General features: G+C 44.8%; 17 protein-coding genes across 18 annotated transcripts in view; 10 read left to right on the top strand and 7 right to left on the bottom strand.

Moving 5' to 3' along the window:
- Positions 1 to 336, top strand: part of LOC101778741 — a 1,382-nt gene extending 1,046 nt beyond the window's left edge. The window contains exon 2 of the mRNA XM_022828763.1: positions 1 to 336. This exon is cut by the window's left edge and continues 704 nt beyond it. Within this exon, the coding sequence (XP_022684498.1) occupies positions 1 to 335 (335 nt within the window). The 3' untranslated portion in view covers position 336.
- A 7,526-nt stretch (positions 337 to 7,862) lies between these two features.
- Positions 7,863 to 10,799, bottom strand: LOC101756294 (protein MHF1 homolog). Its single transcript, XM_004975402.2, has 4 exons — positions 10,488 to 10,799; positions 10,311 to 10,382; positions 8,540 to 8,620; positions 7,863 to 8,309 (listed from the first exon to the last, which is right to left on the bottom strand). The coding sequence occupies exons 1-4, from the start codon at positions 10,648 to 10,650 to the stop codon at positions 8,179 to 8,181; spliced, it is 447 nt and encodes a 148-aa protein (XP_004975459.1). The 5' UTR covers positions 10,651 to 10,799; the 3' UTR covers positions 7,863 to 8,178.
- A 5,756-nt stretch (positions 10,800 to 16,555) lies between these two features.
- Positions 16,556 to 19,790, top strand: LOC101755612 (trihelix transcription factor ASR3). 2 transcript variants are annotated; one of them, XM_004975401.2, is made up of 3 exons: positions 16,556 to 17,710; positions 18,055 to 18,096; positions 19,254 to 19,790. In XM_004975401.2, the coding sequence occupies exons 1-3, from the start codon at positions 17,065 to 17,067 to the stop codon at positions 19,544 to 19,546; spliced, it is 981 nt and encodes a 326-aa protein (XP_004975458.1). In that variant the 5' UTR covers positions 16,556 to 17,064; the 3' UTR covers positions 19,547 to 19,790. The 2 variants fall into 2 exon arrangements, with proteins under 2 accessions (XP_004975458.1, XP_004975457.1); XM_004975400.2 differs by having other exon boundaries at positions 19,251 to 19,790.
- A 183-nt stretch (positions 19,791 to 19,973) lies between these two features.
- Positions 19,974 to 22,256, bottom strand: LOC101755200. Its single transcript, XM_004975399.4, has 2 exons — positions 21,663 to 22,256; positions 19,974 to 21,034 (listed from the first exon to the last, which is right to left on the bottom strand). Exons 1-2 carry the CDS (start codon positions 22,092 to 22,094, stop codon positions 20,129 to 20,131), a joined length of 1,338 nt encoding a protein of 445 aa, XP_004975456.1. The 5' UTR covers positions 22,095 to 22,256; the 3' UTR covers positions 19,974 to 20,128.
- Positions 22,257 to 26,231: 3,975 nt separating this feature from the next.
- Positions 26,232 to 27,857, top strand: LOC101777944. Its single transcript, XM_022828515.1, has one exon. It carries the CDS (start codon positions 26,232 to 26,234, stop codon positions 27,855 to 27,857), a length of 1,626 nt encoding a protein of 541 aa, XP_022684250.1.
- An 821-nt stretch (positions 27,858 to 28,678) lies between these two features.
- Positions 28,679 to 35,163, top strand: LOC101754798 (chaperone protein ClpC1, chloroplastic). Its single transcript, XM_004975398.4, has 10 exons — positions 28,679 to 28,845; positions 29,577 to 30,169; positions 30,821 to 30,936; positions 31,017 to 31,139; positions 31,223 to 31,408; positions 31,794 to 32,009; positions 32,194 to 32,411; positions 33,065 to 33,140; positions 33,224 to 33,313; positions 33,552 to 35,163. Exons 2-10 carry the CDS (start codon positions 29,617 to 29,619, stop codon positions 34,728 to 34,730), a joined length of 2,757 nt encoding a protein of 918 aa, XP_004975455.1. The 5' UTR covers positions 28,679 to 28,845; positions 29,577 to 29,616; the 3' UTR covers positions 34,731 to 35,163.
- Positions 35,164 to 38,204: 3,041 nt separating this feature from the next.
- Positions 38,205 to 45,214, top strand: LOC101754399 (chaperone protein ClpC1, chloroplastic). Its single transcript, XM_004975397.4, has 10 exons — positions 38,205 to 38,392; positions 38,997 to 39,602; positions 40,743 to 40,858; positions 40,950 to 41,072; positions 41,162 to 41,347; positions 41,904 to 42,119; positions 42,294 to 42,511; positions 43,085 to 43,160; positions 43,244 to 43,333; positions 43,609 to 45,214. The coding sequence occupies exons 2-10, from the start codon at positions 39,041 to 39,043 to the stop codon at positions 44,785 to 44,787; spliced, it is 2,766 nt and encodes a 921-aa protein (XP_004975454.1). The 5' UTR covers positions 38,205 to 38,392; positions 38,997 to 39,040; the 3' UTR covers positions 44,788 to 45,214.
- A 179-nt stretch (positions 45,215 to 45,393) lies between these two features.
- On the bottom strand, positions 45,394 to 48,499 carry LOC101754004 (serine carboxypeptidase-like 45). Its single transcript, XM_004975396.4, has 9 exons — positions 48,138 to 48,499; positions 47,489 to 47,590; positions 47,242 to 47,337; positions 47,067 to 47,159; positions 46,897 to 46,976; positions 46,506 to 46,787; positions 46,289 to 46,416; positions 46,058 to 46,150; positions 45,394 to 45,902 (listed from the first exon to the last, which is right to left on the bottom strand). Exons 1-9 carry the CDS (start codon positions 48,391 to 48,393, stop codon positions 45,629 to 45,631), a joined length of 1,404 nt encoding a protein of 467 aa, XP_004975453.2. The 5' UTR covers positions 48,394 to 48,499; the 3' UTR covers positions 45,394 to 45,628.
- Positions 48,500 to 55,077: 6,578 nt separating this feature from the next.
- LOC101753581 (cytosolic sulfotransferase 3) lies at positions 55,078 to 56,650 on the top strand. Its single transcript, XM_004975395.3, has 2 exons — positions 55,078 to 55,774; positions 55,987 to 56,650. Exons 1-2 carry the CDS (start codon positions 55,200 to 55,202, stop codon positions 56,501 to 56,503), a joined length of 1,092 nt encoding a protein of 363 aa, XP_004975452.1. The 5' UTR covers positions 55,078 to 55,199; the 3' UTR covers positions 56,504 to 56,650.
- Positions 56,651 to 58,715: 2,065 nt separating this feature from the next.
- Positions 58,716 to 60,579, bottom strand: LOC101753173 (cytosolic sulfotransferase 8). The gene is made up of 2 exons (XM_004975394.2): positions 59,905 to 60,579; positions 58,716 to 59,567 (listed from the first exon to the last, which is right to left on the bottom strand). The coding sequence occupies exons 1-2, from the start codon at positions 60,465 to 60,467 to the stop codon at positions 59,045 to 59,047; spliced, it is 1,086 nt and encodes a 361-aa protein (XP_004975451.1). The 5' UTR covers positions 60,468 to 60,579; the 3' UTR covers positions 58,716 to 59,044.
- A 4,695-nt stretch (positions 60,580 to 65,274) lies between these two features.
- On the bottom strand, positions 65,275 to 66,759 carry LOC101777530 (cytosolic sulfotransferase 17-like). The gene is made up of 3 exons (XM_004977901.4): positions 66,620 to 66,759; positions 66,292 to 66,534; positions 65,275 to 65,945 (listed from the first exon to the last, which is right to left on the bottom strand). The coding sequence occupies exons 1-3, from the start codon at positions 66,757 to 66,759 to the stop codon at positions 65,423 to 65,425; spliced, it is 906 nt and encodes a 301-aa protein (XP_004977958.2). The 3' UTR covers positions 65,275 to 65,422.
- Positions 66,760 to 68,364: 1,605 nt separating this feature from the next.
- On the top strand, positions 68,365 to 70,280 carry LOC101752764 (anthocyanidin 3-O-glucosyltransferase). The gene is made up of 2 exons (XM_004975393.4): positions 68,365 to 68,947; positions 69,027 to 70,280. The coding sequence occupies exons 1-2, from the start codon at positions 68,464 to 68,466 to the stop codon at positions 69,932 to 69,934; spliced, it is 1,392 nt and encodes a 463-aa protein (XP_004975450.1). The 5' UTR covers positions 68,365 to 68,463; the 3' UTR covers positions 69,935 to 70,280.
- Positions 70,281 to 72,788: 2,508 nt separating this feature from the next.
- LOC101786906 (protein SRG1) lies at positions 72,789 to 74,403 on the top strand. Its single transcript, XM_004975392.3, has 3 exons — positions 72,789 to 73,131; positions 73,237 to 73,478; positions 73,568 to 74,403. Exons 1-3 carry the CDS (start codon positions 72,889 to 72,891, stop codon positions 74,133 to 74,135), a joined length of 1,053 nt encoding a protein of 350 aa, XP_004975449.1. The 5' UTR covers positions 72,789 to 72,888; the 3' UTR covers positions 74,136 to 74,403.
- Positions 74,404 to 76,591: 2,188 nt separating this feature from the next.
- Positions 76,592 to 77,920, top strand: LOC101777117. The gene has a single exon (XM_012847428.1). It carries the CDS (start codon positions 76,592 to 76,594, stop codon positions 77,918 to 77,920), a length of 1,329 nt encoding a protein of 442 aa, XP_012702882.1.
- Positions 77,921 to 88,161: 10,241 nt separating this feature from the next.
- On the bottom strand, positions 88,162 to 90,646 carry LOC101786514 (60S ribosomal protein L12-1). The gene is made up of 2 exons (XM_004975391.3): positions 90,057 to 90,646; positions 88,162 to 88,398 (listed from the first exon to the last, which is right to left on the bottom strand). Exon 1 carries the CDS (start codon positions 90,557 to 90,559, stop codon positions 90,059 to 90,061), a length of 501 nt encoding a protein of 166 aa, XP_004975448.1. The 5' UTR covers positions 90,560 to 90,646; the 3' UTR covers positions 88,162 to 88,398; positions 90,057 to 90,058.
- A 2,280-nt stretch (positions 90,647 to 92,926) lies between these two features.
- LOC101776703 (wiskott-Aldrich syndrome protein homolog 1-like) lies at positions 92,927 to 105,433 on the bottom strand. Its single transcript, XM_022827915.1, has 4 exons — positions 104,294 to 105,433; positions 103,704 to 103,754; positions 103,342 to 103,414; positions 92,927 to 93,831 (listed from the first exon to the last, which is right to left on the bottom strand). Exons 1-4 carry the CDS (start codon positions 105,076 to 105,078, stop codon positions 93,661 to 93,663), a joined length of 1,080 nt encoding a protein of 359 aa, XP_022683650.1. The 5' UTR covers positions 105,079 to 105,433; the 3' UTR covers positions 92,927 to 93,660.
- A 33,257-nt stretch (positions 105,434 to 138,690) lies between these two features.
- Positions 138,691 to 139,022, top strand: part of LOC101786112 (CCA-adding enzyme) — a 7,241-nt gene continuing 6,909 nt past the window's right edge. Inside the window, exon 1 of the mRNA XM_004975390.4 lies at positions 138,691 to 138,940. Coding sequence (XP_004975447.1) covers positions 138,763 to 138,940 — 178 coding nt within the window. The 5' untranslated portion in view covers positions 138,691 to 138,762. The remainder of the gene's footprint in view (positions 138,941 to 139,022) is intronic.

Raw genomic sequence — 139,022 nt, 5'->3', positions numbered from 1 at the left:
CGAGAAAGGATGTCGAAAGAGCTTTTGGGGTTTTGCAATCTAGGTTCGCCATTGTTCGAGGACCAGCTCGCTTGTGGGACATAAAGACACTTGGATTGATCAGGAGGGCTTGTGTGATCATGCACAATATGATTGTTGAAGATGAAGGATTTGTTGACCCTATTGAGCAGTTCGATTATGGTGGTCAAAATGTGGAACCTTCTCGTGGCCAGGCTACTCAAACACTTGCTGAATTTATTGATGCTCATAAAAGGATCAGAGACCAGGAAACACATTTCCAGTTGAAAGAAGACCTCATCCAGCACCTACAGAACCATCATCCAGATTTATATTAGCTACATAGTACTTTCAATAAAAGGTTGTCTCAATCACATATAAATAAAAGGTTCTCTGAAACACAAAAAATAATGTTTACTGATTCCTCAAATTATTAAATAACATGAACTAAATTTAATTTGCCAAACGTCGAGCGATGATCTTCTGCAGCATCGTCTCATAGTACTGCTTCTGCAGCGGGGTGAGGGAGCTCATGTCCATTGACATTATTTCTTTTTCCTCTTTGATCAAGTCCACTTTAGCTTTTTTTTCTTCTAATGTGAGTCGCTTATTCTTTACCTCAAGTGAAGCCAGTAACCTCTCCTCTTTCTTCTTCTCTCTCTCCATGTCAAAAGCCTCCTTCTTCGCCCACATTTTGTCCAAAGCCTCCATGCAAGTTTCGCCACCTCCTCGTCTAAGAGCTTCTTTTGCCTTCTTCACACCCTGTGGCCTTTTTCTTGCTTCGGATTCCGGAACTGCAATCTCTATGACATCTTCAGTGTTTGTGGCTTCTACATTCCTTGGCGTCGAGTCCATGTTAACCTTCTGTTTTTTCTTGCTTGCTCGCTTCTCCTGCTCGGCCAGTTCCACCCTCTTGGCTTTCCACTTGTCTTGTTCCTTCAATTTCTTCCAACAATGTATAAGAGTAAATGTCTTCTTGTCCTTGTCTAATTCCTTGTACATCTCGCATACGTCTGAAATCTGTACATGTTAACTGTCAATGTATATATCTTTTCAAATGAACCAAATACAAAAAAAAATGATCCAACGTGGAAATCAAACCTTGTCTTGGATAGTTAATCCATTTTGATTCCTACGCTCAATCGCCTCGTAGCATGAACAATACTTGTTCACCTGAAACTGAATTGTCAGCCACCTATGCATAATGGAACTCTCTGTCCTGACAGCTGCAGTTGTCTTGTTTTTCTCAAAAAAAGTATGAACTCTACTCCAAAACGTGGAACGAGATTGATTGGCCCCGTGAATGGGATCTTTGCTAACATTCAACCAAGCTGAGCATACAACTAGATCCTCCTTCGAATCAAAATTTTTTGTCCTCTTACACAAACCCTTTGTACTGCGAGGGCGTTCAGTACCTTGAGTTGGCTGCACTTTCACATCTTCTTGTTGAACTTCAAAAGAAAAGTCATAAATATCCTGAGTGCCTTGTGTCATCGAAAAGGTGAGGTCGTCCAAACCAGCAACAGCAGCGGCATCTCCATTGATCATGTTCATCCAGAATCCACCGCCTTCCATTTGAATGAATCTACAAAAAAAAATGACAAATGCGATGATTCAGCAGACAACAATACCATTTGGTAGCCACGAGCAGCAGGTAGCAGCGTACAGTAGCATGCACGACAACACTATCATGCACGTCCTGGCAATCTTTTTGAAAGAATATATATGCTGGTTGTATCAGAATTCAAGCACGAAGAAACATTTGGGTATCTGACGAACATCACAGAACTGAACTGAACTAAATTGTATTTCAACATATATGACAAATGCAATGACAGAAAGCAGGCAACACCAGCCTTTCATCCTAGCGGAGGCAGGCAGTAGCACCTAGCAGTGGCCCAGCAGGCCCTATAGAACCCTAGCAACCGATGACGTGGATCAATCCTAGCGAGAACCCTAGCGCGCAGCCACTGTCGTGGATGAAGGATCAAGATCGGCGATGGGAAATAGAGGGAAGATCATACCTGAACCCTAGCACGCAGCCGTCGTCGTCGATGATCTGGGCTTCGCGTCGAGGAAAAGATGAAGACCGGCAACGGGAACAATATTTTCGTGCAGGAAGGAGACGGGAAGAAAGTCTTCGCGCACGTGGGAAGGAGGCGGTGGCACAGAGAAAGATCGATGCCAAGCACAGAACCCGTGCGTATATTTGTGCGCAAGACAGGGAGATATGCCAATTTGAAAAAGATGGGGAATTGGGATACAAACTGTTGGAGAGGGTTTTTCCTCAATTTGCCAAAAAATTATGGATGGGGAAGGCATTTGCCAAACTGTTAGAGATGCTCTTATTTCTTAGTTTTGTTCATCCCCCCAATCTCCTTTTTTCCATGTTCAAGTAGGAGGTCCAAACAGGAGGTTTGCAGTCGTAGCTCCTCCTCGTTTGGACTCGTCAAACCTTACCTAAGGTCCGATCTCCTTTTCCTTCCCCTCCCCTCTCAATTGGGTTCCTTTTTCTGTTGTGATTTGGAGGTGTGGTCAATTATGGGATGCATTGGTTTCTCAGCTGCATTTTAAGTCTTTTCTCATATGACATGTCTTTGTTGTTTCTTACGTGCAATTTGTTTCTATTCTCATAGCAGTTTCCTATGTTCCTTATCTATCAATTTGTATCTTCTTTGTATATTTGTGCCCAGACAAATCTAGCAGTATGATAACCTACATGTGTATTGATCTAGTGATATAAACATGACAGTAATCAGATATTATGGGTTTTCTTTTCGGTTCAACAGAATTAGTTATCTTTTATGTCTAGTGTTACTCACCCTATAGTTTAGACACTCAATAACAATTCGATACTCACAGGTCTAGAGATCTTCGACCCATTTGGTTTATGTTACATGCTGATGCAGAATCATCCGAAACCTGCATTGAGCCTAGCCAGTCTGTTTGGTTTGGTCGTAAACGATGAAGTCCATCACAGTGCTGTCTAGTTTAACTAAGAAAGCTAGTACTTTCTCATGCTTATGTGATCTGACAGAGAAGTACCTTAAGACACTGTCCGGAGCAGCTGCATCCTGGATGGACTGATCGATCCTCCAAGCCAAATAGGCTTCTTGTTTAGCATTTCAAGAATGTATGAATCTATATTGTGTGTTTATTTTCTTCCTTTAGGTTTTGCTATTATTTGGCATGCTGCATATCTCATATTTAGGCCATGTAGGCACAGCAGAATTGTGGTAGCTAGTAGTTTGTCATGCATTACATGTGCTGACTTATGAATGTGAATTATGCTGGGTAAAATTTCTACCTTTATGCATATACTGTTTTATATTTGAGCATCTCTGCTTATCTGGGGCATGAAGAAAATTGCATCAAATTTGTGATCATTTTGCTAGGAAATTTCTTTTTGCTTGTAATTCATTTACATTTTAGTTATATCAAATATTTGTGAGCCAATTTGATTTGAGTTGATCAGATATTTGTTTGGCACCTTCCCGTTATTCATGTTTTTATTTTGTTTTCTATTATACAGTTTTGTTATGCCGCGTTTGGACCTGTACCGAGGCTAGGTGAAGTGGGAGGAGCAGAGTGAGAATCAGTTTGGAACTGTGTGCTTATTGACGCTCGTTATTGACATATTTTTACCCCTGTTTATCTTTAATAATGACATGAATTTAATACCTAAACTATTGATCACACCTAATAAATCGGTCATTTTCACATGTGTAACATATTTTAGAGGATGTTCTATTTTTGTAGGGAATTGGACCTAAAAGCATAATTTTGGATAAAGCACTGAACGAGCATCGAACTAGACGAAGACGAAGGCCAACGGGCTCAGGAAGGGCTTGGGCCAATTGGCCCAGAGGAGCGGCCTAGGGTCTTCTAGAGCCCTCCGACGCCCATCTTTTGCAAGCAATTCTCCGAGATGACTTAAGAGATAAGTTTGTGAAGATATGGCAAGAATGACTTCAGGACCAAAGAAAATCAAGCGGAGATTTGGAAAGTTATTGAAGGTCAATCTCATCCCGAAGCTACCGACATGCCAGACCCACATGCAAGTAAAAATAAAACAAGACTCCTGACCATCTAAAAAGATTTGGAGATGAAGTAAGACGCCAGGGCCAAGGAAGGCCCAGGCCGATTGGCCTGGGGTTTCCTTCGCCCCCTCGCCTTCCAAGTTTTACCACGCGCTCTTTGAACTATAAGTACCTCAAAAATCCACCGAGCCCCATATCCAAGACGACGTACTCGACGTGAAGCAGAAGAGAGCAGAAGGAGCTTGAGGGACAAATCTTCGGAAAGTCAAGGGCCGTGCAGTTGTCGAGGGTTAGCGTAGGCGAACCTCTGCCAGCGTGATCACTCTACGAGGAAGATCACGCTGGAGTTCTGAAGCTAGGAGTCATCAAGATCAAGGTAGGATCCCAGTGGTAATTTTTGATGTACAATTATTCATGGTGAAATAATAGATGTGTTTATGTTCTTAGCGATGTAAGTATCTTCTTTGATGGTTTTATGTTTTATCATGTTTGCTTGCTTTTCAATCTATGAATCGATGATAAATTGTTTAGAATGTTCTTGTGGTCGTGGTGACTGGATTTGCATGCCTGATCTACTGATGAATATGACACGTTCTCTTGATGGTGCCCTTAACCTGCTTGCGCTGATAGACGTGATCGTGACGGTATCTTTCTTGTATAAGGTGAGGGGTTTCGAGATCCAGACCGGAGGTGTAGATTTAAGGATGCTTTTTTACTAGGATCATATTTGTGTTGCTTTACTATTTATGCTCGGAATTACAACATATGCATAGTTTAGGTTGCTCTAGATTGGTTATCTCTGCTCCATCTGTTATCTATCTGTATATGCTTAGTAGATTGGATCTAAATCACCATCAACACTAAGTCCATACTAACAATGCTAGTTAAAATAGATCTTGTGCTATAAGTTTCACGGATTGATAAACCTTGGAAGAAGAAAGAGATACAACTGATCCGTACACTTACGGTTTACAGTCCGTACACTTACAGTTTACAGCTTGGTGTGTTAGATCCGTACACTTACGGTTTACAGTCCGTACACTTACGGTTTACAGCTTGGTGTGCTAACAGCCATAAAAAATGCTAAATATTTTGTCCACGCCTACATGCAACAGAGAGTGTTTAGTTCCCGTTGAGAACTGCAACAGTATTTTTTTTTATTTGTGCCATTCGATTTCAGCAGCAAGCCACTAGCTGCAGGGGACTGGTCGTCAGCTACAACCTAGAGTTCATCAAGTTCTCGGCTTCTAGCAGGTCTGCTCAAATTTGTGTATTGTTCCTTAATCTTGCTCTGAGCACTTAATCTTGCTGTATTCTATTAGTGATTGTTTGCACTCGTGTGTTTCTCCTTACAGCGGTTGTTGAGCACTTAGTTAACTCCTTTTGCTTGATTTGAAGTCTTTGTCATTTTTTATAGTCTTACCTTAGCCAAACAATTGAGTATGGCAGTTTTTTTTGCTAGGCATATCAAATGTGGGTTCTATTTGATAATTAAAACAGATTATGGGAAATGATTTAAGTTATTTTTGTTCTAATGTGCCATGATGGGAAATCAGATTGTGGGTTCTATGTAGGATCAAAAGTTGTTATTTTTTATATGTTTCTGTTCTAATGGGAGAATCTTTGCTGATGGCATGATGTTGTTGCCGGTTTCCATTTTTTGATGGCATGTTTACCTTTTTTTTTTTGTTGATTTGTGCACCTATTTGTTGATCAAATGTTGTGGGACTGCCGGACTGGGAGCGGACGTTGGGCACTTGGGCGAGTGGCGACTGGCGCCGCGAGGGGGGCACCAGGGCACGCAGACCGGACAATGCCGAGATGTCCGGCGGGCGGTGGCCATGGGCCAGGCGAGGAGCCAATGATGAAAATTGACGATTCGTGTCCCCTCCAGAGTCCCGACGTCTACTCGATTGCCTCACGCGGCGGCGGTGTCCTGCGATCGCACGCACAGGACAGGACTGCGGCGTTTGTGGGGCCTTCTGTTGATACTGGCTGTTGGGCCCCCTTCTCCTGTGGGCCCTCGGCCGTCGCCTCCGTTGCATGGCCCCAGAGCCGGCCCTGGTTCTATGCTTTGTCGACTTCTTTTATAATGGAGCGAGGATCACTGCTTCTTTCGTTGATCCTTATCTTTGAAGCATGGGTCTAACTGGGACTTGACTGGAGCTGTTGGATTCCTTGCATATTCTAGTATTGCACTGCGCATGGACTCAGGCCTTTGGATGGCACAGGTTCCTGAGGCTGCACAAACTTCTTCAGCGGTGTTCTTGGATTCTTTGCTTCAACGGCATTCTTTGCTTCTTTGCTAGAAGCTTCTTTACTTCAGCGACATTTTTTGCTTTTTTGTCAGGAAGAGATATTCATGCAGTGACTACTAAAATTTTTACTAGGTGCAGATTTGGATGTGATCTGTCAAAGAAGCAAAGAATGCCGTTGAAGTAAAGAATCCAAGAACACCGCTGAAGAATTTTGTGCAGCCTCAGGAACCTGTGCCATCCAAAGGCCTGAGTCCATGCGCAGTGCAATACTAGAATATGCAAAGAATCCAACAGCTCCAGTCAATCCCAGTTAGATCCATGCTTCATAGATAAGGATCAACAAAGGAGGCAGTGCTCCTCGCTCCACTATAAAAAGGAGTCGACACAACATGGAACGAAGACATTGGAGGAGTTCGCAGATCACCGGAGCCTAAAAAGTATCGCATACTCTCTGAGCCACCTAAAGCATAGTACTAGCGTACCACCTGCAATTAGCTCATCGAGCAGTGTACCGTAAGGTTGTAAGGTATTTTTTCTTTTTCTTTATCCAAGTGTTTGGGTTGCTTGTTTGAGGGCTGAATATAAATATATTAGAGTGGAGTATTTGTCTATATATGATTAAGGGTCTTGATTGGAATATTCACATTGGGTTCTTTGGCTTGTATGATTATGATATTCGTATTAGAATACGCAGAGTATGTATAAAATTCTCCTTGTCCTTGGGTTCTTTGGCCAAAAAACATGTCCTTGGCTTGGTGTACTTATCTCCTGCATGTTTCGGTCGTCTTAGGTCGCGTTTAGGGTGGTGACGGTGTTGTAATTTTCTTTTAGTATTGTTATGCTTCTGTTGTTGGTCGCAGGTGGTGGTTCTTGTAACTCTGCGTTTTGAAGTCTCTCCTAAAGTTGCATCGTTGTAATTCTCTTCTTCTTAATGAAAAATGTACTATGCATGTCTTAAAAATTGCATCGGAGCGGGTTAGTTGCGCACCCATGGCTCACGGTTTCATCCCATCGATTCCCATATCTACATTCTAGTCCTCGCAGCTTAAGAGACAGGTTTGCTTCTATCGTGTGGATTATTTTTTTTTTCGCGGGTACTATCGTGTGGATTATGAAAGAACCACGTACGAAGAAAATTGTATTGAGGTTCTAATGCCAAATTTTTTTTATTGATCGAGCAGGCGACCGGGGTGAGGTGAATCGGAATCTTTAAAAAAATTCCATAAAAAACAAGGCACGTATATTCAACTTTTTTTTGAGCCTACGTATATTCAACTTAAGAATGAAGTTTTTTTTTTTATAAAACTTAAGAATGAAGTTGACCAGGAGCGGGGTGGATGAGTTGTGCGTGCTGTTGTTGGCTGGTGTCGTTTTTTCTTTTGTTTTCCCCCGTTTAGGTAGCCTTCCAGGGTTACTTTCTTGACAGGCACTGTGGGTGCCGGTTCATTAATAAGACATTTGTTAAAAAGGAATTTATGTTCCTATTTTTGTACGTTTTTTCACGTATGTTTTTAAATTTATTGAAATGGAGATTGGAACTGAAATGGAAAATGAGCCGAAAACGAAGTGAAAATGTAAATACGTCTCAGTAGTCAGTGCATTCGTTTGCTTTCATGGTTAAGGCCGGGATTCAGGCCCAGCAATGCAGATTGGGCCTAAGGTGATGACATTAATTTGCTTATGTCCACTCGTTCAGCTGAGAACGCGGCAAAGTGCCAGAAACTGTATAGGATGAACAATTACAACAGTATGTACAATATAAGTCAGTTCTGGGAATTGCACGCAGCTATGAGCCGTATCCAAGAGTGCCAAATGCAGAACAGGTGGGTAGTTTGAGCGCTTGTGCTGCCTTCCTCTTTAGCCAACATAACGGATATCTGAATTCAGACGTCTATTACCCTCTCATCCTTCTTCGACGACTTTTTTCGCTTCCTCTCGCTGCTTGCAGGCTCCTTTCCCTTCAGTTCTTGAGCGAAGGTCCGCAGAAGGCCCATAAGATGCTCATTCCTGTGAGCTGCAGTTATACACCAAAGATTGCATTGGAAAAGTTTACTGAGAGGGCCAGAATGAGGGCCAATTTTCTACAGATACCATTAATAAGCAGCTAGTTAGATGGACTACTTGGAAAAGAGAGCAGAAAGCTAGTTCAAACAAGCCTAAACTGAACAAGACGTACTTTTATGAAGCCAGACATTTTTTTTCTCGTTTATTCCTGAATCAGCAGAACAGGATACTGTCAAGTACCTGTGAGTATGACATCATCCATCTTGATGGACTTGCGACCAGCATGCTGTGCAAACAACTCTGCATCCTTAGCCAGCTGCTCTGCACAGTGCACAGAAGATGTAAACTGGAATACCCATATAGTTCCCACAGGTACAAATTTAACTAGAGCCAGAGTGCCATGCTTCAGATGTGTTGTTTTTCATTTCTCTCTAAAAGGAACAGAAGCAAGGCAATTTACAGTAGCCACTTAGCCAGTAAGTGCCATGCTTCAGATGTGTTGTTTTTCAATTAGATGCACTTCTGCATCAACCCTATGCATCTGCTTCACCAACACTATAGTTATGCACTCAATATTTTCTGGTAAATCAAACATTTTCGCTGCAAGAGACCTCAGATAAAAGATCTATGTGCTCAACTATCACTTTTTATCTGGATATAGTGTGTCAATCCAATACTATGATTCTGAAGTTTGCACTTTGCAGACAAGATGTGGGGCGATATAGCTTTGACGTAACTGGACTCATTGATGAGTGAAAACTCAGAACTGTCAGTGTGTGTTACTGCAGTAGATGGGCACATGGGTTATGGTTAAACAGGTGTGTTCTGTCCACACGAGCAGGTTTCACATTGAACAAGTATACTGTATGTTGATAGACAAGCTCGAAAGCGATAAGATAATAGCTATAATGCAATGGATTTGGGCGTTTTGGGTCCAATTTCTGAAACCAGTATCAGAGATGGGAACATCACCCTATCTAGAGTATCAGGTGATTCAGGATTGAATCATTTCCCTGCCTTTTGCTATAGAGATTAGAGATGGCAAGTGGGATCACAATCCCTTAGTGCACAAACTGGTGCTGATGCTAGTAATGCTATTGATGAAGAAAGGCGGCTGTGGAGGCAAGTCAGATTACTCCAGAAAAAAAAAAGCACCTCTGGAGGAAGCAAAATCAGAATGCCATTTTTGTGTAACATTATCCCTGGGAGTTATTTTAGAGTCAGAGGACATTTATTGAAGGAGCCAAACAAAGGCACATCAGTATGTTCTACTGCAACACTAGAGATGCTTGAGGAACGGCCAGCAATTCTCAGGCTCATCCACTCCTTCAAGTCCAAGTCAACAAAGAAGAAAAGACAGTCTGGCATTTTGGAGTGTTTCCATCTTGAACTTCAACAAATGGCTAAATAAACTATTGCAAGAATGTTCTACACTGGAGGTTCACCATTCTATTTCTTTTTCTCAATATCAAGTCTCAAGTTCCTATTCCACTTGTAGCTTGATCCTTAGCTGCTAACAGCTAGCATGATTTATCTATTGGTGATTTGCAGGTATTCCTTTTAACTTGGCAAGAAACTCAAATTGTGGAGCATCCTCCTCCTTTGTTGCAAACCATGAGAATAATGTAAAGTTACAGCCATCCAGAAGAAATCATTCATGTTTCCCCAACACCAGCCATATTCTACTAAACGTGTGGTGACCATTGAGAATACTGTAAGTCGCTAACTGAACCGCTCAACTCCTTCAGCATATTTTTCGTTTGGACAACCAATCTGCAAAATACTGAAACTAGTTCTTGTCTACTCCAAGCACTGCATTTCCTACATAAACTAACTTTACTGGAGCAGACAACTTGGCAGCCTAAGCAGCAGCTCGAGATAAATTATACTGCGAGGTTCAGAATAAGAGTTAATCGCGCAGCGCAATGGAACCGAAGAGAAGATAACGTGCACAAGCGGTTACTGGTAACAGGAGCAAATGCAGGGGAAGGTAGGGTTCTGGGGGAAGAACCTGCGCTCTTGTATGCCAAATCGGCGATGCAGGCAACAACCGGCTCGGCGACCGTCATTCCCGCCTTCTTCCCTGCGCAGACAGCGCACCCCAAGATGAGAAATTTTACCGGACCCTAACTCCCAAGGAGCCACCGGGACACGGAACGAAGGAATCCGCGAGAGGATGCTATGCTACCTTCGGCGGTGGCGATGCTGATGACGGCGAGGCGGAGGCGGTCACGGAGGAGGTCGGCCTCGGCCTCGGCGGCCTCGTAACGCTCGGCCTCGCCGCCGCTGTCGCGGGCGAGCGCCACGTCGGCGTCGTCGGCGAGGGTCTCAATGTCCATATCCATGTCCATGTCCCAGGGGCGGAGCTCCCCACAAGCAGTAGCAATGGCGGCGGCTGGAGCAGTTGGGGGGATTTGCCGATTTGCAGTGTTTCCCTTGGGCTGCTTCGTGGTGGTGTTTGGGCCGTGCAGTAGGCTACGAGATTTTTGGGCTTAGAAGAAGCAAAGGCTTAGCATTGGGCCCAGATAAGCTCAGAGCTCTTTCTCTTCTTTTTTTCTCGTTGTACTGGACAACTCCTTTCCAGAGGACCCTCAATCCTCACTTGTTTTAGACGAAATACCTAACAATTTTCAACTTTATACAGAAATACAAGTTCACCTGTCTCTTTCAAACGCTGATGAATGTACATAATACTGATGAAATTGTTTGCATTGCTGACAAACATAATCATTTGTTTTGTGGAAGTGTCAAATTGACTGCCTGTGTAGTATATTTATATTTGTTCCCAACAACTCCATTTCTATACAAGACAACATTGATCCAGAGGGGAGGAGGTGGAGCATGGACACATTCAGTCAAAACTGCTCCTAGTGGACAATTCCCTTTTTCCTTTCAAGGGTAGGGAATAACTTGTTTTTTAATGCAATATCGTATTGCAATCTCAATTATTTATCCAAAGGCAACATAGAATCATGCAAGAAAAATAAAGAAGGCCACTACATGCATATTCTTCTTTTAGGTCTTTAACTGTAGGCCTCAGGTGTACCCATCATCATTATCTAGAAAATAGGTGTGCCCATCATTATCTAGAAATATCATCGTTAATTTAAGCTGAACTGAGAAAAATATTTTTTTCTGGCTATTTTGTTAGATAATGGGATGATGATACTATGCATGAAGCCGTGATCATGTGAGACCAATATCTAAGTTGAATTGATGCACATCAGTTTTATCAAACGTAGATCACAGCAACTCTACTTAACAGCAGCAATAATACGCTATTAGCCATCAGCCTATCCCTGATGATGAACATCAGCATGCCATCATCCTTACACAAGACGAGGCGGTGTCATGTCATCGTCAGAGCCGATAGGGATTCTCATGTGGCACACAGATATAGGATATATATAGCTATAGTGGTGGTATGGACGTTCATGGTGATCAGTGCCCTTTTTATTTTGAGCACATCAATATGCAAATGTGGATAGGGTACTACTTCTTGCACCGAAAGGGAAGCCACTACTGTTTATGAAAGGGAGAAAAGGAGGTATTAACAAATACTTGTGTTGTATAGTAGAGTCCCATCCTTTTCTCTACTGTGTGTGTGTATCCACATCTTCGATTCAAGCTCAAATATAATACTTTTTGTTTTGTGCCTTTCAAATTTTGATTCGGTCGCATGCAGTTTATGTAGCCATTTTTACGAAAAAGATGGAGTAGCATACGCTAGAAGAATATTTTGGTGCATGAGCAGAGACCCATCAAAATTTTCCAATATTGTCTTTGTAAAGACATTGAGAAGTGGTTGCATATAATTCTACAATCCTTGTTTTTGTCTCAAGCATTCTATTTTTTCTATAAAAAAGAAATCAAAGAAGAGCTTTTTATATTATAGTTTATAGATAACAAGAATATATCTTGTATTGTACACAAGTGGCTCAGCTCTTCTACTAAAAATTTAGATCCATCTTTTTTGTAGATAGAAATGATTGTTCACCAAGTATTCCACGAGTTGCCAGGCCCACATATGCCTACACCATTCTTTAGACCGCCTCTCTGTTGCTATGGATGGCTACGCTAATCTCCACCTGCCCCTTGGCGTGGGCTCTGTGGGGTACACACGAGCGCAGGTAGGATGATCCCTAAAGCACTCGCATAATTAACATAATCTTGTCTTAGTTATTGTGAGCAAGCAGGAATCAAATCTTTGTGACGCCACAGCGCGGCAGGCAATGGCATGCTTCCAAAGTGCCACTTGTATCCGCGAATTTCTTTTTTGTCCCACATTGATGGGAGGGTAGTAAATAATTTGTACTTTCAGGATTGTGGATGGAGGAGTAAATTATTTGCTTATCCAAAAACATAACATAACGGTCCCATATAGATTTTGTGTTAAGATAACAAGGTATTAGTACTACCTCTCAAACATACTAATTTTAGTAATGATATCATTTTTATGTTTCCTTTTTATGTACACAGGAGATGTGCCTAGGTTACCACTAATTGTAAATTGAGAGATGCTAATTAGTGATACATCTTGGTCCTTTCTTAGAACATTAAAAACAAGTAGCATGACAAGGACTGAAAATTAAACAATCATCGTCCTTACATGGCATGCATACACCATCTCTTTGATTTAATAATTCATCAACAGTTAAGTACTCCTGGCGAAGTAATTAGTCACTCCTGTGCTTTTACTCCAAAGTAAGCTACTCCCTCCGTCCCACAAAAACTGATCGCTTAGAAAATTCCCTCCATCCCACAAAGACTATTCGTTTAGAAAATTTTAAATAAGATAGTAGCAATGCTAAAAGTCCAAAATACCCGTAATAACTTTTTTTCATCGGATGGATTACCGAGTAGAATTAATTATGCATGCACGGTTGCAATAATTGTCGGATCTATTAGCCTTCCTTATTTAGCGAGTCTAATTTGGGCATCGATGGTAGGAGTAAATGTGATCGATTCGTTAACTAGGTTAGAAGGTATTATGAGGGCCTTCGTCATGTGAACATAACTGAGTAACTGACCTCTTCGCAAAAAAAAAACACTTAGTAACTGGCCATTGGAGTGATACCATCATCTACCAACAACCTTATCTCCTCTCAGAAGCTGATGATCGAGGTCCCATCAGCATCCTGTTGGTCATTCCATGGGAGGGGAGTACCAAGACATCTACCATTCATGGCTCTCCTATTGTCCTATGGGGAAGTAAGCATCAAATCTATCTGTAAACGTCCATACCATAGGGGTTGTAATCTGTTCCAGTGGCTGAAAGGGCGGTGGCCCCTTTGGTCACACAAAGGAGACGAGCTAGGGTCCCCGGCCCGTTGGGGAGGTCGACATGAAAGCTACGCTCAAAGAAATTATACAAGTGGGAGAGATGGCCTCAAATCACACCTTCCATACGGGGTACATCATCTGACCTTGACGGTCCTTGCGTGATTTCCCGTCATTCTTTTCTTTCCTTTCTTTTCCTTCTCATCATCTTCTATATAGTCATTCTTGCATAACAATTATTTTTTTGGTTCTTTATTTCCTTATTTTAGAAGAATTTTAGTAGTCTACAATTTGATGTGCCAGGGTGAAGCCACACGATTGCTGCAAGTATGAAGCCAAGCAGCTCAAGCGACTGGGACGTGGGGACATTTAGGTGGTGTTTGGTCAGAAGTTGTAACGCAAACGTAAATGTAATTAAAAAGCACTGGTATCCATTACAAGCTAACAGATAACTAAGATTGTTTGGTTCCCACGCTGTAACGCAAATGGAAAACAGCCATAGAGCAGCAGCAAGCTCTGGAGCGCAGCAGTTCCCGCACAGGAGCAGCGCAGCAAGCTTTGGCTGACGTCCCAAAGTGCCTCGATGCTTTTAGTATCTGATGATTTTTTAAAAAAAATGGTAAATGGCCTTAAAAATTGGAAAAATTATCATGCCCTATGTAGTATTTAATTTGTAACCTAACTATGTTTATATGACCGTATTAAGTATTACCAGCTAGAAAATGTAGGATATAGAATTAAATAAATCATTTTCACGTGCTTATGAAAGCTTAAGTTACTCTAGACCAAATTGGCTTAGGGTCCAAAGTACTCATGTGTGAAGCAGGGGTTCCTTGGAGAGTATCTCTTTTTTTCTATAAATACTCCATAGTAAAATGAGAATTTATTTAGAGTTTTTAAAAGTCATCCGTGAATTTTAAAATTTCAAACAATTTCACGCTGCCACATGATTGATGATCACCTATATCTAATCTTAATTCAGGTCAAGGTTGAAAAGTGAATGGTTTTGGCTTTTGATAGTTGATGGAAGAGTAAAGCTTTTGGAGTTAAGGTTAAATACCTAACTTATTACATAATTGAGGGTCGCAAAATAGAGTAATTATCAGAAGAAGAAAAAAGTGTGGTTTTCTTGAGCTAAAAAGTAGCCACAAATTCTCTTATATCCCTGTTAGCTCAAAACTCCCGAATGATCACATTTTCCGTATTTTAGACTCCCTTCCTTCACCCCTACAACTTGCGTCGTCGTTTCCACATTTCCCTACGCACGAAAGCTGAAGGAGATTGTACCAAAAAGATACAGTGTACCCTACTAGCCGATTTCAGGGACCACTGCCCGACCCAGCCGTCCCTGTTAAAAATCTGGGCGGAGTGATCCTGCCTAGAAAGGAACGGGACCGGGCTAGCTGCCGATTTGATGGGACAAAAACGAAATCCGGCGGAAGCAACGCGCGAAAAGCCCGGCCGCGCCACCGCTCCAACGATGGCCCATTCGATCCATCCCATCGATCCATCGTCCCGGACGCAAACCGATCATGGCTCGATCTTGCGTGTACGGAACCCGCCAAGGTTTATTAAGTGGCCCATCGATCTTAATCTAATTAGCAATAAGCACGTGCGAGGTTTTGGGTTGTCATTTGTCTGCTCCAGTGCTGGTCTCTGATCCTTCATCGTCTGATCGCACAAAGATGCGTCTCTACTTATGATTCACGTTTGTAGGACATGACAACACACGTTATATTTTCTTTTCCTCGGAAGCAAAATCACAGGATGTAGTCACGATATGTTTGTTTGAGCTTCCTAACAGCTTCTCAGAATAACAAACTTCTCGTACAGCTTTAGAAAAGTTAGAAGCTTAGAAAAGCTGAGTTTATATGAATACCTGGAAATCTCAATTTATGAGGTTTCCGTAGCTTTCTAAGCTTCAAAAGCTAAACACATCACGTAAAAACTAGTGCTGGATTTTCAGAACCAAAAGATAAGCAAAAACTAGTGCTGGATTTTCAGAACCAAAAGATCAGCAGCAGTTTTTTAGAAAATTTTAAAATCTGCAGCTTAAGTAAACAGATCCTCAGTGTGATGAGCTTCCCGTCGAACACTCAACGATCAAACCCAAATAAACTGGCTCGGCCACTGACTTAATTATGCTCAAAAGATTTATATTTGTTTCGAAGGAAAGAAGAGGGAGGAGGAGGAGGCACGCGGAGTCGTAGAAGTGGCGCTGTATATACGTTGTCCCCAACAGCGACGCGACATGTTGCACGGCGCGTCCCTGATTGCCTTATCCGCAGCGAGGTCGGTCATCCTTCCGAGCCGAGCAAGGCGCGTTCCCTTCCCTCCGCTGGCAATTCCAGCTGTGCAAGCGATCAAGACCTGACGGCATCTCAATACATATATGTGAGGTTAGTTGCACTGACAGCAATGTACAATCACTACAATATTGCGGCACCACCACGTCCAATCCAAACGGCTCTCCGTTTCTAAATAGAATTTGTACGTACCAATTTATATTTTTTTTTAATTTGGACATCACTAAATAGAATATGCACCACTTTATTTCCGGCTCGCGTCGGACCGACCAGCGGGCTTCGTTTAATGGTGATGGGATTTTACAGGTAATCTTCGCGATCCAAAAATATATCACGTACAACTATAAAATCTACCCGTCATTTACTCATTTCTTCAAAGTCATCAATTAGGCGTTATATGGTTGTAGGCATAGAAATTTATTTTCTGGAGACATCCAAGTATTTTCAGTGAAATGGAAAAGTAAATGGCTGGGAATTATAAATTTTGGATATTTATAATTATCGAAGAGAAACATCTTTTTTTTCTCCTCGATGATGCCGTTGAAAGTGTTTTTCCTATAAAAAAAAGGCCCCTAATTGTTGGCTAAACCACGATACCAACGAAAACAAAACTATATATAAAAGAAATGCTCCCAAGCGACAAATCCACACACGCGCACACACAAAAAAAAAAAAGGCATGAGATCACAACAGTACCCACTCACTGTTCCTCTCCCTATTGCTGAGAAATCGAGACGGTAGGTTAGCTAGCCCCCCAACACCTACCCTACCCCTGTTGCTGTTGGAGCCCCCACTTGCTAATTCTTCTCTCTAATCTCCGAGCCCCCTCCTCTCCTAATCACTCACACCCAGTGCCTTTTCCTTGGTCCACTTCAAAAACAACCCCCAACCCCAACCCCCAACACCCCCCCACCCCCAAGCGTTTCCTCGATAGTCTTTGGGATGAGATCAGAGAGCAGAGAGGAGCCACCACTAACCCTTAATCAAAGCCCTTAACCCTGATTAGCCCACTCCTAATCAAGTCCACTCCCTCCTAATCCCCAGCTTTGGAGTCGAGGGACAACCGGACAAGCGCCCTTGTCTTCCCTCCCTGCTGCCCTGCGTCCCTGTTGCTTGCTGCACCGGTTCTTGGCGGGCGGCGGGCCAAGGAGAGCTCGCCGTGGGCCGGCCGGGGCGACCATGTCGAGCGCCGGCGAGGCTAGAGGCGTGGGGACCGGGCGCGGGTCGCGGCTGCCGCGGTGGACGCGGCAGGAGATCCTGGTGCTCATCGAGGGGAAGCGGGTGGTGGAGAGGAGCGGGCGCGGGCGCGGCCGGGGCCGGGCCAGGGGAGGAGGCGGCGAGGGCGCGGAGCCAACCAAGTGGGCGGCGGTGGCGGAGTACTGCCGGCGCCACGGCGTGGACCGCGGACCCGTGCAGTGCCGCAAGCGCTGGAGCAACCTCGCCGGCGACTACAAGAAGATCAGGGAGTGGGAGCGCGGCGGCTTCGCGGCCAGGAAGGAGGCCTCGTTCTGGGCCATGCGCAACGACGCGCGCCGGGAGAGGAGGCTCCCGGGGTTCTTCGACCGCGAGGTGTACGACATCCTCGAGGGGCGCGCCCCTGGTAATGCGGCGGCGGCCGCGGTGGCGCGCCCCGTGGCGGTGGACGTGGAGAGCAAGGAGGATGTGGCGGCGGCGCTCGACGGTGGTGCCCGCGGGGCCGAGGGGGCCGGGCTGTTCTCGTCGTCTGAGGATGAGGATGATCAAGAAGACGATGCGGCCACGCCGAGCCCCACGCCGATGGCGACGCCGGCGCTGGCGCCGGCGCCGGTGGCCTTGCCCATCTCCGGTAAGCTCTTCTTCCTTGCTGCTTCCTCTGATCTTTTTCTGACGCATGGCGAGCCTTTTGTTCCCTTTGCTGCTTGCTTTCCTGCATGGAAGTGTCTGAGCTTTCTGAGATAGGGCTACCTGCCATCTCCTTTGCCTTGCTCTGTTGTCTGGTGAACCCTCTTCTCCTGCTGCTGCGTTCGTATTCCAATGTTTGAAGAAGGTGAAAATTCTCGAGCTTTTGTTCATGCTGAGGGCAGAATAAAGCTCGAAATCAAGCAACAAATTTCCTCTTTTCTCTTGGGTTCCTGACCTCGAATTGTAATTGGCTGATATTAGCTTCAATTGCTCCTTTTCCGTTTGCAGAGAAGACGACTGATGCGTCCAGGCAAGAGAGCTCCGAGCAAGGTACTCTGCAGAAACTTCCTACTGTTCCATGGGTTTGCATTTCATCAGCCAAAGCGTAGTACGGACAGAGAATTTACAAACCATTGCGTCACTTCACTTCCTACCATTTAAAACCAATACATGAGACTTGTGGTGTTTGGTTACCGGTTGCTAAACTTTAGCCGTGTCACATCGGATGTTCGGATGCTAATTAGGAGGATTAAACATGAGCTAATTATAAAACTAATTGCAGAATCCCTAGGTTAATTCGCGGGACGAATCTATTAAGGCTAATTAATCCATCATTAGCAAATGGTTACTGTAGCACCACATTGTCAAATCATGGATTAATTAGGCTTAGTAGATTCGTCTCGCGAATTAGACTTCATCTGTGCAATTAGTTTTATAATTAGCCTATGTTTAATACTCCTAATTAGTATCAAACATCCGATGTGACACGTGCTAAACTTTAGACGTGACACGTGCTAAACTTTAGACGTGGGAGCCAAACAGGCCCTAGCATATCATGAAAATGCTGCAAGTCCAATCAGAGCAAAAGTATGAGACTGCCCGTGTCGATTTCTCATGCATCCTAAGATTGTGAAACGCTAGCTTAACTCTTTTTCTTTTTATGCGAACCAACAATCCTTCTCACGAGTCAGCACTGCTCGACGATAAAAAGAATTGTTTCAACATTGGGTGGTGCTGGCTGGGAATCGATGCCCACAAAGGCAATGTGTTGACTGGGGTCCTTTTTTGTAGCTAATAGTGGAAGAAACTGATGCTATCAGTTGCTACTTACAGAGTCATCTTTCTTTGTTGGATTTATCTGCTACGAAGATAGGGAATCATCGGTTGTTGAATCCAATTACTGCATAGACACGTGGAGATTTGATTAAGAAACATCCATTATCCTCATCTCTTTTCAAATCATTTGAACGTTTCTCAAGTTATGGAGAGCAGTAAGGACTGCTGCTTTGTATTCAGTGTCTTCGCTTCACAGTGATTATCTTAGTCCCCTTCTAACACACAGAAAAATAATCAACCAATTCAGTGTCCACTTGAATGTTTCAGACTATTATCAAACAATGCAACCCGATGAAATCAACGGCGGTATAATTTAAGCTTGAGGAGTTAAGGTTTCATGCCTAACAACAATCCATGTTTCCAAACAGCAGGCACATCGAAAAGAAAGCAGCTGGAGCAAATTACTGAGGACTCACCAGCGCAGTGTGGGCAGAAGAGGCAGCGCAGCGACGACAACGCCTCTGGACGAGCCACCACCACCGACCTGCAGGGGCGGCTGGTCGAGATCCTAGACCGGAGCAGCCAGATGGTGGCGGCGCAGCTGGAGGCGCAGAACATCAACAGCCGACTGGACAGGGAGCAGAGGAAGGACCAGGTGAGCAGCCTGCTTGGTGTGCTCGGCAAGGTGGCTGATGCCCTCTTCAGAATTGCTGATAAGCTGTAGCCACCATCATGTGTCTTGAACACCGTAAATAAAACGCTGCAAGAATGTACAGATTTATACAGGTTCTTGGCGTCCAGCTGTTCTTGTGGGTTGGTTCTGAAATTGGTCAGAAACCTCAAATGGGATGCCCTATTTTTTAGCCCATGGGATGTGTATCTGTATGCCCCCATGGCCCCAAAACTGTATATTCTGCTGACTCTGGATCCTGCAGAGGAATTGAAGTGCATATCTGATACACTGTCTAGGGTCTCTGTGTTTCCTCTAAACTGATTTCTGCAGGCAGAATAAACTGATGAAAGGGTTCTGGCTAGACAATCTGAGTGACACAAGGGATGAAAGCGACTGTTTCAGCACAGATTGTTAAATTTTCTAACAGCATAATTCCCTGTTGTTCCCAGTATAAGCAATTTTATAGAACAATTGAGAATACGAGCAACACTAAACTAAATAAAAGCTGGTTGGCTCAGATCATAAGACCAAAGTAAAGGTACAGACACATATATCCTGATTTACATATGGAAATCTGAAACTTGAAAAATTCTTAAAACAAACATCAGCCTAGGGAATCTGCTAGCATCAGTTTCACTCATCATTATCTTCAGTTCTACTTGACCTGTAACGACGGGAGCTCAACTTTGAGTTTGTAGGCATCTGTGGTGTTGCCGATGCTCTGCTGTCATCTTCATCCATCTCGCATTGATCAGTTTCATCAGAGGCTCCTGCCACCATACCAATTACAGATGAGTTGGAATCACTAGTTCTGGGACCCTCGTCCACTGCCATCGCATCGACTGACTTCTTGCGGGGAATGAACGTGACTGAGCTAGGAATCTCAACAGGGGTCTCAGAATGTATCTTGTTGGGATCTGATTTCCCTAACAGATCATGCAGGTCTGCAAGAGCTCTCCTGTTAGAGGCATCATTAGACTCTGGTATATCCAGAGTGTAACGTGTGTACTTTGAAGGGTTCCTTACGTAGTCAGGGACCCCAGGAGACTCAGATGGAGTGGGCGTGCTATCCTTTTCCGTGACTACATCCATGGATTGAGGAACCATTGGAGAATCTTCGTCATGTTCTAACATATCTGACTCTGGATCCTTAACACTAGCATCGAACCTGACACGTTTCCTTGGTTTTAAATCGGCTTGCTCCTCCTTCCTCTTCAGTATTGGTTTTACATTGACATCCTCCACAGCTTTCTTCATCTGCATTCCTGCAGTAGGGAGCTCCTTGGCTCGAGCGGCAAAGTGAGAGGCACCATCTTTAGCAGAACCATCGTCTTCTCTGAGTCTTGCAGATGCTGCCCTGATGTCTGCTCGAGGATCTTTCGAGGAACGGTACACCTCTTCAATGGAATCATCAAGGAGGTCAGGGACTATACTGTTGATGCTCATGTTTATGCCATCATCCATTATATCATGCATGTACACACGGTCTGCAGCATCCTCTCGTCCGAAGGCCTCTCTGTCATACTTGTCCTCCTCTTCCTGTAAAAAGGCAACTCTGGTAAGATTACAAATACAAACAAACCACAGGCCATAGGGATGATAAGTCATAATGATATGCCACGAAGAAACATTCAGAATAATCCAGTTAAGTTACAATATCTAATTAGTCAATAACTCACTTCATCATTTACAACCTACAACTTAATGACCAAAATGGAACTGAGACAAAGAGCCCTTCCAAATAAAAAAATGCCCTTGATGGTCTAGCAAAAATCATTAAGGGCCAGTTGAAAGAGGGGGGCTAGAAACTTTAGTTAGGATTCATTTCATATTTGTACTAAACCCTATTTCCAAACAGACCATATATGTGAATTCACCGGGACATGCATCCATGATGACAACAGAGAAATAAGGTGGTCTGATTTTCTCTGCCTATTCTTTATTCAAATTATGCAGAACCCTAGTTAGGGGGCAACAAATCCTAAGTGAGAATGCTTTTTAAAGCAGACATAGACTGAAGATTGAAAGTTGATTTGGTCCTAATCTTAATTCACAGCCTAATTGCAATAATCTGTCAAGCATCAATTATGACATCGTAAGAACAGCTTATTATGGGGCACTAGTAACAGGCCAAATCAAATGGATGACCGAAGATAATTTCCCTCACCTCCCGATCCAGAGTCGGGTCGAGGCCGATGTTAACCCTAACCCCCTCCTCCTCGTCCTCCTCCGCCGCCTTCCTCCCCTTCCCCCCATCCTCCTCCTCCTCCTCGACCTCATCCAGGTCGTCGAGGTTCCCCTCGAACTCCTCCTGCCTGGACCTGCGCCTCCGGCCGCGGAGGCAGCCGTTGGCGTCGTAGAACGCGGAGGCGCAGGGCGTGTCGGCACGCCCCGCCTCCCCCGCGGCCTCCTCCTCCGCGTCCCGGGCCTCCGACGGCTTCGCCCAGCGGTGGCGCTCGACGTCCCCCGAGGCCACGGACCAGGAGGCCGCCGGGAACGAGGAGTCCGGGACGGCGTCGAAGAGGCGCGACCCGAAGAGGCGCTTCACCCGCGCCTCGAACGCCTCCTGCCCTCCGCCGCCGCCCCCCTCGGCCGCCATCGACGACGCGGCTTACGGAAGCTTCTCGAGGGTTCGGCTCGGCTCTCGCTGCGGGTGCGCGGGTTGGGTGGGGATCGGAGGGTTTGGGAGACGGCGCGGGCGAGGAGAGAGGGCGCTAGGCCTAGGCGCTTCGAGAGCAAGGGCCTGTTGGGGATCCGAGTGCTAGGGGCCGAGAGTTTAGCATTTTGTGCATTAGCGTATCCAAATGGAGAGCTGTCCTATCCTTAAAAAGTAAAAAAAAAATATTAATTGATGGGGAGGAATTAATGGGTGCTAATAGCTTGTGTAAAGACAAATAAAATGGAAGAGAAAGGAAAAAGGTACGGAAACAAATGGCAAAAGTGACATAGTCCTATACATTAGCCATGTTTTCGAACGGGAGAGCTAAACTTTAGACATCCAAACCCGCCTGAAGATGGAGACAGCGATGTGGCGTGTGCGGGATCGGCGGGGGAGGAGGCGTGGTCGGTTTCGGTCGTGGGCTTCGATTTCGGCTGAAAGAGTATGTTAATTGGGCTTGCGCTTACGGCAAGGCCCATAACGGAGCTAGTAGAGGAAAGCCCGTGGTTCGGATTCCGGACGATTGGTTTGACAGGCGCCGCCGCTCTCTGCGCTGGTCCGCGGCGGCAGCGTCGCAGCGAGCCAGCCACTGCCTTCGCCGCCTCCATTGTTACCTCCACGGCCACTGCCGCTTGGTCGCTGGTGAGGATGTGAGTATCCTCCCCCTCGTGCTCCCGCTTCGTACGTGATGAACGGATTGAAGAAGTTATCTCCGTCTTTGGTTTCTCGACTGATATTTCATAACATATATGCATATTATCGTAGTTTTTTTTCTTCTTCTAAATTGCGGCAAGGGATTAAGAGCATGGTTTTTTTTTTCTAATAGCGTTGCTCAGTTAATTACGGCAGGAGCCCTTCTGAACGGCACAAATACAAGCTGATTACTGTCAATCCTAGCGCTACTTAAATCATGTGTGAACTAAACAAACTTTTGTTTTGGTTGCTCTTTGTAATCTCTGTATTTAAATCATGTGTGGACTAAGTAATCGTCTTTGCTTTTTTTTTTGGTTATGTTTCTGTAATCAGTAATTCAGGTAGTACTCAGATTGAACTGTCAGACAAGAAATGGGAAACTCGTGCTCGGATTATCTAGCTAACCAATCAGGGGGCTGCTTATTGTTTTTTCTTTTGTTTGCCAACTTTGTAATTGGAGTTTGTGTCCTTCATGCATCAATAACGTTTGTATTTCCCCTTTATTGGTTGATATATCCATACAACATTATAAATGTGAGTTGAAATGTTCCACTATTTCAGGCTGCCATCGCCATAACCACAGCTGCGCTGCTTGAGGGTGATTCAATGAGTGGCGGTTGATAAAGTGGACCCCATTAACCTCTATGGAGCTTATGGTTCAATTCAATCTTTTGGCAGGTTCTATGGTAGTCTAGATTGTGTTGTAAACACGAGAATATATTATCGTGGTGTAGTAGGCTTAAAGAATTCAAATTAAATAAGTTAGGTCCCTTCAAAACAGAATTCTAGGCTTAAATTCGCTCTTTACGGCTGCTGCCCATCTTTTCCATCATATGTGGCTCATCTAATAACCAATACTTGTCGTCTTCCGGTATGGACACTATTTCAGTGGAAGCAGATCAATAAAACATTAGCAATACCGACCATTGCTTAACATATGTCTCTTGTTACTTTTAAGTTCTGTTTTTCGTTTACCTTTAAAGAAACCAGTGAAACATGAACAGGGCATGTCTATTTTTTCTAGGAGAACTGCACATCATTGTAACATGGAAGGGTGCTGATCAATCTCGCTTTTAATTACTACTACAACTAATACTAGCCAGTAGTAGTGATTTTCACGAATCATGTTTATTTATTTTACTTTCTTTACTTGTGCTTTGTACATCCATTTTTTTAATGTAAAAGCACTAAAAAATATCTCTTAGGGTATGTTAACAATTTACAATAAAATTATAGTGTTACGAAGTGAACTTTTTCAACAAGACACCAATAAGGTTGTGTTTTGTCCACAATGACTCATTGATTTTGCTTGTAGTACACCGCAAATACGTAGCTTTTGTCCACATGACACTGGAGTAGGAAAAAATATCATCGTAGCCCTTTTCCCTCCAAACAACCCTGTTGATATTCCCCGGCCCTATGTATCAAACATGTTGATTCTGAATGCATGACTAACTCTGTTCCCATATGGGAGGTTACTTAGCAGCGTGGAGGTCCATCTGGAGCTGCAGAGATGGGTTAGAGCTTCTTGAGTTCACTGGTCCTTCCTTCCTACGGATAAATTAAAGCTTATTCGTGATTGCCTTCTGGTAAATTAAAGCTTATTCGTGAAATGCTTGGGCTTTTCACCACGAATGCCGGGATGAAAGTGGTTTGTGTTTTCCTCCATGCAGATATATACATGCTACATGTTTCCGCTACATAGACCAAGAGTCACTCTTATTATCAATATAAATGTTTGAAATGTGATTCAAAAAACATATAGACTGTTAACTGTAAATGTATGTAGTATACGTGTATAGATGCAAATCTTTGTCCTTATGGCCTTATGGCCCAAGTCCTATATATCTCTCGTATATGTTCTGAACCATAACTCTAATGGAAGCATTCTGGATTCTTCCATTACACTATCATAGACAAACCTGTCGAACTCTTTAATTAGCTGAAATTGCCCTGCAACCAATACTCCTTGAATTGAAAACTGAGTATTATTTGGTTGCATAGTCCTAAGAAATAATGCGAATATTTCACTATAGTTTGGACCCGCACCACAATCGATCGTATAGATCTTCTCCTCTCTTTTGTCACGCCTTCATCTGCCTTTTTTTCTTTTTGTCTCTGAGAGCAACCGTAATGGATACTTTGATTTCTGCTTTAATAAGTGTGCAGAACAAGTGCAATATAGCACAGCTAATTTTAGAATGAAATTGCCATCATCACATTTAGGACACATGTTGGGGACACGGAAGAACTCATATTAGATCTAATTATAGAGTTGCATTTTATTCAGCACTCTTATTTGTTAGTTAGACCTTGTTTATCAAGAAAAAAGAAATTGTTTCCGACCTCTGCGACCGCAAGTTTGTTAGACCTTGTAGAATCGTACTACATTGTTTAGAACACCTTTCTACATCTTACTCATCTAGCCTGCAAAAAAATAAGCTGCATAGATGTTTTTCTTTTTTATTGATTACAATTAGATAATTTCTTTGCTTTCTTATTTTTCTCAGATTTCTTGATTTTTAAATTAATATGGCGCTTTCAGTACCTTGATCTTGTACACAATTTTTTTTAATGTCGAGTGCAATTAATAAGATTGCTCCATCAGTATGCAGTGATTGACTATGGGCCTACTGTTCTAATACCCTCTTTAATATGCAATTAATTTAGGAGATCGACACTAGCTCTACTCAGACAGTTTATAGATCATCAGATTCTTCAGTTAAACTAATCTGCCCTACTGCTAGAGAAGTAAATTAAACAAAAATTACAAATGTTAGATAAATTAATAATGCAGCTATGCTACAAGTAATAACTACAATAATTTATTAATGGTGCAGACCTTAGCGTCAAAGACGCGATACGCAGTATAATGCCCTACATGGTGAGTTTAAGTGATACTGAATCCAAGGCCATCTACTTCGATGGATGGCCGGATGGACTGGGTGCTTCTGCTGTGCTTAGAGCTATAGCATACGAGGAGCATCCATCTCTGACAAAAAAAAATTCGACAAGATCATCCATATTGACTGCTCTAGATGGAAAAGCCGAAGAGAATTGCAGAGGGCAATCGCGGCTGAGCTTAAGCTTCCTCAACAAGTACACTGGCAGTTTTTGATAGGCAAGACGAGGATGACGATTTCAGCATGGTAGATGAAGGTTCGAGAGCTGAGATAGGAGAAGTCGCGAGAGTGATGCTTGGATGCCTATTACAATACAGATGTTTAGTTCTCTTTCACAATGGAAGTAATGATGTAGTTCTCTTCTTTCATCAAAGACAGATCACACATTTATATTGACTCTGTCGTTTCTAATTGCAACTTTTTAATCTGGGAAGAGGCGAAGGAAATCTCTTTGTACACACATAAGCTTGGCCTTGGCATCATGCCTGGGATAGCTAGAGAGTGCCTTTTGTATCTGTTGACATTGGATGATCTAGGCGGCAGGATCATGGACTACAATTGGGCAATCCATGCTTCCAACTACTGGGTTTGCGATGGGATTATAGCAAGAGGAGGCCAGGACAGCAACAAAGCATGGGAGATACGACTAGAGGACTACCCTACTACTAAACAGTCGACTGGGTGGGCTGATAGATTTGATGCTCCTCCAAATCGTTGGATTTGTATCATCAACCCTCATATGCACATGAAGACACAGCCAGGTCAAGGGACAACGTCCCTTTTCATTGCACCCCAAAGTGGGTCTGCTCAGCCATTGGCATCATTATTACCTAATGACATGTTTCATCAAGCGGACCAACTCCGTGTACTGAAATTATGCTGTTGCTCCTTCAGCTTTTCGTCACCTCTTTTCCGTTGCTGTCACAATTTAAGGTTCCTTGGACTGGATAGCTGCATGGATTCACCCCAATCAGGAGAAGGGGAGGAGAAAGATAGACAGGCATTGGAGATTTTTCTGAGGCTATGGGTACTAGACGTATGGAATACAGATTGGGAAGTGCATTTTCCCCCAGAAACAGAAGAGCAAATGGCTGCAAACATTAGGGAGATACATATAAAGAAGGGAAGGATTTGGCACAACCATCTTGCATGGCGGCGACTGCAGAACCTTCACAAGCTTCGAGTAATCGAGCCGACCTGCTCTTGGGCGACGGGCGAAATGGACGAATTCACAGATATGGTGAAGTTGGAGCATCTTGACCTTTCTGGAAACAGTACCATACAAGTTTTGCCGAGCCTGTCCAAGGCAACTGGCCTGAAGACTCTGGTCCTAGATGGTTGTGTCGGGTTGGAGCACGTTTGCCCTGAAGGACTACCTCCATCACTTGAAACTTTCTGCTTGGATGCAGGATCTGGCCCAAAGGTTGCAGCCAGACTTTCCAAGATCTCTTTGGCAGGTTGTGTACATTTGAAGGATTTCTTGTTGCGTGGAGAATTGCCAGAGCTTGAGGAGTTGAACCTATCAGGCACATCAATAAGAAAAGTTGACCTCAGCGACGAGGTTGTGCAAGTGCAAGGACTCGAGAAAGTCTTTCTGGTGGGTTGCAAGCAGCTGCGTGGAATACTGTGGTGGGAAAGAAGAAAGGAACAAAAACTGAAGGTGCTATGCACTGACACCCATGGAATGGAAGAAACAGTGACCTATTCGTCACAGATCAGCATCCAACAAGAAAACTACAATGGCTATGTGATTGCAAGCGATGTAAGGATCATTCAGTCCTTGTTTATCAGCTCGTTTTCAGTTTCAATGATAATTGGGAGCTTATACCTATATCTGTATAAACCACCTTCACGCAGCAGTTCTAACGGGCAAAGCATCAGCAGCGAGGCTGCTGTCACCGAAGCTTGTTGCTACAGTGATGTCTTGCTTCAGCTTCCTGGGGCTGTCAGTTTGGCTTGTGGTGAGATCATCTCATGGCGTGCACCCTCATATTCCCATGTCGAGGTTGGTGAAGGAATCAGCTTCACCGACATGGGGAGCGATAAGGGAATCGAACGATATGCAACGTACCATGGGACAAGTAATCCATTCCCTGCACGTGCATGACAATTCGAGAATCCTTGCTGTCACCCCCAAGCTCTCGAGCTTAGACCGAGCAAGATCAATAAGCCAGCGTATCGATCTCAGATGGTGCCGTGTGGAGAGATGCCCAAAGTTACAGGCCGTGTTTGACTCCTACGGTAGCCGGGCCACTTATTTCTTTTACGAACTGGTGACCATCTGGGCATCCGATCTCCTCACAGCTTGCAGCATTTGGCGATCAATTTTAAAGCACTGGGGAGCATACACTTGCACAACTGCCCCAGGCTCAAGTAGGTCCTCCCATGGGATGTCACCACACGCCGAGGACGCCAAGTGAAGAAATTCCAGAATCTGAAGCACATCCGCATGCTCGACCTCCCCAGCCTGCAGGAGATATGCGAGGGAGGGATATGTACGCCCCCGTGCTCGAAAGCGTCGTGCTCAGTGGCTGCTGGTCCCCTCAGGCGCCTCCCGGCGGTCGGCAGCGAAGGCCGCAGCGACCGGCCGGTCGTGCTCTGCGAGGAGGACTGCTTGGAGAAGCTGGAGTGGGACGGGCTGTGAATCCTCTCAAAAAAAAAAAAGAAGAAGAGACGGAGACGGTTCTGGTCGTGGGCTTTAGTGGGTTTTGGGTCGGCCGTCGGCAACTAGGCGGGGCTCAATTGGACATAACGGGCTGGCGGAACAGGCTAGTTGGGCTGTATACTTGGGCTAAGGAAAAAGAGCGCACGTGTTTCGGATGACGTAAGCGTAGACGCGACCTCTCTCTCTGTCGTCGCCTCGCCCTCGCGTAGCCGTCTCCGTCTCCCCCCCTTCTTATCTACTGACCCCCTCCCCCCCCCCCTCCCCGACCGCGAGAGCTACCGCTCCATCCCCTCCCCCTCACCCTAGGGCTCCGTCGCCGCGCCGGCGCAGCGTTCAGCCGCCGCCGCCGCCGTCGGCCCCGCCCGCCCTCTTCAGGACCACCCTCCTCCGGTCCCGCCACTCTCCTCCGCGCGTAATCTCTCCGGCTCAGGTTTCCCTTCCCCCGAATCAATCCCGTCCCGTGCCCTGTTCGTTCGTTCGTTCGTTTGTTTATCCATGTGGGTGTGCGTCCGCGGATGAATCTGGGGGGACTGGAATTTGCGGCACGTCCGCGGATGTTCTCCTCCCAGCTGGGGTGGCGTTTGGAGATGTGGATACTGGATAAGATTAAGGTGGCGGCTAGTCGTTTGAACGGGCAGGCACGCTAGCGGATTATTCTTGAAGTGTGTAGCGTAATATAGATGGAGCCAGACTAAATGAGATGTTTTGATGATGCTAATTACTGAAGCCTGAACCTAGGTGTTAGGGAAGAAATACTATCAAGATATGTTAGTTGCCTTTTCTATCCAACTGTGATCTGCAATGGTTAACTGTATTGCTTCCTAGGTTGTTGGTGTAATTTCCTTCCCCCTCTCATGTTCATGTTGCATGGTGCCTCTGGGATGTAAAGGGGAGTTTAATTTTGTTATGTTGGTGAATCTAGCAGGAACCGTGGTGTTAAACTAATATCTATCCAGTAGAAGTGTAGAACCTGTATGGGGGAAAAGTTATAAGCAAAGGAATGTCGTAGAGCCGATTTTACAGAATGATATCTTTTCTCCTGAAGTGAACTGTTGTCACCGTACAATTTTAGTTGATAACTTGTTTCCTGCATCACTAAGTGCTATGTGGCTTAGCTTCATGTGCTATTTGGCTTCTGATAGAATGCTGTACCTCTTGCAGGCTCCACTGATTTGGATAGGGATTCATTGGCTGATTCAATATGGAGGGGACTCTAGTTCAGTCCGCGATTGTTCCCACCGTATTACACCGGAGCAGCTCTGGTCGATCTCGTGTGCGCGCAAGGGCCACGATGCTGCGCAGTACGCCAACGCGGACCCTTACTCTTGGAGGCTTCCAAGGGCTGCGGCAGACAAATTTTCTGGACACGAGGTCCGTGGTTAAGCGTGACTTTGGATATATTGTAGCAAGTCAGATTTCGCGACCACGAGGTTCAGCATCAAGAGGGGTGGTTCGTGCCATGTTCGAACGCTTCACTGAAAAGGCCATCAAGGTGGTTATGCTTGCACAAGAGGAGGCCAGACGTCTAGGCCACAACTTTGTTGGGACAGAGCAGATTTTACTAGGTCTTATTGGTGAGGGAACTGGGATTGCAGCTAAGGTTCTGAAATCTATGGGAATTAATCTTAAGGATGCCCGAGTTGAAGTTGAGAAGATTATTGGCCGAGGTAGTGGGTTTGTGGCTGTTGAAATCCCATTCACACCCCGTGCCAAGCGTGTATTGGAACTGTCACTTGAAGAAGCTCGCCAGCTAGGTAATTCTTCACCTATCCACAGATTTACTAGTTCCATGTCACAGTCTTATTCGAAGTATATACCTTCATTCTTAATTTTCTGATTGCTTGCTATGTTCATGGCTCTGTGGGCATTACTTTAATTTTAGTCTGATTTAAACTGTGGTTTCCTTATAATCGGAAAAATCCTGGTTCTGAATTCCTCGTACCTATATTATTAGTCATGAAATAATTTTAATGCATGTTTCCGAGAGTTCATGAATGCATGATTATGCATAGTGGATTGCTCTCTAGCATGTATTATACTATTATGTTTGAATCTATGGCTAATTGCTGGTTTGGAATTATACTTAGGAGAAAATGCCATAAAGATGAGCAGGTTTTGCTTACAAAGCAGGCATTATCATTTACAACAGTGTTCTCGTGCATGCTACATTGCTCTATTAGCACACAGTAACTGTGAATCATTGCTCATGAAGCTGGTAATGAAATTATATTATATTATCTATTGTGCTCGGGTGAAACCTTGAGATTGCATCAATCATCGAGTCATTAGTACCAAAAACAATCTTGCTACTTGGCTGTCCTCTACATCTGTTCATTTCTGAGTTTGTCTCTTTTAAAAAAGGTACATATACTTTTTGCTAATATTCTTCAACGATCATGATTCAGGGCACAACTATATAGGATCTGAGCACTTACTCCTGGGGCTACTTCGCGAGGGTGAAGGTGTGGCCGCCCGTGTGCTTGAGAGCCTTGGTGCTGATCCAAACAACATCCGTACCCAGGTAAATCTTTTATTCTTGGTCATGGTCGATTCTTTTGAAGTCAAAATTATGCAGGTAGTCATATTTTACATGATGTGCAGGTCATAAGAATGGTTGGTGAAAGCACGGAAGCTGTTGGTGCTGGAGTTGGTGGAGGAACTAGTGGCCAGAAGATGCCCACACTTGAGGAATATGGTACTAATTTGACAAAACTGGCAGAAGAGGTATTTCTGTTTCTCCCTTTGGCTTGTTCTATCACATAAGTTAGCTAGTAAAGAAAATTAAGTCTAACCGTCTTGTGCTGCAGGGAAAACTTGACCCAGTTGTTGGCAGACAGAACCAGATTGAGCGTGTAACCCAGATTTTGGGCAGGCGAACAAAGAACAACCCCTGCTTAATTGGAGAGCCTGGTGTTGGCAAGACTGCTATTGCAGAGGGGCTGGCGCAGCGTATCGCCAATGGGGATGTCCCAGAAACAATTGAAGGAAAGAAGGTTTGTTTAGACCAACCTATTTTGGATCCATGCTGTTATGTGTCAATAGATTGCTGCACTTGCTATTCTTCCCAGATGTGCCCCTTGCGGGAGGATTCATCATTTTCACTTCCAAATTATGTAGTTTGTAGTAACGAACATGTTGCTTTTACCAGGTAAGTTCCTACTGTAACATGCCCAGGCAAGTTGATGTTGTGCTTTTGTATAGTACACTAACATCATTAGTATGAAGTGTGATTTTGTGCTTGGTGGGATCAGTATCGATTTCTTATATTGTCAAGTGTAGTTGAAAACAGAACAACCATTGTTTGCAAATAAATCATGTCTTCCTGATTACTCCCATGTTGTTTCAGAAAAAATGAACATTTTTTTTTCTCTGGGCCAGGTTATTACTCTTGACATGGGGCTTCTTGTGGCTGGTACCAAGTACCGTGGAGAGTTTGAAGAAAGATTGAAGAAGCTTATGGAGGAAATCAAGCAAAATGAAGATATTATTCTCTTTATTGATGAAGTGCACACACTTATTGGAGCTGGTGCAGCTGAAGGTGCAATTGATGCTGCTAACATCTTGAAACCAGCTCTTGCTAGAGGTGAATTGCAGGTACAGGTTCTTGATTTGGCATTATGTTGTTTGTGTCTTGTTAAAGTCCAAAGGTCCCAAAGCCCTTATCATAGTCGACTCTAGTAGTTATTCCTTCTACTTTGTAAACCATGCCCACAAATAGCATATGAACTTGCCCATTTACCCCCTAATTTACAACTATATGATGTTGTTTACTCTTCAGTGCATTGGTGCCACAACTCTGGATGAGTATAGGAAGCACATCGAGAAAGATCCTGCATTAGAGAGAAGATTCCAGCCAGTTAAAGTTCCAGAGCCAACTGTTGATGAAACAACACAGATCTTAAGAGGTCTTCGTGAGAGATATGAACTCCATCATAAGCTGAGATACACAGACGAAGCTCTAGTTGCCGCAGCACAGTTGTCATATCAGTATATCAGGTTTGCAAAGCGCCGTTCTTTTATAAAACTTTGGCTTATATGTCATGTCCATACAAATATGTACCACTGCTGGTTTTCTTTAGTGGCTGCAATTTTACCTTTTTAAAAAGTTTGTTTGACTTGGTCATGGTGATGTTGATAAATCTGTGGGGATCACTTTTTTGTAGAGTGGTAGTTTTGTTTCTGTTTCCTTAGTTAATGGTTATTCTGGGGCGAGCGAAAAGGGCCTGCAGTGATTTACATACAGATTTGCCATCATAATAGGAATGCTTGATTCAATTGTCCATTATTGAAAGATTGATCATATTCATATTACCCCAAGTTGTTAGTTCTTCCATGTTCATAGTGTATGCGAGGATTCCTTTGGCTGGATGAGTTAAGCTGCTTAAACTTTGATGTTTTGTCCTTCATCCATGGGACATGGTTGGTGTTTATCCTAGAAGCAAAAATGTCGAAGTACAATAATATATTTTGGGATCTGTCCAGCTTCTGTTTTTTTACTAGTCAAAGAACATATGGTTACAGAGTAGGTTTTAATAGATTAAAAGAAAAGCTCTATTCTTCTTGCAGAAAATTTATATGGGTTATTTTTTACATTCAAGTCTATCTTTAAGTCTACTTTTAACAAACTTGTTATTTAATTATTTCTCCAGTGACCGCTTCCTGCCTGATAAAGCTATCGACTTGATTGATGAAGCTGGATCCCGTGTTAGGCTGAGGCATGCACAGGTACTACCAGTGAATTGGTCTGATCCTAGACAATACAGTTAGCTGCATTGTTCTTTTCTGAACATGTCCTTTATATGTTATAGCTGCCTGATGAAGCCAAAGAGTTGGACAAAGAGCTCAGGCAGATAACCAAGCAGAAGAATGAGGCTGTACGTGGCCAAGATTTTGAGAAGGTATAACTTCTGAGAATTGCTTTATACTAAGATTCAGTGACTTGCTTATGTAAGAAATGTGTGTATGTGTATGTGTATGTTTTGCAAGGATATAAATTGAACAAACCATTTTTTATTTGTGTTGGGGAAATTCTGGATGCTAAAAGTTCTAATGCAATCAGAATAGTCATGATCCTCAAACAATTGTACTGCCTCTAGAACTTGTACACGTGATCTGATAATTATTGTTTGTTGACAGGCAGGGGAACTAAGAGATCGGGAAATGGAGCTGAAGGCCCAAATTACAGCCATTATTGACAAGAGCAAGGAGATGATTAAAGCAGAGACTGAATCTGGCGAAGTTGGTCCTCTTGTCACAGAGGCAGACATTCAGCATATTGTCTCCTCTTGGACTGGAATACCAGTGGAGAAAGTCTCAGCTGACGAGTCTGACCGTCTCCTTAAGATGGAGGAGACATTGCATACGCGTATCATTGGCCAGGACGAGGCTGTAAAAGCTATTAGCCGTGCTATCCGCCGTGCTCGTGTTGGCCTCAAGAATCCGAACCGACCAATTGCTAGCTTCATATTCTCCGGACCAACTGGTGTTGGAAAATCAGAATTAGCGAAGTCTCTGGCAGCCTACTACTTTGGCTCAGAGGAAGCTATGATCAGGCTGGACATGAGTGAGTTCATGGAGAGACATACTGTCGCCAAGCTCATAGGGTCACCTCCAGGTTATGTTGGCTACACTGAGGGTGGCCAACTTACTGAAGCCGTTCGTCGCCGTCCATACACTGTTGTTCTGTTTGATGAGATTGAAAAGGCACATCCAGATGTCTTCAATATGATGCTTCAGATCTTGGAAGATGGGAGACTAACTGACAGTAAAGGAAGAACAGTTGATTTCAAGAACACATTGCTGATCATGACATCCAATGTCGGGAGCAGTGTCATCGAGAAGGGAGGCCGTAAGATTGGGTTTGATCTTGACTATGATGAGAAGGACAGCAGCTACACCAGGATCAAGAGCCTGGTGACGGAGGAGTTGAAGCAGTACTTCCGGCCAGAGTTCCTGAACAGATTGGATGAGATGATTGTGTTCCGGCAGCTGACAAAGTTGGAGGTGAAGGAGATTGCTGATATTATGCTGAAAGAAGTATTTAATCGGCTCAAGGCGAAGGACATTGATCTCCAGGTCACTGAGAGGTTCCGCGATAGGGTTGTTGATGAAGGTTACAACCCGAGCTATGGTGCCAGGCCTCTGCGCCGTGCTATCATGAGGCTCTTGGAAGACAGTTTGGCAGAGAAGATGCTGGCTGGTGAGGTGAAAGAAGGTGACTCTGCTATTGTCGATGTGGATTCAGAAGGCAAGGTAATAGTCCTGAACGGTGGGAGTGGTGTTCCTGAGCCACTGGAACCTGCTCTCAGTGTCTAGGGGAGGCTGAAATCCTCGGTTTGGAATCTGGCCTTTTCACATCTCAGCGGGGCTCCTCATGAATTATGATAGTAAAACTAGATATACAGCGCTAGCCCCCTTCCGTTAGGTTTCTCTTTCATTGTTTTTTTTGGGGTTTCTTTTTGGAATTGAGGCAGTAGAAATGCTATGGAAATGAATAGGTAGGGGCAAAGTGGATGCTAGATCCTGAGTTGCTTTGTTTTTGGAAGGATTTTGGAAGCTTTATTTTTGGAAGGATGTCGGAAGCTTGGTTTCCTACATTACTGTATTGCTAGGTCATGCTTGCAGTAGGATATTGGATACGGTTGCACTGTTGTACGGAACCTTCCAATTATGTATGGAAATATAACTTATCCACGCCTTCAATAACAGTGGCTTATCATGATTCTAAGTCATGCTGGTTATTCTACAACACTGATGCTAGAACTGTACTTGAATGTTATTGCTCCTGTAGGTTGTAAATTTAGCACTGTTAAATCAAATTTTGCTGCATTACGCCTCTGTGCTGGTGTTAGAATGAACTAGTGATCGTAAAGCATTGCTCGTCAGTCGTCACGTTTGTTCCATGAAATTTGTAACTGCTGGAGCCTGGAGGCCTGGTCTGGCCAGTCTATGCTTAAATCAGATCAACGAGTACCTTTGTTCTCCTCAGCATCCGTGTATGCTCCAAGAAACATTTTCAGCTTTAAACTTGTAAGAGGCTGTGCGTGTTCCTTAACCATCACTTCAAGCGACGGGTTTAAGAGCACGCCTTGGGGTTCCGGGGATTGCTAGGGGTTAAATTGAGTGTCCTAGCCTTAGGTTTGGTCCAGCTAGGTTAAATTGTGCGTGTTCCTTAACCATCACTTCAATCTTTGCTCGACGAGTCTTTTTCTCATTTTCATTAGAGTTTTATTTTTCACAAAGAAGGTGCCATGTAAGAAAATAAAATGGTATGGCGCTAGAGCTGTTGAAAGAGGAAATATGTCAGATGAATCCTCGGTTCACACGGTTTCCAACATAGAAAACTCTATCATATATATATGAAGAGTAGAGTTTTATTTTCGTAAGTCTCCTGTCCAATTAAACGGTTCTGAAGAAATTAAATACTATGAACAAAAAGAAAAAAAAAATGAAACTTGCATCGGGAGGAATGGTTTTGTTTTATTAAAATCATGGCACTCTAAATGACGTTGCATCTTTAGAAATAACAAAACAAAACTTGTCATTAGAATTAAGATGAAAATTAGCTATATGTAGGAGATTATACGAAGCTTCCTATGCATCTTCTATAAGATGGTTAAGTTATGTATCTTTCTATCCACTAAGTCCATTTAGCTTAACCAGTACAGCTGCCAACCTTCTACCGCGTATATCATTTAACAACTTTTTTTTTACATTTGATTTGACAATCTGCAATCTTGTATCAATATTTCAGACAGACTAATTCAACATTTTAGAGGATCGTGTATATATGTACGGCTTGCTCCCTCTACCATCAAGGTTGTCCATCGCCTGATACATGTTTCCATATTATTTTACAAGTATTACAACCAATTCAACATTAAACGAAATCCGACTCAACATTTTGGATAAATTAATTGAGTATTTTGTAAGGATCGGGTATGTATACATATATGGAGAGTATACTTCGTGGTCGGGCTCATGCTCCTAGCCCACTCGCCATGTCTGCTGCATGCACCAGCTGAGCAGGTTGGGGCCAAGGCGCTGGAACACACATTAACTACGGTGATTATGGTAAATAAACACGTAAAGATCCGGTAGTTAATTCAGGCGGATTAGTTGATGGTTGTTTCGGGAACTTTGAGTTCACGGTTGTGGCGTGCGTGCAAGCTAGTGGTCTGGGTTACGATAATACGTGAGCAAGCAAGATTTGTGTACACATGCTGCATGTGTACGTGATTTTCTTTTTAATCATGCATCCGTATGTGTTAAGAGAACGAGACCATTCTGATATATATGTAGAACTAGTGCTTGCAATATATAATAAATATTTAGACGCTTATAAAAATACATGATGTACAACCGTCGGATTCCGGTAATACATAGAAGAGTGACGATCGTAGGAAATTGTTACTATTATGATGAGTTGAATTTACCATGAAATCGTTACTATCATGATGAGTTGAATTTATGAAGTTTCACGTTAAGAGAATGTGGATGCCACGAGTTGATAATTAGGATGGAGAGTTATTACAATCTTCTTGTGTGTTTTCAAGGAACCAATTAGTATAATAACGGAACGAATTTACCATGAATTAGTCACGAGAATTTGGAAGTCACGAGGCGATAATTAGAAATTTAGGATGCAGAGTTACAACAATTTTGCGTCAAGCTGTTACCAAGGGACCAATTACTGTAATGATGAGGGGACATGAAATGTTTACAAGAATTTGCATGACGCAAAACAATAATTAGGATGGGAAGTTACCACTTTTTTCATCAAGCAACCAATTACTATAGTAAGGAGACGAATTTACCATAACGTAACATATTTACAAGAATTCAAACAAAATACTGGGACAGAAGTTTTTGACATAAATCATCTGCTATAAACTTCAAGATCGAGCTTTTTGTGCCTAGTCTGTCAGAAGCTTCCTGATCATGTTCGGTGGGTTGTAAAGCTTCCCGAACCGAGGTACCTTTTCCTGCATTTGTAGTGAGATAAAATTAGAAGGAATGAACTAGCTTTGCATATGTTAACGAACAAACAGAATGGAATTGAACCTTCACCAGTACAGCGGTAGGTCATTTATCAGCAAAATTACAATATGCTAGTGCTAGTTACGAAGCTAATAGAGTTACAGTAACAATAGCAAGAAAAATTGACATATCAAATTTTTTATTCTAGCAAAATATGGCCTGGGACTTATAAAGTGAGAATTGAGTTACCATACAACAGGTAAAAAAAATAACTTCACTGGTTCACAATCAACCACATTACATGATGGAATTTTCCCAATTATACTAGGTGGATGGAATCAGGAACCAAATGATTGTGATTTCAATTGGGAAAATATAGAAAGAAAACTGGCAGATATCTCTTTGCTTGTATTGAGGATGCAGCAGATCTGCTGGAACAAATCGATTTCAATATGCAAGGGTGAAGAAATTGAAAATCTCACTGAGAAATTAGGACTCACCAACGAATAAAAAGGCAGCAGCAAGAAAAATTGGGGGTAATCACAACTTGCAGTTGCATGATCATCTGCAGCAAGAAATCCGCGTTGCACGAATCAACGAATGTTCCTAAATCTGTCAAAAAAAAAGAGAAAAAGATAAATGTTTGACAAAAAAGAGAGAAAAAAAGCAAAAGCGGCCTGTGCTGGTCGGGTTACGGGCCGCCGTTGGGCTAAACGGGCTGCGCAGGGATGGGATGGGATGACGTACGGTTCACTCCACCGAACACGCTGCGCCAGCTCTCGTCGCCTTCCTCCTCTCCTTATCCCTTGACCTCTCCCACCTTCCTTCCTTCCCTGTTCCCTCCCCACTACCGCGGCAGGCAGAGGCAGCTACCCCCTCCCTCCCGTCTGCTCCGCCGCCTCCTCTCGTTTCCACTCGCCGGCGCAGGGTCGAGACGCCTACGCCGGCGCCCGCTCCACGGCCCCTCTCTGGGAGACGAACCTCGGCGTGGCCTCGTGGTAATCTCCCTGTCCCCCTTTCCCCGTACGGATATCCATGGGGTGTCTGTCGGTTTGTCTTGAAAATTTTCTCGACGGTGCATCCCTAGGCTGACAGCGTGGCGCATCCGCGGGTGCTTCCGTAGCGGGTAGCGCGCATAGCTGCGGCGGCGTGGCTTTTGATGCGCGTCGCCTAAGCTAGATGTTGCCCGCTTGAGGTGCTGCTGCGGATACGATTTTGGTAGAGGGCGTCTTGTTGGCTGAACCACCAACCATATCTGTTGATTTTGGTAGCGTGGCGTGCTGGAGGGGTAATCAATGTGGAATGCTGAATTGCACACCTGTGTCAACACAGGAAAGACTGTAGACTCGGTGGAATGCTGAATTGCACACCTGTGTCGACACAGGAAAGACTGTAGACTCGATTCTGGAAATATAATCTGTTCTAGATCTACAACCGTTTAAATTTGGGGTTGCCATGGTATCTAGTGGTTTTGTGAATTTCTGTCACCTTAGCTGCAAACTCATTTCTTATGTGGGAGCTAGTTCACTTAGCTGCATCTGTCCACCACTCAACATTTCGTGATACTTATAATTTTACTAAGTTCCTTTTGCGATTTTTCAGGGCTTGGTAGATAGAGGACCAGGATTGTCTCCTGCTAGTTCGATATGGAGGGGGCTCTAGTTCAGTCTGCAATTGTTCCGACCATCTACAGAAGCAACTCTGGTCGGTTCCGTGTGCGTGCAAGGGCCAGAACAAATGCCACAATGGTGCGGAATATGCCGACAAGGACCCTTACTCTTGGCGGCTTCCAAGGGCTGCGTCAGACAAATTTTCTGGACACGAGGTCCGTGGTCAAGCGGGACTTTGGATCTATTGTGGCAAGCCAGATTGCAAGGCCGCGGGGGTCGGCGTCAAGGGGGGTGGTTCGCGCCATGTTCGAGCGCTTCACTGAAAAAGCAATCAAGGTGATTATGCTTGCGCAGGAGGAGGCAAGGCGTCTGGGCCACAACTTTGTTGGGACGGAGCAGATTTTGCTCGGGCTTATTGGTGAGGGCACTGGAATTGCTGCTAAGGTTCTCAAGTCCATGGGAATCAATCTTAAGGATGCCCGAGTGGAAGTTGAGAAGATCATTGGACGAGGCAGTGGGTTTGTGGCTGTTGAAATCCCATTCACACCTCGTGCAAAACGTGTACTGGAACTCTCCCTTGAAGAAGCCCGCCAGCTAGGTATTACCTTCACTTATTCACCTTTTCTTTTGCTAGTTTTATGTTGCAATCCAATTGTCATTTGGTCTGGCTGGTTAATATGTCCTCACCCATAACTTTATCTGTGTGCTTACTAGTTACTACTATCTGTGAACTTCGTTGACACACCTCTTTTTTTTTTCCTTCAAATTAGTGCAAATTCTAGTATTCTAGATTCCTGGTATGGCACCCCATTCTGACTTTCTCAGTGACATTGGGAAATGCAAAATGCCTGTTTTTATGTTTATTAACTAATTCCAGATTTTGAATGACACCAAGACAAGTGTTGCCATTTTGTGGGACTTGAGCATAAATCTAGTACCATTATACTAAAATAATTAATAGGCACTTTTATATAACATTGCACTATAAGGTGTGCAGAAGTGTGGAATGACAACTATATAGTATTGTTCCTGAAGATTACGCTGATTGTAATTTTACCCTTTTTTGGGGTTAAGTTTAAACCTTGTGATATCACCAGATTGTCTGGTTCTTAACAACATAGCAATGTGTTTGTGTATCATTCATTTTTGATTTAAAAGTATATACATGCGTGTGATTTCAGTTGGTTATGTATTTGTTATATTTCTCTCTGAGCTTACTGTTTCCTGTGAACTTTGTTGATATACATCTACATTTTTAATTGGATCAGTGTAAGCTCTTTGTTCATTTGTTGCCGATATGGTGTCTTGTTCAGGCTTTTAAGTTATTGATTCAGAATGCTTCTAAGTTACTATGGGTACTATTGATTAGATCATGTGGGGGTTTGAATAGAAATGGGGACTATCATGTGGGGTTTGAATAGAAATGAGAGACTATCATACTAAATTATCAATATACACACTGATGTTCCTTTGGTATGTATTTACATTGCAATAAGCACAGGTGTGAAACTACAACTATAATATTGTTCTCTAGGATTATGCGTAGCTCATCTTGAACTCTGGTGATACCTTGTTATATCACATCAAATTATCTTGTCCTTAAAACGACTCGTGCGAGTTGGTTAGCCATTTACATTCATCCTTTTTCAAGTTTGGAATCTGCTACTCCTGTGTAGTAGTTTGTTGTAAAGCAATATGTGCATATTCTCACTTATGTTCTTCCATTTTCGTTCCTTAGGGCATAACTATATAGGATCTGAACACTTACTCCTGGGGCTACTTCGTGAGGGTGAAGGTGTTGCAGCCCGCGTGCTTGAAAGCCTTGGTGCTGATCCAAACAACATCCGCACCCAGGTAGATTTCTTTACTGTTGCTTTTCTTGGCCAATTTTCTTTTGAGCCAAAATTATTCAGGGAGTGATGTTGACATGATATCCATTGTGCAGGTCATAAGAATGGTCGGTGAAAGTACAGAAGCTGTTGGTGCTGGAGTTGGTGGAGGAAGCAGTGGCCAGAAGATGCCCACACTTGAAGAATATGGTACAAATTTGACAAAATTAGCAGAAGAGGTATATCCTCTTTCCCCAATCTGCTTGTTGCTTTACTTGCATAGGTAATAGTGAAGATTAAAACAAAAACTCACCTTCTTTTCGTGCAGGGCAAATTGGACCCAGTTGTTGGTAGACAGGATCAAATCGAGCGTGTGACACAGATTTTGGGCAGGCGGACAAAGAACAACCCCTGCCTCATTGGAGAGCCTGGTGTTGGTAAGACTGCTATTGCTGAGGGGCTAGCTCAACGTATTTCCAACGGGGATGTTCCTGAGACAATTGAAGGAAAGAAGGTTAGTCTGGACCGTCCTGTGTCATCTGGGCACCAGTTTTTGTTTTTTAGTGCTTGTGTAGATAAGTAGCATTACTATTTCATTTCTTTCAAGGTTTCCTTTTGGTCTGAATTCGTTATGCTAATTTACAAAAGTAGCTCATTATGAATTAGTCTACTTCCTCTGCTGGGCAAGTTTTTGTAACATACCCAGGTTTATTTGTGAACTTACTTTTCAACGGTGGACTGGTTGCCATTAGTGTGACAATTAGGATCTGCATTGATTTCTGATATTATCAGATGTTGGTGCAAAGGGAACTAAATGTTTTTTTTGCAAATATAATCAGATGTAAATCAGGCATCCATAATTAGACGTCGTATTGTTTTTAGAACTAAAAAACACGTACCCCGCTCTTGGGTTTGCATTAGTGCGATTGCTATGGTCAGAATTGATTTATGATGTTATCAGATGGTGATATTCTCAGTAGGCTTTGCAGATTTTAGTGGTAAATCATGTGTACCTAATTATCCTCCTTGTTTGGATAATCTGATCAGTATTTCTCCTGTTCTCTGGTTAGGTTATTACTCTTGACATGGGACTCCTTGTTGCTGGAACCAAATACCGTGGAGAGTTTGAAGAGAGACTGAAGAAACTTATGGAGGAAATTAAGCAAAATGAAGACATTATTCTCTTTATTGATGAAGTGCACACACTTATTGGAGCAGGTGCAGCAGAAGGTGCAATTGATGCTGCAAATATTTTGAAGCCAGCTCTTGCCAGAGGTGAACTGCAGGTATAAGTTCCTGACTTTGCCTTCTGTTGCTTCTAGTATTACATTATTTGTCTTATTAGCTCATATGGCTGGTTTAGTTTAGAGAAAGTCATAAAGGCCTCATCTAGACTGATTCCAGAATTGTGTGATTATCCCTAGTTAACCACTTCTTTTTATATTCTGTTCCCTCTGTAGTGCATCGGTGCAACAACGCTGGATGAGTATAGGAAGCATATAGAGAAGGATCCTGCCTTGGAAAGAAGGTTTCAACCAGTTAAGGTTCCTGAGCCTACTGTTGATGAAACAATACAGATCTTAAGAGGACTTCGTGAAAGATATGAGCTTCACCACAAGTTGCGATACACAGATGAAGCTTTAATTGCTGCCGCACAGCTGTCTTATCAGTATATCAGGTTCGCAATACGCCTAAATTTTAAGTAACATCATATCTTTTTGCTGCATTTTACCTTTTGAAGAAGTCACTTGGATATAGCCATGGTGTAGTCATATACTTTGTTTTGGCTGTTTGGTTTACTTTTTCCTTGCATAGAAAAATGCCGTGCAGCTTTTTATAGATTCTGAAGCAGTACGTGTTTTGATTGTTCTCCATTGAATGTTCCATAACATTATCCGGACTTTGCTAAATTTATTTGCAATCTGTGATTCCCTTTGCTTCAGATTTTTGCTAAAAGAATGTGAGCAGGTGTTCTAAATTGCATAGCACTTAGGTTTCACCCTTAATTTATGTGACATACATGGTATTTTGAACCTACTTGTTAATTCCAATCATCTGTTTTGAGATTTTGAGCAATTTCTATTTGCCACATTCTAGGATCCAAGTAAAATTTCTAGGTTAGTCAAAGAATATATGATTATAGCTGAACAAAATAAATAGTGTATTTTTCTCAAAGAGAGAATGCATCTAATATTTATATTTGTCAGACATTTTATAATAACATAATTTTATATTTCTTTTATTTCCTCAGTGACCGCTTCCTGCCTGACAAAGCCATTGACTTAATTGATGAAGCTGGGTCTCGTGTTAGGCTGAGGCACGCCCAGGTAACGAATGCTGAATTTTTCGGGCTACAAGCAATATGCTTCACTGCATTTTTCTTGCTGAGTGTGGTTCTTTGGCGTTACAGCTCCCTGATGAAGCCAAAGAGCTGGACAAAGAGCTTCGGCAGATAACCAAGCAGAAAAACGAGGCTGTACGAGGCCAAGATTTTGAGAAGGTATGTTACTGTTGCACAGCTATAAATTGATCTAACCATATTCACTTTTTCAGAGGACCATGAACAATTTCTACCATCTCCATATTTTCATGTTATCTCATCATTATTGTTTTTATGAATTGATTTGACCATCTCATGGGAAATAAAAAAATGGCTTTGGATGTAACACAGACTCTGATGCTATTGGAGTTTTACATGGATCCTCAACCAGCTGTACTGCTTCTAAAATATTGTCCATGTTATCTTATCGACTTATTGTATTTGTTCCTTGATAGGCTGGTGAATTAAGGGATCGGGAAATGGAGCTGAAGGCCCAGATTACAGCCATCATCGACAAGAGCAAAGAAATGATTAAAGCAGAGACTGAATCTGGTGAAGTTGGTCCTCTTGTCACAGAGGCAGACATTCAGCATATCGTCTCCTCTTGGACTGGAATTCCTGTGGAGAAAGTCTCATCTGATGAGTCTGATCGTCTCCTTAAGATGGAGGAGACACTACACACACGTATCATTGGTCAGGACGAAGCAGTCAAAGCTATTAGCCGTGCTATTCGACGTGCTCGTGTCGGGCTCAAGAATCCGAATCGTCCAATTGCTAGCTTCATATTCTCTGGACCTACTGGAGTTGGTAAATCAGAATTAGCAAAGGCTCTGGCGGCTTACTACTTTGGCTCAGAGGAGGCTATGATCAGGCTTGACATGAGTGAGTTCATGGAGAGACATACTGTCTCCAAACTCATTGGATCACCTCCAGGTTATGTTGGCTACACCGAGGGAGGCCAATTGACTGAAGCAGTTCGTCGCCGTCCGTACACTGTTGTTCTCTTTGATGAGATTGAAAAAGCACATCCAGATGTTTTCAACATGATGCTTCAGATCTTAGAAGATGGGAGGCTAACTGACAGCAAGGGGCGCACTGTTGATTTCAAGAACACACTATTGATCATGACATCGAATGTCGGAAGCAGTGTCATTGAGAAGGGAGGCCGTAAGATTGGGTTCGATCTTGACTATGACGAGAAGGACACTAGCTACAACAGGATCAAGAGCCTGGTGACGGAGGAGTTGAAGCAGTATTTCCGTCCAGAATTCTTGAACAGATTGGATGAGATGATTGTGTTCCGGCAGCTGACAAAATTGGAGGTGAAGGAGATTGCAGACATTATGCTGAAGGAAGTGTTCAACAGGCTTAAGGCCAAGGACATTGATCTCCAGGTTACAGAGAAGTTCCGTGATAGAGTTGTTGATGAGGGTTACAACCCAAGTTATGGTGCCCGGCCTTTGCGGCGTGCTATCATGAGGCTTCTGGAGGATAGTCTGGCAGAGAAGATGCTTGCTGGTGAGGTGAAAGAAGGTGACTCTTGCATTGTGGATGTGGATTCTGAGGGCAAGGTAATAGTCCTGAATGGCAGTAGTGGTGTTGCTGAGCCCTTGGAACCTGCTCTAAGTGCCTAACTGAGGTAGAAAAATCTTTGGTCTGAAAGATGGCCTTCTGTACAAGTCAGCTGGGCTCCTCATGATGGTAAAAACTTGATTGACATGGCTCGCCCACCCCATTAGACGCTTTATCTAGATATTTTTTCAGTTGGAAGTGAGGCAGTAGGAATGCTATGGAAATGAATAGGCAGAGACGCATTTAGCGAACACACTGTATGCTAGACCTTGAGTTGCCTTGTTTTTGAAAGAAACTTGGAATTTTCAGTTCCCTGCAGTTACTTGTATCATTACTTCATTAGGGTTCTGCTAGCAGGATGACACGGATATCGCTTGCACTGTCGTACTTAAATCTCCCAGCTTGCACTGTCGTACTTAAATCTCCCAGTTATGTATGGATGTAACTTATTCAAGTCACAAATAACATTGATGGGTGATTGTATGTTCTTTTTTTGAGAGTAAGATAATGGTATGTTGTTAGGGCGCCTGGATCATCAGGTTTCCTTTCTTTTCTTTTTTGTTCATTGATTGCACTGTGGTTAGCGTTCTATTCTGCGTGTCAGTAACCAGAAACCATTAGTGGATTCAATGGATGCTATAATTTTCCCTTTTCCACAGGTTTCTGAATGTTGACGTGCACTAAAGAGTGCCCGTGTAATGGAACATATTTCCATTGCATCTCTACATCTTACAATACAATCTCAGTTTCAAGGACATCTTGTTACACTTGGGGAGACGAACCCGATTGCGTTTGCCAGTGTCAACCGGATCACGGCATACGCAGCCTGAGTTAGCTGCACGCTTACAAACATACACGGGGGAGAGGCTTTCCTCTCAACGACCACCAAGAACTTATCTCCCATCACTCGAACGACTCCGGCAGCGGCCGGCCGGCGAGGAAGGCCCTGAAGAGCCCGAGCGACCTCTCCGGCTGCGAGAATGGCGCCTCGTGCGACGCGCCCCGCACCGTGGCGAAGGAGAGCGCGCCGCCGCCGAACACCCGCGTCCACCCGCCGACCTGCTTCCCCTGGAACCAGGCCCGGTACGGCGCCGTCGCGTTGAGCCGGAGCCTGCTCGCCAGCCGGCTCACCAGCGTCCTGCTCCCTGTCAGCGGGATCACCGAGTCCTGGTCGCCGCTGCAGACGCAATGCAGGCAAAGAAACATGATGAGATTTTTTTCCCCCCAGCGTCAGGTTCTGTATGCCTGCATCTGCCTGAAATGAGAACTGCATTCTGTATATGCAGATGCCAGCTTGGAGCAATCGGTTTCTTCAGAAGTTCAGATGATCACCTGTAAACCAGCACGGGGATGCCGGACTTCACGAGCGCTCCGACGGTGTTGATGGTGGGGATCTGGAGGTCCAGCTGCTTGTACTCAAGAACACTGCTCAATTGAACCAAAGTACCAAACATTGCGGAGTCAGTTGATCTCGATGACGAAATGCAGAATTGAACACTGAAATGGAGCAATCGCCGAGCATCTGAGAGCAAGTTCAGACAGGGAGCGCGCACACACTCTCACCTGCTGCAGACCGTCCACCTCTGCACGCCGCCGCTGAGGCGGGCGTGCATGGCCTGCTGCACGTCCTTCCGGTTCAGGTAGCTCATCGTCTCGTCCTCCACGCACACGTCCAGCTCCCTGCTCCCTTGCTGCACGGTGAACACAAACAGAAGACAATGTCAACAATATAACATGCTAACAACCTCCAAGCATGGTGAACGATGGCAAAGTCAACAACCTGGGGGGAAAGGATTTGGGACTGCATCAGGACAGAGGAGATGCAGACGTCCAGGGTGACGTCGTACTTATCGACGAACCGGCTGGTCTCCCTGGTCACCTGGCTCATCACCCGGTCGCAGGACGCGCTCAGGGAGCCGTGGTAGTACTCGCTCACATACCGCGAGTAGTTGCACACCGTCGTGAAGATGTTGTAGGTCGAATCCGAGATCAGGCCGTGCGACCAGAAGAACTCGGCCCTCGAGTTGAAATCGGTGGAGAATTCGAGGACCGGGTTACCCAGCTATTGAACCAATGGGAGGGAATTAAGCAGTAAGTACACCTTTGTCCAATGCCTGAAATTATTTAGCAGTTGAGGTTTCCATAACTAAGCTTGTTAGGAATTTGCTTACAGCAATGCCTTTCAGATTGAATAGCTTCTCCTTCTTGTTGAATTCAACCATGCGCTGTGCTAACTGTGGGACATAGTGGCCTGAAAAAAAAATCCTACTAGTCAGGAGATGAAGTTACAAATTCAGAATTGGAGCAACTTCAGGATGCTGGTGGAGTAAAATGGCTTTACCAGCATAGCTCTCTCCTGTAATGTACAGGTCCCTGCCCTTGTACTGTGGGAACTTGGCAAACCAGCCTTGCAAGAACTTCAAATTGTCTCTGGCTTCAGAAATTTAAAAGACCCCAAGAATAATTAGCCTGCCAGTCAAACTCTACAGCAAAAATGAGCTATGATTAGAACTCACCTGTCATGCTGTCACCAACACCCTGATAGAAGGAAGGATCAGTGGAGTATGAGAAGCCAACTCCTGCAGGGCTCTCCAAATACAGCATGTTGGCCTCTGGAACAACAAACAGGTACCAAAAGGGAAATTAAGGCCTCCTAAATTTCTGACCTTTTCCCACCAAAAAGAAGTACCAACCAAAAAGGAGCCATTGTGCACCAAAAGTTTTGCTTTGGTGCGGTTACTACAACTTGCAAGAAATGCTCACCTTTGTTCCAGCTATACTCATTCCTGACTAGCACATTGCCACTAGGCCTGAATGGCCCATTCTCTGAGAACGCCCCCACTCCTACGGATGAACACCCAGGTCCTACATTCACATGCATGAGCATCACCAGAATCTCTTTCCAAGACAAAAAAAGAAGAAGATTGCATTGGCAGCAGAACACAAAACTTCAAGGGGAGGGGGAAAGTAACCCTGATAAGAATCCTAGAGGGAATCTGATTTCATCCTATACCCTCCCCCTAAAAAGAACGAAAGATGCTATATAGGAGCCTTTTGCTTTCTTTTTCGAAAATTTTTCATTTCCATGTTCAACTAGAATTACCTTCTAAACATTAGTAAAATCAAAAGGTCTGCTTTTAACTCTCTATCGCTGAAGAAGAAATATGTCTATAGTTTTTTTTTTTGGAGTAAGAACTGAACAGATTAAATATTTAGCCACATGTGCATTTGCACTGAAAATTGAGCTCCCTTCTCCTCATTGGCATCATCCATGATGCTCCATTGCTCCATTTCTATTCCACCCAGGTCTTATCAAACTACCCTTGCACGCCGCGCCAGATTGAAACACCCCACTAGGCAATAATTCAGCAAAACGCACAGTGACAGAGCTCTGCCGACAAGTGAATTTTACCTCCGTTGAGCCAGAGCACGAGCGGCTTGGCCGCCGGATCCGCCTCCGCCTCGGCGAAGTAGTAGAAGAGCGACCGCTTCCCGGCGTCGTCCACCGGGACGTAGCCGGCGTACTGCGCGAAGCCCACCGGCGGCTGGCCCGGCAGGCCGCCGATCTTGTCCTCCGCCGCCGCCGCCTGCGCGCAGCGGCCACCGCCGAGCATCAGCGCCGCCGCGCACACCAATGCCGCAGCGACGGCGCCCCTGCGTCCCTGCATGTTGTTGGTTGCAGGAGATGCAGAGCAGGAGCACTGGAGCAGGGGAGAGAGGAGTGCAGGGAGTGAGCAGTGGGTGAGTGAATGCTGCAGGGTGGCGAGGTGAGAAATGGATGGATGGCAATAAATAGGTCTGACATCTGCAGGTGTTGCGTGTGTGCAACACATTGCCTAGTTAACCCTCCTGTTATTAGTATAAAAATGTTAAGTGTTTGTTTAGTACCAGTTTATACCTTTTAAACTCTTAAGGTTTGGTTGACTGATGTAAACGATATGGAGTTTAAGTGAAAAAGGCAGGCTTGCTGAGTGCCTCCTGCTCATATCACTTTCCGTGGCTCATATCAGTAAACAGTGATCTTTAGATGATGGTGGATGCACTGTAAGCTTGTTTTCCCCCCCAAATTTATGCAGGAACCGGTGGAAGATAGGTGGTTGAAAGCTGGGAAGCTCTCAAAATAGCATGCATCATGTGCGGAGACCAGAGAGACCTCTTTAGAGTTTTCCTTCCTTTTCAACTGCAAGATGTACCTTCAACTAATACTGTCACCTTTATTTACATGTGGAAATTCAGTTCCATTTTAGTTATTGTTTTTCTGCTAGATCTATAGATTTGTACCAAAATGTTGGCATTAGCTGTACCTTCAACTAATACTGTCACCTTTATTTACATGTGGAAATTCAGTTCCATTTTAATTATTGTTTTTCTGCTAGATCTATAGATTTGTACCAAAATGTTGGCATTTAGTATAGAGGGAAACAATTAGGTCATGCAAACTCTAACAGTATTCTTCACAATCTATATCATTATATACCTATATCGTACGGTTTACGAAATGCTCTTTGGATTACCATTATTATAAATAGAAATATTGTAGATATATATAGAAGATGTGATATCTAAATATGTAATTTAGAGTAAAGTACACCATCAGTCCATGAATCATTGACCTTTCATGTTTGCAGCATCTAGAATTTTGAATTTGAGAAAGTGACAGTCCTAGTTGCAGCATCTAGAATCTTCAACTAACACCTCCCCCGTCGTCGCTACTAGAGCCCGCGGCATCAGCTTATCCGGCCGCGGCAGTTGCTCCTCGCAGACCCTCGTTGCTGCTCTAGCCACCACGTGGCCCTTGCCGTCGCAGGAACAGGAGCAAGGCGGGGCGGTGGCCGCCGCCGTCGCAGTACTACTTTAAAATGGCAAGGGTATGATAGTCCAACAGTACAATTAGCTGGTGGATCTAAACACCCTAGCTTAGCTTTTTTTGTGTTTAGCTTAACTGGCTAAAATTTAGATGGGTGGATGTAAGCATGACCTATTTCTTATACAGAACCTTTACAATCATGGTATAAATGGTATAAAGAGGGCCATCCGTTGCCTAGATCTGAGTTAATCCATACTGTACGGTTGAATGGTTGATCCGGTTTAATTTGTGTTAGCCGTAGTGTCTGTCAGGCGTACTACGGACGTGTGCCCCCAGCATTTTCTCACGGCCGGGTTTATCGGTGGGCCAGGGCCACTCCTCAGAGCACACACACTGCACATCCCAAAGTTTTACTATTGGATCTGGTGGCCACATCATCACATGCGAGTAGGCCCAGCCCAAGTGGGCCCACGGGGTTCCTCTTTGATTGGCAGTAGAAAAAAGAGGAGAGCTCGCCGTCAGAGTCAGATCACTACTACGACACTGGAACACGGCCACAGTAATTGACGGTGGTTTGCAGTGTTGTCGCGGGCTACAGCATGTTATCCTGTCCTGTCTGGTGATAAAAGTAAAAGCTCCTATTTTTTCTGCAGCCCTCGATCTGCAACTGATTAATGCTAATCGAGAAGTGATTTTTGTGCAAAACTGGTAATCCCGAGGGCATACAACGGGTTGTTTTTTCACTTTCAGTTTTTGACCATGGTTGTTGCTTCCCAGTTTGACTAGTGTTCGGTTGTCATATGGTGATATGGATATATAATTTTCAACATGAAGAAATTCTAGGCGAGCTTGTGAGAAATTAACCACATCTTCTCATTGTAAATATATATCCATTTAATTTTTTATGTATTTTTTTTAATTCTTGCAATATATAACTCTTTTCGTCCAGATGGTTGATATAAAATTGATGTTACGAGATATGTCATGAGAGATACTTTAAGTGCATATACTTGTTTCATATAGATTAAAAGTGTTCTTTTACAAGGATACCTTCATAATATATTTTCACAATGTATAACTTTTTTCAACACATATACAGTAGTTGTTTTGTTTCATATGTTGTGAAAGTACACTTTTGCAAGGTGCTTGTCGGGTGGTCTATTGCTAGGCCATTTGTGTAGCAAGAGTTTGTTGTTGTATACTAAGTACTAACCAAATTCAATCAACAATGAAGCTCTCAATTCCGTCAAGGAAAAGATATTTTGTTCCCGGCTAGAACTTCTTCTCTGGGAGACTGGGACCCATAAACAACCTTTAGCATCGATGCAAGACGGTCTATTTTTGAGTAAAGAAAAAGAAGTGGTGTATGGGCTAGCTGAGCTACTAGTGATAAGTACTGATGCGTGGTCTTTAAAGAGATTTTTTTAATATACATAGGAGTAGCTCCCTTCCCCTTGTGTGGAGACATGATTAACCCTGAGGAGAAAGACGAACCCTCCCGTACCGTACGCCATCACCGATCCACCATGATCCACACATGCCGTGTCCATGCTTGGGGCTATCTCTGTGCTGTGCTCCGTGATGTTGACAATACCATGCGTCCATATACATGCTATCGAATGTCTGCCACCTCCATTCGCTCGCTGTACCTGCCTATGTGGTCACTGCATCGCAAGGATTGTATTCAGGATTTTATTCATCCATCCGTTCTACTGAGCTACTCCCTCCGTTCTAATTACAAGAGAGTCAATTTATTTTATGATTGACTAAAATTATTGAGAGGATCAAAAAAAATTTATGACACCGACGATAGATATATTATAAAAATATATTTAATGAAGAAAGTAATGGTACTTATTTGATATCAAACTTGAGATGTTTTGACCTTAAAAAAAAATTAGAATGACTTGTAATATCTTGCCACCCAGCCAATGTCCCAAATGACCTGACCTGTAGAATTAATAGACCACCCGGAGAATGAAAGCAGACTACATCGGTTGTGAAAGAGGTTGGCCCAAAGCTCCTGCAAATTGTCCACCGATAAAAGCTGGTAATAAAGCCGCATCGTCGCAGGATGGTGGACGCGTTTGTTAGGGCAATTAGCGAGCGGCAGGGCCGAGGATCCGAATTGCCGACTGGAATCTGAAAAGAGGAAAGACAACCCCTGACGAACAATGCAGGTAAAACCCTGACGCGGCCAGCAGGCATAAGATGGGGGCGAGGGCTGAAGAATATGGGTAGGCGCTGCTGCTAAAGGGACGGGGGAGGTCGCGGCTCACAAAAGCCGCCGCTCCCTGCCGACCGGCATGGCCCGGCAGCACGGCATGGCAGTGGCAGCTGCAACGCATTATTCTCCCTTCTGCTTCCCGTCATCCCGTGGCCGGGCGAGGCGCGAGCATCTCGTTCTTCCCTCCCCGGACCCCCGCTCCGTCTCTGTCTCCCGTCTCCCTACGGATCGGAGCGAGAATTCCTGTCATGTCAGGATCATAATGAACCCGGCGTGTTTCTGACGGAAGTTCCGTTCCATGCGAAGTAGTGCCGCAGCTCATCTGTGTGATGATTTTGGGCAGGCTCTGCTTTTCTTTTTCTTTTTTGGACAGTATAGTTCAGAACTTCAGATATACTGGAATACGAACATGTTATTATGCTGCTTACAGGCACTGATGAAAGAAATGGCCTAGGGTTCAGAACTTCCAAAGAAAGAAATGGCCTAGGGTTTATGTGCATGTGCGCTTGGCATGTGCCTGCGTTGAGATCTCGGCCTTGTCTCCTTGAGATTTCAGGGGCCACCTTGTCTCCTGAACCGAGCAACAGCTTCATCTGGGTGTCCTTTTGGTGCTCACGCCCTCTTCCCAGCTGCGATGGCAGCCAAGGCAACTTAATTTTCAGACCATCTATATTCCTTTCAAACCAACAATCTCCTCGTCTGAAAACCGTTCGGAAGCCTATGAATTTGTAGAACAGAATAAGATCCTGCATGTCGTAACAGAATAAGAAGCTGTAGTTTTCTTTTCCTAGAAAAGCTTTAGTAGAAAGGCCGGGGGCCTCCGGTCTGGATGAGATTCCGTAAGTTCTGTCGCGGGCTGGGCTCAGGAAAAGAGGTTGGCTAACTTCATCATACTTCTTCTCTCTTTTCAATTACGTTCCCTAAAACAAATGTTTTCAGTAACAAGAATGACTTTTTTTTTTTCGCGGAGGATTACAAGAATGACTTAGACGCATGCACACCATGATCACACAGGCGAGTCCATCTCATGTCATACGTCTACAGCAGGCAAATGGCCAATGGATGTGACAGTTGTTATTGTCATGTCAATTTTAGATCACTGGGTTTTATTTTGATCCATCTACAAACTCAATAATGTATGTTTCAGTACTTTATTATGTTTCTGTCTCTTTACGTTTGTGTGGTTCCGGGTTTGTTGGCATGCAAGTTTTCGGTTGATGCAGTTACCCTGCTGGGTTTGATTAGCAAATCGGCTGTTTTTTGGCTTTTTCTCACTCAATTTTTGCCAACTGGCCAATTCTATATGGCATCATTTCATTGGTCCAAAAATTGAATACAATTTTACTAGATTTCCCATGAAAAGAAGGGTGAAGTTCCTCACTCCCTCACCCCCTAGACTTGAAAAGGAGGCTAAATATAGGTCCAAGACGCACGGTAGTTTGGACGTTACATGTACTAAGGTTGAAAAAAATAACATGCCAGAACAAAGCTTGGCAATCTCGGAATAGCCATAGACCGGGGGCTTTTCAAGTGGTCTAATAGGGAGTCTCGATTTGAGGAGTACTGCATATCACAACTTAAAGGCAACTTTTTTATCTTCTGTATCATTCTTTGCACGCTGAATTGCCCGTCCAGATACTTGATCGTCCGATGAATAATGTATTCATAGACTAACGGTGTAAGCGTTTGTAGATGCCTACACAAACAGCGCTGGACCCACAGCAGCCGCTCGACAGTATAGATTTCCGCTAGGGGCCACATGCATGCGCCTGCTTTCCCCAAGAGCGCATCTAAAATCCCGGTCTCCTCCTCAAGAAATCAGCTCCATGCGGTCTGAGTTTACTGGGGTGGATCCAGAGCCATGCATTCTCAGGCCATTGAACCTTTCTTTCCATTGTAAATACACTGCACATTTAGAGATTCACATATATGCACATTTGCACGACACGTAGCTGTGCATTTTCTCAGGCCATGCTTTTGATTATAGGCCTTGTTTAGTTACCCCAAAATCCCAACTTTGGCACTATGCAAAAAGAAGATTCCCCATCACATCAAACTTACGGTACATGCATGAAGTACTGAATGTAGATGAAATCAAAAACTAATTGCACAGTTTGGTTGTACTTTGCGAGACGAATCTTTTGAGCCTAATTAGTCAATATTTGGACAATAATTTACAAATACAAGCGAAACGCTACAGTATGCTACAGTGCTGGCGCAGTGATTTTAGTTGTCCAAAATCGGGCAACTAAACAGGCCCAGAATCTGAATTCGGCTTCAGCAGCAGACAAAGCATCAGCCTTCGTGACAGTTCCTTTCCATCCGACCGACTCTTGCAGTTGTAGCCACAACCTCTCTATCTGTATTGCATCCACAGGCGTCAAATGTCTTGTCACGGTGAGCGCAGGCGTCTAAGAATCATTTGCACCTTTGCGCTGAGTTGACAATAATCCGCAACAACAACAAAAAAAAACCATTTCCGTGATGTATTATTGTTGTCAAAATCATCTGAAGGTAGGGGAAAATGATCGATCGGTTGCGATCTGTTTCTCTATCAGAGATTTGGTGCGCTGGACCATCACCACCATGCACGTTGAGGGAGACCTGCCTGTTGCCATCTGCCCATGCCACACCCAGACGACGATGGACATGGCAGCAGCACGAGATATTTAGCGACCGGCACACGAAGTTCGCCATTCGTCTATCCCTCTCGGTGCCAAATTCTACATCACCAATTCAACCTTTTTTTCCTTGCAAATACACTACACATAGATTCGATCATATGCACCAACATCAATCTCAAGTGCAAATTTACACGATGTAGCTCTGCATTTTCTCGGGCCTTGTGCTTTGAATTAGAATCTGAATTCAGTGGTGTGGCTTTTCTTCAGCAGCAGACAAACACATCAGCCTTCCTGGCAGTTCCTTTCCATCCCAATCTAGCTTGCTGATCCTCCGGTTCGTCTGGAACAGTGAACGTCTAATCTTTGTACCTGCACCAAGACCAAGTTGCCCATTCAATCGCAACCAAAAAACATTTTCATGGACCATGGTGTACGTACCCATCGATGGGAAAAAGATGATCGGTTGCCATCAGCTGTCAGCTAGGTTGACGCTTAAGGAATTGTACATACACAGTACATACCAAAACATTGATTTAAGATATGTACAATCGGTTGCAATTCAATCACTATCAACACTTGTTTTTGGTGTAAAAAAGACAATCAGTTGCAATCAGTTAAGGATCACAATAATCGATTGACACAACTGCGCAACAGTTTACAGATCTTCAAAAGGATATCACAGTTAACAAAACAAGGAAAATTTTTGTGAAACTGGTAAGTAGCGAAAGCCACGTCTTTGCACACGCAATAATCGATCGGCATGCATGCAAACCCTAGCTAGCTAGCAGCTGCAACAAGCTACACTAGCTAGCTAGCATGGCTAATGTTACTACTGGCACTAGCCCAGCTACTGTACTCTCTGGACTATCTGCGCCGGTGCCGTTCAAGGACGTCGTCGTCATCATTGGCGACCGTGACGCCGGGCAGCAAGACGCCGACGCCTCAGCGCCGGAGGAGTACGCGAGCGCTGCCGTCTCCGCCCTCCCGAGCAACCCGAAGCTGTTCCTGCGCCGCTACCAGGGCACGTGGGTGCTGGAGCCGTGGGTGCCGGGGATCGTCTCCATCCAGCGGGGCGCCTTCGCGCCGCGCCGCGGCGACGTCGTCATCGCGAGCCCGCCCATGTGCGGCGCGCCGTGGCTCAAGGCCCTGGCCTTCGCCGCCATGGCGCGCGGCGTGCACCCGCCGGCCGCCGACCCCGCCGGGCACCCGCTCCTCCGCGTCCACCCCGACGACTGCGTCCCGTCCATGGAGAAGCAGTTCGGCACCGCGCTGGGGAGAAAGGCCATGGACGCGCTGCCGTCGCCGAGGCTCATGGCCACGCACATGCACCGTTCCATCCTGCCGGCGTCCATCGCCGAGAATCCCGACTGCAAAATCGTCTACATATGCAGGTATTCTATTTTCTACTCTCTCCGTCCCAAATAGTAGTCGTTTTAATATTTCTAGGTTCATTAGTCGTTTTAACATTTATAGATTCATTGCTTTTGCTAGATATATAGTAAAAAACTATAAATCTAAAAATACCAAAACAACCTATAATGGAGAGAAGGAGTAATGGCCAAATGTTGAAATATTTCTACTGATCGATCGGATCAAACGGCAGGGATCCGAAGGACATGTTGGTTTCTATGTGGCAGTTCTCCAGGAAGATCCGGCCGGACCTTGAATTCTCCGACCTGTTAGAGGCAGCATGCGAGGGCAGCTGCCTGAGCGGGCCCATCTGGGACCATGTCCTTGGGTACTGGAACGCCAGCAAGGCGAGCCCGGAGAGAGTGTTGTTCATGAGATACGAGGAGATGCTGCAAGACCCAGTCGGTAACGTCGTCAAGCTGTCGCGGTTCCTGGGGCGGCCGTTCTCGCCGGACGAGGAGGAGGCGGGGGTCGCCATGGACGTGGTGAGGATGTGCAGCAAGCTCAAAGATCTGGAGGTGAACAGGGTAGGCTCTGGCTCGTCACCCCTACCAGGCATTCGTGAAGGTGGCTTGATGAACAAGAACAACTCCTACTTCAGCAGAGGGGAGGTGGGAGACTGGGCGAACCACATGACACCGGAGATGGCGCGACGTCTGGACGTAGTCATGGAAGAGAGGCTCCTCGGATCAGGCTTCTCGTTCTGCTGATCTATCCGTGTACTATACGTGTGTGTGTCCCATGAACAATGCTGTATTGTACGTGTACTCAGATGTGTGCCAGCGAACAATGTTTTTTGTTTAAAGAAAGACACAGAATGAAAGAGTGCTTTATATCTGATATTTATCAAGAACAAACAGCATCTAGTACAAAACAAGGATAACTTATGTACACCCACCGGAGCTTGAAAATTGCAATGAACAGACAATAAGGGAAAGGAACAACTGTAAATGCCCTCGCTACACCAGGATTTGAAGACCACAATAACCACCCGCTGCTAGCAATGAGATTTAGAAGCTACTGAAAGAATATCAGCTGGGGATCACCTCAAACAATGTAGGCTTGGAATCCTTCGCCACTGTGTAGGGGAAACCGGACCTAGACTTGTGCATTTTGTGGGGCCAACAGAAAGTCCAATTTTTTTTGGCCTAAAATCAGCGTAGTATAGGGGCAGATATTTGCAATAAAATTACTTATGGGGGAAAGGAGGACGTTAAACTTGAAGTTACTTATGGTTGATGTTTATACAATTGTACCTTAATTTAGATGTCTGAATGCACACACCCCTGCACAACAGAGCTCGTTAATACGGAGTATGAACCTGCCATCACCCCACTGTGTATGCTCATTTCAGCATTGACAATGGCACAGGTCCGAAGTTGGCGAGGAGCTTTATAGTTTGTTTTCATCTGAATTCATATGAAAAAATTACGGTTTTGTGAATACAGGCTAAAATTCAAGTCACAAAAGACTGTCTTTTTTATGGTGGCTCTTGTTGAGAATCGGCATGGATAATTTGTATCGGCGCTCTTATTGAGAGCCAGCACGTCGGTATTATTTGTGGATTTTTTTGAACGACTGATGCGGATGAACGGAGACAGATAAGTGTTTCTTTAATAGTGCACTTTCCTTCCAATGTCACTGAAATCTTTTTGGTGCTACGTGGAGGTTATTATATATACAACCTTTTACTTATGAGCTGAGATTGGCAAGGCCTTTTGGGTGTTGTGTCGAGTTTAAATGATTAAAGATTTTCCTTTTGACCTTTTATGCAAGAATCAAGCAGTTTATGCTGCAGACCAGTTTATGCTGAAATAAGATGCTGGAATAATGAATCAAGCCAGAGTGCATCCAAAAACCATATGCATCTATCACACCTTTTCCATAATGTTGTCCATACTCCATAAGGTATCCGATGACATCCCAACAATCCATCATGTGCCAGCATTCCCCTAATAAATATTTCCCAATAGAGACATCCCAATAACAAATGAGTTACTCACAACTATTGATAACAAAGTTGACATTTTTGGATCCTTGCCACCCTTTCTTTATCAAGTAGTCTTTGGTTAAAATGTTGCCTTCTATCTTTTTGATGTGCGGTTCGAAGATGTTGGTATCTCTGAGAGTGTTATATTTTTAGTGGTGCAATACCTCTAATAACTTCCAAGGACGGTAAAAACACTCTGAGGCAGTCTCAAAAATAACTTTAAAGTGGAAAAGGCAGCCATAAAGTCTCCAAAATTATAGAAAAAAAATTAGGAATGTGCATTCCTGTAGCTCGTAAACCTCCAAATAGTTTGTGTTGTTCACCAAATATTAAGCTGGAGCACATAACTATTGGAGCTGAGAGATCACTTCACCATTGCATATGCCTATGGCAAATGGCATAGTCCCGTTTCATGAAAGGTGAGGTTAAAAGGTCTGAGGGAGCTGCACACATGGTCATATGGATAAAGAATCCTTGTTAGAAAAAGATCAGTTCTTTTACCATTTCCAAATTTGTTGCACAAATGCTCAACTTGAATATTTATAATAATTTAAGTCCACATGGCACCTTGTAAATTTGTAAAAAAAAATTATCTCCTTCTCATTTTTTTTATCTCCTTCTCCATCAATACCCGCAAGGCAGTTAACATGTCGGCTGATTCAAAACAAAAAAAACTTGACACATTACTAAAAAAGGGCCGTGTTCAGGAACCAATGATTGTATAACAAGTTAATAACCTCCAGACAGCACCAAAGAATTGCACTTTTCTTAACGGTATTGAAATGAAATTAAAGAACGATCCAACTGTCACAAATGCGAAGGAGACATGGAAAAACACAAGCAAAAGGAAACTGGTATTGATCTCCAATTTTTCTTGAAATTCCAAGTGATTTGGGTTGTGGCACTTAGCAGGAAAAGGATGTACACACAACTTTCCAAATTGATTTTATATATTGCACTGCCTCATTGTCTCCTGCTATATTTTCTTTATAAATATAATTTTTTTCTCAAACATGCAGGAGAGCTGTGTATCAATATATTAAGAAAAATTCCTTAATAGAATTATGGAGCAATTCAGGAGTAATATTATCATCTAGAGCTCATCGTCAACTGTGCATCTGTGCGCAACAGTGTGCATTTATCAGGCATCTAACTAATAAGAGGCGCATGCATGAGAATGAAGAGGCAGTTGATGGCTTGCGGAAATCTTTATCGGTTCATCGTGTGATGACACAAACAGGGTACGCCGATGACCGATCGATCAGGAGAAGGAGAAGCCTGATCCGCAGAACCTCTCTTCCATGACAGCGTCCAGACGCCGGGCCATCTCCGGCGTCATGTGGTTCGCCCAGTCTCCCGCCTCGCCTCTCCTGAAGTAGGAGCTGTTCACGAAGGCACCTTCACGAACGCCTCGCAGGGATGGCGATCCTGAGCCTGAGCCTGCCTTGTTCACCTCCAGATCTTTCAGCTTCTCGAAGCTGCACAACCTCATCACGTCCATGGCGACCCCCGCCTCCTCCTCAGCCGGCGAGAACGGCCGTCCCAGGAACCGCGACAGCTTGACGACATTGCTGACGGGGTCTTGCAGCATCTCCTCGTATCTCAGGAACAGCACCGTCTCCGGGCTCACCTTGCTGGCATTCCAGTACCCAAGGACATGGTCCCAGATGGGGCCGCTCAGGCAGCTGCCGTCGCAGGCTGCCTCCAACAGGTCGGATAATTCAAGGTCTGGTCGAATCCTCCTGGAGAACTGCCACATAGAAACCAACATGTCCTTCGGATCCCTGCATACCGTTTAGTGGAGGTTAACTATTATTACTCTCTCCATCCTAAATTATAAGTTGTTTTATTGTAAACCAAACTTCTTTAATTTATCTTTGACTAAGTTAATAGAAAAAATACATAATTTATTAGATAGAACATGAAATATATTTTTATATATAGTGCATATATTTGACATTGAAGATATTAATATATTTTTTTATAAAAAATTGATCAAAGTTAGACAAATTTAATTTAAGATAAAATTAAAGTGACTTGGAACGGAAAGAATAGCACATTTGCCGATGGACTAGAAATACTATCTAGAATTAATCATCCTAAACTGCTAAGTTATATAACCTGCATATGTAGACGATTTTGCAGTCGGGGTTCTTTTTGATGGAGGCCGGCAGGACGGAGTGGTGCATGTGCGTGGCCATGAGCCGCGGCGACGGCAGCGCGTCCATGACCTTGCTCCCCAGCCCGGCGGCGAAGAGCTTCTCCATGAAGGGGACGCAGTCGTGCGGGTTGACGCGGAGGAGCGGGTGCCCGGGGTCGCCGGCCGGTGGGTGAACGCCGCGCGCCATGGTGGCGAAGGCCAGGGCCTTGAGCCACGTGGTGCCGCACTTGGGCGGGCTGGCGAGGATGACGTCGCCGCCGCGCGGCGCGAAGCCCCGCTGGATGGCGACGATCCCCGGCACCCATGACTCCAGCACCCACGTGCCCTGGTAGCGGCGCAGGAACAGCTTCGGGTTGCTCGGGAGGTCGGAGATGACGGCGCTCGCGTACTCCTCCGGCGCTGAGGCGTCGGCGTCCTGCTGCCCGGCATCACCGTCGCCGCCGCCGACGTCCTTGAATGGCACCGGCGCAGGTAGTCCAGAGAGTACAGTAGCCGGGCCGGTGCAGGCAGTAACATTAGCCATGCTAGCTAGCCAGCCTAGCTTCCTGCGAACCTCCTTAGCTAGGGTTTGTATGCATGAATGCCGAACGATTTTCACTTGTACGGTTTTCACTCTCTTCTTCCAAATGCCTGGATTTTCCTTGTTTTAATTTGTTGGTTTGCTATGCTATCCTCTTCGAGATTTAACTTGCAAAGTGTTGCGTAGTGGTGATGGTCCTGCAAGTCAATCGTCCGCGTGAGGCATGTGCAGATGGCAACAGGCAGGTCTCCCTCAACGTGTAGTGGCATGCATGGATCAATGTTCACCCACCCTCCTTTCTTTTGTTAGTTTCTGTCTAGTTGCTGGAGTTTTTTAATTTCGAGTGTTACATCCGGGCCAGCGAATTGTGTGTCGTCCATACAAACGTGGTGAGAGGGAAATTTGGGTGAAAACGGCAAGAGGGAGGAGAGTTTTGGCCATCTGGACCAAGGGATTATTTCGCTCCATGCACTCCAGTTTCCATGCAGATCTATGGATCGACCACACCATCAAAGTTTTCCCGGTGACCTTCAGATGGGGATTTCTCTTCTCTTTTTTTTTCCCATTGATCAACAGCTCCATTGGTTGCTGACATGGCTACATCGCCCGCACCAATCTGAGTGTCTGCCTAACCGCTAATCTTCATGACTATGTAACTATGACTACTATGTGAGTTTGACTATTGTTAGAAGAGAGGCTCGGTCCTAGTTGCGTTGGGTCCGGTACTAATGTGAGCATTATGACCGAGCCTAATGGCCAGTTCCCGTGGAGCCCCTCATGACCCCTTTAGTACCGGGCAAAGGCTTCACCCGGTACTAAATCGCAACCTCCCCTCACGCGTCAGCCCCCTTTCTTTCTCTCACCCCACGCTCACCCCCCTCCCCACACTTATCCGCTAGCTCGTCCCCACATCCTCTCACCTACATCTCTCTCTCTTCTTCTCCCGCTGAATCCCCTCTCTCTCCCCAGTTGAATCCCCTCCCTTTCCTCCACACAGATCCCATCACCGCCCCTCTCGTCGCTGCCCCTCTCCTCCCCACTCCGCTCGCCCCTCACCTCTTACATGTGGTGAGGAGCGGTGGCTGGGCAAGGAGCGGCGGAGGCAAGAAGGGAGGGCGCGGTGAGGCGGCGGAGTGTCGGCAGGGCGTGGCGGAGCAAGGAGCATGTGGATCTTGGAGTAGCGGCCACCTCTTCCTCAGATCCGGCGGCGGCGGCAACCGGCGGCGGTGGCTGAGCAGCATAAGTACACCGCCTCCCTCCCTCCCTCCCTCTCTCTGGTGCGGGGCTCAAGTGCTGTGCGGACGGCGGGGTGCGGCCGAGCCTCCGGTCGGCGGATTTTCTTTTTTTTTTATTGCCACTTTAGTACCAGTTGATCCGGTACTAAAAGGGATACCTTTAGGACTGAAATAGCAATACCGGTTGCACAATCGGTACTAAGGGAAGTTTGAACCCGGTATTGAAGGTGCATTCCCCAGCAATGATTGTTATTCTTCGGGAGGCCCAAACATGAAGATATATAGACAATACACTCACATCTCACTGGACCACTGAATTCAGATCCTAATCGAAAGCATGGGAGAAACTTATTGCGTATTCTCTGTCAATACCAGATCGGTGAAGTTCTTGCCGCATGTTTCAAAACGAGAAACTGATTGCAACAGATCTTTTCCCATCAAATGATCTACACAACGAAATTATTTATTTGTTGCGATTGATCATCTTGGTGCACACATGTACCAGTTAGAGATTAGACGCCAATGCTCACTGTATCAAGACGTTAGACGCCTCTAAATACAACACAAAAGTTGTTGCTCTTGCTGCTTTTTGCACAAAAAAAAAGTGTCTACTGCTCACCGTGTTCCCCTTGTCACATATACCTCCTGCTGCTGCCATGTCCTGCAAGTCAATCGTCCGCGTGAGGCATGTGCAGATGGCAACAAGCAGGTCTCCCTCAACGTGTAGTGGCATGCATGGATCAATGTTCACCCACCCTCCTTGCTTTTGTTAGTTTCTGTCTAGTTGCTAGAATTTTTTAATTTCGAGTGTTACTTCCGGGCCAGCGAATTGTGTGTCGTCCATACAAACGTGGTGAGAGGGAAATTTGGGTGAAAACGGCAAGAGGGAGGAGAGTTTTGGCCATTTGGACCAAGGGATTATTTCGCTCCATGCACTCCGGTTTCCATGCAGATCTATGGATCGACCACACCATCAAAGTTTTCCCGGTGACCTTCAGATGGGGATTTCTCTTATCTTTTTTTTTCCCGATTGATCAACAGCTCCATCGGTTGCTGACATGGCTACATCGCCCGCACCAATCTGAGTGTCTGCCTAACCGCTAATCTTCATGACTATGTAACTATGACTACTATGTGAGTTTGACGATTGTTAGAAGAGAGGCATGTAGGGGCAAAATTGAGATATAGGCCAAATCTCTTCCTCGACCAAGAAATTTTTATCAGCTTTCCCTCTGGTCGTCATTTGAGTCCTTCGATAATCACAGTACCTCTATCACATCCTAACAACGGTAAAATAATTCTAGCATGGAACTTTTTTTAGATAATGGAATCGTCTCCGCCTCTCCGACCGCACATAACCAGGTCCTTACAATATTATCAGCACCAACGCTAATCACCAAAATATAAGGAAAAGAGAACACGAACGAAAGGAAATCATCATAAGCATAGTCTAAAAGGTAAAGACATCTGCTGTATTTTATTCTAGACAGCAACAAAAGAAGATATAGAATGGAAACACAGCTGGTAATAACCTACAAATAATCTATACTCCGCACATGCGCACCAAAAATTGGAATAGTAGCCAGTATGCAGGCAGTAGCATAATACTATGTGCAATTTACAGATTTTCGCTGCCGCATAGTTTAGTTGATCCCGTTTCTTCAATCTCTTTCGGAATTCAACATTGTTCCCTTTTGTTTGTGAGTTGAAGTTGGACTACGGCCATGTAGCCCATCCGGTTAATGTCCTGCCACCTCTGAAGTTATAAACTCCTATCTTGGCTCCTGTTTGCATAAACAAAGTCATAAACATCAATGATTACTTGATGACTAAGCGTATGAATATATTTTCATATAGAGAATTTAACGAGGAACCAACTATTCCAACGAAAAAAAAATCATTTTCAAGATCCCACAATTTCAGTGTCCTCATATGGGTGCCTGGAACTATGAGAAATCGGGACTGTTTTCAGTTATAAAGTTCTTATAACTGGCCTTTTTTTACCAGGTGAGGCATGAGGCATCATGGTCCTGATGGAGTGATGGTGAAAGAAAAATGTGGAAATCAGTTTGACAAGCTCCTACTCCTTCAAAGGTAAGTGTCTTATTTGGAAAATTGCAGATAATTGTATACCTGATCAACTAGACTCTAAGCTTTGCGTGGTTTCCTGGAGGAAGATATTTTCATGTAGTAATTGCCTAATTGGGTGTCCCTGGCCTTGCAATTTTCCATGCATTCTTTGTGTCATACTCCCTCCGTCCAAAAAAATTAATGATTTTTTGGGATTTTCAGACAGATTAGGAGTGAATGAAAATGACACATGTACCTTTCAGTTTGTATATAGAAAATGGAGGAATATGTTTCCTTTTAATTATGCATGCACAAGATCAACACGCCACATTATGCATGCATAAGATTTAAATCCTAGAACATCGTTCTTTTTGGATAAATTTTGAATCCTAGAATGTCATTCCTTTTTGGGACGGAAGGAGTATGAAAAGTCCACCCAAATGTTGTTGTGCGGTTTCCAATAGTTAGATTCCATGCCCAAGCTATCTTTGATATAGTTTTTTTCTCTCAATATTTACCACCAAATCAGAAAAAAAAATCCTAAGTAGCATCTACTCCCTCCATCCGAAAAAATGAATTCTTTTCAGGATTGAGGATTAATATGCATTGTACTATCCACTGGAACTAGGTGTTGTGTTAAGCATCTTTATGAAGCAGGTTCTTCTGACCTTAAAAGTGTGCTCGCTCTCTATCTATCTATCTACTCTCTCCGTTCCTACTCCCTCCGTTCCAAATTGTAGGTCGTTTTAGTTTTTCTAGATGTATAATTTTTGTTATGCACTATCTAAGTGTATGTATTGATGCATAATATAAGATGGACACACAACTTTCCAAATTGATTTTATATATTGCACTGCCTCATTGTCTCCTGCTATATTTTCTTCATGAATATAATTTTTTTCTCAGACATGCAGGAGAGCTGTGTATCAATATATTAAGAGAAATTCCTGAATAGTATTATGGAGCAATTCAGGAGTAATACTATCATCTAGAGCTCATCGTCAACGTCTAATCTTTGTACCCGCACCAAGACCAAGTTGCCCATTCAATCGGAACCCAAAAACGTTTTCATGGACCATGGTGTACGTACCCATTGATGGGAAAAAGAGCATCGGTTGCCATCAGTTTCTTAGCTAGGTTGACACTTAAGGAATTGTACATACACAGTACATACCAAAACATTGATTTAAGATATGTACAATCGGTTGCAATTCAATCACTATCAACACAAGCAGAAGGAAACTGGTATTGATCTAAACTTTTTCTTGAAATTCCAAGTGATTTGGGTTGGGGCACTTAGCAGGAAAAAGGATGTACACACAAGTTGCCAAATAATTTTATATATTGCACTGCCTCATTGTCTCCTGCTATATTTTCATCAGGAATATAATTTTTTTTCTCGAACATGCAGGAGAGCTGTGTATCAATATATTAAGAGAAATTCCTGAATAGAATTATGGAGCAATTCAGGAGTAATATTATCATCTAGAGCTCATCGTCAACTATGGATCTGTTCGCAGCAGTGTGCATTTATCAGGCATCTAACTAATAAGAGGTGCATGCATGAGAATGAAGAGGCAGTTGATGGCTTGCGGAAATCTTTATCGGTTCATCGTGTGATGACACAAACAGGGTACGCCGATGACCGATCGATCAGGAGAAGGAGAAGCCTGATCCGCAGAGCCTCTCTTCCATGACAGCGTCGAGACGCCGGGCCATCTCCGGCGTCATATGGTTCGTCCAGTCTCCCGCCTCGCCTCTCCTAAAGTAGGAGCTGTTCACGAAGGCACCTTCACGAACGCCTCGCAGGGATGGCGATCCTGAGCCTGAGCCTGCCTTGTTCACCTCCAGATCTTTCAGCTTCTCGAAGCTGCACAGCCTCATCACGTCCATGGCGACCCCCGCCTCCTCCTCGGCCGGCGAGAACGGCCGTCCCAGGAACCGCGACAGCTTGACGACATTGCTGACGGGGTCCTGAAGCATCTCCTCATATCTCAGGAACATCACCGTCTCCGGGCTCGCCTTGCTGGCATTCCAGTAGCCGAGGACATGGTCCCAGATGGGGCCGCTCAGGCAGCTGCCGTCGCAGGCTGCCTCCAACAGGTCGGATAATTCAAGGTCTGGTTGAATCCTCCTGGAGAACTGCCACATAGAAACCAACATGTCCTTCGGGTCCCTGCGTACCGTTTAGTGGAGGTTAACTATTATTACTCTCTCCATCCTAAATTATAAGTTGTTTTATTGTAAATCAAACTTCTTTAATTTATCTTTGACTAAGTTAATAGAAAAAATACGTAATTTATTAGATAGAACATGAAATATATTTTTATATTTATAGCGCATATATTTGACAATGAAGATATTAATATATTTTTTTATAAGAAATTGATCAAAGTTAACAAATTTAATTTAAGATAAAATTAAAGCGACTTGTAATTTGGAATGGAAAGAATAGCATATTTGCTGATGGACTAGAAATACTATCTAGAATTATTCATCATATACTGTTGAAGTTATATAACCTGCATATGTAGACGATTTTGCAGTCGGGGTTCTTTTCTATGGAGGCCGGCAAGACGGAGTGGTGCATGTGCGTGGCCGTTTGCCGCAGCGACGGCAGCGCGTCCATGACCTTGCTCCCCAGCCCGGCGGCGAAGAGCTTCTCCATGAAGGGGACGCAGTCGTGCAGGTTGACGCGGAGGAGCGGGTGCCCGGGGTCGCCGGCCGGTGGGTGAATCTCAAGTGCAAATTTACACGATGTAGCTCTGCATTTTCTCGGGCCTTGTGCTTTGAATTAGAATCTGAATTCAGTGGTGTGACTTTTCTTCAGCAGTAGACAAACACATCAGCCTTCCTGGCAGTTCCTTTCCATCCGAAGCTAGCTTGCTGATCCTCCGGTTCGTCTGGAACAGTGAACGTCTAATCTTTGTACCCGCACCAAGACCAAGTTGCCCATTCAATCGGAACCCAAAAACGTTTTCATGGACCATGGTGTACGTACCCATTGATGGGAAAAAGACCATCGGTTGCCATCAGTTTCTCAGCTAGGTTGACACTTAAGGAATTGTACATACACAGTACATACCAAAACATTGATTTAAGATATGTACAATCGGTTGCAATTCAATCACTATCAACACAAGCAGAAGGAAACTGGTATTGATCTAAAATTTTTCTTGAAATTCCAAGTGATTTGGGTTGGGGCACTTAGCAGGAAAATTGTAGATAATTGTATACCTGATCAACTAGACTCTAGGCTTTGCGTGGTTTCCTGGAGGAAGATATTTTCATGTAGTAATTGCCTAATTGGGTGTCCCTGGCCTTGCATTTTTCCATGCATTCTTTGTGTCATACTCCCTCCGTCCAAAAAAATTAATGATTTTTTGGGATTTTCAGACAGATTAGGAGTGAATGAAAATGACACATGTACCTTTCAGTTTGTATATAGAAAATGGAGGAATATGTTTCCTTTTAATTATGCATGCACAAGATCAACACGCCACATTATGCATGCATAAGATTTAAATCCTAGAACATCGTTCTTTTTGGATAAATTTTGAATCCTAGAATGTCATTCCTTTTTGGAACGGAAGGAGTATGAAAAGTCCACCCAAATGTTGTTGTGCGGTTTCCAATAGTTAGATTCCATGCCCAAGCTATCTTTTATATAGTTTTTTTCTCTCAATATTTACCACCAAATCAGAAAAAAAAATCCTAAGTAGCATCTACTCCCTCCATTCGAAAAAATGAATTCTTTTCAGGATTGAGGATTAATATGCATTGTACTATCTACTGGAACTAGGTGTTGTGTTATGAAGCAGGTTCTTCTGACCTTAAAAGTGTGCTCCCTCTCTATCTATCTATCTACTCTCTCCGTTCCTACTCCCTCCGTTCCAAATTGTAGGTCGTTTTAGTATTTCTAGATGTATAATTTTTGTTATGCACTATCTAAGTGTATGTATTGATGCATAATATAAGGGGAAAGTTATATCTCACCCGAGTGAAATTGAGCCCCTCCTCACCCAAATTTTTCTTCACCCCCATCCCTCCTTCTTCTCCAACTCCGGCGAGATTCCGGCTGGGTTAAGGGTTCGGGGTTAGAGTTTCGAGGTTAGGGGTTCAGGATTGCCAGGGTGGCTGCTCACCGCCGGTCTTAGAGGGAGGGCCGGCGGAGGTGGCGGACGCGGGGGCGGTGAGGCACGGTGGCGGGGGCGCTGCCGGCCGAGTGACGGTGGACGGCGGTTGGACGGTGCTGGGGCGACAATGGCGACGGCGACGGCAGGAGGGGCAAGAGGCGGCCGGCGTGGGCGGGCTAGGGTGCGCCAGAGCTTCGCGTCGGCCGGCTGGCGTGGAGCTCCGGTGGACCCTAGCCCGCCTGCACCGGAGGGGTGGGGGAGGGCTTGGGCGGTGGGCAGCGGAGGGGTGGGGGAGGAAGAAGAAGAGGGTGGGGGAAGAGATAAGGTAGAGAGAGGGGGGATCCGAACCGCCGATATTAGATCCAATAGCTTAGAAACTCTATTTCACCTGGATGAACTATATCTATCTATATATTTATGTATCTACCTACACGACGAGATGATGCCATGATGGTCCTGTAAGAACTGATAAGTGCTGACCAAGTGACCATCCATTTTGAAACAGCAACCGAGAGATTTGAGCGTGATAAGACAAAAAAAACTTCCCCGCTCTAAACGATGGGGTCATCGCCGCACGTCGCCGTGGTGGCCTTCCCCTTCAGCTCCCACGCCCCCAAGCTCCTCGCGGTGGCGCGCGCCCTCGCCACCGCGGCGCCGTCCGCGACCTTCTCCTTCCTCTCCACCGCCGGCTCCCTCGAGCGGCTCCGAGGCGCCGGCGCGGCCGTCCCGGGGAACCTGCGCTTGGTGGAGGTACCCACGGGAGGCGGGGACGACGACGAGGAGGACACGCCGGCGTGGCGCCGGATGGAGCTCTTCGTGGAGGCCGCCGAGGCCGGCGGGCTCAAGCAGTCGCTGGAAGCGGCGGCCCGCGCCGCGGCGCCTGCTGGGGCCGCCGCGACGGTGACCTGCGTGGTCGGCGACGCCTTCATGTCCATGGCCGCCGAGGCCGGCGTGCCCTGGGTCGCGGTTTGGACGGGCGGCCCGTGCGCTCTCCTGGCGCACCTCCTCGGTGACGCGCTGCGCGAGGACATCGGCGACCACGGTACGATCACCGATCCCGCCGAGGAAGAACTCTTCATCAGGCCATGAGCTCATGCACTCAGTTCTTTTTTCCATTGCAGCGGCGAGCCGGGGTGACGAGCTTCTGACCTCCCACGCGGGCCTCGGGAGCTTCCGCGTGCGTGACCTCCCCTTCGGTGGCGCCAACCCCAGCGGCGAGATGCACCGCGTCATGAGCCTTCTCCTCCACCGCGTCGCACGGAGGTTGCCCCGCGCCGCCAGTGCCGTCGCGCTCAATGCGTTCCCGGGCCTCTTTCCGCCGGACGTCTCCGCCGCCCTCGACGGCGCACTCCCCAACAGCCTCGCCCTCGGGCCGTACCACCTCCTCCCGGGCGCCGCCGCCCCGGCCGCCTCCGGCGACCCCCACGGCTGCCTCGCCTGGCTCGACCGCCGGCCCGAGCGCGCCGTGGTGTACGTCAGCTTCGGCACGGTGGCCGCGCTGCCGCCGGACGAGCTGCGCCAGCTGGCCTCGGGGCTCGAGGCCGCCGGCGCGCCGTTCCTGTGGTCTCTCCGGGAGGAGTCATGGCCGCTGCTCCCGCCGGGGTTCCTGGACCGCGCCGGGGCCAGTGGCTCCGGCACCGGCCTCGTCGTGCCGTGGGCGCCGCAGGGCGCCGTGCTAAGGCACCCGGCGGTGGGCGCGTTCGTCGCGCACTCCGGTTGGGGGGCGGTCGTCGAAGGGATGTCGGGCGGCGTGCCCATGGCGTGCCGCCCCTTCTTCGGCGACCAGCAGATGAACGCCCGCGCCGTGGCGGAGCTGTGGGGTTTCGGCACGTCGTTCGAAGATAGCGGGCCGATGACACGCGGCGGAGTGGCGGCGGCGGTGACGTCGCTGCTCGCCGGGGAGGAAGGGGCCCCGATGAGGGCCAGGGCGCGGGAGCTGCAGGCCAAGGTTGACGAGGCGTTCCAGCCCGACGGCGGATCCATGAACAACTTCCGCAAGTTTGTCGAGATAGTGTGTGCTCGTGCGTGATGCATGGAGTTGTGCGTTCGGCCATGCACTCGAGATCAGAAACAACTCTCTTACAGTAAAAAGTACAAACAAACGGAAGTCTCTTAAGGACCTATTTCGATCTAACGGGTCATATCGATAAGGATCTGTCTACACACCTGCCCTGGCAAATTAGAAGGCAAAACTATTTTAATTCCTAATGGGTTTAATTTGTCACTTAATAACAACACAACACGATCAGGTTGAAGGAACATATTCACAATTGTTCCCATGAGTGTACATATATGTTTGCCGCCATCTTTGTGATGAGCCCTATCATGAAAGATGCTAGTACTTCCTCCGTTTCAATTACAGTTCACTTTAACTTTGTATGAAGTCAAATTTTTTTAACTTTGATCAAATTTATAAAAAAAACCATCTCCATGATGAGCCCTATGGACTATGGAGGGTCTTTTAGCTCATGGAAAACACCAGTACTTCCTCTGTTCCAAATTACAGTTCACTTTAACTTTGTATTAAGTCAAACTTTTTACTTTGATCAAGTTTATAAAAAATATCAATATTTACAACATCCAATTAGATATATTAAATCCACAAAGAAATATGTCTTGATAATGCATTCATTTGGATTTGATAATGTAGATACTAATATATTTTTTCCTAAATAATTTGTCAATGTTAGAGCAATTTGACTTAGGACAAATTGAAGTAAACTATAATTTGGAACACATGGTGTATTTTGTTTGGTGGAAACTAAGGGTGATGTTGGTCCTCGGTGGCATGAAAATTCAATAAATCTAACGAATGAAACTCATGAAATCTCGATGGGATAATGAATTTGTTCCCTTTTTTCCTTTGGTTTGGCAGCTCATGTGTTCTTCTCCAACGTGACAAGTCAACAAAGGCAGCAAACGGGTAACACCACCATTTTTCCCACTCCTTCCCCAAAGCCTTCCTCTCTAAACTAACACGACGAAACCCTCCCAATGACGTACCCCACAGATCTTGAACCATAGCAGTCAACGGAAAAGTTATCACATGTTTAGACTTTTGTCACATACAGTCAACCAAAGGATCTGCTGATTTCATGCTTTTGAAATATAGGAGGCCTCAGAAAATAATGGGTAATGATGCTATACTCAAAAAAAAGAAGTTCAGTCACCTTTTTCTTAGTGTTTCCTTCTTCCTTTTGTTAAAAAACAGCAAACAACGTGCTAATATAACAAGCCTTGTGCTCTCTAGTTTTTTCGCCTCCTGCACCCATCGCTAGTTGTGTTCCCACGCTGCCGGCCCACCATGTGTGGATGGCCGCACCTACGCTAACTAGTGTTGCCCCTGCCCTCAACCTGCCTATCCAATTGTCCTCCACCACTGTAGTCCAATTGGCGACATATATATTATTGGCTATAAATGATTGTTCATGAGATAGGATAATTAGGGAGATGCTAAAGAACTTTAGCAAGGTCACATCGGATGTTCGGATGCTAATTAGGAGGACTAAATATGAGCTAATTATAAAACTAATTACACAGATGGAGTCTAATTCACGAGACGAATCTATTAAGGCTAATTAATCCATCATTAGCAAATGGTTACTGTAGCACCACATTGTCAAATCATGGACTAATTAGGATTAATAGATTCATCTCGCGAATTAGACTCCATCTGTGCAATTAGTTTTGTAATTAGATTATGTTTAATACTCCTAATTAGTATCCAAACAGGTGCTAAAATTTAAAACCCCTAGCAAGATTCAAAGTGCCACCATACTGGGCCCATTAATGCTTTACGGGGCTGCGATTGACTCCGGGAAGTGCAACCATAGCAAGATCCATTTTAGGATTTCATCTGATGGAAAAAAAAATCTAGCTGATTTGCACAAAAATTAGTCAGGTGGTACATATATACACACAATAAACTCAAATTTTTATTATAGGTTTTAAGTCATATTTGAATTATATTTACTTTGCATATGCCAACATTTGCAAAAATAGTTATAGAAGTAGTTGTGCTCATCTTATTATAGAACGTCAAATTATGGAAAAAGTTTCATAATATTTTTCCCATGACACCTCTAAGAAAATACACTAAATCTGATCACAAATCATCGTGGGCGCTCCTGATTGTTCTAACTAAATCTTTTGTAGGACTTTCCTCGTAGCATGGCACACAAAGATCAAAAAGACGACTGCAGCAAAACTCTGGTTCCAGGGCCAAGGTCCCATTTCCTTGGCCCTGACTAGATAACATTCGAATGGACAAGAAATGACACGTGCACATAAGTAAAATATCACCCCCAAGCATTTTAGTTAAATGGCTAAAACATTTGGATTTTAGTGTTTCAGATTTGTGCCAAATAAAATATGTGCTTTAGGATGACAAGTATGAGGTAAGAAAACTTCTAGGGTCTTGTATATTGCTTAACACTTGAATTTTTTTTTGTTTGAGCCTTATATATAGTTAGTATTAAAATTATAGTTAATGTTTGCATGAGATACAATTACTTTTTGTATAATTTTCAGTAGTGCCTCAGCCTAAATAACCTCCTCTACAAAATACAGGGTACTGTAGGAAACCATTCTTTTCACCTATATATGTTTTATGGTAGCGTTAGCGTAGGGTTTAATATTTCCGTATATTCATTCTTTTGCTATACTAGGGAAAAATTTGAAGCATATGGAATAAGTATAATTGGTTTAACAAAAAATTCGGTGTTGAACTACCCTAAATCAATACTTGAATTTTGAAACACCTTTAAAAATACCTGAAATTTTTCTTAACAGAAAATTACATGCACGTTCACAAAAAATCGGGTGTGACTACAAGCCAACAATACACCCGGGTGTTAGGTAGACAGCTCCAAGAAGAAATTCCGTGAGCGAGTCACTAGAAAAGGCACCGTACGCCTGAACACACTAGCCGTGCCGTGGTGCTGTGACGAACCGAGAGGTGAAGAAGGCTGAAGACGCAGAACAATGGAGGCTGCTAGCAACAAGATCGTCCATAGAGACGAGATCACGGACGACGCCTTCACCGACTCGGCGCACATCCCGGAGAAGTACATCCGGACCGACGAGGTCTCTGCCGGCGCCGTCGTCGGTGAAGACGAGGCCTACGAGCTTCCCGTCATCGACATGGCGAAGCTTCTTGACCCGGAGCTATCGGCGTCGGAGACGGCCAAGCTTGGCTCCGCGTGCAGAGACTGGGGTTTCTTCCAGGTAATAACGATCACTTCTGCAAACCTGTCGCGTTTTTGTGAGTCTGGTGATGTGCTGCAACTGCAATAATCCTGACGTACGACGGCTTTGTTTGTTTCTCTGCAGCTCACAAACCATGGAGTTGACGAGGCAGTGATCCAGCGCATGAAGGAGAGCACCGTGCAGTTCTTCGGCTTGCCGCTCGACAGCAAGAACGACGTGGCAGTCCGAGGAGACGGCTTCGAAGGCTACGGCCACCACTACAGCAGGTTGTCGAAGCTGGACTGGGCAGAGAGTGTGATCCTCATCACCCAGCCAGTCCAGGACAGGAACATGGAGCTCTGGCCAACTAACCCACCCATGTTTAGGTAAATCTTGTTTAATTCTAATCACTCAATCATCTATATGTAAGCTGGAAGCTTGATTTGTGTATGGTTTCCATCATTGATTGTTCCAGGGATGCGCTTGAGGAGTATTCGGCGGCGGTGACGAAGCTCATGAGGCAGCTGTTGGGTTCCATGGCGACGGACCTCGGCGTCGGCGAGGCGGCGCTCCTGGGCGCGTTCAGCGGGAAGCGGCAGAGCATGGCGATCCACCACTACCCGCCGTGCCGGCACCCGGAGAAGGTGATAGGCAACACGGCGCACACCGACGGGCTCGCCCTGACGGCGCTGCTGCACGTCGACGACACGCCGGGGCTGCAGATGCTGCAGGGCGGGCGGTGGTTCCCTGTGCGGCCGCGGCCGGGTGCCATGGTCGTCAACGTCGGCGACATCCTCCACATCCTCACCAACGGCGCGTACCGGAGCGCCGAGCACAGGGTGGTGGTGAACGCCGAGCGGGGACGGACCACCGCCGTGATTTTCCAGGACGCCTCCGTCGGCGGGATGGTGGCGCCGCTCCCGGAGCTGCTCGTCGATGGAGGCGAGGCGCGGTACAGGTCCATCCCGAGGTTTGAGTACCTCAAGGTTAGGTTCAGTGCCCTGGCCCAGAGGAAAGGGTTCCTCGAGAGCCTCAAGCTGTAGCGTCCATCCATGAATAATCCTCATGGATAAACTTGTCTTTTTAGCCAATAAACAAGTTTATGGCAGCAGCAGCGCGTGCTCCGACGCGAGGCGACGACGCCCGGGGCGCGTTGCGCGAGCCGCTGCCTGTAAGAGTTCGAATGTAATCGAAACAGAAAATCTGGTGAGATGTCTTTGGCCGAGCAGTTGGTTGGTTAAGCTGTTGTACAGATATATGTTTGTAGATTGGTTTGGCTAAAGATAGCTCCTAGAGGTCTTATCTATATCTATATATACTTACTTATATAATATTAAAGAGAGGATGTTTCTTCCAACCGTCATTTTTTTCAACCGTCGTGGTCATTTTGCAAAAAACCCCTCAGCCTTTTAGTAATCAACCCGCAGTCTAAATGCTGAACGGATGGGAGGCTCGGGTGCAAAAAGGAGGGAAGGGAGGGGGTTAAAGGGAAAAAGCTTCTCCTTTTCGTCCCCTCGCCTCGTCGTCGGTTGACCCTGTCGCCCCGGGTCCCCACGCCACCCCCGGTCGCCGCCCTCCACATCCCGTGCCACCCCCTGTCGCCGCCCCTCCACATCCCGTGCCGCCCCGACCGCGCCGCCCCCCGTCGCCGTCCTCCACGTCCCGCTTCGCCCCGACCTTCTTCGGTCCCTCTCTCCCTTTCGAGGCCCGCCCATCCCTTCCTCTATCTCTTGCCAGCGGCACGGCGGTTCATTCCCAGCTGAGGTTGATGACGATGTAGAGGTAGCGTATGAGCCCCTTCTGGATGCGAGCCGCGGCGGCAGCAGCGGATCGGAGCAGGAGGTGGCAGCGGTATTGCGCATGGACTAGGGTCTTGGTGTCAATGGGGTTCTACAGTATGCAGGAACACTGGTCAAAGTGAGTAGTGAGTATTTTGCAGATCTAATTCGGCTTCTGTGGAGAAATTTGTGACTGATGTGTTTTTCTTTATTCTGCGCAGCCGGCTGTGACGACGGATGAGATTGATAGAGTTGTGCATCCTTCTCCCCTTGGAACGGCAGTTTCCGAACAGTGTCTGCACGTCATTGGACGAGTGCACCTGTCATGGAATCCCTGATTCTCGTGAGCTACAGGTTGATCGATTTTTTTGGTTTTGAATTGCTTTAAGTGTAGCGGTTAATCAGATGCATTTCTTGTTGAGCCATAAAAGCAGAATAACATACTATAGTTAGTAAATATTCTCGTAAGTAACTAGATTGCATTATAACAATTGCAAACTAGCTCTGAAACAAGATGTGTCAGCTCGTACAATTGCTGAACTTAATTTTGAGCTAAACAGTTATGCTTGCTTCGACTGACCTTGCAGGATGGAGACATTATCAACATTGATGTTACTGTCTACTTGAACGTATGTGCTACAGCTGTTCTTTTCCTTATCAGCCACCATGTTCCTTTCCTTGTCATCGCTCTGTTCTAATGTGGTCGATATGGTCATTGCTAATCTTCTCGCTTTGTAAAGTGACATGGAGTGTTGCTCCAGGGATATCATGGGGACACCTCAAGAACATACGTTTGTGGAGATGTTGATGAATCTGCTAAACAACTTGTCAAGGTGTAATTCTGCTGTTCCATCTTCTGACTACTTACCTAACACATTGTTTGAGCCCGTATCTGAATAACCTGCCTTTTTTGGTCTGTAACAGGTCATTGAAGAGTACATGATGAGGGGCATATCAGCCTGCAGGCATGGTGATTTAATCATATATATCGTTATTAATCATAACATGGGAAAAAATCTATTTTTAAAGAAATTTAAATGGCATTCGAGTGCCCTGCTTGGGCTGTGAATTAGGTGTTGCAAGTGAGCTGGGCTATAGGCACAAGGTGATGACATAAATAAAAAAAAAGGATAAATTCGATTTAAATAAGGCTTCTATGTTTGAATAATTATGAATAAAATAATGTAGAATGTAAATAATAAAAAATATAGATTCAGGGTAATACTAAAAAAAGTAAAATTGAAATTTTCTACAATTAAGTTATTTAAAGTAAAGCCAAACTAAAAAAATTATCCAATGCCCGTAGCAATGCATGGACAAGTCCATGCATTAATTAATTAATTTGCAAACATCTAAGTAGATATTACTCTTAGAACTCTCAACTACAGCTATTTCGATCCTCAACCTAATAAAACTCAACTATAGCTATTACTCTTTTATAAATTATCCAAATATAACATCAAAAGTACATATTAAGTCATATTAAAACATGATTAGCTACATATAGACCATATTATATAGTATGGTAATATATCGATGTAGTTTTCATGTACCCGTAGCAACGCACGGGCATTTCTGCTAGTATATTGTAATTTCCTTTGTGCTGATTGTGCACAATATATTAACACAAAACCTTCGCACCCTTGGCTCTGGGGCGACGTTCCATGCAGCGCAAGCGCCTCTGTTATCTTTCATGGTAATCGAAGCTTAGAATTAGATTCATGGCGCCAAGCTCAAGTGTCTCCAATCCCTTGCTCGATGTTCAGATTATAGAGAAGCTGAGCAAGAGCAAATATACGCTTTGGAAGGTGCAGGTGCTCACCGCCATACGTGGCGTGCGGATGGAAGGTTACATCACCAACAAGATCGGCACTCCTCCATCTGAGATCGACGACAAGCTACCTGATGGCAAGATCACCAAGGTGCCGAATCTGGCATATGAAGAATGGTATGCCCGAGACCAGCAGGTTCTTGGGCTCATCTTTTCAAGCATGGGGAAGGATGCCCTCGTGCAAATTGCTACTGCAAAGATGGCGGCGCAGGCATGGCAAGAAGTCAAGAGCATGTTCACCGCCCAAACTAGGGCTCGGTCGGTGAATGTGCGCCTGGCGTTGACAACCACAAAGAAAGGTGCATTGTCAATTATTGAATACTATGCCAAGATGAAAGGGTTTGCAGATGAGATGGCGGCCTCTGTAAAGCCGCTAGATGATGAAGAACTCATCGCATACATCGTCAACGGGTTGGATTTAGAATTCAATCCCGTGGTGTCGGCGCTCGTCACAAGGGTGGAACTGATCTCGTTTACTGAGCTCTACTCCCAGCTGCTCAGTTTCGAGAATCAACTTGAACTCCAAGATGGCTCGGGATCCTCCGTCAACAACATCAGCAAGGGTAGTTGTGGCTCATCTGGAGGTCGTGGTGGTGGAAACTGTGGGCATGGCCCTAGGCGTGGTGGTCGTGGCGGCTTTGGCCATGGATGCGGCAACCAGAACCAGCCATGTACCAATCAGCATCAGCATCGCTCATCTGGAAGCTCCAGCAACATCTGCCCGCTCTGCCAAGTCTGCTTCAAGAAGGGGCACCTCTCCTCTGACTGTTGGCTTCGCTACAACGACACCTACATCCCCGACAAGCGCCTTGTTGCTACTGCCTACAACAACACCTACAGTGTGGATACCAATTTGTATACCGACACTGGAGCTATGAATCACGTCACAAGCGAGCTAGAGAAGCTCTCCTTCCATGACAAGTACAAAGGAGGCGAGCACATTCATACAGAAAGCGGTGCAGGTATGGAGATCAAACATGTTGGTCATTCTATTGTTCCAACCCATTCTAGAGATTTATATCTTAAAAATATCTTACATGTTCCTCAAGCTACAAAGAATCTTGTCTTTGTTCATCGCCTTACTAAAGATAATTCTTCTTTCCTTGAATTTCACCCTGATTATTTTCTTATCAAGGATCAGTCCATGAAGAACACGATTCTTAGAGGAAGATGCCACAAGGGTCTCTACCCCCTTCCTTCGGTGCGTCCAATGAAGTAGGCTTTTGGAGTTGTCAAGCCATCCCTTGCACGGCGGTATAGTTGTCTGGGTCATCTCGCTTATCCCATTGTTAGCAGCAATAATTTACCTTGTTTAGTTGGAAATAATAGAGAGTCAGTCTGTGATGCTTGTCAAAAGGTAAAAAGTCAAGATCTTCTAGTGTTTCTAGTTTTCCCTTGGAACTTGTTTATTCAAATGTCTGGGGTCCTGCACCCACTTCTGCTGGAGGAAGGAAATATTATGTTAGTTTTATTGATGATTATAGCAAATTTACATGGATTTATTTACTCAAATTTCAATCTGAAGTTTTTCAAAAAGTTTCATGAGTTTCAAAGCTTGGTTGAAAGGATGTTTAACAGAAGTTCATTCCTATGCAGACTGACTGTGGAGGCGAGTATTAAAAGCTCCATACCTTCTTTGATAAAGTTGGCATCTCCCATCACATCTCATGTCCCTATGCGCATTAACAGAATGGCGCAGCAGAACGTAAGCATCGTCACATTATAGAAGTTGGCTTATCTCTCCTTGCTCATGCATCTATACCTTTGAAATTTTGGGATGAAGCCTTCCTACCAGCCACATATATCATAAATTGAGTACCTAGCAAAGTTATTCACCATGAAACACCTTTAGAACGTCTCTTTGATCAAAAACTAGATTATTCTTCCTTTAGAACCTTTGGATGTGCATGCTAGCCCAATCTTAGACCCTACAATAAACACAAACTTGAGTTCAGATCCAAGTATTGTGTGTTCCTTGGGTATAGTCAACATCACAAAGGGTTCAAGTGCCTTGACATTGCTTCAAGTTGGGTATATATTTCCAGAGACATTGTCTTTGATGAGATAGAATTCCCATTCTCCAAATTGCATGAGAATGCAGGAGCTCGTCTACGCTCAGAAATCTCCCTCCTTCCCTCCCATCTTCTAAATCCTTCTGCTGGGGTGGAACATTTAGGTGACCACTTGTCTGATTCTCCTAACCATACTGATAATTCTAGTGAAATCTGTGAAGAAAATGATGCAGGAAATAATACTTTCATGGCAAGAGATGGTGTAGGCATGGAAACCAAAGCAGATCCGGTGCAGTCTGCGAGCGAATCGCTTCCGGGATCAGCGCCCGATCCTCCTTGGACCTATCCGATCGGGCATGTGGGGGGACAACGGTCTCTCGCCAATGATGAGGAGAGGGGGCCCATAGGTTCCGGATCTGCTGCGCGAATAGGAGCTGCTAATCATCCTACTGCTACACCTAATTCTCCTGATGCACATCCAATTCCGTCTGCTCCACCAGCTTCCATGCGTCCCACCACTCGTCTCAAAGTAGCATCTGTAAGGAGAAGGAATACACTGATGGAACTGTTAAATATGGATTTTTTACATTATCTGGTGAGCCGCACAATGTAAATGAAGCTATGGCTAACATACATTGGAAAGTTGCTATGGATGTTGAATATATGGCACGGATGAAAAATAAAACCTGGCATTTAGTTCCACATAAGAAGGGCATCAATATTATTGATTGTAAATATTATTGATTGTAAGTGGGTTTATAAAATCAAAAGAAAAGCTGATGGAAGTTTAGATAGACATAAAGCAGGACTGGTTGCCAAGGGTTTTAAGCAAAGGTATGGTATTGACTATAAAGATACCTTCAGTCCTGTTGTTAAACCAGCTACTATCAGAATTATTTTGTCTATTGCTGTATCTAGAGGATGGACTCTTCATCAGCTTGATGTACATAATACATTCCTTCATGGAATTTTGGAGGAAGAAATCTACATGAGACAATCTCCTGGATATGAGGACAAATCTTTGCCTGGGTATGTATGCAAGTTAGATAAAGCACTATATGGTTTAAAGCAAGCACCTAGGGCATGGTACTCCAGATTAAGCACGAAGCTACATGAGCTGGGGTTCAAGTCATCAAAGGCAGACACGTCCTTGTCTTTCTATAATAAAGGGGGATTCATCGTCTTTATACTTGTTTATGTAGATGATATTATTGTTGCTAGCTCAAAATAGGAGGTTGTACCGCCCTGTTAAAGGACCTCAATGAAGATTTTGCATTGAAAGACCTTGGAGAACTACATTACTTTCTCAGCATAGAGGTAAATAGAGCTCATAATGGCATTATATTGACACAAGAAAAGTATACAAATGATGTGTTACAACAGGTTGAGAAATTGTCTCTTCATGAAGGTAATTTACTTGGACCGAATGATGCTACAAACTATAGAAGTATTGTAGGAGCTTTACAGTATCTGACCTTGACTAGACCGATATATCATACTTAATTAATAATATATCATACTTAATTAATAAGGTTTGTTAGTTCTTACACGCACCTACTACTGTTCATTAGATGGCTGTGAAGAGAATTCATAGGTATCTCAAGTACACGATCAAGATTGGTTTAAAGATTTGCAAGTCCTCCTCATTATTGGTGAGTGCCTTTTCAGATGCTGATTGGGAAGGTTGCTTAGATGACAAGCGATCCACTAGAGGATTTGCAGTGTTCTTGGGAGCCAATCTAGTTTCTTGGAGTGCTCAAAAAATAGGCAACAGTGTTAAGATCAAGTACTGAAGCTAAATATAAAGCAGTAGCTAATGCAACTGCAGAGATAATGTGGATACAGATTTTGTTGTACGAGTTGGGTATAGATGTGCCAAGAGCAGCCAAGCTATGGTGTAACAATATTGGAGCCAAGTATCTTTCTGCAAATCCAGTCTTCCATGCACGAACCAAACATATAGAAGTTGATTATCACTTTGTAAGAGAGAGGGTAGCTAAGAAGCTACTTGACATTGAGTATATATCTACAAAGGAACAGGTGGAGTGTTTAAGAACAATCTTAACTTAGAAAGGTCAGATTGAGAGGGAGTGTTAGAGATAAGAGTTTGAATGTAATCAAAACAAGAAATCTAGTGAGATGTCTTTAGCCGAGTAGTCATTGTAGTTTTGGTTAAGCTGTCGTAACAGATATATGTTTGTAGATTGGTTTAGCTAAAGATATTTCCTAGTGACCCTATATATTGTAATTTCCTTTGTGCCGATTGTGCACAACATATTAACACGAAACCGTCGCACCCTTGGCTCTGGGGCGTCGTTCCACGCAGCGCAAGCGCCTCTCTTTACTGCCGCTCGTCGACGGCAGCGAGGATCTGCTGCGCGTAGTCCCGCGCGCGCGATTTTCCCTTTGGCGCCAGGGCTGCGCGCCCCTTCTCCCCTAAATCCCCTACTCCCCCATCCTCTTTTTCCCCCCCTCCAGGCCTCCACCCGAAATCAGCAAGAGAAAACCCTGCTCCAGCATGCGACAGCAAGAGAAGCAGGCGGCGGCTGCGGCTCGAGAGCTGCTGAAGGCGGATTCGTCTCGACAACGGAGAGCAACCGGGGCACAATCACGGAAGGCACCGGCGGTGCGGAAAGTAACGGCGGCACCGCCGATGCGGAAGTCCACCGGGGAAGATTCGGCAGCCTAGATGAGGAAGTTCGCCGAGGGAGCTGCGGCTGCGCCGGAGCAAGTGAGTTCTGGCCGCGCGGCACCTCCGTTGGAGCAGATGGACGTGGGTGGATCTGGTGGTGCTTCACCGACTTCCTTCGCCAACGGGAGCTACTTCTTCAACGGCCTCGGCAGCTTCTTCGCCAGCACTGGTGAAAGCTCCATGCCTCAACCATGGATGCTACCTCAAGCTTCAGATCCGGCAACATGGTAAATCACTAATTCTCAAATTTGCTCATTCGAACCAGTGAAGATGGGAGGTTTGCTTGTCCAGATAGTGGCAATTGATATAGATATTTTGAACAATGTGATGTCTGAGATATTTGTTCAGTACATTAGTGATAGTTCTGGCTTACTGTGCAATTGAAAGTTTCCCCATGCTTGCTGATCAGTAGCAAAATGTCTTCTTTTGTTTCAAGTTATAAATGTATGTTTGTTTAGAAGTCATGGTTGAAAAATCATTATCAAGTACATTATCTGTTGGATGAAGTGATAGTTGCTCAGTAGATTTGTTAGATCCGTCTTGCTGTTTATTGTTCAGATAATGACAATTGATACTTGCAGGCATGTTTATCAGTCGTGGTTTTCAGAAATTTATTGATGTCTTTGTCAGTACATAGCAGATTGGGTAGTCTTGTATGCCATTGATATATACAGTCATGTTTATCAGTCATGTATGCCACTCAGTTAGATGAAGGGATAGTTAATCAAATATGTTTGTGCTAATGGTATAGCATATAATCAATTACCTTTACCATGTTTACTAGTCACTGATTGTTTTTCTCATCTAGTGGTTGAAAAAATAAAATGGATAGGTTGTGGTCTTGCTGAACAATGTGAAATTTTGCAGGGATAAAAATCCTACACCTCCCGGTGGTTTCACAAACTTTATCCAGCCTCATTTATCTCAAAATTTTTATTTTGTTAGGGGTCATGCTCATTTTGCCCCATTCAAACCGTCGTGCACTATGGAAGATACACCATCAGAAAAAGAACTAGCCACTCTACTTTCATGAATAGAAAAAAATAAGTATGTTACTGTTGACATAGGGGATAATTTAGAGTTACCTAGGACTGAGAAGCGAATCCTTTGGACACAAGAAGAAGATGCCCGGGTGGTGAGTTTTCATTGCATTTGTCATGCTAATTTCTATTTGATAAAGGCAGGTTGAACAATGAAAAGCATTCTTAACTTGATAATTTTACAGATGAGCTCGTGGCTGTACAATTCAACTAACTCAAGCATCGGTGCTAATAGGAAGAATGAACAGTATTGGCATGATGTTGCTAACACCTACAATGAGACTACCCCAAATCATAGGAGAAGAAATGCAAAGCAAGCGAAGGACCGTTGGCATAAGGTTAATAAGTGGACTGACCTCTTCCATAGTGCTTGGTTGAAGGCTCAAAGGGTTTTTACTAGTGGTTATAATGATCAAATGTGGATTGGTAAGACCCATGTTTTCCATGTAGAAGACAACAAACAGTCTCATTTAGAGTTGGATCTATGCTTATTTTCATCTCATTTCTATTTCTTATTTGCATTTAGAGTTGGACCTTTTTTTTTGTCATTTGAACTATGTTGTGGTGAACTGAATGGTTGTGGGAATGGCAGAAGTCATGTGTGAACTGAATGGGAGTGGGAATGGCAGAAGTGATGTGTGAACTGAAATGCATTGTGTGTATCCTGTGTGAATGGCAGAAGTCATGTGTGAACTGAAATGACTACATGCATTCTAGCCACTACTATGCGTTAAAGATGACTGTATGCAGATGTACAAATACATGATGACCTCTATATTTGTTCAACCAAATATATCTCTATTTCATTTTTTTGCTCAATGGCGACCGGTGAGTTGGTTGCACATGAAGAGGAGGAAGTTGCGTAGGCGCTAGAAGAGCAGGAGGCTGCGCAGGAAGAGTAGGAAGTTCTGGCGCCTGCTCATGAAGATCAGGAGGCTACCGAGGATTTCCTTGCCGAGGATGAAATAGAAATCGATCCAGCAAATATCTACACACTTGATGACTTCCTTGCCAAGGATGAAAAGTTAGAATCATTTCGGAGGAAGATTGGTGACAAGTTGAAGGCCAAAATTGAAGGAGCATCTTCTAAACCGCCTAATCATCGTCAGTGTCAAAGTGGACCTCAAAGGTATATACCTAGACATTGAGAAGCTGGTCATGATGAACTTGTTGCTAACTACTTTTCTGCAAATCCTATCTACACTGATGAGATGTTCCACAGAAGGTTTCGGATGACAAAGCCATTGATCCTTCGAATTGTTGGAGTTCTCAATGATTGGGATCCTTTTTTTTTACCCGAAGAGTGGATGCAACTGGAAGAGATGGCCACTCACCTCTTCAAAAGTGTACCGTGGCCATTCGAATGCTAGGATATGGCACGCCAGCTGACCAACTTGATGAGGTTTTGAAAATTGCTGCAAGCACGTCTTTGGAGTGCTTAGGGAAATTCGCTCAAGGAGTGATTGAATGTTTTGGTGGAGAGTACCTGCGAATTGATGAACTAGAACAAATTCTGCAACTAAATGAGGCTCGTGGCTTCCCAGGCATGATAGGAAGCATTGACTGTATGCATTGGGCGTGGAAGAATTGCCCAAAAGGTTGGGCTGACATGTTTACTTGTGGTGACAAGAAAATTCCTACTATAATCCTTGAAGCGGTAGCATCACCTGACCTTCGCATATGGCATGCGTTTTTTGTACCGCTGTGGCCTATAATGATATCGATGTGCTGAATAAGTCACCACTACTCATTGATGCGATAAAAGGAGAAGCTCCAAGAGTACAATTTGTTATAAATGGGATGTAATATGACACGGGGTACTATCTTGCTGACGGAATATATCCCAAGTGGGCAGCCTTTGTGAAGATAATATCATCAACTCAAATGGAGAAACACAAATTATATGCGCAACATTAAGAAGGGACAAGGAAGGATGTTGAGTGTGTGTTCGGCGTGTTGCAATCCCGATTTGATATTGTACGTCATCCAACACATATGTGGAAGAGGGATGATGTTGTTAACATAATGCAAGCTTGCGTCATCCTCCATAATATGATAGTTGAAGATGAAAAGAACTTGGTTAAAATTCCATTGGATTTAAATGAGAACCCAAGTGCAACTATATTCCTACCACCAGAAGTGAGTACGAATAATAATCCTAACCCATGCTTCGCATAGGTACTTAATAGAAACTCGCTATCCGTGCTCCTACACATAAGCATTCTACACATAAGCAACTCAAGAAGGATTTAGTTGAGCACATATGGCAACGTTATGGGCAAAACCAAAGTTAGACCTACATTGTAATGGTATTGCAACTTTACTAAATCATATCATGTATTTGGAGTACCTATTTTTTCAAAGACTTTAAGTAACTTAATTTAATATCATGCATTCTACCAATTGAGCACCAAAATGGCTACAAAGATCAAGTGTACACTTGATCACCATTTTAATGAATGAATTAAATAGCTTGCAGACAGCTAAATAGATGGCTCACTGTACAAGCTATCTTTTTAGCTGTCTGTGTCTAACATGGCAAATCAAATAGACAGCAGCTGTTATACATGCCCTAATTCTAAGTATTATGAAGGGCATAATAATTGTAATCATGAGTAAACATAGTACAATAATTTGAATGCAAACTTGTGTTCCCTCCTAAATTATTAGTCATTTTGGTTTTTTTGATATTCATAGATTTTGCTATAAATTATATTCATAGATTTTTGCTATGCACCTAGAGAGTACGTTAGCTCTCCCAGTTTTTAACAATTAAGATAGCAGGCCAAAATTATCATGTATGGCACTTCTTATATATCAATAACTAAGAACAACCCTACGGCACGATAATAATCAAGCAAGCAACGGTATAGCCAAATAAAGAAGGGTAATTACTAAACAACATCAACAGCAATGATTATAATTTATTTGCATGGAGGCTCTAATCCTCGCAAAGCATTTGCAACGGGAAAAGGAGCTCATCGAGATATAAATAAGATTGATGGCAGATGCATAAGACGTGGAAACAAATCAAAATTCATAGAAAACTCAATATATAACTCATGGGAAATATCGAAATTATCCCAGCAAGAGAAATTAACAATTGAACCTAGCTCATGGCAGGTGATGCTGTCTGCGCACAACTCTTCTTTTAAGCTCGTGCATGTGGTACGTTATTCCAACCAATATCTCACGCATCATTGCTTTATTTTACTTCAATAAAGTGACGTTTATCTTTACTTGGAATGAACGATCGTCTTCCCTCTCAGATTCAAGGGAAGACTGCGGCAGGCAGTGAGGGTTGCAGATGGGGCATTTGGACTGGCACTCCTCAAGCGACTTGTAACATACACGCTGGGGCGGTTTCTGACAGCAATAGCCATGGGGGATGAAATATGCCAGGACCATTGTCTGGGCACACCATCTCGATGCAAAATATTACGTGGAGCTTGTTCTCATCCGTTGACGTTGAGTTGCTTGTAGTAGCATTAGCACTTCTGACATCAAGTAGCTGAGTATGACCTAAATGAATATTGTATGTTTATTATCAGAATATATTGAGGAGAGATGAGTACTTATGACAGTTGTCTCAACGGTAGTCATAGAGAAATTTTCTGAAGCATCATATGTAAAAGTGCCATTGTAAGTAGTAATATCTATTTGAATGAAGATACTTAGTTGAATATCTTTATGTTCCATGTTGCGACAACAAGTAAATTAAGACACAATATTATATCTCTATTTACCAAAAGTACTAGAAATATATTGCAAAATTATGATGAGTTTGTAATGGTGGATCCTCGAACTAAGACCTCATGCAACAGCAAATAAATGCATATTCTCTGCTTGCTAGCCAGTTCAACCTCAAACCATTTATTCCTTATATGTTTATTGTGATTGTTACAAGTAGTTCTTTACATGTCTCAAACATCAAAACAATACGTGTTGGTAGAATTTAGAAAAGGAGCAATAACCCAAATTACGTCTCTATGCAATTAGGTCAAATTAACATTTTCTTAAAGATGTTCTCTACATATAAATATGTATTCGCATTTTACAAAATGTCTGAAAAAGATGTGTTTAATTTATTTATAGCTTCATTAAAATGTCTCAAGCAATGCCTTGATACATGGGACATCTTTTAAAGTGCCATGGGAAGTGTCTCTACGCACGAGCCATGCCTCCTCCCTTGCAGCTGTGCTGGGGTCGCTAATGGCGTTGTGGGCTTGTGGCTGCCCTGGTTGTTGCCATCTATACCTAATTTGTGGTTGGTGGCAACCACAAGACACTACCACATCTTCTTCCGGCCCCTCTTTCACCCCACCTATCCTATCCCTAACGATGCAAATCCTAATTAAGCCTCGCCCTGAGCCCTAAAAATGGCGCCGTCCAATCCTACACCAACGGTGACTTCATGCTGCGCCTGTGTCTCCGGGTACGCTTCGAAACACCACGAGGGAGTAGATGATGATCACGACGTACTGCAGGCTTCCGCCGCCCCTCATCTTGAAGTAGGTTAAGCCATTAACTAAGTGCAAGTTGAATGCTAAATGTGGAAACGTGTCTCAGCAAACAATTTGGAGTGAAATGTTGTGTGTAACCTTCTCTTGGTTGCATTCTTTTATATATGCCCATGATTGATTTCTTTTATATACGCCCAAGATTGATTTCAGTGAAGGAAGAGGCTAAACAACAGCCAATTTTGATTGAAATTAACCCCAGACAGCGAGATGCTTGCATGTGGTGTTGTGTGGATCAATGGATGTGCTGGGCTCGTGTGTGAAGCTGCTTGTTCTTCTGAAGCTCCAGGACTTGCATTTCAGTATTTTTTTTTAACAGATTTGATATTTCATTTGGTGTTTCGTGATTTTAATTTTACAGATTAATCAACTTCGTTATTGCCGTCTAGGAAATCATCATATCCTAGTGTTTGAAAGTGTAGTGTTGATTAGCATGTTGATCAGCTACTTGTAGGAAATTAGCAGGCTGTTACTGCTGTAATAGCAGCTTTTTAGTGTACGGAAGAACCGATGCTGATGTGTAATACAGTAGCTATTTATTTCTGTCCTTTTGTATTGTAACATGCAATGCAATGCATGTATGATGCTCAAAACATTCAGTTTTGGACACAGCAGGAGCCAGGAGGCCTATGCTTGCGGAGGATACGTTGAGCAAATGGTCGAATTGCCAGGAGACCAGCAAATAGCAGTGTTTGGCAATGTGAACGTCTTGTGGTGCATGCGTCCAGAGGATACGTTGAGCAAATGGTCGAATTGCATTTCATATTCCCTAATGGACGCAGTAACCGATTCACCTCATCAGTATGAGCTCTAGCGAGCTGCCACTGAAATATATTGAACGATCATAAAACATCCACTAAGAGCTTGTTTGGATAGAAGAGGATTGGAGTGAAACAAAGGGGGATTGAGGGCTCCTTTGGCAGGGCTCCTCGCGAGGGGCTCCTCGTGCGGAGCCGGAGCCGGAGCCGCGGAGCCACTTTTTTGGGCTCCTCCATGCAGGCCTAAAACGGCTCCGGCTCCTCCCAAATGTACCAAAAAATGGCTCCGCGGTCAATACCGTTTGGTGCGGCTCCGGCTCCTCCGTGCTTCGGTAAGCGCACGGAGCCGGAGCCGGAGCCCTGCCAAACTGGCCCTGAGTCTAAAATGAACTAATTTCCCCTCCAATCCCTCCCCCATTCCACTTCAATCCACTACTGTCCAAAAAGCCCTAAACGAGGCTTGGATTCCATTGCAGAGGCATTGAAACTCTCCATTCTAGACTTCCAAAATTGGAAAAGGATCCAGTAATAACATTGAGGTCTCTCAGAAGACAACACTACTAGAACTAGACAAAAATAGATGGAATCGCGTTGTTTAGTGAGGTACATCAACATCATGCAGAACAAAGCACCACTTCAGCAGCACCACTGATTATCTCCATAGAAATGTCTAGCCTGCATACAGAACAAATGAAATATAAGTACATCATATGTGGAACGAGTTTCTTTTAAAAACGCGAGAACAGCACTACAAAGTAGTTATGATCGGTCACATTTTTTTTTTGCAGGAGATCGGTCACATTTGGACTCATAACAGAACACTGCAACAACAATGAATTGCCTACAGAACACTACAGAGTAGCTAAGACAAGGAACTCCACTGAATCCATTATTGTTGAACAGGAAACATTCAAAATAATTTAAAGATTTATATAAACTGAAATCATGTCTAGAAGTAGAGAAGCAAGCAAAAAAAACTATGGTGAATTGGATAATATGTGCTCCATCATCAGGAACATAGAAGCATAATAACACTATCTAATTCCACAATTTGACTGACCAAATGTGCACATTGGGTGTGTTTGGTTGCCATCGTGGACAATTCACCCAACCAAACAAAAGGATCACTATTATTTTGAACCATTTCATACGTGAACCAAATGATACAAGCAACTAAACACAGTGAGAATGACAAGCCAGGCCTCCCAAACAACAAACATGATCAGGTTCCAGCAAACAATTTAGCAAGAACATGTACATCAGACCAATACTTAACAGGATATGAAGGATAGATAACTGTGTACCAGTTTCACTAAACCATTCTAAATGCAGCAGGTCTGGTGTATCAGTATCACTAAACAACCATTCTAATACTGCGGGTCTGGTAGAGTCTCCAGTTTTGAGTTAATAATCACATTGCAATCAACATTTGGCTGCAATCTTCATTTGGATCTTCATGCCAAAGAATTTAACACGGTAACTATTGGTCTCACTACATTCTAGCAATCCCCACATCTAAACTTCAGCAATCCCGCAGAGCAATCCGAGTAATCAAGCTGAAACCAAAAGAAAAATGAAGAAACAATTGACGTCTGATGTGCGGCTTTCCATCAGATCGATTCACCCTGTTTGTTGCTGTAACGTGCTGTTACTTGTTTCTTCTGAAAGGCAAAAAATCACTTATTGTTTCCACAATTTAACTGATCATGCATGTATGGATGATCTTGGATGGTGTGGTTCAACCAATTTGCTTGTACCATATGGTTCACTCCTGTTAGTAGAATAATATACTAAGTGGGGTTGCTTCATCATGCATGAGTTGGTACAATTCACCCAACCAAACAAATCACTATCATTTTGAACCATTTCATACATGAACCAGATGATACAAGCAACCAAACACACTCTGAATGACAAGCCAGGCCTCCCACACAACAAACATGATCAGGCTCCAGCAAACAATTTAGCAAGAACATGTTCATCAGACCAATACTTAACAGGATATGAAAGATGGATAACTGTGTATCAGTTGAACCATTCTAATGCAGGTCTGGTGTATCAGTATCACTAAAAAAACCATTCTAATACGGTAGGTCTGGTAGCGTCTCCAGTTTTGAGTTAATAATCACATCGCAATCAACATTTGGCTGCAACCTGCATTTGCAGAAACGAATCCTAGAGCCAAAGAATGAAACACGGTAACAATAACATTGGTCTCCCTAAATTCTAGCAATACCCGCAGTGTCATCTAAACTTCAGCAATCCCGCAGAGCAATCCAAGTAATCACGCAGTAGTACTGTAACAAGAAGAAAGATGCCAGGAGGAATTTCACCTTCAAGCTGAGGGGATCTCGACCTCGCCGTCGTCGATCTCCTGCTGCAGGTCCTTGGGGTCCTTGCCGTCGACGGTGCATCCGACGCTGACGCAGGTGCCGAGGATCTCCTTGACAGTGCCGGCCAACTCCTTGGCCATGGACCTAGACCTCATGGTCCTGGCGATCTCGATGACGTCGTCGAGGCTGATGTTACCACTGTGCTTGATGTTCTTGACCTTCTTCCTGTCCCTCTCCGGTTCCTTGAGCGCCTTTATGACGAGCGCGGCGGCGGAGGGCACAACGGAGACCTTGGCCTGGCGGTTCTGGACGGTGAGCTTGACGGTGACGCGGAGGCCCTTCCAGTCCTTGGCCGTCTCCTTGGCGATGTCCTCTCCGATCTTCTTCGGGGAGAGACCGAGCGGGCCGATCTTGGGCGCCAGCGACGACGCCGCGCCGACCTCGCCGCCCGTCACGCGGACGAAGACCTCCACCACCTGCGACGGGTCGAGCTTCGGCGGCATGGCTGCGACCGGCGGCGGCGAGGGTGTGGGTAGGGTTTGGGAGAGGGTGAGGAGTGGCGGCGGCGGGCGGGGCTAGGGTTTTTGGCAGGCCGCGTTGCGCGTGCTTTTATATAGCATGGCTTGCTTGCGCCTCCTGTGAGTGGTGGTTTGGGCCTTTCGGACACTTCGGAAGCCCACTTTAAACTCAGCTCGGCGTCTCTTTGGGCTTCATCGAGGTGGGCTAATGGGCCGGATCTCCAATTGCACGACGTTGGCCCGTTTCCTCTTTTTAGGCCCATGCAGATCCGGGGGAGAGAGAGAGCTTCGATGAGCCAAGCCTGCGCAATGTGTCCATTTCAGCTCTTGATTACTCATAGTCATCGGCGCTGATGATTGGTTGCATAATGCAGTCACATAGGTCGATGGTCTACTGATCGATCTGGCCGGTGAGGCGTAGGTCTCCTGACACATGCCATCGTTCGCGACTGCTACCGGCCCGCTGCCTCCTGTTCCCTGCTTTACCATCCGCTGTTCAGGTGGTTTCTTTCATCATCCAATGAACTGAAAGTGATAGCGATTATGAGATCTTGCGAACACGCTTGCCGCGAATATATGGTTGTTTCTTGCTTTACAATCGACTGTGGTCACTCACAAGAATCTGTAGTGCGTGGTTCTGTCTCGTCAAGCATGGCCAGTAGTACTAGTACCTCACTTGAAACGGCAATCTAGTAGTGCCTTCACATCAAGTGCTCCCCCCACTTCCCCACCGCCATGGTTCTCCAGCCTTGGAAGCAATGATGAGCCGCCGACGAGGAGGAGGACGATGACAGCCCGATTGGTTAGCAAGTAACATGGGAGCCGACGGAGGGTCCTTCTCTGTCCCTGACACTCCACCTCACACTGTGTTTGCTGCCTTGATTAGCGGGCGAATTAGTAGCACTTCATCTTTCTAATATGGCAGGCCACATTTAGCATGTGGGCGATTAGTTTGGGCTCTGAAAGTGTGCGAGGAACCTTCCAATCATCCATCCACTCCTGTAGTGTACTTGCTGATGAATCTATTCTTTTATTTTTCTTTTTTCGATGCATGTCTATTTCGCAGCTGCATTCAGTTCCTGCAGCTTCGTGGTCATCATTAACAAGACTGAACTGAAAGAGCACTAGAAAATCGACCGACAACCTGCCGTTGCATCACAGCAGGAAGCTCAGGGATGACTTCGCTCGCCACTGGATGATGTCAATCTTGCCTGGGCTGATACGATGCGAAGCAAGGTCGCTCTCCGTCTCGGCATCCAGAGGCGGCATCGAGAGTCGAGACCGCCACGGAAAGCCTGAACTTGCAGGTACACTTCGTTTTCAGGGGATTCTCCCTGCCCTCTGCATCGTCTCGCCTCGTCACGACATGGATCCTTCTAAGCGCCGCCTCCGATCCGTCGGTGCTCACCGGACGCCGCACTGGCGCCGCCACGTGTCCGTCCTCTCTTTCTGCAGTAGTAGGTGCTACATTTAGCCAGAGCACCAGAACAGCAGAGAATAAGAGAACACAAATTCAGAAACCTCGAAGGGGGGGGGAGGAGGGAGAGAGAGAGAGAGAGAGCGCATCATCAACTACTGCAGCTAGCGCCTTGTTATCATTATCCTGTCTCGTCCAGGTGACGGAGGGATGGTTCAAAGTTCAGACATGACGGTTGTTCAGGAGCTGCTGTCAAAGTTAAGGTAGTTGTACTTCCATCACCTAGAAAAAAAAAGAGTTACGAGCGTGCAGGTCGCTTAACATTTGTTAACTTCATCCCTTAACGCTGCTTCAGTCAGTGGAAGCTCCGAGGAGGTTTTATCTATGCTTTGCCCTGCACTGATCTGCATCGTCTTTCTAAGTGGCAGTGTACGTTGGACTGTCTCCCATCTCGCGTGTACAATCATTCTCTACTCTTTTCTTTGAATTTTCTCCAAAGTCCAGGAAGGATGCGAACCCAGCATGACGACGGAGCACACGTGGGTGCGCCCTGGCACGCGTCGACGTCTCTTGTGCGTACCGTTGCTTGGAGCTCTTGACCTCACCTCAGCATCACCCTTGGCTCAGCTCCGACTGATGACGGTGACCTGCTACTGGCGCCCGAGAGTGCCCTCTGCAGGGAGGATGGCATTTTGGTGGCACATTGACGTCTGATGTGCGGCTTTCCATCCGATCGATTCACCTTGTTTGTTACTGTAACGTGATGTTACTTGTTTCTTCTGAAAGGCGAGAAATCGATTGTTTCTTCATTTTGTTTTTGTTTCAGACAATATACAGAAGTATGTGCGTGAGATGTAAACTTAGAAGACCTGAAGGAAAAGAATGACCCTGAAGGACATCCAAGTCTTCAACTTTCATCAGAAGTCTACAACTGCTTGCTGAATTTTTTTCCAATAAATAGAAAAGGAGGGCAAATTGTGCAGACATGAGAGGTGCTACAACTGAATTGCTGTGGCACAAACCACTGAATTAATAACCAACCAAAGGGAACAAAGATCTTCTTGGGGGGGGGGGGGGGGGGGGGTGTCAAGTCATGAATCAATGAATTCTCAGTGAGATGTCTAGTTTGCCCTCTGAGAGACAGGTCCTTTAGCAATGAGAACAATTAAACTGACGACGTGCTGCTTCCACAACAAAGAACAGAAGCCAGCAGCAGGGGGATTAACAAAAACGTCACGGCTCAACTCTGGAGATTAATTAGTAGATCAGGTGAAGTGAAAAAGGGCCAAAATGGCTTGGAAGTCACTACTCTTCAGTGGGCTGAACTCCCTTGCCGTCACAGCTCTCTTGTCAGGCAACTTCCAAGCTGTCATGTTCTCTCCAGCACTTGTGTGGAGAGAAACAGCCTCCGGTGCGCCGATGAGCTGTCGCGCCGACCCGTCGCCGCGGGGGAAAAAAGCTTCGCACATGTCCTGTGGTTCTTCAGCAGATCATCATTCATCGGCGGCGCGCAGGCGGTCGGGAGCTCGTCGTCGTCCGTCATGCCGCCTATTGCCGGCCTGGCAACAGCCCGTGCCGACAATGGGTTAGGAGGGGCAGAATATTGCCAGGATCTACATTTTCCGTGAGTGACTGTCATCGGTTGGTGGTCTGTCTGTCTGCCTGCCTACTACGGTCTTCTGCCGTACTGCAAAACCATGACGTGGTTAGCGGCGGCTGGCATGTCCGGCGCCACCACCGACGGCGAGACGGCGGCGTCGCCCTGGCACCAGATGCCGTCTCGGACATGCTGCAGGGTCAGGAACGCGGGGAGCGGTCGCCCTCGGCACGTGATCTCCACCTGCACAGACGGACACAAAGCATGTTGCGTCAGTTCAGCGATGTCATCCGGAAAACAAACTGAAATTCATTTCCAAGAAAGCAAGGAAACAAACTGAAATAATCTTGCACAGAGATAGCATCAAAGCATTCCTAGTTTCCTTACACACTCAAATGAGATGTGCATATGACTCCACACCACACTGATGCACCAATAATGAGTCGTGGAAAGAGTGAGACAGTGATTTGGATCAGTCGATCAGATGGTCCTCTATCTCCTAGGAGCAACCCCACACATGCACAAAAGAAGCATAAGCGCTATGGGCGATGCTCTCTCTGCGAGGCTACGAGACACAAAAGATGCACGACCAGACAAAGGAGGTGGTGCCCGATCGACACCGATGTCTGACGCCCGGGGAAGGCCCCCGAAGAAACCGTTCCCGGTCCGTCCCCCGGCCGGCACGCGGTGGCCCGCTCAACCTACTACTACGACATGTACGGTTTATCCGGGAGAAATTGGAGCAAACTAAACGTGCTTGCAAATAAAGTTGCAATTGCGAAGCACAGATCTCAAGAGCAAGTAATCCAAACAAGTTATTCAAATTACCAAGCACAGATCTGAGATGCACAACTGGAACGACCTCTTGCCTGACTGTTTTTCCTCTCTTTTAATTATGCTTTTTAACCGGCCATGTACGTTCCTCATTAGTTTATTAACCAGAGTCACCCCAAGTTCAAGTCAATGGTTTGGCTTCTTGAAAACAAGTGCTAGGCATACTGAGCACCTACCATAAACAACACAGAAATTCAGACTAAGCATGGTCCAGGAAAGGATTAATGTTGATAGATTGGTTGGTTGATTCTTCCATCCCAAAATCGTCCAGGAGCATGCATGGGTTAGCAAGCAATGCCCACACCCGTGATGTGCAGGTGTTCTACCTTTCTATACGGCCATGCTTGCCTACCTAACATGCCATAGCATGACAGCAACGCCTGCCCCTACTCTGAATTTTTTGATTTTAGGTAAACAGCGCCACCGACATTGCTGATGTCGGCAGCAGATCATGCTGCGCAACCTAAAATAGACCTCGTGACGCATACTCACTAAATAAAATAGATGCTATTTGACCTAATAATTGCACACTAAACCGACAATTAGAACCAAGGATATGGCAAATTTCTATCAGTTTGCAGTAAAATACTTTTTCCTGTAAGATGAGTTTGCAGTGCAGATGCTACTAGATTGGAATGTGCATGCATCAGTGGGCCTTTCTGGTGACATGTTTACAGGTTGAAGTCCAACCCATTAACCTTTCCCCTCCACAATCACCAATTCAATTCAAGTGCTAAGTTGCTTCCTCCATATGAAAGTGGTTATTCAGTTTCATATATGTTGTCTCTCTCCCTCTCTTTTCCATCTCAATGTGACAAATTACACCTTAAAAGCATGCAATAGGAATCCATACTTAGAAAGAAGGTAATAATTCCAAAAACTTGCTGACACAAATATTTCTGAAATCATTCAGTGAAGGATGTTTCTCAGCTATGCATATGTTGGCATACGACAACAATTGTATCTTAAGGTAAGAATCCTTAAATTCAGCTCTAATATATGTTCACCTTTATAGTACTAAGTAATTATTAAGGAAATACTTTTATACAACAATTTTATTAAGGAATGATTGTTTTTATATTGTGTAATAAAAGCGTCATTGTCACTTAACCATCTGTCTGTCATTGTTAGGGTAGTACTAAAATGGAAGCATTGTTTACTAAAATGGAAGCATCGTTCACTTGTACGTTTTTCATACACGCCAAAGAAGTACAAATTGAAAACGCCGTGGTACTACTATGAATAGACAATGAAGTGTTACAGAACAAAATTAGCATTGTGATAGTTATTGCACATCCATCACCTAATTGTTGATCTATCTAGTTGTCCAATATACATGCATTGGCTAAACAGCATGTAAAAGTACAACATAGCTACTAGAACTAGACAATCCTCTGTAGATCAGTCACCCTAGAAAGAGGATTTTTACCAAATAAATTTTATTCTTTGCTATAAGCATATTTTCTTTACTACTGTTTACTCTACTGCAATATCTAGATTTACATCTATGCAACATGCACAATAGAAGGAGCAAGCACATATGAGTTTTAAAGGTATTCCTCGAAATAAATTAAATGAAATAAGTCAAGCAACTTATTGGTGTTTAAAAAAAATGCACACAAGGGTTGTAGCATGCTGGTGATGAAAAAAATTATCTTGCATGAATGCAAAAAAAAAAACTCCCTTACACACAAGAAAATGCAAACTAACAAAGTCCTAACATATGAAAATTCATTAAATTTTGAATACTTCCACTAAATTGCTAACATTCATTTCCACCGACTTGTGCCCAAACAGCATAACCATAGTTACCCAAAAGATGATTCAAACAACATCTTCTCCTAAAAACATTAAAACAAACTAAACTATGTACAAGGTATAGCATGCTGACGCAAAACTGTATCTCTTGCACATATGTGCAAATCTCTTATAAGAAACTGCAAATTCTAATTATCCACAGTTTCATACTCTTGTGTGTTCAGTAGTGCTCTTTCTAACTTATACATACACTGTGTTTCTTTCAAGAAGATTTTTTTTTCACTCTTTCAAAGCGATATGCATATTCTCCTATAGGCATATAGATTATTTCTACATTTGGATTCACCGTTGATGGTTAAATACTAAAGGCTTAATTCTCGATCTTATTCAAATGTTGTTCCTATATGTATTTACCACAACAGGGTATAGAGAAGCAAAAGCAATAACCACCGTCGGAACTTTGACTTTCACCAGCATCAAGCTAGTCAGTTCACAGCTAAAATTATCTAGCTAAGAATCATTAGGTAAAAGGTTAATTTCAAAGTTGCTCAGACAATAATTACATAGAAATTAATGTTGATGAAACTCGCTATGAAATTCCCGCTGATGCGACTGACCTAATTGTGAAGCAAGCTCACACTAGCTATAGGACAAAAGAATCAAAATAGTATTAACTAAGCCATAGTGCTAGCTAGGTCTAACATGATCATGCATGTGGGGATGCGTTTTTCTACATGGAATGCAACCCTCCACCAATCAAGCAAGGCCAAGATGAGGGGGTTATAAAAACGTAATCATGCAGCACGCCAGAACAAAAAAGAAAGGAGCACCTATTATAAATATATATACGAGTAAATTAAAATACAAATTCGCGAATCTTTCGTCTCATCGATCATCGTTCTCGATCGTGCGTAAATGTAAGCGACGACGGTGTATTTAGATCGTGCTGGGGACACTTTAGCAATCAAGGGGGAATTATATAAAGACCACCGGCCGGAATGCACACATATATAAGTGAACAGCTCTTGAGGGCATGATCATATCATCAGATTCCTTCCAATAATTAGGAGTGTTGAGTACATGCAAGAAGATGATGCATTACATCCCTACAACAACTATTGTGTCATAAACTATGTACCCCAATTTGGTGGCTCACTTGATTCCTTTGGATGAGTGTATTTTCCTACAGGAGCGTCCCTAACCTATACGAGGATAACCTGTCATGGGCTCATGGCTACATTTAATTGGCCTGCGATCCGGTGGCGATATCTGGTCACGGCCGGCCGAACGTCCAAACGTCCCTTTTCCACCAAAGACCACAGCCACGCCTACGACATGCACCAATGTGACTAACGAACTGCTGCTACTACATATATATACATACATATACATATATATATACATACATATATATATATATGATGCATTTGGAGTATTTAGTTTCCAAGCTAGTATGTTATACTCTCTCCAGTTTTTAAATACGCGACGTCTAGGACAAGCTAATCAGTTCGTATATGTATAAGATGTTGTAAACGTCATATATTTAAAAACAGAGGTAACACATAGGACAATTTCGCAATAAGCATTCCAAATTCAAAGATAGAGATTGTGAAAAAAAATGGTAGAAGACTAGCAAAGGTACCCAAAAAAAACGTCAAATAAGAGTGCATGTGTACTACTTGCATGGAAATTGGATTGATGTCATGATGTGCAAAGTCCACCAACCAGAATGGAGTATACTGTATACACTAGTAGTTTAGAGGCAGGCAGCGTTGGTGCACCGTTCACGTTTGCTTGCCCAGACTTGGCTGTGGCAACAATGCTTTTGCATGCATGCATGGGCACGCACCCATCAATCACCACCCGTTGCCTTGCCCCAGGGAATATTTTCTATTAGTAGCTAGCTAGGCGAAGGGCACCAGCAAGTACCCTCCAACTAACACTCCGTCCATCCCAACGACCTGCTTCTTAGTCCTCCTCCACATTGTTAAACAATACCCACACAAGACTTTGCACCTAACTATTATATTAGGCGATCGAGCACACGCAATAAATGCCGGTGCACTGCATAGCGATTCCGGTGAGCTCAATTAGTTGTGTGTACATTAGGTGTTCATTTGCAGTTGCGTTAAGTTACTTAATTCTCGCTAATCTCCCCTTGATTCCCGATTGGTAGGTGCACCGAGTGCTTCAATCTCTCTCTCTCCTCTCTCTCTCTCTCCTTCTCTCCTCTCTCTCTCTCTCAAAGACAAAGAGAGCATATGCATGGTCCCCAACTCAAAGCATGCATGAGAGAGAAAGTGGCAAAGGGAAGACTGGAGTACGTGTAGTCCTAAAGGAAGCTAGCCCTTCAGTGCTTCCCTCTTGTCCACAACTCCTTGCTCCAAAGTGCTCTACCTCTAAAGCTAGTGCCTCCTAGTAATGCAAACGCTTCCTTCATTTTAATCGACCAATAAATCCCTCCTCCAAGCAGGTTGCTGCTAGCTCGCATGGACCAGCCGGTGCAAATCAAGAAGGGGGACACGTCACACGTCCGTGTCCAGGCTCGATCGCGAGCCAGTTCGTGACGACACGTACGTGCGCCCATGCATGAGGGAATCATGCAGTGTCCATGCGAGGGATTGCGAGTGAGAGCCGGCTGTGTGTGGTGTGGTCCTCTTGGCTTTTCTTGCTCACCGGTCTCTATTCCCTACCTTTGCTTCTATTGCGTGATGCCCTCTCGCCACCCTTCACCATATGCAACTTGCCATGCCATGATTCTCTCTCTTTCTCTTCCACTTTCTCTCTCTCTCTCTCTCTACACACACACACGCACAAACAATGCATGCACATTCTCGTTCGGAAACCAATCATATGGGCATAAAAGTAGTGGTTGCTCTTGTGGATCCATTCCATTGGCCGTAGCTAATTAAGATGAGCGTGTCTAACCATTCCACACAAAGTGCAGCACTACTAAACGTCCTTATATTTAATTTGTCATCACAAAACCCCAGCTACTAGCAGTGTATAAACCTAATCTATCTAGCTAGCTTACTCTTATCTGATCTTTGTCGCATGATGTGAAAGAAAATCTTTGCATCATGCATCTAGATCTATCTACATCGCGGACACAGTTTGGGTTCACAATCAAGAGTGAGGTCTGAGGTAAGCTCTACGATAGCATGACAGCATATTAGTAGTACTGACAAAGGCTTATTGCACTCATTGGGTATAGAAAACAACGACTAGCTTCGGGGTGTTTTGAGAAGTGGGGTTACTGGCGTTTCAGAGGCCTGCATGCTCACTTGTGCTCTCTCCACCTCCCCGCATGAAAACGAGAACTAAGTAACTAAACTAAGAGCAATGTAAGATTCATCGACCAAATTCTCATCTCGGTGTTCTTTTCTTTTCTGATGGGGAATTTTAATATGACATGGGAGATGCCTCGAATTCATTCTCCTTTTCTTTTTATGTTAGAAATTAATATTTGTATTGTTTGAATTATACATATTTCATTCGAACATCACAATTCAAAAAATAGTCAGTCGGTGGTGACGTCCTACCACTCACGAATTTCCCCGGCTCAGAGTTGTCTGTAGTGACGGCTAGATGCTCGCTGCATTAATTTCACGACTAGGATAGCAACTAAGGGAAAAAAGAGCATCAAGCTAGTAGAGACAAAGAAGAAAGTACAATCCATAAGCATATAGAAAGTGGAGCAGCCGTCCGGTACACTACTATATTAAAAGCATAAATAGATGGAATCTTTTGATTAGCTATGACCTGCCACTAAGTCCTCATTACTATCTTAATAACTAAAGCATGGTCACATTCCATATTCTTGTGCATTGTTAAATCCGCATGCATCATATCCCTAGCTGCTCATGCAGGCCTTTCACCACTCAAGATTGACACATGTTTCAACCTAGTAAAACCAACAACCTCTCTTTTTTTAGGGAAAGAACCTCCTCAATTATTGTTGATAAAAAGTCTAGATAATATAGAATTGGTTGGTAGAGACAAAGTTGACCTTAGAAATGTTTATTTGCATGGCATCTTTTTATAGGAAAAAAATAAACTAGTCTTTGCATGGCGTCGGTGAAGCTAGCCAAGCCTTTCAAGAGCAGCTGATAGTTAAAAATAAAATCATTGTTCCAACAAAGCTGCATGCTCAGCTGATTGCTACATATATATGTGTAGCAAATTTGTTCACTCATCGTGGGTGATATTTGAAACGAAAAGTATGATGGCACAGGATATGGGAGTTATAAGCATTATTCTATTTTGCAAATAGAGATTGATAAATATTAACAAAGACGCTAAGACCCTCTTTTGCTAGGTCTTTGTCCTAATAAGGTCCGATAAATCGGCCTAAAATTCTTCTTACTGAGATCACTCTAGACACCACGAAATTTCTAGGCATCAGTAGTCTAGCTGCATTCTGTGTATTATTATGAAATTCTCATATGTACTGATGCACATCCTCTGGATAAATACTAATTCAATTAATTGAATGTATCTGAAAGAACAAGTACAGTTTAAAAGTGCATTATATTCATCCTTTGAGGATTTTGCAGGATTAGGAAACCAAAAATACTAATAATCAACTTAGCTCAAACTTCTGTAATAAACACCTTGTTTCGGGCTTATTCGGAAACTTCTGTAAAAACTGTGAGCCAAGCGTACAATATATATTTTTTATGAGCTGTGCCACGTCACACCCCACTTCAATTTGTTCATTCTGGAGAGGTGAGTTGACACGTGATCTAAATTTTAACCTCCTGTCACTTCGCTTGGACAACCGACACACACACGTAACCAATCGAGAGCTACTACTAATCATCAGTGCAATTCCTTAGAAAAGAAAAAAGAAAGACTAGTCAGTTACGAGCTTCAATCCGATTAATTAGTATTACAACATGCAGGGACTTTACTGATTGCTACCTTAATTCACACAGCATTAAACATCTTCAAGCTATTGTGTTGCATTTTAGTTGTAGGATTGGTTAGTAAGCTGTCTTTTGTTCCCGTAAACTCCTGCACAACGCCGTATACTGCTTATAGCTATTACGATTCGTCCCCTATGAGGAGGTTAAAGACTGAACTTTTGTCATCCATTATCTAAACAAAAGTATATTGGCCACTCAAGTATAGGATACTAGTTAAGTTTCTGACGCGCGGTTAGCCCGTCAATTCCTAGACACATATGGATTAACGTCCACACTTCTTGTATATAGCCCTGCACTCCACTTATGTGTGTATCCATACGCATCTTTCATATATAGATTGTTGCTTATACGGTTACTCCACCAGAACCCATTTTCTAAGAATCTCATTTATGATTTATGCAGAATTGCAAGTGCATTAGCCACCTGAAAAGTTAGCTGCTGGCCCTTCATCATTGGCATGGCATCTCTACATGGGTGTAGCTATGACCTGCTATGTGAGTGTGCTGTGCGTGCAGGAATTAGCTAGAGCTTGCACTATCTGGTGGTATTTCTGTTTTAAACCAGGACGAGATTCCATGACCATTATGTTCATGTTACTTTAATTTGCAAATGAGACTGATCAGAGTAGATGGCCAGGCAAAACATAAATAGGCAATGCGAAGAGGTGAGATATACATTTATATATGGTAGTGCGAAAAATGTCGACGAAAAGAAAACAAAGCTACGGCCGGTCGTCGTCAAGCGTGTATATGCGTGTGTGTAGTCCTGAACAAAAAGAAGCCTATCATTGCGGTTGCTGAGAGCATATGCAGGCTTGCAAGCTAGGCCTATCGAGTGCAAAAGGAAGCAAGATCTCAAGGCCATTATGAAAAGGATCCATCCCCCAGTGATGGAGCAGCAAGAAATGGTGTGTGTAAGAGAGAGAAAGAGTATGTGTGCATGAACAGAACATCTCTCTCTCTCTCTCTCTCTCTCTCTCTCTCTCTCTCCCTCCATATACGGGCAGAGAGAGAGGACACTCGAGAGCCCTACTTGATGCTTCCTGCCATACGGTGAGAGGTATAGCTCGCTAGGTGAGGATGGTGCATAGCTTTCAGTGATGCATGGTGGGTGAAGGAGGCTCTTTCTAGGGCACCATCTATCCCGCTCACGACTACTCCACCACTCGCAATACACACTTTTGCACACGCCGGCCTGCAGATAGAGCCACACAGGCACTGTACGTCCATGTACAAATCTACTCATGCGCCCTACACATATTTACAGATCGATCGATGAGATGATGAGCACAGCCGCTAGCCCGTGTCGTCGTAGCTCTGTTGCCCTCGCATGCATGTTCTAACTCTACACGCTCACCGTCTCCGGCTGCCATTGCTCGATCTGCAAGCCATTGAAAAGAAAGAAAAGGAAGGGAGAAAGGGCTTTGGGCTGCAATGATGGGAACCCAGGCCATTTTCTGAGCCTACGGGGGCGCATAGGAAAAGAAAGAACAGAAAGGGCGTGTCCATGAGGGCTCAGGCTCTTGCCTAAGCAGCTAGTAGCCTCCTATGCTTGCTGCTGCAGCTCAAGAGTGCTTTTGTGTGTGTACTGTGCGCCCAGAAAATGCAGGTGAAGGGACGGAGCAGCAAGCGGCCAAGGTCCATCACTAGCCAGTGATAACTAACCGTCTATCTAACCCCCTCACTTTCTCTCTCTAGGATGGATGGATGGATGGATGGGCGAGAGAGAGAGAGAGAGAGAGCTACTCTCTTGTCAAGTGGTGGTGGCGGTGGTGGTGGTGAGAGGAGAGGGCCGGGGGTGATGTGCCACCCCAGGACATACACCCCTCACCTACAACAGGAACAAGACCTCACTCACTCTCTTCCATGTCGCCACACACACACACACACACTTAGCATATATATTATGTAAAACACTAGCGAGATGGGTGCATATATACGTATATATAAACATGTGTGTGTGTAGTCCCACATCTGTATGGTACAACGAGTCCCTTTTCTAGCTCTCGAGTTCCTTTCATCACCGATGTTGGGAAAGCAAGGAAACATGCACGATCGATGAGGGAGAGCTAAGTGTGAAGAGGAAAAAAAAGGGGAGGGGAATAAAATATAGAAAAAAGCACCCAACGAAAAAGAGTGGGGAGAAAGATGCATGGAAACCATACGCACAAGCAAGAAGAAGGCGAATAGTGATGCTTCAAGGAAGGAGATTGGAGCTGTGATGAACACCGTACCTCCGATTCGTCCTCCAACCCAAGCTTGCCGGCGAGGTACTTGATCAGCAGCCGCACCGTCACCCTCCCGTCCCTGCAACAACATTAATTCACAGGTTAACAAAAGACCAAAACAAGCCGAAGGAAGATTCGTAAAGATTTGTATGTTCCAACAACTAAATTCATTTGTATTCTACTGGAATAGATGTGATGTGCAGCATTTTTGTACTACTGCATGCATGGAGATTGTAGTGGTGGTTGCATAGAGGATGGGAGGAGCATTGACGAAGCATTAGAAGAATCCAAATGCAGGATGACATGTTTGATTGGTGATGCATCAGTGTCAGATTAAAGAAGTAGATGAGATCAGAGAGGAATAGTACTTGATCCGTAGGTAGCTCCTCGGAATCTGAGGCAAGAATGGCTCCCTCCCTCTGCACGAATCAATCAAAAGGAAATCAAAATTCCAATTTAATTTGACGGGGAGAAAGGAAGAGATAAAGAACCTTATGAATTCAAAACGACCAAAAGTAAGGCCTTGTTTAGTTAGGGAATTTGGGAGGTGCCAAATTACTGTTACAGCACTGTAGCACACTGTAGCGTTTCGTTTGTATTTGTGAATTATTGTCCAAATATTGACTAATTAGGCTCAAAAGATTCGTCTCGCAAAGTACAACAAAACTGTGCAATTAGTTTTTAATTTCATCTACATTTAGTACTCCATGCATGTACCGCAAGTTTGATGTGATGGGGAATCTTCTTTTTGCATAGTGTCAAAGTTGGGAGTTGGGAGTAACTAAACATGGCCTAACAACCGATTCGAAACCGCATGCAGAAGAATGCGCCACATTCTCCAGGGATTATTCGGATCCACCTAGTTTGAAGCAACCGACAAGAGAGAGAAAGAGAAAGAGAGGGAGAGGGAGAGAGGAACACATGAAATGCTCGCATCGTGCAGCAGTAGTGTACTCACTGGTGGGGCGCGGCCTGGAGCGCGAACCAGACGCCGGCGGCCGCGGCGACGGCGGACGGCGGCAGGACGACCCTGATCGCGTCGAGGCCGGAGGCGCCGGCGCCGGGCGTGTAGAAGGCGCGGTGCCCGAACGGGATCAGCGGCGGCGGTGGCGCCGCCGCGGGGCTCCATGGCGGCAGCCAGGGCGGCCCGGCGCGCGGCACGGGCAGGGTTATCGACGCCTGCGGAATGCCGGGCGCGGCCTGGCGAAGGAAGGAACCCGGCGGCACGCCCATGCCCGGCAACGCCTCCGCCGTCGCCGTCCTCCGCGGCTGCGGCTGCGACGACAGCAGCAACGGCGGCGGCCCCGCCGCGCGGTCCGCGAAGGCGCCGAGCTGCGAGCCCGCGGCGCCGGCGCCGGCGCCGGCGCGGGGGGACGACGGGGCGAGGCCGAGCCGGAGCCAGTCCCCGGCGCCGCCGTTTCCGCTACTGCTCCCGCCGCTGCTGCTGCTGCCGCTGGTGCCCGCGGCCTCCTGGTGGTGGCTGCCGGCGGTCTGGAGCGGCCGCAGCGCCAGCGGCTCGGGAGCCTCCCCCCTGGCGCGGGCCTCGTGGTGGTGGTCCGCCTGCCTCTCCTGCGGCGGCGGCAGCGGCGGCGGCTTGGACGGCTCGTGGTGGTGCTGGTCGATGGGCTCCTGGGCCATGTGGCTCGGCGGCGCCGTGGTCACGCCGATGCCCGCTGCGGCGGCGGCGCAGGGCGTGGCATGCGCGTCGCGGTGGAGCTGCTGCAGGTTCCGAGCCGGGACCATCCGGGCCGCCGCCGGCTCATGCCATCCGCCCGGCCGGCCCGGCCCGGCCTAGCGCGCCGCCTCCTGTGCACCCCTCCTCCCGGCCTCCTCAGCTCCCTCCTTGTTGGAGGAAGGTCTCGTGCCCGCGCCCGCGCGCGCGCGATAGAGAGAGGAGACGCGACGACTCGTGTGGGCTACAACAGGAGATGAGATGGGAGGAGAGACAGAGGAGAGAGAGAGAGATGGAAGTAGCTAGAGGAGGAGGTGGAAGAAGACTAGAAGAGGGGAGGAGGGAGCAGTAGCAGCATGGCACGGGGCAGCGAGGACCGAGGAGAGGGAGATATTAGGAGAGAGAGAGAGAGAGAGAGAGAGAGAGAGAGAGAGAGAGAGGAGAGCAAATATAGTTTCGACCCGGCAGGAGAGAGAAAACAGGATTTACTTTTGGACCCTCGTGTGGACAAAAAGAACGGTGCATTCGAGCCCAGACGTTTCCAACGCAAAACCGCATTCTTCCGGGGGCTCTTGTGGAAGAGCGGCGTACGACCTGTAGGGCCAACGGCGTCGCCGGAGCACCGCTGCCACGTCCGATGTGCATGAGCGTCACCTCACCATGACCGCATTATTAACCATAAATACGAGTACATATGCTAAGTCAAGGCTTGGGATCCATTACGCATGTTCATTAGAAAGAATCTAAGTAGCTGAGTTATGCTCGGCTCCGGTCAGCCAAAAGGCTATTAATTAGTTTGATTGGATTTTCTTCCTGGACCCACCCAAGTCCGACGGAAATCCGGTGTAGTTGAGATGGTAGGTGCTAAACCTACAGCGAATCAAGTAATCAACTAGTGCATTAAGGTTTTTGTTTATGATAATATATGTAGTTTTAGTCGATTCATCGGTGGTCCGCAATGGCAACTGAAATTTCAAATCTACAAATTTTTACCAATTTTTATTTACGATGATGTATGTAGTTTAGTCGATGAATCAGAGGTCCGCAGATTGCAATAGCAATTTCAAATCTAAAAAGTAGTAGCCTACAAATGTATTTACCAATTGGAAATTCCAGTGGCAATTTCAACATCCAAAACGTCTCTCCTAGCTAGGCGTCGCGGAGACTTAAAGGTGATGAGATTGCACACATCATTATTCGGAGAACAAACCAAGTGCAATATCAAAAGCATAAACACTCGCGCAACTGGGCTGGACCACATCATAGCTCGTGTTGCCGTGTGGCCCAGCAGCAAAAGCTTGCATGACCCCCAACCAAGCATTTAGCATACCAATCATCCATGGCAGTGCCCACAACGCTTAATTTTTCCCGGTGTGTCTCACTCATGCCACAGTACAGCTCAATCACACGGCTGCCACTTAAGCTCTCTGCTTAGGACTCAATGTCCCAAGTGTTAGCTCTAATGAAGAATGGTTAATGATACGTCACTCGCAAGCTAGAAGAGAGGCATCCAGGACAGGGTTTCTAGCTAGCTTGCATCCGAGAGTGGTACCTTTTCCCATGGCAATTTGTGATAATGCCTAGGATCTTTGAGAAGGTGATGTCCTTCCTACTGAATCGTACCTCTGCAAAGCAGCGTTCAGCAGAGAAAACAGGAGCTTCTCCCACATCGCAGCTTCGTTGCGAGGGTGACATGACTTGCGGCTTACATACTGCCAAAAACGGAAGAGAGCACGCGCCTCTTCTTAGACTTGGGTCGCCCGTGATTATGCAGCTAGCGCCGGCGGTTAAGCCACGTCGAGGGGTTTTATTGGCTGTGTTGAGATTATGCAGTTGGATGATGTGGAAGCACTTGCTTGCTAGCTTTGGTCCCCGCTAGCTACGAGCGCAAGCAAAAATTTAGATGGCCTTTTGTTTGATGCCGTACGTTTTGATCCATTCTTCATCAAGAGCGAAAACACTTTATTATTGATTACTTCATTTAATTTACGTGGTTGTAAAAAGAGGGGGGCAAGCTCAAGGTATTTCCACAAACCTAACTAGATAGAGCTCTACTCTTTTTTTTTTTTGAGGAAGATAGAACTCTACTCTAGTTGACTACTTCCAATGTTAGGAAAAAAAGGTCCATAGTTTTTTTTAAAAAAAAATACTAGGAAATGGGACCTGTAGGTCCCCTTTGTGCACGTGACTTATTTTTCTAGATTTTTACTGGAAATCTGCATTGCAAACAGTAATTAGCATTCAAATGAATGGAATGTTCTTCCATTCGCCCTAATAAATCATGAATGTTCACACTACTTAATCGTGTAGAGCTCTAGGTTACTCTATGAAAAATCCCACTAACCTCCTAAGCTATTTTTTTTGTTCAATTTAGTCTCGCAATTCTATCAGATGGTCCAATTTATCCTTGAAATAATGTGACAGTGGACACTATAAATATATTTTAAAAGTATATTGTGAATTTAGATTATTACTTTTTGTACAATTATATATATTATATACCAAGGATTAATTTTATTATTAGATACCCTAGTCTATCAAAGTAGTGACAACAAAATTCATAACATATTTTCCTAACGTATGTTATGATGTTTACGACCATCCTACAAAATTTAACTTAAAACTCCATTTGTGTGTGGAGAAAAAAACAAATCTTATTAAGGGGTAAATTGGGCCAATTGACATAGTTGTAGGAGTAAATTGAACCAAAAAATAGTATAAAAAACTAAATCTACCGTATAAAAACCTCATCTAAATATACTTTTTATACTTTTTTTACCAGATGTATAAAAACCTAAACCTTAAATGAATTATATGTCTTATTTCCATAAAGGAGAATGAGATTGATATTCCGCATTACTCCCTCGCTAGAATTTTGAGGGCAGTCATGGACCAGGCTTATCATGGAGAGAACCTTGTCCCTAGCGTCCAAATGACACAGGGAGTTATTCTACCTTCCATACAGTCTGCAAAAACCATGTTGGATAGAAAATGTTGCATGTCCAGTTTAGCCAAGGGATTGGTTGTACCACACTAAACGTATTTTTCGTCCTTTCACACCCTGATTTTTTCATCCCTCTCTCCTAATGTTTTTCATCCATCTGATTTTGAGCCAACTGTTAATGCATTTCTTCTTAACCACATTTTCCTCTTTCTCCTAACCTCCCCTCCCGCTCCAATATCCGGCATCTTTCGTTGCCAAGTTTGTCGTCACGCTAACCTGTACAAGTGAGTTGTGACTGCCCTAACACTCACTACCAACCATCCTCCACCATCCTAGACCGTGGTGCCTCTTATGGCTCGCCGTCTGCCAACCAACCACCTCCATCGTTGGGCTAACATTTATCTTCGTCGTTCTCCTCTAAATCCAAGATCCTATCCCCCAAAATCTTCAAAATAAATATCTAATTTAACCTAGTGGACAAGCCCTATCTTGTTAGGGATGGAGCCATGAGGGTGGATGTCGTAAGAGTCGGAGGAGGTGAGCAGAGAAGGGAAAAATAAGGAATGTGGATTGGAGGCGTGAAAAAAATAATAGAGTCAAGAGAGTATTGTTTGGATGGTTAATTGTAACTTAGAATAAGCTCAACCTAGCTAGTGATGGAACCATCAAGGATCAACCTCTTGTTTTACATCATGCGTGTCTCACTAAATTTGGCTATTTTTATCGGTGATTTGGTAACACAACCATCGACAATGAGGCACTTGTACTGGCTTCGTCAACCTGAAGATATATCTGCTCAGTTCCTTATCGAAGTTTATAGATGTGAGTGTGTGATACGTGTATTGTGTGCATGTGTTAACTTAAAAAAATACTCGAGTCAACTTTCCCATTGATTACTTAAACCCTTAAATAGATCAATACCTACCTTCGGCATCATGCATTCATCGACAATCATGAGGACTTATTAAGTACTGAGCCATATGGACCCTCCACTTCTTGTCGATATTAATTTTTGATGAGCATATGACAGGAGAGTTAGCACAATTCCTCAACTGCCGTGGGCGTGGGGTGTTGGTTATGCGATACGTGTCCCTGGTTTAGTCCAATCTCATTGCACAGGTATCCAGATTAAGAACTAGATAACTATACCAGTGAAGTGTCATAGTGATGAAACTCATCTCACACCTGGTAAAACTCTAATCATAAATGACCTTTTCATCTCACACCTGGTAAAACTCTAATCATAAATGACCTTACTAAGTCAGCAAAATCGCTGAGGTGGTATAAAATTTAATGCCCATAAATCTTTTCATGAAACTCCATTGAAACTGACCTTACCAACGGACATGGTGACGAATTGAAAGAAGCTTGATGTGATCCAAATACACCTGTCTAACTTGTCGTTCTGGTGGCTCACACCAAGTCTAGAAAGATAACAACAAAACATTCTCATGTCAAATTAAGAAAATGGTAAAGACTTTGCAAATTAGAAACCAGTCTTTGACTTTGCAAATCTAGGCTTCGTTCAGTTCTCTCGGAACCGGTCGGAACGAGATCTATTCCGCACGGATTGATTTGACCTGGTTAAAAATCCGACCTAACATAAAATAACCGTTCGATTCGGACCGGAATAGAGTCGGTCTTGATTCTAACCAGAATAGAGCCGGTCTTGATTCTATTCCAACTCGTTTTAGTTATTCCGACCTCTTAGCGATCCAGAATCAATCCCCATGGCTTAAGTCTTGACCTCCAGAACGAAACCCTCCAGAATCGAGTGACACAACCGGATTCACTCATTCCCCTTTCCATGATTCAATTTTGAACAACCGAACAAGCCTTAGTGTACCGAGGCATCTCATCGACTTAGTTAATTGGTTCATAAGGTCGGCGTGCACAGCAGGCACGTTTTGGATCCTCAACGGGTTGGAGAAACCATAATAAATACATATATGTATACATATAACTGTATTATATATCTAGAGCAAACGGCTAATGAGTTAGTAGCTGAGATTCCGTTTTCCGGCACAATGATGTACGCCATCCAAAAAGGCAAGCGGCAGGGGGCAACTGTACCCTGGCTGCTACGTAACACTGCGCCAAAACGCGACGTGGATGTGTGCGAGGCGGATGATGTGCGCCCCCAAGCTAACCCACCAGTGGACCCTTCGTTCTTCCGTTCCGGCGATGTTTTTAATTTTTTTCCCCAAAATTAAATTAAATATATTATTGAAAAAAAGCTGCCCGCCGGTCCTCGAAAAGTATCTGTACGTACGCTGCGGCCAGCTCCCCAACCGTACGTGCTACAGTAGTAGGTATACGTACGTGGAGATCCGGTAGGTGTACGCGTCCACGTCAGCCTTTATACGCCGCGCGTACACGTGCGCCGACGAGCCTTTCGCTGTCGCCGATAGGGACGTGCGCGTACGTATACGCGGCTAGATACCCTGTACGTGCTCGAGCTGACGATTCCACGGCGCATGCATGCCGTCGAGGCGTCGCGCTCCGATGCGAATCTGGGAGATGGACGGGCGGATGGACGGCCACCGCGCAACCTGCTGCCGCGGGCACGCTGGATTTATTCGGTTGCATTGCACCGGCAGGTCGGGGCGGCGGTCCCGGCCTCGCCGGCGATTGGATTCGCCGCCGATCGGTGGCCGGCCGGCAGGGTCGGAGTCGGAGTCGGAGTCGGACTGGACAGATCGATCGATCTCCGAGCTACAAGAGAGCTTGGAGGGACCGAATGGGGATTGCGTTGGCCCACCATTTCGATCATCCGTGGCTACTAAAGCCAGCTATAGATTCACGTGCCGATAGCTGTTGAGGAGCGCGTGTGGAGACTGGAGACTGCTGTTGCGGTGGTGCTGTCAACGCCGCTCATGGACCATGCTGCTGCTAACCGGGTGGGAATGGTGGATGCTTCGTATAGAGCGGGGTTACCATTAATCCAACCTCCAAGGATTAAGGAAGCTACTATATAGATAAACGTTCTGTCCGTGGATGCATGCGCCCCTGGCATTCTTCCTCAAGAAAATATTTTATTTGATACGGAAAACAACTCAATTTTCTCAACTTTTCCCTCCATGATGTGACATCAAATTGATTAGTTCTAAGGCCATGTTTAGTTACTCCCAACTCCCAACTTTGACACTATGCAAAAAGAAGATTCCCCATCACATCAAACTTGCGGTACATGCATGGAGTACTAAATGTAGATGAAATTAAAAACTAATTGCACAGTTTTGTTGTACTTTGCGAGACGAATCTTTTGAGTCTAATTAGTCAATATTTGGACAATAATTCACAAATACAAACGAAACGCTACAGTGTGCTACAGTGCTGTAACAGTAATTTTGCACCTCCCAAATTCCCCAACTAAACACGGCCTAACTTCCATTCCTTATTTAACTTTTCTGCCACTTCTATAAGTTAAGTAGGGTGAAATGACCTCGAGATCATCTCTAAAAATCATGAACCTTGTTCCAATGATAAAACAAATGAAGGTAAAACCAATTTTTCCAGATAGCACACAGCATGTACCTTTATAGTTTTAAAATTAAAATTCACCAAAAGACTACTATTCACCATGCTGTTGCGGTGGTACTATCAACGCTGCTCATGGACCATGCTACTAACAAGGTGGGAATGGTGGATGATTAGTACAGTTCGTATAGAGCGGGGTTACCATTATTCCAACTTCCAAGCAAGGAAGCTAGCTAGGTGCGTTCCGTCGGTCGATCCATGCTCCTACCATTCTTCGTCCAGAAAATTGCTTATTTCATATCAGAACATAACTCAATTATTTTTTTCCAAAGATCTTTTCCCACATCAAGCGCTAGCTTCCGTTCCTTATTTGATATTTCTATCATTTATGTAAGTTAAGTTGGGTGAATGACCTCGAAATCATCTCCAAAAATCATGTAACTTATTCTAATTATAAAAAAATGAAGGTTAACACAATTTTTCTTAAAAACACACATGCACATATATATTTTTATTAAAACTAAAATTAACCAAATTAGGCTACTTTTGAAACTTATTTGAATGTTTATGGCACCAAAATACTTTTCAAAAATTGCAAGAAAATAACTAACACTCCTCACATCAGCTTCAGTAATTTATTGAAGTATTTGCTAGCGTAAGTTACATAAAGGCACGTTAGCATCAGAGAGCGACGGCAACAAGACAGGTCATGATACTCTAGTGACCGGGGATGAAACTAAAAACAAAAACCCTTGATATAAACATTGACATAATAATTGATATATAACTTCATAGTAAAAACAGGGACTCAATATCTTGGACCATAATTAATGTCCATATCAAACACTGATTATTTCACAAGACTACCAGAGGAATTAAATATGTGCTCATGGTCACTCGTATTTTTATTGCATCCGTGTTGATGTCAATATTGTCCTATGTAGTACTCTGACCTTCTAAATTAAAATATTAGCAGTTCCGTTTGAAAATCACAAGGCTTATTTTATTTCTTAAGTTAAAGATTTGACCAACCATTATTGAGTAATGCATACTTTTCTTGAAACAAAGTTTGATGTCATTAGATTCGTATTTGATTCTTTTAATTATGAGCATAATTTGTATCACATAAATAAAATATTAGTAGAGTAACCATTAGACAAGCCCTTTGGCGTAACCAAATGAAATATGTCTTGAAAAAACGGAGTAGTTTGTTTCTCCACAACAACAATTACCAACCTATCTGGATTTTTGTAGGTTCGTGTAGTATCTTAAAAAATTGCAAAAAGACCCTCTCTATGATTCTATCAGCTCAATACTCATTTGCTCTTTTATTTCCTTTCTCACTACTGGATGCATGCTTTCTAGATGAAATAGTGGTGCTAAAAATTAAAAAAAAACAAGATGGAAGCTACAAAGGTATTTGATTGACTAAAAATATCTATCAACTATCACGTACAACTTGCAAATTAAATCCCAGTAATATCTATCCCTAGCCTTAACCAAGTCCAATACTAATCTTATAAATGGCCTGCTGCAATAAATGGATAATATTTCTTATAATCATTCATGAATTCAAACATCAATACGTGATGATAAAAAAAAGGAAATAGGCGTATGCTATAGTCTACATGCTCCTTCCAACCATAAGTCGATGACTCAATGTCGATCACCACTCCATCATCATCTAGTTTTTATTTCATGTTAATAGATGAACAAAAACTATGAGGGATCAGCCCATTCGTGATGAACTATAGCGACAAAACATTTTTACTCACTAGCACATGAATTTATAGGAAAGTAAAGTTTTCATTAATATGATTTTAGATGTATAAGGGACATGCTTATACCATATTTAAACAAATTAAATAATGTAATTCTAAATATAACGAGCATACTACTCAGATGGCAATCATATTCAAATATATTAGTCATGTTCACATATAACAAATAACATGAGCATTTTTATTGCTTGTAGGGATGAAACTCATGTGAGCATCAGTGGGTACCAGTGCACCAACGCCAAAACAAAATTTTAGTGCTAACAACCAGGCATCCACTATCTATGTATACTCTTAACGAAAAATGAAAAAGTCCATTTTACTCCCCTCACATATTCACTTTGTCCATCCCACACCCTAACCAAAATGTTGACTTAATTTACTCCTCTATCCTATTGACACAAGCTTAATTTAGCCCTTAAGCGGGATTCCTACCTGGTTTTGCCTATGTGGTGTGGATTTGACCAAGTCCAATCGTTGTTTTGGCAAACTAAGCTGTATGACCTGGAGAGCCAAGCAGAGCCGACCTGCATACCTAGAGCCGAGCCGCCCGAGCTGAGCCCTTGCACATCACGCATGCCAAGAAGCCAACAAAGTTGTCGCCCGCGGCCCGAGCCACACCTGAACTCATTCGTTTACGGTCGCCTATGCAAGTTTCTCGTGGACGGCAGGAAGTAGTACATTATGCACCGTATATTTTTACTTGTTAAGATCGTAAATTCCTGTATTATTTTTCACACAACAAGCTAATGAAGGGAACAAGCTCATAATAGTAACATCATTACCATATGACACAACCCTTCACAGTAATACAATAGGACTAATATACATTTGGTTTTATTGATCTGTAAGTATCGTTTCCTTCAGTTTCGCATCATTTCTCACGCAAGCCAATGAAGGAAACACAAGTTCATGCAGTAACAGTATTACTACATAACAGACATTCATAGGGACTAAAGCGTAGTTAATTTTGTTGATCTTTATATAATCTTTAACACTAACAAACCCAATTTGGTAGATGCATGTACAACAGTTCCAAAAAATCACAAAAAACATCCAGCTTCCTTAATGCAATAACTTTGAGTTGATTTCTTCAATTTTGCAGCTTCCAAAATGCTACCCTGTTGTAACACCCCGTCCTCCAAAGCCGCACCGCCTAGCCCTTCCGAGGGACGAGCACGCATACACATAGCACCCTGCTTACACTTTCGTCCTCGTTTCGTGTAAAAGGGTTAACCCGAAGGTGCTATAGCTGGTTGACAAAGGTTTATAAGTTGGCTCCACCCTTGCTCAACTAGCAAGGTGGTACTAAACATACGCACCTGCGCTCATGGGCCACACTGGGCCAACCAAACTGGACCGGGTGCCACACCTGTTGATAATGAAAACATCACTGCAACATGCTTGGAACATTGTCTTGCTCCCAAATGCTCTTCACTTGCAGCCACTATGTTGATGCCTTTCTTCTCTTAGTAACTGGCACAAGAACCTAGGAATTTGACAAACCCATTAAAGTTAGTAGAGAAACCTATTTACTAGTTTATGCTTTTCTTCTCCATTTCAGTAATGCTCACCAATGAGCTTAAACTTTCAGGAGCTTGAGATGCTATTTAAGCTTGCATCCTTCCAACCTGCAAACCGATAACACAAAACATCAATTACATGGCCACAATCATAGCCAACAACTCTCCCGCAGACATGCAAAAGAAATCTTATTTCGACACTAATGCAAGTAATATGAAATTCGCCAACATATTAAGAGCATTGTGAATAGGTCGGGAAACAAGGTGTCATGGGAAAAAAATAATGTTATTGTGATACCACTCATTTTGCTGACTGTTCTTAAGCAAATTTTAGATTACACATTAGATTTCTACAAATGATACTAAAATTGGTGCTGATGAGGACATCGTCATGTTGGACACGCACGAGTTATGGTCTTTCCCAAGTTACAATTCGTCACCAACTCGGTCGTCGCATTCGTTTCGGATTCAGCCGATACCCCTGCACGGTTTCGGCCATATCTTCCTCATACGACATCGAAACGAGGCATTCTTTCATGCGTTGGATCGAGGATGCCGCTGCCGTTGTTTTGGTTCTGGTCCTAGCTCCAGAAGGTTCGTGGATCATTATGTGTGACCACGACAAGGTGTTGCGTCACTAGTTTTGGGCCAACTTGGCCTTGTATCGTGTCGGGCCTTAAGCCCAAGTTGTGGGCTCCCCCTTCCTGGTCGCCTCCAACCCTAGTTCGCCCCTTTTGATATAAACTCAGTAGCTGCCGCCTTAGAAACTGGGGATTTTGTTTAGTTCCAGTTTTCCTTTGAGAAACTAAGATTGATTCGTTGTAACTGTGGCGACAAGTCCTTTTATAGTGATCTAGGGCCCCTATTCTTGTTCTCCTCGACTGTGTCGATTAGTCCTTTCGAATTGAGAGCCTGAACCCTTCTTTACTTCATTCATATTTGCAATATCAGATTACGTGTTTATACTTTCTTGCTTGTGTCCTTCGATTCGCTTGCAGGGAAAGCTTTCTCGGCGAGGTCAATCAAGTTGTGCTTGGTTGATAACCAACGGAGCAGTGGTGTAGCGGTTGCAGGGATTCGAATCGTGTCTGATTAGAAGCCCGGATCGTCAACGTCGAGTCTCCACATATCGAATTTATCACTACCTTTCGGAAGATCGGACCAGTGCTACATCAAGCGTTCCAAATGCTAGCTCCATGTGCATATTTGTCACTCTACTCCCATTCATTTAAATTTTAAACGAAAGAGCTATTGCAGTCTCCACTGAAATAAAATAGTACCAGTGCTTTTGATGGATAGTATTGTTCGGCAATAAATACTATCGGCTATTCATGTGCCAATAAGGCTGTCAAGCATCCATTTAATTAGTACATCAGTGCTCTTGGAGATTTATGTGGCTGTTGAGCAAAATCGCAGACGGTGTAGTAATTCATCGATTGACAACAATAGGGCAAAGGAATTTCTTTGATTTAGTAATTTCATGAGTACGGTTTGACCTTATCAAATTATAGGGTTTCAAAAAAATTTCAAGCATGATAGCTAGTTACCAAAATAATTGGTACCATCTGAAATTTATACATCCACGTATTAGAGCTGAATTTTGCCTAGGCTTAGAAACCAAAGCGTAAGCGGGCATGTGGTGTTTTCATGGATTGGAAATAAAATCATATTTTATGTTTAGTTTTATTGAGAGAAAAATTCATGGTAACGGCCATATTGTTCGTATAAATAACGTTCACGTATAAATTTGTAAGCGTATGGATACCGTTGTAGCTTCGATATTTAGGGTATCGAATCCACGGGGAATGTATGTGTACTACTCTTCGAGTCTAGAACATCCAAAGACAACAAAAGATAAGTAGGCGAGGGTAGAGATGACTCCTATGGGTAGAAGATCTTGGGTTAAGATAGGTTATGTGGTTAACTGCTTACTTCGAGCACCGACTTGGGTCTGCAAGGAGACTCCGGCCAATAGCTCTACGTTGTACCCGAACGTGGAGGATTACGAAGGACGGATAAAGCTATCACCACGTGCCGCCTACCTATGCATTCCATGGGGAACAAGGAAAATAAAGGTAACCTCTAACCTACTAGACACCACGTCTATGTTATTGATTACTATCTTAATCTCAAGGTTGCACTGATGTAAGACTAAGGTACTGAGCGATGAACCTGCAAGCAATTAAGGAACATAACTTACTTAATCAAGAGACTTACCACCATAGGGAATCACGAATACTTACTAAGATAAAAGCAACCGCCAAGGAACAACCTTAGGGAAGAGTGCCAGCAGGCCTAACACTTCCCCAGACTAACGCTCACTCTCTCCCTGTTCTAATAAACACTAACTAGGTAGCAGCGCTTCGCCTTGAAACGTAGCTCAAAGCTTCTTATATAGGTGCTTAGAGGCGATTCTGCGAGGGAATATTTGAGGAATCAGCTGGAACCACCATTGGGAAACTGTCGAGAGTGGACAGGTGGAGGCTGATGGGAATGAGGAGCCACTAGAAGGTCAGCCGAACCAGGGGTTGGCCAACCCCCGGGCACCGCCTTTTGTCTGGTACACTTCCTGGTGGCTCCTCAAGTGGGTACATGGTGATTGGCGTGAAGTTGATTCGGTTTACCCCTGTTTGTGGGTCAATGAATCCGTGTGCTTACACTTGATTGGTTGGGAGTGTGTTTTCTTACTCCTTTTAGGTGTGTTTCCTTTTATTTTGATAATTAATCACCTGCATACAAATATTCACTAACACTTATTAAAATAGTTAATAATAAACTCCTACCACTATGTTTGATGCTCATCTTTTATGCGGGAATTGACGGTCAGATTTGGTATTTAAGGGTCATCAACACATATCATATCTCATATTGTCATATGTATCATTTATTTTCTTGTACTATGGTATATTGGAGAACGAGGTGAGAGGTTGATGGAGATATTAAAATCGATGTTTATGCCGAGGGGAATGTCCATGGGACCAACCTAAGGAGTAAAGGAATACCACGGGAGGCCCAAGTCAAAGTTGGACAATTTTCCATCATAAGAAACCTAACCAACGAAGCATAGTTCACTTTGCCATATGGTTGAATTATGATCCAAAGTCCATTGCGGTTGCCGTCGACTTACATATATATACTCACTTGGATTTTTAATTAATTAATGTGTTGCCTCCAATATTTTTAAATAAATAACGTACAAAATTCTTATTTTATTCTCTACCGTCCAATGCTCAGATGACTTATGATGGGAGATGATCGGAGAATACTATTCCTGCAAGCTGAAAAGTGAAACATTCTTCGCTGAATCGCTGTCCCTGTCCAGGTGCAGTGGTGGGGGGCCGGTCCGCCTCGCTCGATCGGGTCTTGACCCGTCAACAATGGCGTAGAACCACTAGGCAGCTAGCGTAATCCAACGAGAGGACACTTGTAAAAACAAGACTAAGCATGGCCATGCTCGTCAGCATGCGTGCAATTACTTACCGGCACACGTGTGGCACCCTTAGCTATCAGATCTCTTGCCCCAACCTGAATTTTTCCCTCTTTGTTTACTATACTAGTGGCACTATACATGAAAACGTACCTGTCACCTCAACTCGACATCAGCTGTATCGTACGTGTTCCTATATGGGTACGGTGCATTTATTCCCGTGCCTGCCAACCCCTCCCTCTTTTCGTTCACTCGCCCGTCATGCTACCATCACCAGCCTCGTCATCTCCTGCCGTCGTCTGGGTTAGTTCGTCCCCGTATGCCTACAACGTACGCCACTAACGACGCTGGATTTTTCTGGGACAACCATCGATCGATACAGTGCATCTGAAGCTTGAAGAAGGTTAGAAATTTAGCAAGTGGACACCGTATAGCAACTTGTCTGTTTTGGAAGTGCCCTTCACCTCAGGCCTGTTTACTTCGCTCCAACTTCCAACTTTGGCACTATGCAAAAAGAAGATTCCCCATCACATCAAACTTGCGGTACATGCATGGAGTACTAAATGTAGACGAAATTAAAAACTAATTGTACAATTTTGTTGTACTTTGCGAGACGAATCTTTTGAGCCTAATTAGTCCATATTTGAACAATAATTCACAAATACAAACGAAACGCTACAGTGTACTACAGTGCTGTAACAGTAATTTGTCACCTCCAAATTTTGGTAACTAAACAAGACCTCAATCGGGACGACTCGATCGACGGGACGTGGAGTTCCACCACATCAGTCAGCATCGATCGATCACACGTGACGGCCGGCCTCACATCAGCTAGTCGTCGAGAGCGTCGTCCGTCCATGCAATGCAAGGAACAGGATGGAGCTGTTCATGCTCTCCATCCATGGAAGTGGCGGACGTACGTGCGTCATCATGCGTGACAGGAGGTATGCACAAAATAAGTTGCAAGTAGTGTCAGCAGTAGTGCCAGCACTGCTGGCCAGTGGCTCCTTCACTCGTGTGGATCCAACGGGAAGCGGACAAGGATACACGAGGGTGGCTCTGTTCAATCATGAGGAGATACAGTCCTATGTACTGTCGCCCGATCGAGAGCGTGTCAGGTCAAAACTCCCAGCAGGGTTCCAGTCAACACTTGGCATGCATGTGAATGTTTGTTTGGATTGGTTCTGTCTTGCATTTATTTGTGATAACAATAATTGTTACCATACTACTCCCTCTCCCTCTGTTATAAAAAGAATACAATAATTGTTATCTCAAGTTTGACAATTTATAACAAAAAAAGTCTGAGTCAAATTGAAGAGCAATATTCATTACGTTCCCTTGTTTTTTCTTCCACATAGCGAAACTTGCTGCCAAAACATTTAAGATCACCGCGATTCTTTTGGTGGAATTTCGAAAAGGATTAGAACTATACCTATACCTATGTACTTCCTCAGGTATATACTTCCTCCATTCAAAAAAAATATTTTAAAAATTTAAGAACATATTAAAAAGAGATAAAATAATATTATTTGTCCTATTTATTAGTCATATTTGTCATTAATTTACTGTCGCATGCACATGCACATGGCAAATATGATACAACGACATGTTTTTTATCCAAATTTTGAATTTCATAATAACTTATTTTTATTGGTATGGATGGAGTAGTATCTAACTTCGATAAGTATTGTACTTGTGGCTCCAAGAGCTTGTTTGGTTGGTGCCTAACTTGCCACAACTAACTTTAAGCAAGTTGTGTCTGCCAAAACAAGTACGTAGCCAATAAAATTGAAGCCACACCTATACAGCAAAGCTTAGGAACGGAATATGTCTATGGCATGTGGGGTATGCAGTTAAGAAATCGTGTCAATCCACTTGTGGAAGAGAAACAAAAAACATACTAACGAAAATTGTGGCGTGCCTATAACCTTTTAAAGGCACAAACCAAACATGCCCTAAATTGATTAAACCACTTGTATCGGCTAATCAATGCGGTCATTGTGATGGTTCTTTTTTAACAAAATCAAATATAGAGCGGCATTTGCAATAGAATGACTTATAAACTCAAAATCTAAGTGAGAGCGGTTTTTATAATTAATTTCCCTTTTGTTTGGGTTTCTCTTTCTCATGCATGCCAAAGTTAACTGCCTACGAGCTGTTGTTGTAGGCTTGTAGCGTGGGGTTTGACTCGACTCTGAGAGAGAGCTGCTGCTGTGCTGCAGGTGATGGGCGTGCATGCATGGATGGTCCGGGCCCGGACCAAGTGAGGCTGGCTGCTGAATTGAAAACAGGATTGACCGCTCTGCCTCCCCACTTCACTTTCAGCGAGCTTCTCTCTGGGCTCCGGCTCTCTCCGTAGCTAGGCTGTAGCTGGTGGTGATGTGACGTGACCAGATGACCTCCTTCCTGTTGTTTCTCCTCTGACGAACGGGGAGGGATGGAGAGAGAGAGAGAGAGAGAGAGAGACAGAGGTGTGTGCTCCGACCCGAACGATCCATGTCCATCCGCCATCGACATGATCATCCATGGCGCCATTTACGCGATGCATCGGCTACTAGCTGCTGGGCAATCGTTTACATACGGCCGTGTGTAGTTAGTACGTACTCCTACAGGCTACAGAGACGCGAGAGCATGAGAGCAGCTGAGCTTGAGCACCCTGCACCCCTGCTCTTGCTCTCTGTGCCCTGCCTCGGTAAAGACAGGAAGGAACAAGGAGCCTCGGCCCTTCCTCTCTCCAAATTATTGCCCACACTGAATTCACAGAGTGCACCAGGTAGAGAGAGCTGGCCGGCACAGATCGAGTATTGACCAATAACAACGTGGACGTGAATATCATTTCCCTTTTTTTTACAAGGGCCCGCCTCTACCTTGTACGTTGTACCAGGGCATTTTAAGCCACCAGAGATATGCACCTTCATTTTTTAGCTCTTGGCTCTCTTTCATCTCTAAAAATGGACCGGAAGCCCGTGAATCTTTTTTTTTTCTTCACCGGCTCTAGCTTCTCCATCCATTGTAGTAATTAGCCGTGCTGCAACAAGTAGTCCTGTCAACATTGTCCATAGTCTGTAAACCCATATCCTATTCCAACGCTCCTACATACTGATGTGCAGGTGATGCACGATCCATCAGTCTTTATGTGGCGCTGGCGCTGCATAGTATACCGGCCTGAGATCGGACTGCATATGCGCAACAGCTTCAACAACTGTCACAATCCACGCCTGTGAACAGGGCGCTGGCTGCCGAGGTAGCCGTAATTGAGGCATGCATCTTGCTCGATCAGCTCCGGGAGGACCAGCCTACAGCAAGAGCAGCTGGAGACGCATGCAGCGGGGGCGCCGGCCGGGCGCATGATTGCTCATCGGATCGACCAGCTAGCTCCTACCTGCCCTGCAGATCCCTCCATCCACGAGCCCATGCCGCCGTGCCAGGCACTTTGCATTGCATCTACTGCTGGCGATCGATCGGCGGCGTGTCTCTAGCTCCGAGTCCCTAGCCAATAACCAACCGCTCGTCATCTACCTCTTCTAGCTCCAGCAGTCTAGCGGCCGGCATCCCCTGCATGCCTCGATCCATCCTTCTTGCCGGCCCGGCCGCCTTGCATGCTGGCGCTGCTGCCTAGGCGCCTAGCTAGCTAGCTAGCGGTAGCTTTCCGGCCGGAGGGCCCGACCGTCGATCAGGGACTCGGAATACTCGACGCATGCACGTATATTTGCGAGTGCATGTACACGTACTAGTAGCAGACTAGTAGTAGATGATTATCTATCTCTGCATACGAAACGTACGCCTGCGGCCTGGCTCTTGCCTGGCTGTTGCAGGGCGCGTGCGCGCCTTTTCGGTGGTGCTGCATCAGGATCGGCATCAATGCAGGCACTGGCGCGCTCGAGCTGCATGCTAGCATACGCCAACACAACCAGGCCATCCACTGCTCTCGACTTGTATTGTTTCAGGTAGGTAGGGTAGGCTTCCGCACAGAAATTTAGGAGGAGCCACCCCTCCCTGCCTGTGCCTGCTGCCTGCTGCGCCTGCGCTGCGAGTAAACTGGACGTGCGTGCGCGATCGAGCGCGCGCTGGCGATTGGCGAGCCTCACCTGTCACCTGTCACCTGTCATATGCATGCAAAGTCCACGGTCCACTGCACTACCGCAATGTGCAGCAAAATAAAAAATGCAACCGACCTGTGCACATAGCAACCAAAACTATGTTGAGTCCTACGGAGATACGAAGTTTATTTGTTTGACTGCAGTTTTTTAAGATTGGTTTTTTTCATGAAAAGTCAACAATAATTTTCAAAAATATGTTTAGCTTTCTGGTTCAGGAAGTTACGAAAAACTTTCCATACAAACTTAATTAGCTTTTTTGAGCTTCTTACTTCGCGGAAGTTGCCAAGAAGCTCCACAAACAAGCCGATACTCGAAGAAGAGATCCTAACTAGATGGCCTTTCTTTGTAATGCTTTTATTTTTAGAAATATTTTTTTTCTGTAAAAAGGAATGTATTGTGTCTTTCAGCATTAATATAATTAACCCCCAAAAAAGAAAACATAGCCTAGCAACGGTCATGTCCCAACCCTTAGCTTCCTTCATTGAATGGGCCGCAACAGTCATTTCCAACCATGGCCAACTGCAGACACAAGCCATAGCCTAGCTCCAGGGTGACATGATGCAATTCTACATGACCTAGCTACTCCTCTAGCTTTGTGCTCCGTGCCTTGGGCCAACCTCTCTTCTCCTTTGTCCTTCTCTTTCGTCTTCACCCCCCTAAACTGCAGGTGCAGCCCTCGCTACTAGAAATAGTAGCTTCCATATAGCTTCCATAATATTTTGCGTGTGACGTTTCGTCATTGAATATGCCACATCTATGATGAAAATCTTAAGTTCATCATAGATCATTGGCGGAAGCCCTCGACCGCTATGGAATTATGACAAAAAAAAACACGTGTCATAGAACAGCATCTCATATCATCACAAAACGGTGCGCCATCAACATCTCGTATCAGTGACGCCAGCAACTTGTCATAGAACCGGTGGGCCACATGTAGCGTTGGGACCCATAGGTCCACTTGTGATGCCAGAGGATCCAGCGTGTCTACATGGCTGCCATGTGTAACGACGAGGACCTGTCGATCCACGTGTGAGGATCGTGGGTCAAATATGTTAACGCGGGGTCCACTAGAGAGGTGCACCCGGTTATCCACGTGTACGAGTGCGGGCCCAACAGGCCGACATGCTAACACGTGTAACTGTAGGTCTTGGTTGACTGATCCAACATGTCTACCTGGCAGCCACGTGTGGTGATTGGGACCCAACTGTCCACGTGTTAGGGGTGTTGACGCAAAATCCTAGCGGTGGTGGATCCTGCATCATCATATGAGGACTTGGGAGATATGCTTAACTCTAGTGCAGAATCCAAATCGACGCGCATGGTGTGCGCGAGCGTGCCAGTCAGTTTAACCATTCAACTGACAAGGTGGAGATAATCCTTCTTGGTGAGCGTGAGTAGCTCATTGGCTATCCAGCCGATTCAACACAATTGGCGATAACCATCGGCTGGAGAGCCGATAGGAAACAGAGCGCTGTCGAGTTCTTGCTCCACCATAGCCAGAGCCACAAGCCAATGAGATTCAAACCAACGTCACTACCAATATTTTTAGGTGAAACCACAGCTATGTGCCCGGTAGTTGCAGCCTAGAAACACTCAGCAGGATGTCAATTTAAACCCCGCCAATCGATGAATCCAATCATAATGAAACTCAATTCCAACGGCACTCGAGGGGCAACCAAGATTAAGATACAACAGGCTATTGAAAATAGATCTATCGTCTATTCCAACAGAATTCATAACAATTGATGTGTCATAAACGGCAAGATGATAGAACAAATAAATATCAGCCGATGCAAACTTGCGGGATAACTTGTGAATACCATTGATCGAGACAAAAGCGGTGCGCCGTAAGTCAAAGATCCAAGATACTCGATAACTGGTAGATGAAACCAGATCCAACGACAGTGATGCGCCCAGAAGTTCAAGTCTAGTACACCTGATGATGGGGACTTGCAGCTTGCTAGAGATCGTGGTTGATGCAGCCCAGCTTGCTAGAAGGAACTCGTCGAGAAGCTACATTACTCCTACTCCTAATGCAATGGCGTGAAGCCAAAAGGGTAAATAAAAGATAAATGTGTTGTATATTGATCGTGTGATTAAAAATTACAATGGCCAGGACCCTTTATATTTATAGGCGGATGGCATTTGATGTTATATAATTGGCATTTAATCACGTACAAGACAAGTCACGTACACAATATTTTCTAATCAAAACTCTATCTCTAACTAACCCAACTCTATCTCTAATCAAGCTTATCCCTAACCAACTCTATCTCCAGAATATTTTATTCTATAAAACAACCTCCCGTACCTGCGCTTCCCTTGGATGCCGAACTGTTGGAACTATTGATGTGTACATATGTGCGTTGATTTCCTTCTTTTAATCTTCTAGCTTTCTTGCTTTCTCTTTCTTCATGCACACGTTCCTGATTTCTACGGCCAGCTCGCAAATAGCCTTATTTAGAAGATTTCGTCATTTTTTTGCATCATCGGCCGATTCCTTCCTTTCAGAGCATATTTCCAAATTTTGGTGTTAACACAGGCTCCCCAGTTTCGAAGTATGAAGGAATTCATATTCCGAAACTAACTATAGAAGTCCGATAATTCGGTGTCAACACAGGCCCCGTAGTTTCGGAGTATGAAGGCTTCATGTTCCGAAACTAATTATAGAAGTCCGACGATTGCCTTTAGAGCCAATAATGTCTGATTGCAATATTCAAAGCCACATCGACTCCTCTTGAAATATAAAGAACCCCATCGGCTTGATGCCTTGATCCCACTCTGAGCCGATAAATTCGCCGGCAATAGAAACAACAGATCAGTCGTTTTGATGTCAACAAGGGGTGTGGGTCAAATATGTCAGTGCGGGATCCACTGGAGAGGTGGGACCCAGCCATCCACGTGTACGGGTGTGGGCCAACAGGCTGACATGGCTACCACGTGTAAATGCTGGTCCCGTTAGGTGGGGCCCGACGAGCCACGTGTAGATATGGAGCCTGCTTGCCCGGTCCAACATGTCCACATCGTGGCCACGTGTGATGATGGAGCCCGCAGATAATAAGGCCTCGGCCTATTTCAAAGTCAGACCCGAGATGAAATTGCTATGGAGTTAGTCCAGGTTTGAGTGAGCCACCAGGATCTACTCGATCTGGCCCAGGAAGAGAAGCATGCCCATATTGAATAACAGGTCTGCTGAACGAGCTCTAAAAAGTGAGCAAAAATTTTGCTGCCGCACGGGTTCGAACACGGGCCAAAGGCGGTGCGGTAGATGCTATCAACCACTGCGCTAGTCAAGTTTTTTCGACTATCTACACACTCGCATTCTTTTTTAGCAAAATACTCACACGGGGATGCAACGGTTCCTGTTCCCGCGCACGCTCACTGAGATGCAGTGCCGCCTTAACCGTGAGTGGAGAGGCTGGCGGTCGGCGGTAGTTCCAAGAGGGGTTTCAAGAACTCCTCCTCGTCATCGTCGCCAGTTCCAACTCCAGTTCGCAGAGGGGATTTCAAGAACTCCTCCTCTCGTTTTCCTCACCATTTCCCAAAAGAAGGGTTTTCAAGAACTCCTATTGTAGCCCCCGCTTGGCCCCCTCCACCGCCCGCATTCGATCACCGTACGTCGCGCCGCTCCACCTCTCCATCGCTTTGGCTCGCTGCCATCCACGCACCACAGCTCCATCCATGCCGGCGCACAAGCCCTCGAGTGACACCCCCTCGCGCTCCATGTCGCGCGAATGTAGTGAGGAATGTAGGATTCGTGCCGAATGCAATGTGTTCTTCGGTCAAATTGGACATATGTATCGAAACTAATTCACCAGATTAGTGTACCTTTTGCTTGTTGAGGTCGAGGACTGGTTGCTTTTCTGTTGATTTTGGTTGACGAGGTCCGATCCAGCACTAATGATTTTCTGTTGATGTTGCAAAGGTATTTGGTATTCCTTGTCCTAGTTTTTCCTAGGAATAATGAGATTATTGTTGCAGTTATGCAAAATTAGTAACTTGGAATTGATTCTAAATATAATCGAAGTATAATTGCTGGAGGCCGAACGTGAGAAAACCCTTACCATCCTCACAAGAAAACCCTCGATCGCCTTCAATTCCTCCCCTTTGTCTCCACAAATCCCTAGCCATCTAATTTGCGGGGTACTCTAGCGATTCGGACCACTCTAGCCACTGCAGTGGCGGCCCGCAGGTGGCACGCGCTGTCGCGGTGTTATTCGGTCTCCGATGACGACGCCATCGCCGGAGTAATCGAATGACGCACGCTGTAGTGCAGACACGGAAACAACATATAGAGCAAATTAAACACTGAAAACAAACAATTAAACAAAGAACAAATTGGCTCCAAATTATGATGACTAGATTATGAAAACAAACAATTAAACACGAGTTCCACATCTCAAACAGGTAGCATGCAGTGCCATCCTACTGCAACGACACACTGACACACTACTACTTCAACTGAAATTACCTCCCGCGTAAACTTAGCACACGTGAAGCGGTATACCCACTAGATCCTCCAAGTCTCAATCAGCTGGTGAAGAAGCACTTTGGTAAGAACTTGCTTCTGAAAGACAAGGTTCAGCTGTTCTCCATCAACAAGTGGAAGAACTAAAGAAGAAGACTGAAATAGCAGAGGAGCGCTGGCAAGAACTCAAAAAAGAACTCAAAAACAGTACGAGGAGCTCAAGAAGCAACAGGATGAGAGCAATGTCATCCTTATGAAGATCTTGAACCTGAACACCCCTTTGTACCTCTTCTCAGCCCTGATCCTATGTGTGTGGAGCTGTTGTCAGCTTTACTTAGCATTCCGTCGTGACCTCCGATGCTTGTGTTACGAATTTATGTGGCTCTAAACTGTCAGTTAACTAATGGTGGTGTCATGAACTGGTTGTAACTTAATTATGGTGAACTTTCTGTGAATTATGTTGTATCATTTGGTGTTATATGATGATATGTATCTATATAAATGTGGACATGCATGATATAGGCACGTGTAACATCCAAAAATAACGTGGTCCAATAAGAAACTGACACGTGTACTAATGGGAAACTAACACATGGATCAATAAGAAAAGAACATGTCATAAATAGAAATGGAAACGTGGACCGGTTAGAAATTGACACGTGGACTAATAAGAAAAAGACACACAGAGCAGTCGGAAATGACACGTGGACCAATTACAAAATGACACGTGGAACACTAAGGAATTGACACGTGGAACCATAGAAAAAAAGACATGTGGATCAATAGAAAAATGACACGTGGACAACTCGGGAAAGGACACTTGGGCAAACTGGAAAATGATACATGGACAAACTGGAAAATGACATGTGGCCAAATGGGAAAAAGACACATGGACGTGTAAGAAAATGACACATGGACTGATGAAAAGACGACACGTGTCCATACGAGTGTGCGATACATGGGTGAATAGAATAATGACACGTGTCCTCTTTGCGCACGTGCTGGCCGACACTTCACCTGCCAGCGTGGACAAAGCCACATCACGTACCAGCGTGTCCGGATCATGTCATGTGCCAGCGTGGACGGCACCACGTCACCTGCCAGCGTGGACGGGGACACCTGGATCCAGAAGTTCAGTGACGTTTTTGCGACACGTCATAGAACGAAAAATGGTTCTGCGATGAAAGTTTTTTCATCACGAAAAAAACCAGTTCTGTGACGTTTTTTGTCAGTTCGTCACGTAAGTACAAACTTGACGCTCGGTTTTTTACGGACTGAAATTCGTCACTAATTCATCACAAAACTTCCTTTACGACGAATTTGGCCTTTCGTCACCGAAGCTACGATTTCCACGGTGCCTAGAGGGGCCCGAGCTGCGAGAGACGTCTATGCATCTCCTTTTGAGCTTTTCAGCCGCAGGCAGGTCCTCCAACTCGCAACCGATCACAGACAAGCTGAACAGTGAGCTTTTCAACCGCAGGCAGGTCCTCCAACTTATTTGAGTGCATTTACCAGTCTACAAGCCTAATCTGGTTGCATAGGTTTATTTAGGAATATTTACAACTTCGAAGGTTTTTTGTCTTCTCTGCGTGTGTTGGGGGTGATGGATTAAATTAAATCCAATTTTATGGTGCCCATCCAGGTTTTCCTCCTTATAATGAACTATCAAGTTTTGCATTATATTGATCCTTTTGATGTCTGTATATATATATATATATATATGTATGTTGGGTAAGTGGCATCCATCCCCACAGCCATCATGCCATGCTTTAGCTCTACCTCAATCAGGTCTACCCTCCACTCCATGCAAAAAACACAGAGCACCATTTTTTGGAAGGAGCAGAGATCTGGGGAGATCAAAAGGGTTAATTTCCCTACCTGAGAGAAAAAGAGCAGGAGCGGATTGGATGCTCTGATCTAATATCACTAGGGCAATGCCACTGAGACTGATCTGAGAGAAAAAGAGAGAAAAAAGAGTTGCATTATTATTAGGGTGGGCCATGGAGATGCATGCATGCAAGGTAGAGTACCCTAGCTATGAGGCCACTGCATGCTCCATTGTCCATTCTCATCATCATGCAAGCTTCCCCAAATGGCTCCTCTCCTCATCACAGGGAATTATAGCCGGTGGGTCTCCCTCTTTTGCTGTAGCACTCGGATCCCTTTTCTCATTTATGAGTTATGGAGCCCCCCTGGCCTTCCACTAACTCTTTGCCTCCACACAGTCCACTTATATATGCTTGGCAAACAGAATGCAGAGTGCCACATGCACCAAGAATACTGGGGTTCCGTTGGATACAAGAGTAACCCGACCACAGTACTACACACTTCGGTCATCCACTCATCCGATCATAAATAGAGCAATGGTTTCTACGGTATCCTTCACATTGATTCTCAATTGACGTGCTAGGAAAAAATTCTAAAAAATCCCACAAAATAAAGAAAAACGTCCAACCATAGACTTAATGAGCCCATTTACAATTGACAACAGTAGCCATGGATCTAAAACGTTTCTACACGCCCACCTTTGTCACTATAAAACAAAAAAGAATCAAAGATACCTCCAAATACCTAGTCTTCTTAATTAAATTTGGGCAATTCCTCTTTTTTGTTGTGTTTTTTCCCTTCATATTTGCTTGTGCAGCTTTAACCCACATGGAAACTCCTCCTTTTTAAATAACAGGCGGTTTTTCTATGGTTCGTTTAAAAAAACCAAAATATGAGGCAATTCCTTATTTGCCCCAATATTGCCACTCACATTCGTTATTATGAAAAATCGCCTCAAAGCACCCAAGTAACCGCTTGTAAATTACACGCATTTTGTTTTTGCGGGTGATCAGCAATTAATAAGCATCCATTTAATGTCATTCCTTTTTTGTTTTTGGAGACTCCATTTAATGCCATTCGTGTGGAAGAATGTGCGTGGATGTCCGTGCCGCGCCCCCGATGATCAATCAAGGCCTTTTTATCTGATGAGTGGCATATATGATCATAATGGCCCTCCTCCTCCACTACAGTACGACAAAGCATAGACCAGCGGCTATGGGTGGGAAGAGAAATCAGAAATGAGATCGAGACAGAGAGGCCGGCCGGGTACAGTACAATTACATCCACAGGGAGCACAGCAGAGAGCAGCGGCATGCAGCAGGGATCAATCGGCATATGAGAATGATGGCCCTGCCCTGTGCTGCGCCCCTTGATTTGTGCTGCGCGCCACCCCCCATTCATGCCCTGCACCGCCTCTCTGCATGCTTGCAGCGCGTGCAGGCACACATGCGGCCAGCCAGGGTAGGAACTGCATGCGCCTCCTCCACCTCAACACCTCATAGCACAGGGCTGCAGCTGCAGCTGCGAGCATGCAGCGCAGTAATGCACGCACTGCCCACAACACTTTAAACTTTATTTTATTTTTCTTTTTTTCCCCAAAAAAAATCAGCGGAAACACACGCGCGCACAAAACAAGAAGGCAAGAGTTTAGGCTTAGCATGGAGGGCTCAAATCGAGGCCACAATTCTCTTTTCAAACCAATTCCAAATTATTTGTTGTGCAATGTAGACCAAAGTATGTGCAATGATGGTACTATACGCTACCGTACCCTACCTATGCGTGTGGGTGCCTCTGTGTGACTGTGTGCGCGTGCTCTGCAAAATGTGGTTGTGTGATCGACGGGGGTGTTTGGGAGACATGTGCTAAAATTTAGCACATGTCACATCACCCCCTAAGATTTGCGAGCAGAGGATTCAGGGTGGAGGCTAGCTAGGCTAGCTAGCGCGTGCGTGCATGAATGAATCAATCAATCGAGACCAACAAGACTACTACTACTACGTGAGGAGATCCGACCAGCCAGAGCCAGCTACTACAGTGAGAGGACGTGCCATGGCGCTGCCTAGCCTTCGAGCTATATACCCTCTGATCGCTCGCTCGATCGATCGGTCTCCTGCTGCCATCTACGAGTAGGCAGCATGTCTGCAGCCAGCAGGCACGCGCCCAAGCAATTAGCTGCCTAGCTGTACGTAGCTGTGGCCAAGTATATGCATGCTTGTTTGCTTGGTGCTTGCTTGCGTGTGATACTGCTAGCTCCTAGAGCTAGTCAATCCTAATGCGTGCGTGTTCGATCTCGTCAAGTGTGCGTGCAGAGATAGAGCTTGGCTCCATGCAGGCGGCGGCACTTGCATGTTTTTTTCCTGAGAAAATTTAAAAAAACTCAGAGGCTCACACACACATGGATTAACCGACTATATGGAATTTTGACTAAAAAATGTACTATAGGTGTATTTTTTTTCGAACTTAAGTTTACATGTTTTGTAACAGTAGTAATAGCTCTATTATTAATACCAGTCCCATCGAATTTAGGCCAATTTTCTCTATTGTCTCTGCTCTGGCCAGCTCATTAGAATCAAGTAGTAGTTTATCATTTACATATGCTTACATTTTGATTTTGATTTTGAGAGGACATATCCCTTACAGGTTGGTTACATGCATGCAGGAGTACTATATTTGGTCAACCCGTGCATATAGAAATATTATTGCGCACTGTGTCTGGTCAACGTGCAATCGATGGGTGGACAGCACGTATGTGTAATAACATCGATCCAGTGAGTAATCATAGTACAACTCAGAGGCGCATACATGCCGCCGTGATGAATTCAGGGGAACATCCACGAGGAACCTTTTTTTTTGTGGGCCATAATTGAGCTATCACTGCTATATGCCTAGCCTACCCTATAGCTAGGTCATCGCACTACCACCAACCACGCTCGTCTGGTCGACGTTCCATGCATGCATGCTACTCTTTCTGAGGAAGATAGATACAAGACGTTTGCACATGGATTTGGTGTATTAGATGACATTTTGACTAATGTTATGCAAAACCATTTTCATGTTTGTATCTTTGTGAACCTTGGATACTGACTTTTTTTTTGTGGTATATGGACTCTAGAGGCATCTAGCATAATGGAACGAGTAAGGGTAAGAGCTTGCTTGGATGTAATAACTTTGAATTCAATGTAAAAGGCATGTTTGTGAGAATAAACTACAATCTTACAATGTACACTACCACAGGATTAAAAAAAGAGAGCCCATGCGTGTAATTTCCAAAAATAAATCTGAATGATTTTGATTGTAGTAACACTAAAATTTTCAAAAATTAAACTTGTTACACCAAAACACCTCCTAGTTTTCCGAAACCAAAATATATAATATCGTAAATCATGGTGTTTCTTTCTCCAAGTGTCTGAAAATGCTTCGTATCCAAACAGGACCAAATGCTCTCTCTGTCGGCAACCAAGGACAAGGAGGCCGAGTAAGATTGTGGGAAAAAAGAGAGTAGAGGTGGAAGACGAGGTGTGCTATGTGGTGGGCCGGATCTGTGAGTCTACACCCGGAGTCGTTGTCGTGCAGTCCGCACGCGCGTCGCTGCTGTGTGGGTCGTCACCACGACACAGGTGTTGGGGAAGGGCCCCAGCGCTCAGGGCCCGTGGGCCCTCGTGGCCGACCGAAGCCCATGCACGCAGAGAGAGAGAGAGAGAGAGAGTGCTGGGTGGTGGGCCAGGGCCGCCTGCGCTGTGCAGCAGACAGTGGGGGCAGGGGGTCCGAGTGATATTTACTACATTCCCTTCCCTTTCCCCTTGAATCCCGCCGCAGATCAGCCCCTGGGTCAGCCCACCCCATCCATACGTGGGCACCGCACCGCACGTCTCTGACCCCGCCGGCCGGCCAGCCGGCGGCCGCAGCCTGCGGCGTGGATTCCCGCCACGGTCGATCAGCTCAGATCAGTGGTCCGGCGGGCCGATCCATGTGGAGAGTCAATGCGGTGTCCGGGCCGAGGACCGCCGGCCGGTCGGTGTCTCTAGATCAGAGGGGCTACGTCGTCGTCTTAGTACGTGTAGAGTGGCATCATTCTGAGAACAAGACTACGGAGGACTGGAGGAGGAGATGTGCCCTAGGATTCCATTCTCACAAAGAACTTGACAGACTTTTTCTCTCGCAACTTGAGAGAGACTTTTGCAGGCCGGCTGCTACTTAATTACTACTAAATGGAACCTTATTTCGGTTTGCATTTTGTGCAGCTAAGTGACGCGTAGACAGAGAAATGCATCTCCTCTCGACAGAAACGAACCTTTTTTTAGCTCCAAGGGAAGAAGAGTTTGACGTAAGTAATGAATTGGCGTGTGGATCCTTGAAAGATGGTCCTGTCCCTGCGTGCATGTCGGCCGCCTCATGCATGCAGAGAACACAAACACTTTGCATATATGAATCCTAACCCCTAAGATTAGTTTAATCACTGCCGAAGAAACATTGCCATTTCGTTAGTCTAGTACCCATGCAGTGTGCAAACACCTTTCGGGTCACGCATGCATGACACTCATCTCTGTACTAGTTTACTAATGGTGTGATTATTAATAAACTACTGTACACAGCAAGGTTGCGTCTCGCGGAAGACGTCACGTACGTGTCGCCGCCCGTGGCATGTGTTTGCGTACCGAGCGGGGGACGTACACTGACACGGAGTAAAAAGTTGGTCCATGCCATGCATGCAACGAAATTAGCTAGAATCTTTGCCACTCGACGTACGGACGCTGGAACACCCATCAAATGCGCTACTCTATCATCTACTACTTACTACTACTCTAGTGTCTAGTGTATCATTTCCTAATCTCGTGTCCCGCCAGTGCAAGTTACAAGGTGGCCTGGAGAAACTACTAGCTAGCTGGGCATACACTCGAGCCTAGTAGGTTGAAAAAGTTTTTCACTTTTACCATCGTTCCCATGCATGCAATGGCACTCATGTATGGCTTAGCTGTGTGTGTGTGTGTTGTGTTGAGTGCATGCATGGATGTCAATCAATAATCCTAAAGCAAAAGCTTGGCAGTGTAGTACTCCATAATTTTACTACGAGTACAGGACTGATCCAAAGGTCTTTGAGCTAGTAGCTTTGTTTTGATCCATGGAAGTTAGTGCACATAACCAGTTGATAACAGGAACAAAAAGCGCCACTCATGGCCTTCTGTGGGGGAGCTGAGGGACAGGAGGAATATATTTGCAAAGGCACCCCCCGCCCGGGGGGGAGTGTGCTTTGCTTAAAATCGGGATTAATTATGCAAAGCCAGACACGATGATCACCTGCACTGATGCCCACACTGCTGCATGCAGGTTTCATTCAGGCAGAAGCAAGCTGCTAGCACACAACACAACCCTACTACAAAACGCATGCATGGATGGATGGGTGCAGGAGGCCGTCAGGGAATATTTGGGGGCCAGTGGCATTCATTCTTGCTGCATGCAAATGCATGCATATGCTTTTCCGAGACCTCCCGGTCTTGCTCCCTAGCACAGCAATGTCTACGTTTCTGTGTCGCTGCTTGGATGCAGGTCAGGCCTCAGCAGGTACACGTACTATATGCAAGTATAATTTACTGGCCGCAGCTGACAAGGGTGTATGGTACAGTAGGTACGTGTGTGCTAGCTGACACTGCACCACTGGTGGTGGGCCGGCCGGGGACGAAATGAAATAGCAAGTGGATGGGCCCTGGAGGGCCAGTAGCTAGGGTTTTAAAAAACTGCCGCGCCGGCCGTGTGTATGCTTTTCATGGGAATGTACGGGCTTTCCTGTGCATGGTGAAGGCCATGAGTATGGACATAATAGAGCTTTCCATGCCTTTGTTTTGTTGTTGCTCATACTCTACTCTACACTCTCTCTCTCGCCTTTCAGGCAGGCTTTCAGTTTGGTTTTGGTGTTATCGATGAATTGATCTCTGTCACCACGCACATGTTGAGGTACTTCATGTCGTCATCTTGCTGCAAGTCTTGTTGCCAGCTAATCTGTGTGTGTCATTGGTTTGAGTCCTGCCTGCTGGTCTCTTTCTTGGTAGTACTGGGCTACTGTGATATGGCAATTACTGCTAGCAAGAAGGTATATATACTTGTCCTAAATTTTTGGAAAATATTAATCAAAACATGATTCAGGCTGTTACGATATACTATATCATTGTATGCTCGTAACAGGAGTATATTCTGGTGGAGCAGTACTAAAGAATGTTCGAATATTTGTTAGGAAAAAATATTCACTTCACACGCCATCGGTTAAATCCTAAATCCCTCATATGCCACTGTTCATGCCATCTCGGCTAAATGCAAAAATAGGTTAGCAAAATCCGAGTGAATAACGGCCTCTTTTGTCAGATAACTATCATCTACCACGCCCACTACTGGAAAACTAAGCATTCATCCCGAGACTCAGTACCGGTTGCTTTTTAGCCCGGTACTAATGTGACACATTAGTACCGGGCCTAACGGCTAGTCCCCGATGAGGCCCTCGTGAACCCCTTTAGTACCGGGTGGAGGCTTCATCTGGTACTAAAGGGGTTCACGAGGGCCTCATCGGGGCCTCCAACCAGTACTGATGTGCTTGAGAGCATTTAGTACCGGATGGAGGCTTCACCCGGTACTATTGGCAACCTTTAGTACCCGGGAGCCTCCACCTGATACTAATTGGTGGGTGGGGATCCAAAATTTGGACTTCACTGGATTGAAGTCCACCGCACACATCCGCTCCTCACCGTCTTATCCGCTCGTGACTCTCCCTCTCTCTCCTGAATGGACCTCCTCTCTCCCTTCTTCCCCCACGGCGGCCAGCAGTGCCCGGTCACTTCTCTTCCTCCCATTCCAAGCGCGCCCCTCCCTCCCCTCACGGCTGCCCCTCCCCTCTCCCCTCCGTGCGCCCCTCACTGTGATGCCGGTGAGGAGCGACGGCGGGGTGAGGTGAGGTGACAGCACGACGGTGGGGGAGCGTAGAGGCGGAGTGGTGGGCGACGGCGCGGGGAGCTGTAGCGGGTGACGCCACATGGAGCAGCGGGCGATGGCGCATGGAGCAGCGGGATCTGCAGCGCGGTGGGAGAGCGTGGAGACGCAGTGAGGGCACCGGGATCTAAGGGGTGGCAGCGCGGCAGGACAGGTGCGTGGGCTCACCTCTCTCTGGACCAGGCTCGGCCGACGAGAAGGAAGGGCGACCGGACGAGGAGGAAGGGTGGCCAGCGGTGATGCGGGGGCGGTTGGATGGAGTCCCCAAATTAGTACCAGTACTAAAGATCCCCTTAGTACCGAAATAGCAATATCGGTTGCACAATCGATACTAAAAGGGTGTTTGAACCCGGTACTGAAGGTGCATTCCCACCATGAGTGGAAACCGATCGATCGAAGGCGACATGCTTAAGATTCAAGAACACACACATGATAACTTGATAAGCCCATGTCAGACGTCGTACCTAAAAGATGCCGAATTAATTGGTAAACAAAGCTGCTGGGAAAAGAGATGAGCGTGCACACCGGGCAAGGAATAACCGTACCGGTTATGTAGTGCCTTCTGATGTGGAGGCTGCTACATGCAATTACAAAAGAACTAAACGTTCAATCATGTTAAGGTACGGTGTAAAGCCACCAGCAGAGCGCACACTGCACGCACGTTTCTGGCAGACAAGCGTAAATGAGTAACCCCCTACTGCTCTACAAGCTACGACTACTACTTGCCCTGACTGCCCTTTACATTAATTTGCTAACTAATCGCTCCGTTGCGGATATGATTCATGGGTTGTTTGGGACACACTCCATGCGTAAGGTAGCTAGTAGACATGCAGGCATGCAATGGATCAAATGGCAAAGGGGGGAAAGAGCAAGAAAGACCAAGAACAAGCTAGGAAATTAAAAGGTCCAGGGGAGCCATCCCCAAGATCGAAGAGGGTGACAGCAGATTATCTTTCCAAGCCCTATGTTATTCTCCTGCATACACCTTTAGACTTGCTTTTGGCCATGTCTATGTACACGTACACGGATCGGATCGATCAAAGCGTGCGTTGAAATGATCACATCCTCAAGTGCTACGTACGTACGTATCGCTGTGGCACTGTACTATCTGCTAGACGTACCGATGCAATTTGCCGACGGAATATACATGTATGGCGAGGGACATCACACCATTCATTATTCCCCACTACGCCCTCCACACGCATCATAGGCCATCAGTGCATTCTGCATGCATGGGGGGTGAAAAAACAGCGCAAAGTGCTTCTCGTTTTCATAAGAGACGACGCATCGCTTTCGCTGGCCGTGCATATGCTCGTACAGAAAAGGGGGAGCCAGCGATAGGCGAAAAGATGCTCGCAATGTGCGTGCATGGCCCATGCAGTAGTACCACATATCTTTGTATATATTACCAGCCACCGGTGCAAATTTGTTTTAAAATGTGTATGCGTACACACGCACTACAGAGAACGGGCCAGGGGACTAGTGGAGTACGTAACGTGTACATACGGGACCCATATGGCCATGATCACCTGCTTGCATGCATGGCTCACAAAAGATGCTACAGGGCAAACGCATTTGTTTATCAGGTACTTTCCATGAGGTTAATTATGTGATGTGAAGGAAACATGACCAAGCACTCAAAAGTTTGTCCATCTTCCTGAGAGAGTGAGTGTGCTAGCACACGGACACTAGCTCACTGATGGGCTTGGAAGCCCAAGATAAAAGCCGGATCATCGGCCCGTTAAAGCCCATGTCAACAATCAATATCCTCCAGTGCCATACATGAAACAAATCCCCCTCAAAAAAAAACCTCAAAAAAAATACATGAAACAAATCAAGCAGCGCAATAAATAATATGGAAGCTCTCACTCATTTATTTACTGTCTATAAGCTCATCAATAAACCAGTGCACGCTTTAAAAAAAAACAGTACACCACCAGTAGCAAAAATAACAAAATCTTTTTAGTCCCAAATAAAGTTTTTTTTGCGGCTAATAGTCCCAAATAAGTTGAGTATGCTGTAGCTGAAACCTCAACGAGAATTACCGACAAAAAAACATAAAGCAAAGAGGTATTGATTACTAATAGTAATAATATTAAAAGGAACTCTATCAATCATTTAGGTCATGGTTTGCCCATGTGGAATGCTGATTTCCACGCGCACCTATCAAGGATTCAAGGATACGTCTTAGAGGCTGTGTTCAAGGGTGAAGCCAATAGGGAACGCTGCTGAGGTTAGCTCCATTAAAACTATGGGATCAAGATTAGGGATGAACATATTATGTTAAGGAATTATAGAATTTCATCGGGGCTAGTTGACCCCAACAAAGCCCCTTGGTGTACTCTGTATTTTTATTGAGCCTCTCTGTACTGCGTCTCTCCTATGTTAAGTTCAGTCGAAGTCAAACATGACAATATTGCAAGGACAATTGTCATCGACTCATCATATAGAACCTAACAACTTTTATGCTTTTGTGGAACCTTCTTGTGATAGATGATGCAACCGTGCTTTTTAGCATCGAGTTCATGGACACATGAATAATACCCACTATATTGGAAGAGTAATATATTTTTTATTTTTATGGTAATGTAAAGGATAAATGAATTTTCTGACTAACTGGATTTCATATGCCAGCGTAGCAAATTACTATTGCGTCAAATTGATCAAGCCACTGATTTAGGATCTATTTGGTAGAGCTCCATTTAATTCTGAATCTCTATGGGAGGTGATTCTATGAGAGAAGTGATTCTGTAGCTAAAAGTGATCTCTAGCATAAATTCTTAAAATCAGGATTGAGAATCACTTCACAGAATCAGGAGAAGCTACTTTTTTCAGCTTCTAGTCTCTTAGTTCATTTCAGATAATCAATTTACAGAATCAGCAGAGAATCACTCCTCTTTGAACAGATCCAGCAGAGAATCGGTCACACGCATCGTTACTTAATTGCGCTGCTCTAGGGGATCCATGGGCCGCAAGTTCTGTTGCAAGCCGAATCGATCTATTTATCCATGGGTATGGGCCAAATGCTCTGAACAACCAGGACTTTAACAACCCCACTTCAGCCCATGGGTCACGAAGCAGCCCGCCGACAGAAGCAACGAATGGGAGAGGCATATTCGCCGCCGCCTCAGTAGTCAGCTCTGCCTATCCACCCTCCTGCGCCGCTCGCGTGCGCGCCGCGCGCCGCGCTCCTCGCCCCGCTCCGCACGACGCCGCCGCGCCGGGTCCCGGTCGCGATGGCCCTGCGCCCCCCCGAGCTGCGGTGGCTCGGCTCGCTCACCCGGCCCGGCCGCCTCACCCCGTCCCCGCTCGCGGCGCTCGCCTCCCCGCGCCGCCGCCGCCGCGCGCCGTCCCCGTCCCCTTCGCCCTCGCCCACCGACTCCTCCACCCCCTCCACCGCCCCCGCATCCGCCGGTAAGTCTCTCTCCCCGCCGCCGTTCCGGTTGTTGGCCTAGTGGCGACGGAGAAATGCTATGGTTGTTAACCCCAAGGGTTT

Source organism: Setaria italica, chromosome VII (assembly GCF_000263155.2).
Source record: "Setaria italica strain Yugu1 chromosome VII, Setaria_italica_v2.0, whole genome shotgun sequence".
Classification (NCBI taxonomy): domain Eukaryota; kingdom Viridiplantae; phylum Streptophyta; class Magnoliopsida; order Poales; family Poaceae; genus Setaria; species Setaria italica.
This window is presented reverse-complemented; position numbering and strand designations above follow the sequence as displayed.

What these genes read in the sequence shown, in the direction of transcription:
- LOC101756294 (XM_004975402.2), bottom strand. Translation starts at nt 10,650, where the DNA reads ATGGACATGGATATGGACATTGAGACCCTCGCCGACGACGCCGACGTG. An exon ending in CAGCATCGCCACCGCCGAAG is followed by an intron (nt 10,383 to 10,487) that starts GTAGCATAGCAT and finishes CTGTCTGCGCAG; the next exon opens with GGAAGAAGGCGGGAATGACG. An exon ending in TTTGGCATACAAGAGCGCAG is followed by an intron (nt 8,621 to 10,310) that starts GTTCTTCCCCCA and finishes TGCACTGTGCAG; the next exon opens with AGCAGCTGGCTAAGGATGCA.
- LOC101755612 (XM_004975400.2), top strand. Translation starts at nt 17,065, where the DNA reads ATGTCGAGCGCCGGCGAGGCTAGAGGCGTGGGGACCGGGCGCGGGTCG. An exon ending in GGTGGCCTTGCCCATCTCCG is followed by an intron (nt 17,711 to 18,054) that starts GTAAGCTCTTCT and finishes TTCCGTTTGCAG; the next exon opens with AGAAGACGACTGATGCGTCC. An exon ending in GCAAGAGAGCTCCGAGCAAG is followed by an intron (nt 18,097 to 19,250) that starts GTACTCTGCAGA and finishes GTTTCCAAACAG; the next exon opens with CAGGCACATCGAAAAGAAAG.
- LOC101755200 (XM_004975399.4), bottom strand. Translation starts at nt 22,094, where the DNA reads ATGGCGGCCGAGGGGGGCGGCGGCGGAGGGCAGGAGGCGTTCGAGGCG. An exon ending in ACCCGACTCTGGATCGGGAG is followed by an intron (nt 21,035 to 21,662) that starts GTGAGGGAAATT and finishes GCCTTTTTACAG; the next exon opens with GAAGAGGAGGACAAGTATGA.
- LOC101777944 (XM_022828515.1), top strand. Translation starts at nt 26,232, where the DNA reads ATGCCTGGGATAGCTAGAGAGTGCCTTTTGTATCTGTTGACATTGGAT.
- LOC101754798 (XM_004975398.4), top strand. Translation starts at nt 29,617, where the DNA reads ATGGAGGGGACTCTAGTTCAGTCCGCGATTGTTCCCACCGTATTACAC. An exon ending in TGAAGAAGCTCGCCAGCTAG is followed by an intron (nt 30,170 to 30,820) that starts GTAATTCTTCAC and finishes ATCATGATTCAG; the next exon opens with GGCACAACTATATAGGATCT. An exon ending in AAACAATTGAAGGAAAGAAG is followed by an intron (nt 31,409 to 31,793) that starts GTTTGTTTAGAC and finishes TCTCTGGGCCAG; the next exon opens with GTTATTACTCTTGACATGGG.
- LOC101754399 (XM_004975397.4), top strand. Translation starts at nt 39,041, where the DNA reads ATGGAGGGGGCTCTAGTTCAGTCTGCAATTGTTCCGACCATCTACAGA. An exon ending in TTGCCAGAGGTGAACTGCAG is followed by an intron (nt 42,120 to 42,293) that starts GTATAAGTTCCT and finishes TTCCCTCTGTAG; the next exon opens with TGCATCGGTGCAACAACGCT. An exon ending in TTAGGCTGAGGCACGCCCAG is followed by an intron (nt 43,161 to 43,243) that starts GTAACGAATGCT and finishes TTGGCGTTACAG; the next exon opens with CTCCCTGATGAAGCCAAAGA.
- LOC101754004 (XM_004975396.4), bottom strand. Translation starts at nt 48,393, where the DNA reads ATGCAGGGACGCAGGGGCGCCGTCGCTGCGGCATTGGTGTGCGCGGCG. An exon ending in CGTGCTCTGGCTCAACGGAG is followed by an intron (nt 47,591 to 48,137) that starts GTAAAATTCACT and finishes ATGTGAATGTAG; the next exon opens with GACCTGGGTGTTCATCCGTA. An exon ending in CCCAAATCCTTTCCCCCCAG is followed by an intron (nt 46,417 to 46,505) that starts GTTGTTGACTTT and finishes TTCACCGTGCAG; the next exon opens with CAAGGGAGCAGGGAGCTGGA.
- LOC101753581 (XM_004975395.3), top strand. Translation starts at nt 55,200, where the DNA reads ATGGCTAATGTTACTACTGGCACTAGCCCAGCTACTGTACTCTCTGGA. An exon ending in AAAATCGTCTACATATGCAG is followed by an intron (nt 55,775 to 55,986) that starts GTATTCTATTTT and finishes ATCAAACGGCAG; the next exon opens with GGATCCGAAGGACATGTTGG.
- LOC101753173 (XM_004975394.2), bottom strand. Translation starts at nt 60,467, where the DNA reads ATGGCTAATGTTACTGCCTGCACCGGCCCGGCTACTGTACTCTCTGGA. An exon ending in AAAATCGTCTACATATGCAG is followed by an intron (nt 59,568 to 59,904) that starts GTTATATAACTT and finishes AACGGTATGCAG; the next exon opens with GGATCCGAAGGACATGTTGG.
- LOC101777530 (XM_004977901.4), bottom strand. Translation starts at nt 66,759, where the DNA reads ATGGTCCATGAAAACGTTTTTGGGTTCCGATTGAATGGGCAACTTGGT. An exon ending in GGAAAGGAACTGCCAGGAAG is followed by an intron (nt 66,535 to 66,619) that starts GCTGATGTGTTT and finishes GAGAAAATGCAG; the next exon opens with AGCTACATCGTGTAAATTTG. An exon ending in AAAATCGTCTACATATGCAG is followed by an intron (nt 65,946 to 66,291) that starts GTTATATAACTT and finishes AACGGTACGCAG; the next exon opens with GGACCCGAAGGACATGTTGG.
- LOC101752764 (XM_004975393.4), top strand. Translation starts at nt 68,464, where the DNA reads ATGGGGTCATCGCCGCACGTCGCCGTGGTGGCCTTCCCCTTCAGCTCC. An exon ending in CGAGGACATCGGCGACCACG is followed by an intron (nt 68,948 to 69,026) that starts GTACGATCACCG and finishes TTTCCATTGCAG; the next exon opens with CGGCGAGCCGGGGTGACGAG.
- LOC101786906 (XM_004975392.3), top strand. Translation starts at nt 72,889, where the DNA reads ATGGAGGCTGCTAGCAACAAGATCGTCCATAGAGACGAGATCACGGAC. An exon ending in GAGACTGGGGTTTCTTCCAG is followed by an intron (nt 73,132 to 73,236) that starts GTAATAACGATC and finishes GTTTCTCTGCAG; the next exon opens with CTCACAAACCATGGAGTTGA. An exon ending in ACTAACCCACCCATGTTTAG is followed by an intron (nt 73,479 to 73,567) that starts GTAAATCTTGTT and finishes TGATTGTTCCAG; the next exon opens with GGATGCGCTTGAGGAGTATT.
- LOC101777117 (XM_012847428.1), top strand. Translation starts at nt 76,592, where the DNA reads ATGGCGCCAAGCTCAAGTGTCTCCAATCCCTTGCTCGATGTTCAGATT.
- LOC101786514 (XM_004975391.3), bottom strand. Translation starts at nt 90,559, where the DNA reads ATGCCGCCGAAGCTCGACCCGTCGCAGGTGGTGGAGGTCTTCGTCCGC.
- LOC101776703 (XM_022827915.1), bottom strand. Translation starts at nt 105,078, where the DNA reads ATGGTCCCGGCTCGGAACCTGCAGCAGCTCCACCGCGACGCGCATGCC. An exon ending in AGGAGCTACCTACGGATCAA is followed by an intron (nt 103,415 to 103,703) that starts GTACTATTCCTC and finishes ATGTTGTTGCAG; the next exon opens with GGACGGGAGGGTGACGGTGC. An exon ending in GGTTGGAGGACGAATCGGAG is followed by an intron (nt 93,832 to 103,341) that starts GTACGGTGTTCA and finishes CCGTCTGTGCAG; the next exon opens with GTGGAGATCACGTGCCGAGG.